Genomic DNA, 105,126 nt, shown 5'->3' on the forward strand with positions numbered 1-105,126 from the left:
TTCTGAAAAAGGGGCCGGATATTTAAATTAAGCGCTCGCTCTTTGTGGTCTGTTGACGCCTCTATGTCTGAACGAGCAAACGAAACATGCGCTCGCTATTTTGAAAAAACGCCCCCCTGGCCGCTCGCATCATACGTCATCTCCGCTATTTATTAGATTAATCGAGTACATTGAAAAAAGTGTATGAACTGCTCGCTATTCTTGTGGTAGCATTTTCCTACCGCAATCATGCGAGCAGTTCAGGCTAAAATACAACCAAGTGACGTGGTCGATGACGCTGCTTTGTTAATTATGTACTCCCATTAAACGCCCATTTTGACTGTTTGGCACGCCTGCGTTCGGATCTCCACTCCCCGTTTTCAAGCACCTTCTCCTGTTACCACCCACAAACGGCTCATCCTGTCACTCAAATTAGCAGGCATTCGCTATTTTGCGAGCACACGATTTCCGACCGCACTGACTGGTTCGCGTATGCGCATTACAACCCATACGCATGCGCAGATGTGGGAACATCGTTCGTAACGAACGAGCGGCCGCTTACGAGCGGCTCTGAATCAGGCCCTCTGCCCACAAAATGAACCAAAGCTATACAATCATACGAATGTGTTTTTGCCTCATTTAGAGGTGCTGAATGCAGTGGAAAAAAACAGATTTTCTCTATCACATCACATTTATTAGATATACTCATATTACTGCTTTTGTTTTTTGTGTATATCTGAAAATAAAAAAGAAGTGAAAACTTCAATTAATCTCTATTGAATTTAAATATTCTCAACGTATTCATTTATAAAATACTACTATAAATTACTACTAACACTACAGAAATGCTCAAAAACTCCTTAACAATCCAAATTACCGTATATACTCGAGTATAAGCCGAGTTTTTCACCCCCTCGGCTTATACTCGAGTCATGCCCGCATGGTACGCAGCTGAGTAGCGTACCATGCGGGACGCGGTGCATACTGTGTCTATGTGACACAGCTGCACCGCGTGTGTAGCGCTGACCGGACGGAGTTCGGTCAGCACTACACACTGCCAAACACACAGCCGCCGGAGCCGGTAGCTGTGTGTTTGTTGTAATCAGCAGCCGATGAGAGTCTGTCAGACTCTCATCGGCTGCTGCTGCTCCCACTGCCGAAGCCATCTTCTGGCTCCCGCAGTGGGTAATGGGAGAGACGTCGTCATGATGACGTCTCTCCCATAATGCAAAGCGGCCGGAGGAGCCAGTAGCAGCGTCAGGACCAGGAGCGGGGTTACAGGTGTTTTTTTTTTTTTTTTTAATTACATCTCTCTCTACTGGGGGGCTACTACTGGGGTCAGTACCAGGGGGGGGGGCATTACTACTGTGGGCACTACCAGGGGTGGTATTAATACTTGGGCACTACCAGGGGGGGATATTGCTACTGGGGGCACTACCAGGGGGGGTATTACTACTGGGGGCTCTACCAGGGGGGGTATTACTACTGGGGGAACTACTGGGGGGGTATTACTACTGGGGGCACTACCAGAGGGGGAATATTACTACTGGGGGCAGTACCAGGGGGGGTATTACTACTGGGGCAGTACCAGGTGGGGGATTAATACTGGGGGCACTACCAGGGGGGGATATTGCTACTGGGGGCACTACCAGGGTGGGTATTACTACTGGGGGCACTACCAGGGGGGTATTACTACTGGGGGCACTACCAGAGGGGGAATATTACTACTGGGGGCAGTACCAGGGGAGGGATTACTACCAGTAGCTGCTGCATTTCCCACCCTAGGCTTATACTCGAGTCAATAAGTTTTCCCAGTTTTTTGTGGTAAAATTAGGTACCTCGGCTTATATTCGGGTCGACTTATACTCGAGTATATACGGTGGCCGTAATGTAATTGTTTATAAAAGATAAAATGTAAAGTCGCTTTCCGTTTGTACATTGTCTCATTTGTTTCTCTAAGAAGGAACCAACAGTAGCCCCCCCATCATTGCAGGGTCTCAGCGACCTTGGTAGCGATGCTCCATTGTCAGAATCAGGGCCGTAGCTAGGGTAGTGCGGCCGGTGCCATGGCACAGGGCACCACAGGTCAGGGGACTCTGTTTGGGCCTGTTAAATTTCTGTTTATTATAATTCTCACTTGTAGTTTCCTCTTATTTCATCCCCACCATGTCCTGGCCTCTCCTATCTCTTCCCTGGCCCTTCCCCATGAGGCAATTCCCCTTTTTTGGGTGCATCATGTCCATTTGAAAAATGAGGGGGGCGCCAATGCTTTCTGGCACAGGGCACCAAAAAGTCTAGTTACGGCTCTGCTTACTGTGATTAAATACTTTCATTTTCAAATTAAATTTTTTCAAAATATCTCCGTACAGGATATCAAATTTCTGATAGTATATTTGGATTTTACGCACAAATTTCAATGGAAATTGATATATATTATGTCAGATTCTAAATGGCTGTTGAGTAGTGTTATTATTTTCATCCACAGAACAGCCTGAAGTTCCAGTCGGCCCTAATTGCATGTGTGTGCAATAAACAGATTCTCATATGGTTTTCTGATTTTTTTATTATAATATAAGACCAATTTTAACTTCTACTTGTGCCATCTTTACAAAAATAAGAAAAAATACACTGGTTATGGCATATACCATTTATTACATATTGTCATCTTATTAAAAAAATAAAGCAGTTGTGCATTTATAATGACATCTACATTTTCAAATCTGCTTAAAAGGGAAGTTTGAAATTCAATAGAAACTATGAAAAAATGCAACCAGTAGTTTTGTGCTTGTAAAATATCATAAGATATCTGTAAAAACAATCACCCCTATCACTGTAACAAAGTACTTCTAATGATACAGTAGGACACACTGGGACTAATGGAATAGGTTCCGATTTGACAAAAGTGCAGATTTGTCGACGATTGTTCCATGAGATTTAAAGGGGTAATTATTTCGAAGGAAATACAAGGTTAGGTTTGCCTTTTAAAAGAAATTGCCGCTTCAAGTCCCACAGCAAAAGTTGCAGAATAAATTAGCCCCAGCGTCACAATAAGAGCAACGAGCTGTATTGGGGTCTTGACAGAAGGGACACAGTGTAGGATACCTAATTTTAAGTTGTCATTGTGACGTTAAAATGTAGTGTATATCCTGTAAGTATAATGAATACTGTAAACTGAACCAGCATCCTAGCAAAAATATTTTAAATCATTTATAGGATTGCCATTTATGGGGCCATGGATTTAAATACAATATGAAATAAATAATTTTGGTGTTAGAGGAACACATTGCCTGATCAACTGCCTAACAGAATGTTGCCCTATTTATTATTTGTTTCCGCAGATATCACATCTGAATTATTGGTTCCAAACTGTTACTTTTAAAAATGTTGCCAGGCTGTGTGCATTATTAGGACTCCCCATGGCCATGAAATGAAAAATCAGGATTCCCATCTTACCTGAAGTTTACTTCAGTTATAAAGTCATCCAAGTGCTTACATTTGGATTCCAAATAATGTAAAACAGCTATAGGACAGTGTAATCAGCTGTTCTGTTACAGTGTGAGCATCAGAGTCTGAATTATGAGAAAATAAGCATTGACCAATAGGAGCCCTAAGCATTGTGCAATCTCAGCATTTAAAAAAAAAAAAAAAAAACAATTATGCATATTTTGTGATAGTAAGGGACATATTTTACATACAGTACTTAAGTTTTTATCTGTTTTGCCAATATTAAAAAATGCGATTTATTCCCACCAGATAACACCAACTTCCCCTTGACATAGCAGCGCCATTTACATGTATAGTATTCAATTTATTTTGTAAGTGTCCTGAGATGAAATGCATTGGCAAAACACATTAAAAAAATCAGTTTTTTTTAGAAAGCATTTTTTTTTCTTTAACATAGTACATAAATCTGTCTCTTTGCAGTAAAATATTTACATTGTATTTAAAAAAAAAAAAAGACAATGTAGGGTATTGTATGAAACTCCTGAAGAGCCAAAGATTTCCAAACCCTGGTTCACACAGAACATTGTCTTGACCGTAATGAATGATCATAGGTAAAAGGAGACTAAAATATTTACAATCCTCAAAGAGCTGGAATCTACAGTTTTTTGTGGCAATGCTGCAATGACTCCACTCGGTCTCTTGACTTCTGGGTTGTTTCTCAGTTCAGACAGGACTAATAAACAGAACATACAACACAATACTGTCCTCAAATAAAGCATCACCACACGCGTTTCGCATATGTTATCCATATTAACTTTTCATAGGGGGTTTCAATGCCTGAAATTAGAACAGGAATTAAACATTAGGACAACGTGAATAATGCCTTTGGACTCAACAGGAAAAAACAAACTGCGGAATAAACTGTATGTACTGTATACAGGGGTTATGGGGCAGGTTTTGGTGTATGGTGTAAAGACTAGCCAAGGGACCCTCCTTCACCTAAAGACCCTAAGCCCTCCAGGGAATTGTAACCACATGTCCAAGATGTGTCCCTACTACATGCAACATGTAAAGAGAACCACAACATTTGCAACTGGGAGCGGCCAAGCCACTCCAGTATCGGGCCCTGGCAGATATCAAGACGGCCCTGCTGTATGTATGTAATGTTATGTGTGCTCATAATGAAATGCAGGAAGAAGTGGGGTTGTTTACAAAACCTATACAGTAGCAAAGTACATTAAAAAACAAAACAAGGAACAAGACTTAAAAAAAAAATAAGTATAATAAATAAATTATATCAACAATAATAATTAAAAAACAAAACAAGCAACGTTTACTAAAAAAAAAAAAAATTAAGTATAATAATAAATTATATCAACAATAATAATTATTATAATAAAGGACACCTTGCCTGTTACAGGTCTGACCTGTGGTAGGAATAGACTTGTCATATTTGTTGCTATTACATATGGCAGACAAAGGATGGGCAGGAGCTACGAAACGCGTCATCACAGCCCCTTTCCCCCCCAGAATTGCATCACAGAGGGAGGGTTTGTGATGACGTGATTCATGCAAAACACTCACTTCATCGGAGAGGTGGGAAGTATGTGGGACAATTGCTTACTCTCCCGAGTACCAGGAGTACATGCCCAAATTCAAGAGTCAGCAACTATAGCTTAGGAACAATATATAAACTGTGCTAATTTCCTGTAGTCCCGTGATACAGGTATTCACCCCACTACTTTGTGCTCTGATGCACTGGTGACACATACAGTTACAGTATGTAAAATCCCCCAGTCACTCTCTCATTAAGAATATGTACAATTCCAAAGCTCCACACTTTATAAACGTCTCCCACTGATTCAGCACAGAGCATTCATTTCAGGATATAATTTTTCATATCCAAAAGATCAGTTCTGAATCAAAACCATGGGGGAGACTTATCAAAGCTTGGAAAAAGGTAAAGTGGAGATAAAAGTATCAACCAATCAGTTCCTGTCACTTTTCAAGCACAGGGGTCTATTTACTAAGCAGTGTTAGGAGACAGAGGGCCTGATTCAGACCCGCTCGCAAGCGGGTCGATGGTCCCCCACTGCACATGCGCTGCCTACGGCCTGTGAGATGGCAGTTGGGAGCTGATTGGCTGGCACCTTATCACATTCTTATCACTTTTCACTCTGTCTCCTAACACTGCTTAGTAAATAGACCCCACAGCCTGTAAAATGACAGCTTGGAGCGGATTGGTTGGTACTTTATCTGTCTCCAAACTTTGATAAATATCCCCTACATTATATTTTTATGTTGCTAAAAGTGATAACTATGAGAAGTGATGCACATGGGACTATAAGAACTTAGTGACACAGTGACTGCAAGAGGTGATGTGTGTCGACTAACAGATGTAACATGCAATGATTACGAGAAGGGATGAGCATTACATTACTGTCAGTAATTCTTTTTAAGAAGTGGCACCTACTGATTATCATGTTTAGCGCATCATTTTACTTTTTAAAGAGACGCTAGAAGATGCTATGAGAGGGTGCCGTTGTCCAATGATACATCCAACATTTAAATGCATTTCAAAATGTTTTAGTTCAAGCTCGCTCCAAAAAAATGTTGTGTCAGTTACAAAAAATAAAAGAAAAAAACCTAAAAAATAAAAAGACGCGGATTTCAATTTGGTATCAAATAATAGTCCCATTATTGTGTTAAAAATTGTTATGCTCGTCTCATGCTTATAAATGGGGTATGGTCAAATTGTATTTAGTGTAGTTGGAAATCTAGTTGAGGTTGAAATGGGGATTTGTTTTACTTAATGAAAAAGTACAAAATATAAAAGCAGTGTGCAAATATCAGCAACGAGGAGCGCCCTCTACTGTCCATGAAATGTATTTTAAAAATCAAAATGATCAGCGAAACTCACTTTATCACAACATTGATTGCCTGTCACTAATGCTGGGCATACACGGCAAGATAAAATGTCTGTCAGACCGACAGACATTTTATCTGGCCGGCTGCCAGCCGCAGATGTCCGCGGCATACACTGTGAGAGAAATCTCACAGTGTATAGCCCGACATCCGCGCTCCGCCCCCGGGGGAGGAGACATTTCCCTGTTCCTTCCGTAGGAAGTAACACAGAAAATGTCTGTCTGTCGACCGCGCTGGGCATACACTGCCCGATGCGGCCGACAGTTACCGGGTAAATATCGCATCGGACGGGCATGCTGGACAATCCAGCATGCCCGACCGAGCAATATTTAACCATCGGTCGCCCCCCCCACGCTACAATTATCGCGGTGATCCGCCGATATCGGGCGGATCGTCCCGATAATTGCAGCGTGTATGGCCAGCATAAGGCGAAGTTTTATAAACTACATCGTTTTCTGTAAACTTATCCTAAAGCTGCTGTATTCTGAAGATCTATGCATCAGTTATGTTTCCCCTGAATGTATGAACAGGAGCAGCAATGACTTTCACAGCTTGGGTCCCGATACTGAATGTTATCTCTTGACGGTGTTAGCCATTGTAACCTATATAGAGATTTTCTGGTAATGGCCGTTCATGTTGTATCGGAGCCCATGTTCCTGCCAGAAAATAACATGTATGTACTATGCTGCCATAAGAAATTCAGTTCATCGGGGAAAAATTGAGAACTTTGATATATCGTCCTATACAGTGCTCGAATGTGGCGGTATGCAACGGTATGGCATACTGGCACTTCCAGCACTGAACAATTTATTTAGTTATTTCAACTTGCAGGGACAGGGGGAGTGCCTGCGTCCGCTACTGTCAGTCAGCGACACACACTGCTCACAGACTGTCTCAGGAGGACAGCCCCTAAAGCCAGCCGCACAAACATAACTGCGGATGGCTGTGCTCCTTTGACAGCCTGTGAGCATTCACTGTAAATGCCGGGCAGTGTGGCGCCACCCACCCAGCCGTGCCTTCCCCCCACCGGTGCCCGTCGCATGCCCAGGGCCGTCTCTCATATGTGCTGTCCACACTGCCGTGGCCGGTAACAGCTGCCACTCTCCGGCCCAACGCAGTGTAGCCGTCTGGACTGCCGGTCCCGGAGAGAGCGGGGGGGGGGGGAACGGGTTTGAGCATATCACCACCGCAAGTCAGTAAGAAACTTCGCCGCCATCGGGATGTCAAATATGGCGCTGACCGTGAGCCAATCACAGCTCACGGAACGGCAGACAATCAGAAGAGGCCACTCCTGATTGGCTGCCAGACCGCGAGGTGTGGTTGGCTAGCGGCCGGCTTAATATTTGACATGCAGACAGGGCTGACTGGACCTCTCCCACCCGGGTCCCCGATTCTCTCCAGGCCTTCAGAAGAAACGGGGGGCTCTATGCCCCTCCACCTATTGCAGATAGCCTCCCTGCCCCCCCCCCTTTCCATCCAGCCTTTCTTGCCTCTGCCTCCCCTCTACTCCAGCCAGCTTTCCCTGCCCTGACTCCCCCTCCCCAGTCCAGACAGTCTTTCCTGCCTCTGCCTCCCCCCTATTCAAGCCAGCCTTCCCAGCCCTGACCCCCCCCAGTCCAGCCTACCACATCCCTGCCACCCCCCCCCCAGTCCAGCCAACTTTCCCTGTTCCCCATTAAGAACCAGCCTTCCATGCCACCACCCCAGCCCAGCCTGCCCTGTGCCCTCCCAGTCCAGCTTTCCTAGCCATGTACCCACCATGTCTATCCTTCCCTGCACTCTATACCCCCATTAAGGTCCGGGGGATGGACCACAATTTACCGAGCCCCACAATTTCTGATGGCAGCCTTGGTAGTGCGGCCGATAACAGCCACTTCCCCAGACTCCCAGAGCGTGCATTGTGGCTGCTGGCTGATAACAGACGCCTCCCCCCATGGGCCACCATAGCTTGCACTGCTGCTGCAGCTCCTCCCTCTCAGTCCTGACTCCTGATAGAAGCACCGGTAAGGTGGCACTTGCCGCAGCCTAATATTATTTCACAAAGAACTTGTACAAGAACATACTTTAGTATATTGCTTTATACTGGTAGAGTATACAGTAGGCCTGATTCAGCACAGATCACAACAGCGTATGCCGACAGACGATTGTTGCGTACTGCGCATGCACAGTAGTGCACAACAGCAGCTTTGTGATAATGCAGACTACGGAAAGCCATAGCAGAGTGAGTGACAGGTAGTCAGCATTTGGGGGTGGTGATGGGGGGGTGGTTGGAGAAACGCAGGCGTGCCTGTCCTTTTAAACACAATTGCATGGGCTTGTATAAATTAGCCACTGCGACAGCATACACAGCTTGTGTACTCACTGCGTGCGACGAGGTTAGCAATTTCCGAGTAAGGTCAGACCTGCTGTAATTGTGCATGAGGGTCTGATGTTCCCGATGTATAGGCAGCACTGCAAGGTATTACGGATGTGAGATAGGGGTAGTGGGCGTCTCTATGCTGGCTAAATGAGACAGAGATGCATCCCCAAAGACTGGAAAGGATCCGTGCACCTTGAAGTGAGCTGGGTGGACTGTAAACTGAAAGTGGTTTTTTAGTGCACATTTAGTTTTCTTTTATTAAATGATATTATGACATTATCTGAAAGTATGTGTGGTGAATCAAGTGCTCAACATGCTCCACAATTGCTGCAACTCATTTTCCAAGTAGACTATGACCAGGACACTTTTGACTCTGTTCCACAGTTATTCCTAAGGTCAAAAAGATATGGGTAACAGTTTGTTTAAATAATTCTACTGGTGTACCCTGCAGACAGCAAAATCATGTATCCCCCTCATATGTACAGTATTTGGCGATTCTGTATATGTACTGTAAAATGTAAAATATCCCTGATGAGACTATTCTAGAAAAGACTGGGCCGAGTGCTGTCTATTTCAAATTTGCGCTACTTACTGGCTCTTACCACTGTAGGCACTTGGACAATGCATCCAAAGGCACGACCAGACTCCACTGGATCCGGTTAGCATAGAACTTGAAATTGCAAAATGCACTTAACAATAGGCATTATGGAGCCGCCTCCAGCAGGCAGTCCTGGAAATATAAGTTCCCAATCCATCACCCAGGTGATAAGAGCCAGGAAGAGGATTGCCTGCTGTGTACCAAGAGGTGCAGTATAACAAGCTGGGCTGGAGATGAAAAGTAGAGAATCCGTTTTGAAGATGGTGGAAGATAGGACTGGCTAGGCCGGGGATAGGGCTGGTATTGGACATTTTCCTGGTGATTTATGTAGTGCCTCCGACGTAGGACTCCAGAGAGGTGAGTGCTAAACATGGACGCACTCAGGCATGTATTCATGGCCGAGAAGGCCGTGTGTGGCCGGGCCCTCTCCTCTGAACAGTGGGCTCCACCCAGTCTCACCGCATCTTACCGGAAAGGTAAGGTAAGTATACTGTGAGTGCAGGTTGTGGTGCAGGGCCTCGTGTGCAGTGCACACCCTGCACCCATTACAAATACACCTATGGCACACCCTGCACCCATTACAAATACACCTATGGTACACCCTGCACCCATTACAAATACACCTATGGCACACCCTGCACCCATTACAAATACACCTATGGCACACCCTGCACCCATTACAAATACACCTATGGCACACCCTGCACCCATTACAAATATACCTATGGCACACCCTGCACATATTACAAATACACCTATGGCACACCCTGCACCCATTACAAATACACCTATTGCACACCCTGCACCCATTACAAATACACCTATGGCACACCCTGCACCCATTACAAATACGCCTATTGCACACCCTGCACCCATTACAAATACGCCTATGGCACACCCTGCACCCATTACAAATACACCTATGGCACACCCTGCACCCATTACAAATACACCTATTGCACACCCTGCACCCATTACAAATACACCTATGGCACACCCTGCACCCATTACAAATACGCCTATTGCACACCCTGCACCCATTACAAATACACCTATGGCACACCCTGCTCCCATTACAAATATGCCTAGGGTTGCCACTTGCTGGGGGAGAGCATCCAGCCACCCTGAATTAGTGCCCCACCCTCTACCATGGGGAAGTGGGGCCCATTCAAAGCTGGTCATATCATATCTGCACTCCGTATATATATATATACATACAGCATATATAATGCTGCTAATCGCCAACTTGGGGCTTATTAGCAAATAATGAAATTTAAAAAAAAATTTGGATAGAAATGTTGTGTCTGGGGGAGGATTGACCCCTACATACGCCCTTGTGCTCAATATTTGTGTAGAACATGCAAAAGCAGAATGTATGTTCCCCACATGCAGAACATTTTTTTGCATTTGTACCTCTTACTTTGCAGTATTGTTTATCTGGAGGTAAATCTGCAGCCTCATCTGCATTCACTCCCAACTCTAACCGAGTCCCTAAGTGCATTCATCAACATTAAACGGTTATCCAGGAAAAAAAATTTAACGTACCTTTGGTGGAGGATTGGGAAGAGCTGGTTTGTTGGCAGGTACCTTTGGTGGAGGATTGGGAAGAGCTGGTTTGTTGGCAGGTACATCGGGTGGAGGATTGGGCAGAGCTGGTTTGTTGGCAGGTACATCGGGTGGAGGATTGGGCAGAGCTGGTTTGCTAGTGGGTACTGGGGGAGGAGCATTTGACGGCCTCTGAAATGACTAAAAGAAAGCAATGACATTACTAATCCATTGTATACACTGCATTACACAGTCACACCAATATCCACTCACACACCTGAAGCTAAGTATATTTGTCTCTTACCGGGGATTTTTTATTGAGTTCAATTGATGTTGTAGTCTGTTAACAGAAAAAAGAAATATGTAAAGAAAGCTCAGTAATGGTTCACATTTCCCTTCTGTCAGTCGCAGCAGCCCATGTCACTGATATACTATAGTGCTGATGCAGAGGAAGTATAAGGCCAGTCCAGTGGCGGAACTAGAGAGTGGTGGGCCCAGGTGCAAGAATAGGCTTTGGGCCCCCACCACCCCCCCACCCATTCCTGGCACCCCAACATTTTTTTACCACCCCTCACCCCTCCCCAGTAATTAAATACAGTGTCTGTCCTGCTGCCCAGCCTTGTTTTCTCACCACCCCCCAGTCAGTAAATTCAGTCTGTCCAGCCCGAGTGTGTCAGCCTCATTCTCCCTCCATCCCCAGCATGTCTCTGCCTCGTTCTTCCCGCCAGCGTGTGTTCCTTCCAACCCCAGCGTGTCAGCCTCTTTCCCCCCCAGCCCCAGCGAGTGTCAGCTCTTTCCCCCCAGCCCCAGTGTGTGTGTCAGCCTCTTCATCCCCCCCCAGCGCCAGCCTGTCCCCCCCCAGCGCCAGCGTGTGTCAGCCTCTTCATCTCCCCCCCCCCAGTGCCAGCCTGTCCCCCCCCAGCGCCAGCATGTGTCAGCCTCTTCATCCCCCCCCAGCGCCAGCCTGTCCCCCCCCAGCGCCAGCGTGTGTCAGCCTCTTCATCTCCCCCCCCCAGTGCCAGCGTGTGTGCCAGCCTGTCCCCCCCCAGCGCCAGCGTGTGTCAGCCTCTTCATCTCCCCCCCCCAGTGACAGCGTGTGTGCCAGCCTGCCCCCCCCAGCGCCAGTCAGCCTCTTTCACCCTCCCCCCCTCCATACCACCGCCACTTACCTTATTTCTTCCTCTTGATCCGCGGCTCCTCTCGATCTTCTTACTCCAGCAGCCCGGCCCCTTATTATGACAAGGCGCACGTGACGTCATGCTGTCACGCGTGCCGTGTCATAACAAGGGGCCGGGCTGCTGGATCAAGGGGCGGGGCCGCGGTGGGTATCTCTCATGTTGGAGACGGAGCGGCCGAAGCGGGCCCGCTCCAGCTCCAAACATTTAGGTAATGGGGACCAGGTCGGTGGGCAGCGGCGCTGTCGGATGCAGGCGGCCATGGGCCCCTGCACCACAGTATATCTTGTGTGAATTTGCTGGATGTATGCTTAGGAATGAATGCACACATATGTAGACTTGCGCCATTATACCACTTAGACCTTTCTGTTCCTGCTGAGGTGGGACAGGGAGGAAAGTGACATTCTAACTTAGACAGAGTACAGGTAAGGCATGTTTATGTAAATGCCGCTCATGCAGAGCGAATAAAACACTCTTATATGCCTGTTACTGTACGAATTTCAGAATCATTGGTACCTGCTATAAGGGCTCTTAGTGCCTCAACTTGTCCTAAAAAAGGTGCATATCTGCCTATGCAGAGACAGACACAACTCAAGGTAAGTATGGTTCTGCATATGGCAGAGGATACAGGGCCTGATTCAGAGGCGCTCGCAAAAAGCGAGCGCTCGCTCTGAATCAGGGTGGGTGCTAGTTTTTTTAGGAGCGGCCTTCTAGCAGTGGGTGACCACCCACAGCTTTAGCGAGCGGCCATGATGATTGTTGCGATGGTCAAGACCATCGCGACCATCGGGCTTGCAACGAGACCCTTGTGGTAGAGTCTCATGGCCGCAAGCCCCAGAGAGCTTCTGGCTCAAATAGAGCCGGAAGCTCTCCCACTGACATCACTGGTGATGTCAGTGGGGCCGCCCACAAACGGCAGCCGCCCCTTTTGTAGTGAGTCCCGGAGCGAGTGCTTTAGCCAAACACACAAAACCCTTATTTACTATCATTCGATTTGAAATAGACCTCAAAATCGGACTTCAAATCGAACTTCAAATCACCAAATGAATAGATCTGCTTCATGCTTTCGATTTGAGCATGATCAGGTTGGATTGACACAGATACATGCAGACATCAGTGAGATGCCTGTATGTATCTGACTGTAAAAAGCAAATAAAGAGTTAAATGTAAAAAAAATATTACGTCAGGTCCACCCCCAAAACACAACCAGCCCCGGACTGTTCAAACCCAGTCTTGGTTGACTAAGTACAGGGAAAAAATTGCCTAGGGTATCCCTGTACTTAGTTCAACCAGCACTGGGCGATGGGAACCAGTCCTGGTTCTGGTATTACAGGTAAAAATTTGCGTAGGGTCTCCTTGCAATTCACAGAACCAGCCCTGGACCCTCTCTAGCGGGGGACAGATGCCACAGCCAGGGGAGCCCTATCACTGGGACCCCCAGCCGCAGCATCAGCCCTGACCGCTAATCAGCCCAGGCCAGGGATCCCTAGGGAGTTGGAGACCCCTCCAATAAAGGGGTCTCCCTCTTCAGGGCACCCCTATCCTAGGCTGAAAGCCCAGGGCTATCCCCGCCACCCCTGGACGGTGGGTGGCGGGTTGATTGTGTTAATGTAGTGTAAAAATAGTCGAAAAAAAAAAACATTGTCTTTACAGTAGAACTGCAGGTCCCAGCAAGTCTCCCCTGCATGCTGGTACTTGGAGAACCACAAGTACCAGCATGTGGGGCACCTGTAAAGAAATGTTGAAATAAACACACACACACATTACACAGTATAAGTTTAATACATACATACATACATACATACATACACACACACTCACACATACTCACCTATATTACCTCGAGTGTTCCCCTTGTCCAGTAGGCATCCATGGTCTTCTTACAATAACAAAATGAAAAACGTGACCCTCACACTAAGCAATAACCATCCAAACCAGGATGGTATTACTTCCCGAATTAAGCGCTCAGTCGCGGCTTCCTCCTTTGAAGGTCTGTGTCTGAGCGTTCATTGGCTGAGAGAGGTCAGCCCCCGCCTCTCAGCCAATGAACGGCTCCCTCCATTAAGAAGACCATGGATGCCTACTGGACAAGGGGACCACTCGAGGTAATATAGGAGAGTATGTGTGAGTGTTTATGTATGTGTATGTATGTATTAAACTTATACTCTATAAGGTGTGTGTGTTTATTTCAACATTTCTTTACAGGTGAACTACAGGTCCCAGTGGGCCCTTAATGCCCCGAATACTGGAACTTGTGGTTCTCCAAGTACCAGTATGCGGGGGAGGCTTGCTGGGACCTGCATTTCTACTGTAAAGACAATGCTTTTTTTCTTCTATTTTTACACTACATTGACACAATCAACCTGCCACCCACCGCCCAGGGGTGGCGGAGATAGCCTAGGCTCGGGGTGCCCTGGAGATGGAGACCCTTTTATTGGAGGGGTCTCCAACTCACAGGGATCCCTGGCCTGGGCTGACTAGCGGTCAGGGCTGATGCTGCGGCTGGGGGGCCCGGTAATGGGGCTCCCCTGGCTGTGGCATCAGTCCCCTGCTAGAAAGGGTCCAGGGCTGGTTCTGTGAATTACAGGGAGACCCTACACAAATTTTTCCCTGTAATTCCAGAACCAGGACTGGTTCCCATAGCCCAGTGCTGGTTGAACTAAGTACAGGGAGATCCTACGCAATTTTTTCCCTGTACTTAGTCAACTAGGACTAGGTTTGAAAAGTCCGGGGCTGGTTGTATTTTGGAGGGGTACCTCAAGTAATTTTTTTTTTACATTTAACTATTTGTTTATTTTTTACAGTCAGATACAAGCAGGCATCTCCCTGTGCAGTTATCCCGTCAACTCTCGCTAGGTCAAAAGTGAGTACTTTGAAAGCACAATGCCGACATGGTTGTAATTTTACTCTCTGCAGGAAGATACCATTGTGACCGCTAATTATGAGGTCACCATGATTCCCCAGCAGAGATTCCTATTGAACCCTGCACACTGGGTGGAGAGGCAAAACTGGTAATTTTTTCACAGCAGTCCTGGTATAAATAATGCTGGCTACACACGGGACAATCTGTTAAGCGAACAATATCGCTGAACGATCTCCCTTGAAATTCCTGGTGTGCTGGATGAACGATATTGTTCATCCACACACCAAAGATATCACTAATGATGAACGACCAACGATCGCAAACCTCTATGGAAAATGCACGATGTCATCCAGATTGGCCTGCATGCATGCCCGATGGACGATATCGTTATCGTCCAGCGGGAGCGCGCATCGTTGGTTGTTCTTTGCATACACACGGAACGATATATCTTTGAACGATATAGTTATCATTCATATCGTAACGATATATCGTTCCGTGTGAACGCACCTTAACACATTTAAAACAATGAGTGTATCAGGAACAACAAAACATTACTGCATGTGTCCCAAGAGCTTTTGAATAAATAGGATAAAACTGGTACAATCAGCAGTTGATGCACCAAAGGGCTATGTGGGAAATACATATTAATGTGTAAATTAATATTTATTCAGGATTCTATTATCAATTTACTACAAAATGGTCATAGATCCAAACAAATGCACATTGTTGCACAAACTAAAATATCAATACCTTTGGATATCTCAGTACATAGAAAAATGACAACATAACTGCACTAATTTAAACTCCTTAGGTCTTGTTTTCTGCCTTTATCGTTTTACTTCCTTGTAATGAAACTGGATGATACATAGAATTCACATCAGAAGACAAAGATGGGTGGCGCAGCAGGTTTAGAATAATAGTGTGTCCTTACCAAAGTGTATTGGGGTCCATGATATCCGTCTCGGCTTGCGGCCTGTATGAGAGGAGAAACAGAGCTTAATCAGGAGAAGCAGCTTCAAATGGGGAAACCATATAGACCTAGAGAGCTCTTACTAGTTATAGGAAGATTGTTGCTTGACAGTGGTTATATTCAGAGGTTATCAATTAGCAGAATTGTGTTCTGTAAGCTATCTAAAATATTGAATGTTTTAGTAAGAATTAACTAATATCTTGACTTATATAATATAATTCTTTTTTTTTTTTCCACATAAAGTACAATGAAGTTAGATTGGTGTGTACTCAAGGATATCTGTACATCTTCCTATGGTAAGATGACCTTTGTGGCTTTCAGTAGAAGGTCAAGACAGTTTAAGTGGATTTTAGAATAGTGATCTATTGTCTATTCTATATCATATTGTCTGTACCAGTGGTTCTCGCCTCCAGTACTCTAGTACCCCCAACAGGCCATGTATTGAGAATATCTTTAATCATGCACAGGTGAGTTAATCTATTTTACTGGGTCAGTAATTATCCCACCTGCTTCCACAGACAGAAAGCCTGAAAACATGACCTGTTGAGAGTACTTGAGGGTTGGATTTGAGAACCATCTGGTCTATATGGACACTGAACATAACTTCTAGTTTTCATTTTCATGCATCTGGTGCTAGGAGAAAGTTCAGTGAGTGTAGAGAAAGCATTGCTCACGGTAGTCTATAGATCACTGTTGTTATGTCCTCCTTCTGGTAAGAAGGGCAGTGTATCACAGTGAATATGCCATTGCCCATAAGAACATTCTTTAATATCAGTCCACAAATGAAAAGAAAAGGAGACTTACATTTGTCGAAACAGTTGGCACCGGGTGCAGCAAGTTCCTGGAAGTCTGCTGCTCATGAAAGAAACAATAACATTATTCACAGACACATGTAAATGTCTAGTTATTCAGTTTGCTTACACTATTATTATGAAACTCTATTTATAGGGTGCCACACGTGGTCTGCAGCGCCATACGGAGGGCAAAATAATAAGACAGTACAGGGTAAAACAGTACAGTACAATACAGTGGACAAGTAACAATTAGCACTACAACTCTCAACCCAACCACTGATGCAAGGGGCGCAATGAAAATATTCAGCGTAAGCTGAAACCTGTAGCTATTGGCATGGGTGCATAAAATGGGTCTAAGTTGTAGGAGTGGAGTCCAGGGGCAGAGCCCAAGGAGGAGGTGTAGAGTGTAGCTAGTGTGCAAGACAAATAGGTAATGAGAGCAGGAGGGTCCTGCTCATGAAGCCAACAGTCTAAAGGGAAGAAGGGAGACAAATGGAAAACATAAGGAGTGAGCCAATGTATGGGGAGCTAAGAGCAGGAGCAGGGTTAGAGAATTAGAGAGTGCAAGACGGTGAGGTGGACTATGTGGTGACATGGTTAAGTAGTGGACCGATATGCTTTTATGAACAGGTGGGTTTTCTAGTGCCCACATGAAGAAAGGCAGGCTGGGGAATAGTCTGATGGAACGAGGTAGTTCTTTCCTATGGTGGGGGGCACTACGGGAGAAATCTTGAATTCTGGAGTGAGATGTTTTAACCAGAGGGGAGGTAAGGCGGCAGTCACTGGCCAACCAAAGAGGGTGGGAGGGAGTGTGTAAGGAGATGAGGCTGGAGATGTAGGGAGCTGTGGAGTTGGAGAGGGCCTTGTATGTGATGGTTAGGAGTTTGAAGAGGATTCTGTAGGGGAAGAGGAGAGAGTGCAGGTCTTGGCAGATAGGGGAGGCAACTGTGGAGCGGTGGGAGAGGAAGATAAGTCTGGCTGCAGCGCTGAGTACAGATTGGAGAGGAGCAAGATATGAGCAGGGGAGTCCATTGAGAAGAATGCAGTAGATGCAAGAGATCAGTGAGTGGACAATGGTTTTGTTGGCATCCTGGATAAAGAAGGTTCTGATGTGATGTAACCCCAGAGAGAGAGTCCCTGGCTGCTACCAAAAGCAGAACTCTGATATTAGTGTCTGGATACAAATACAATACCTACCAGACCTACTGCTGTTGTAATATGGTTACGAAGGTTAGAAACATTGTAGCATTTACTAGTAAACTATGGAGAGATGAAAGCCCGTTTGGTATAAGCGGAAGCCAATTAACCTACCAGTATTTTTTTTTTTTTTTTTACTGTAGTAGGAAACTGGAGAAGGCCCACATGATCACAGGGTGAACATACAAACTCCACACACAGGACCCTCGTTGGAATAGAGCACATGACCCCGGCGCTGTGAGCTATCAGCGCTAACCACTGTGCCGCCATGCAGGTAACAAAGAATGAAGTATAGGGGTGGGCAAAACAATTCTAACACTGCGAAGCACCAGAGAAACCTATCTAAAAAAATTATTCCTCCAGGAACCAGGCACTGCTGTATTTTCTGAACTGAAGCTCACACGAGTCAATGTTGTATTAGCAAACATGTATATTTTGGATCTAATCAAATTCATGGAAAACACTAATTTAAAAAAATAATGTCCTATAATACAGCTGCTATGTTCCCTTATTGCCTAGATGTGCAGTATGTGAGTGTCTTTACCATCTATGTACAGTACACCCTGGATAACAGCTGCCCATGCCAGATCACGTTGAGGCTTGTGTTGTATGCTGTAACATCAATGGAGTCATCTTGAGGTTACAGCATACAACACATCCTAACCTGCTGCTACATGCTCCTTCCTCACTGTCTATCCCATCTATGTCACACCTGTTTGTCTGCCCCGCCCCATTAAAATGTGAGCTCTCACGAGCAGGGCCCTCTACCCTCTTGTGTTTCTCCTTATTTATACTTTCATCTACTCCTTACTCCCCACTAGGGCACCTAACATTTGGTTGCTTAAGTTCATTTGAGTATTATGATTGCTAATGCAACAATGTATATAAATCTTGTCCTTGTCCTGCATTGTATTGTCCTGCAAGTCACTGGTTTCTTGTTCACTTATCGATGTACTTTGTAAGGCGCTGCGGAACACTTGTGGCGCCATAGAAATAAAGGTTAATAATTATATAATAATAATAATAATACCAGTCTTCCCTATCTGGTTGGGTAATATAGGGAACTTGTTGGTGTTTCTGCAGAGTAAAGTTGGTCTCTTACCTCTGGGGTTGAAATGTTAGACTTCTTCCGCGCCTGCTCAAGGAATGCTGGGTTTGTAGCACCAGATACAGTGGCTGGAGTCCCCCTGTAACAGAACAGATAATTGTCATTCTAAACTGATGAGATGACAGTATGTGCATGCAATATATCCTCTCTTTTACCATTACCTAGTAAATATCCATAGTTTACTTTTCTCTCATCATAGGTATGATATGTCGACATTCATAACATTAACATTAGAATGCTGACATGGTCATCAGGTCAACTTTCATCATGTAGACACTGATGAACTGTCAAATATGGGCATATTGTCCCTGGTGGCCCAGTGGGGATTTACCTGCTCCTGACGGCTTCAGGAGTTTCACTGCTGCTTCCGGATCCCAGTGATCATGTGACTGTCACTTCCAGCGGAGTCATCTGATGAAGCAGCATTCCAGAGAGTACACTGGTCCTATCCCTGACCCTCCCTCTAGTAATGTCTAACCCTAACCATCCTGTCCTGCAGCCTATCCCTAACCTACCCCTAGTGCCTAATCCTAAACTCCCCCTAATGCCAAACTCTAACCTCCTTCCCTGTAGCCCAACTTACCCTCTCCTAGTGCCTAACCCCCCCTCTGTAGCCCAATCCTTACCTTCCCCCTGTAGCCTAATCCTAACCTCCCCCCTGTAGCCCAACCCTAACCTCTCCCCTAGCGCCTAACCTCCCTCCTGTAGTCTAACCCTACCCTCCCCCCCCCTAATGCCTAACCCAAAACTCCCCCCCACAACATAGCAATAACCTCCACCTGGTGCCTATCACTAACCCTCCCATCCCGCAGCCTAACCCTAAATTGGACATTCTGACAATATCAGCATTCATATGTCAAAATTCTGGGAATGTTGACATGTCACCTGTCAACATTTTAACAATGTTAACATCAAATATGAATAGGCTCCATAATCTCCATAAGAAAGCCCAGAAAATGGCTACCTCCTCTGACTATGTGAGATGCGCCTAGTACTATACTGCACATAAGGCAGCCGATTCTGAGGCGCACGGTGACTCTTTGCATACAGCACATGCACAGATGCGGATTTATGCATATGTCCGTCTTCATCTGAGTCAGGCGGAACTCGGAAGTATCTTTACGTTTAATAGGGTATACTGTCTCATCTGACTCCGGAAAAAAGGGAGTGCAGACCTGTAACCTTTTATTTATACTTTAACCTTTATAGCACAGGATGTATATGTAACATTTTGAACTAAAGTCTGTGTTTGATTTTCAATTCACTGCTAATGTCCTTATATCACTACCTGTACTGTAGGTTACACGTGTGAGCTCTCACTTCCTCTACATTATTACCTCTTGTACTTCTTGCGGAACACGAACATTAGTACAAGTCCGACCAGGAGAGCCAGGGCAATGACGACTACCACCGCGATGATTGCAATATCTGCAAGGGTAACAACAATACAATATGTCAAGTTGGGCTGCAATAAGTTTCTTAGCCTGGGTCTCTGTTTTATAACAACCATACTCTGCATGATGTTCCCAACTATGGAAATATTATCACTATAACCAAATGTAAATATAACATGATCCCCACTTGTACAGCGATGTGACCTGTTCCTACTGTCACTGTCATTGTCCCTTCCTGTGTTCCCCAGGATAAAATCTACAGACCTGTTAATAATGGTACATTCCACATTAAATACATACTGGATCCTGAAGTGGAGTCACAGCTGGGGGCTGCCCATCCCTCCTGGCATTGACACTGCAGCTCGTGGTCACAGATCTGGAGGAGAAGAAGACAGCTGTCAGTCAGTCTGTAAGCTTTGTTGTTATGTAAATAGCGTATGTTCTCATGCCTCCAAACCTTTAAACATAGTGGGCATGCTGCACTCAAAAGGGGAATGGTCACAGTGGAGGCAGGTTCATGTCATATGGGCCCTCTCACACTCTTCTGTGAAGAGCACCCATGAATGGGACATAGCTCCCTGCATTACGGCTGTACAGTCCCTGAAATCAGGACTGTACAGCTTAAGGCAATATAGTTGGGATGTATGTATTACATAAGCACAATTGTACATTAGTTTTATGTGAACTGTTCAGATATATTTAAACATGTACTAACCACATATAACTAAACATATATTGTTAAAGATGTATTATGTATTCGATATTAGCCATTTTCTGCAACACTGCAATTATACTTTTACAGGGGCTGTACTATTAATGTTACCGTTCTCAAAGTCACATATCAGGTACACTCTAATCTGGGACAGTTTGGAGACACACATATAGTCAGGAGAGTCACGATTTGAGGATATTGAGCTTGATTATTTAAACTTTTGGGAAGTTGGGAGATATGTGACATCACCATAGTGAGTGGATGGATGCAGCAAGTCAAGGGTGTCGTCATAGGAGGGGAGTTTGGGACGCCATACTCCGGTTGGTGTGACAACTCCTGTTCCCCTCCAACGGGATGTAGTCAGGAAGCTGACGGTCAAAATGCCGACCGCCGGCTTCCCAACTGTCAAATCTCGACAGCGGACTAATGACAGGCATCGAAATACCGACGCCTATCATTATCCCTATGCTGGGAGCCCGACGCCCGGCATACCGAACGAAGGTTAGGTACCCCCCCCCGGAAGGGTTATGTTTAGGCTGTAGGGAAGGGGGGGTTAGGTTTAGGCACTTACAGGGGGGGTTATGGTTAGGCACTTGGGGGGGGGGAGGTTAGGGTTAGGCACCCCTAAGGGAGAGTTAGGGTTAGGGAGGGGAGGGTTTGTAATAGTAAAAAAAAAACGTACCTGTCGGGATCTTCTGTTGCCAGACATGTGTCCGGCGGTATTTCATACCGATCCCTCCCCAACATGAGACCAAGTCTCTTTTCTTACAATTCCAAGACGACCAATATTCGGTGAAATGTAAATGGAATGTAGATACTACCACCCCACATAGCAAGGAGGGAGGGTGTCACTATGGAACTGCCCTGAAATGGACCGCACTGTCTATGGAAGGACGCCAATGTGCGGGAAGTGTCTATCTGCCAGTAATATTCAACTGAGCTGCTATTTGGCTCTACAGGAGCTGGACAGCGGAAGTCCTGAGCTCTACCCATTTAGATGGAAACAGGTTATAGCAAGCACTACTGCAAACATGATATAAAATACACAAGGAATTACCATTTTAAAAGTGTATCTGTTTAAGAGGCCAAGTGAAGTGTGCAATATTTTCCATACAGCGCTGCGTAATAAATAGACAACACCTACGACAGACACATACATGTATATTTATCCTGCTCTAAAATAGTTTAGAACTCAGTACAAACATCCACAGCTCTGGAAGAAAGATGGCCTCTGAGGCAGCTGTATATTTCCCCCAATCTCTACCACTGCCTATAGGTGTAATTATTATCCACAAGTGTACGCTGGCACTCACCCCATGTCCTGGGCACTTGGCAGAACAATCTGCTGCCCGGAAGGCACTGTCAATACCCACACATTTTCCATTGTAACAGACCTGGAAAAGAAGAGATAGAAACATCAGTCTATTAATATAAAAGGTCTTGTAGTTACTAATGACCTTCATACACAACACAGGGGCACCTAGAGAGATTTAAAACACAGAAAAAAAAATAACAAAAAGGTTTTGTCTCTAGGTCCAATAAGGGGATGTAGTCAAAACATAGACAATCAAAATGTCGACTTTCACAATGTCGACGTGGACATAAGGTCAACAGGGTCACAATGTCAGCATGTAGACACAGCAAACTAAAAATGTCGATATATGAAAAAAAATGTAGACGGTCAAAATGTAGACACAGTTAAAATGTCGAAAGTCATAATATATACATGCCTATATTATGAATGTCTTCTATGTAACCATAAAGAAGTAATACTTTTTTTATTCTGCCAAGATCCTGGTATGCTACATGGAATGAAGAGGACCTTATTCCTGTATTTTCTGAGTATGAAGTGGAGAATTAGGGCTGTGTGAGGGATTATTTGTTAATGAAACAATACAACATTCAGTGTCTGCGTCTTGTCTTTATTTTTTTCTAATGTCCGGGTATGCTGGTACGTGCCATAATGCTGGATCAAGCTTTCTGGGACTTGTAGATCGTCTGTAAAGAACAATATTATTAACTATATAATTACCATTACCCCTGCACTCACCGCCCAGGGATGTGGGGAAGAGCCCTGGGTAGGTTGTTCCTCAGGAGGGGAACCCTGTTTAATTTTTGGGGTCACGACTTTCTTAGGACTTCCAGAGCCGGGCTGACCAGTCTGGGGCTGGTTAACGTTATGGCAGACGGACCCCAAGCTATGTGTCTCCCTCTTATAACATTATCCCCTCCAGCTGGTTCAACCTGAATTTTCCCCTGAGGTCCAGGGCTGGTTATTGATCTGAGGGGGGATGGAGGGACAGGATCCTACACATTTGGCTTTTCTTCACTTTAATTATTTATGATCATATTGACATTCAAAATATAGGCAAGTCTTTATTGTGACTGCCAACATGTTACCTAACTAAACTTTGGTTGTCTACATTTTAACTATTGACATTTTGGTTGTCTACATTTTAACTATTGACATTTTGGTGTTGACCCTATAATGTCTATATTTTAAATGTCTACATTTTTACTCGTCTACATTTTAGCGGTTGACATTTTGAGGTCATTCAAACACCACACAGGCAGGGCCTTGGCAGGAGGACCTCTGTACTGTGAGGCAGTAATGCTATCCACTACGCCAGCCATGCTGCCTCAGATAGGTTGTTTATTCTTATATCCCCAGTATGTAGCCAATGCACAGAGGCAGGGCTGCCATCAGAAATCGTGGGGCCCAGTACTGACAAAGAAGGCAGGGGCCCCCCCGGGGAATGGCGCAGAGGTGGGTGGAGTGGTGTATAATGTGGGTGGAGCTACACAGGGGGGGGTTGGATGTAAATGATTGCATAACCAGTTTAAAAATTCTCAAAGTTTGGGGTGGGGAAGGCAGGATGGACATGTGTGGCACAGGGCTGGGAAGGCTGGACTGGGAGGGTACAGGGAAGGTTGGACTGGGGGTGCACAAGGCAGGGAAGGCTGGACCTTAATTGGGGGGGGGACTGGGCAGGGAAAGCTGGCTGAACTAGGGGGGGGCATGGAAGGAAAGGTACACTAGGGCAGAGGCACAGGGCAGGGAAGGTTGGACTGGGGAGGGGGACGGGGCAGGGAAGACTGGCTGGATTAGGGGTAACAGGCAAGGGCAGGCTGGCTGGTTTAGGGTGAGCACAGGACAGGGAAGGCTGGCTGGTTTAGGGTGAGCACAGGACAGGGAAGGCTGGCTGGATTAGGGGAGCATGGGGCAGGGAAGGCTGGCTGGAGTAGAGGGTTAGGGCAGGGAAGGCTTGCTGGTTTCTTGCACTAGGTGGAGGGGCACAGAGCAGGGACTCCTACCTTTCTTCAGAGGGCCCGGGAAACAGGGCAGATATAGCACGGCAGCCGGGGAGACACAGCGCCGCCGACGGTATGTGAAATATGACACTGCCCGTGAGCCAATCACAGCTCGCGGACCGGCAGCCAATCAGGAGCAGCCGCAATGGCTGCTCCTGATTGGCTGCTGGTCAGCGAGCTGTAATGTCTTGCGGCCGGCACCATATTTCAAATACCGCTGGCGGCGCTGTGTCTCCCCGGCTGCCGATTCATATATTCTGTGCTGCTGTCAGCGGGGCCCTTGCTCTCTGCGGGCCCGGGACTCCGAGCCTGGCAGTCCCCCCCTGACAGCGGCCCTGCACAGAGGACAACAGAGCTATACTGTGTCCTGGGGGCATATTTACTAAAGTGAGAGTTTTTAGAAATGGAGATGTTGCCCATAGCAACCTATCAGATTCTACTTAACAATTAAATAGCACATTCTAAAAAATAGCTAGAATCTGATTGGTTGCTATAGGCAACATCTCCACTTTTAAAAACTCTCACTTTAGTAAATATACCCCCAGGGCAGAATGAAAATACATTGCTTGGTGATAAAAAACTAAAAAAAAAAAAAAACAGTGGAAAGTAACAGAAGACATGTATTTAATAAATGATGCAGTATGTATTGGTATGTACAAGCCAATAAAGCAAAATCAGGAAAATATGGGCAACACTTTCATCATACTGAGCTGTGCACTTACCTTTCCTTCAGTGCACTTTGTTCCATTCTGCACCATCCCTGCATCAGCCATAACCCCCCGGCAGCCTGAAATTATCGCAACAGAAGCATGGACACTGGGAATGTCACTGCCTCCAGAGCAGTATAGTACGCCACACTTTACATCCCTGAGGAAAGACAGACATAGACATTCACCATGTTTGTGTATTACTGTTAATCCCTGGACACGACAACATCGGTCAATTGGTCATTAGTTATAATCCCTATGGGACCTGTGGCGGGGTTGGGCACATACCAGTTAGTACATTTGTACTGCACATGCCTAAAAACAAGTATTCCTACGTCAGTATATGCACCTCATTCCTGAGGCAGAATAGGGAAGGGGGGAGGGGGAGTGCAGCCCAGGTAAGGAAGGGTATGTTTGCATTGCCAATACTCCAGTCAGTAACTCTTGTGGGGGTTGCCAGCACTGGCTACCTGCTTCTGATTGGCTGATTGCAGATCCACCTCTGAAGCTATTAGGTACTTTGGGCATTGCTTGTGCAAAAACTATACACAAGACAGGAAAATAAACCTGTTGGGAGAGATGTACTAAGCCTTGAAAAGTGAAAAAGTGGAGACTGATAAAGTACCAACCAATCAGCTCCCAACTGTTATTTTTCAAACACAGCCTGTAAAGTGACAGTTAAGAGATGATTGGTTGGTACTTAATCACTCTCCACTTTATCACTTTTCATGGCATAGTACATCTCCCCGGTTGCATTATGGAACAAATATAATCGTGAATGCATTTACTATCAAGTCAAATGTTAAACCCTTCTGTGCTTTTGACCTGGCTGGGTAAAAGTGTATCAGATTGGATGTTTCCCCTGACGTAAACGTGGCACATACAGTGGTGCTAGAAAGCTTGTGAAGCCTTTAGAATTTCCTACATGTCTGTAAATGTAACCTTTATTGTGCTCAGCTCTTCATCGGAGAAATAATAAAAGGGAGCCTGTAGGATTCAGTAACCTGAGCAACAATTACTTCAATCAAATTGCTGATCTCGACTTGGAGGACTTGTGGCCCATTCTGTGTGATTAAGGCCTCCTGTAGAGTTTCCTGGAAAAATCCAGAATTCATCAATAAAAGTAAGCCGCCTTGATCCCATGGTAAGCAAAACAGACCTAAACTATGGAGCTACCGCCAATGCGTTTCACAGTTCGGATTATGGGGCTAATTCAGCAGTGCATGCAAGTGCACTGCTGAATGCAGATTTCCGATTATCGGGAATCTGCGCATGCGCAAGACCCATTTTGCGAGTGTGCAGAATGGGTCCTGCTAATACTCACGCTAGCCCTTGAATGACTTTGCCTGATTGACAGGCAGAGGCATTTAAGGGGCGGTGCGGGGGCGGACGGCGTTCCCGGAAATGGGGCGTATCTGTGCAGTTTTCCGGGAGTGGCCAGCCCAGAGACTGTGTGGACGTGCGCAGTCTGCTGGGCTCACAAGCCAGCCAGCCTGAGTAAGCTGACTCAGCTGGCCGGCCGACTGGCTCCGTCCACCATCGACCACCGATGGTCGAGATGGTGATCCCAGCACTACGACCTCCGTCCCTGTGCAGGGATCGCAAATGCAGCAGGGGGTGTCATACACTTCCTGCTGCATTTGCATAATAATGAAGTAAGGATCGCATTGCATAGCTCCCTGTGTGCATACATCATATCTATAGCCTTTGTGCAGCTTTGCAAATGTGGTCCTTGCTGATTCAGGCCCTATGTTAGAATGGCGTGTTTGCTTTTCTCCAAACACGTTTTCCAGTTTAAGCCAAAAAGTTTCGACACTTATCTGTAAACAATACATTCTTCCAGTTGCTTTTCGGGTAAACCATTTGGTCTTTAGCAAACTTTAGAAGAGCAAGATCTAATGCAGCAATGCGACAGACGACCACACGAGTGACGTGCCGACATATCGGGCGGCTGGTACATATTACACGATCCTGGGGCCCGACTGCGGAACCAGCTGCATCCAGCTGCATGGGGTCGTCAGTCGCATTGTCAGATTGAGCTGCATATAGGGCCGACCTGACGATGCGACTGACTACCAAATGGGATCGCGCATGGCCCGACATAGTGGGTACGCATTAGTCGATTTTGATCCCGGATCAGGCGAATACAGTCTTGTGTGCACCCACCTTTAGATTAGTGACTAATTGTTCCCTTATGCGGACAGATAATCCTGGAGGTTCACAAACTTTTTCCCAAAAAAGAAATGTAATGCTGGATAATGTTTATCAATATAGTAATGAAAGAGTATATCTGTTTGTGTGTTGCTTGATCCATTCGCTACTCTTTATCTAGATTTATGACCTAGATTACACAGAAAATTATAGAGGGTTCACAAACTTTCTATCACTGCTGTATAGCACTGGATGCATCTTGACATGAGTGTGACTCAGCATACTGTATGGAAGTAATTCAGCTATTTTTCCCTGCAACTTTTAGAGCTTATATTTTTGATTCATGTGCGTGAAACGTGCACCAGCCCCTATGTGACAAAGCCCTGATAGTCTGCAGTCAGAGATTATACATGCATGTTTGCAAGAAAGAGAGAATGTAAGCTCTCATGAGCAGGACCCTCTTCCCTCATGGTCTTCTCGTTCCCTTACTCATAGGATTATATACTCCAAACTCTCCACAAGGGCACCTAACATTTGGTTACTGATGTCCTGCTGCTTTTGAGTGTTATCATAGCTATTGTAGTAATGTATATAACTATGTCCTTGTCCTGCATTGTTTTGTACTGTAAATCGCTATTTTCTTGTCTGCTCATTTGTTTATGTACTTTGTGAGGCGCTGCGGAACCCTAGTGGCGCCATATAAATAAAGGATTATAATAATAATAATAATAATAATAAATAACAATAATAATAATAATAATAATAATTATATAGTACTCACTCAGCTGCACATGGCATATAGTTGCCCTCCAGGAACTGACAGTACCCGTAGTATTGACCTTTCTTATTTACATTAAAACAAGAGTCCACTCCAATGACAGCACCTGTATTAGGAAAAGTGATATGGTGATGTGTAATGCAGAGAGTTTCTCAGGTTGTAAACAGAGATATATAAAGTCATTGGTGGATGTTTAAATAACTGTGAAATGTCACTGTCACTATATGGACACAAACCTGCTACGGCTTCCAAATAGCTAGCTCAACACATACAATGAGCACACAAAAACCATGTATGCCAAATATGAATGGGTAACAAGAATTTTGTGCAGACCATGAATGAGGGCTATAAAGTAAACCACAGCCCGGCGTTCTGGGGGGGATGGACTGATCAGGTACAATCTAGGGGACAACAGAAATGGTTTGTGCTGGGATGGTCTCATGGGCTGCATTATACCTAAACTTATTTAGATTGTAGTATAATCTATCTGACCCACACATAAAGAACCGGTGTGGTTCTTTAAATGGAATAAGATTAGATCTGAAGAGTTTGAATTGTCAGGATGACAGATAATTATTATTACTTAAAGCTTCACTATCACCTACATTAAAGGTTTTACCAATGTGCCTGCTCTCCGAGCTGGGAAAAAAATGTCTGAACATATTACAGAATAAGCCAAATCAACAATTAACCAACTTTATATTGCAGCATAGGGGAGTTTGAGCAAGAGAACCAATCACAAGCCACTATCAAATGAACAGACAGGGCTATAAGATGAACAGAGGAGCTCTGGGTCCCAACTTTAAAATCAGAAAACACAAAATTACCCCTGACACAACACTATCTCCCAACTTAATTCCCAGCTAACTTCTCTCCAGTGCCCTCAGTTTATTTAGATCTATCAGAGGGCTGTTTTATGTTTTCGGAATTTTACTAATATATTGTCATATGTTACGTATATTTTATGCTATATGATACCTACTTTTATATTGTGCGATACATACATTTACATATTTATTATTTATGACTCAATATATTAAATAATATCTATTTTTAAAGATGTTCCTTGATAAATGATTAGACTTTCTGCATCATTATACTTAGTCTTAATTTTGTTTTTATTAGCGCAGTTCCATTTGTTTTAGCAAAAACAAGCGAGACTTTCATATTGTAGTAACCTGCTGAGTGCACAGCCAATTGTGCAAGGTTCTGATGGAACAGAGTTACCCCCTAAGCATCAAACGTAAATGACCTTTCCTTTTCCTGTTGTAGGAATACAAGCACCAACATGTCCTCCCAGTCACAATTATATTTTAACTGGAGAGCACAGGTTTCCCCCCCACACACACTGCAAGGTCACAGAACATGCATGTTAGTGCTCACTCACTTGCTCCCCATAGTTCAGCACACTGGCTTTCCAACGTTGGACACTTCCCATTGTAGCAGGTCCCACGGCCATCATTGCATGGGAAACCATTGTATATGAAGCGATCTGCAGTACAGACTGGAGACTTCCCATTACACATGTCTGCCAGATCACAGTCATCTTTAGCTGGGCGGCAGACAGTTCCTGCTTTCTTAATCTGCAAGTAGAGGACACAGCTAATCAAAGATCCCACTGATATAAAAAGTTAAAGAATGAATATTTGCATGGCCGTCTTTACATCTCCACCTACACTGTCAACAGGTTCTCCGTTAAATTTTAAGTGGCAATTAGTTATAGGGCAAAACCAGCCTTGTAATGATTTACAACATTAAATCTAGTGGTGGACTCAAAACCATGCTGGAACCTATTACATAACCCCCTATATTGTATAGTTCAAATCTGATCCAGTAATTGGAAGTGTATTTGCAGCAGGGTGCTGAGAATAATAAAAGGAAACGAATAAGCACATTACATTCTGTATTCTGCATTTAGATCTGTGTGTCCCACATCTATTTTAAATTGTGAGGAATAGGAGAATAGTCCTAATCAATAATCTTATCCGCTAACTGGTGATACCAATACAGACAATTGAGGGAACTTTCTAAGGGGGTCATTCAGACCCACTCGCAAGCGGCAGTACGCTCGCAAGTGGGTCGATGTTCCCCACTGCGCATGCGCACGATGGAGGGAGCTCCGTCGTGCGCATGCGCGAGACCCGGACTGCGACAGCCAAGCTGTCGCTCCGGGTCTCGCACCAAAGGGGGTGTGCTGTCGATGGTGACTGACAGCACGCCCCCTTTGGTGGGCGTGCCTGCCAGACGGAGGCGTTCCCATGGGAACGCCTACCGTCTGAAGCCGGCCCCACTGACATCACTAGTGATGTCAGTGGGAGTGATTTTGGCTCTGATCAAGCCAAAATCACTCCAGGGTTTGTGGCTGGGAAACCCTACCGCAGGGTTTCCGTCGCAAGTCCGATGGTCGCGATGGTCAAGACCATCGCGACCATCTTTTTGGATGCTCGTATATGCTGTGGGTGGTCACCCACAGCTATACGAGCGTCCAGGAGGACGCTCCATTTTAATGGAGAAGGGCCCTGATTCAGAGCGAGCGCTCTGGTCAGAGCGTCCGGCTCTGAATCAGGGCCTAAGTTCAAAATACATTAAGGTTGTGGTACTAACATAATTACAGGCATATTGGCAATTATACAAATGCTGCCAGGTCCCAGAAACACTTTGGTGCTATACTATACTTACAATAGTTGCTATACTATACTTTGACGCAACACTCAAACCCGGATAGAAAAATAAAGAAAAGGGAAAAAAATATACAATATTTATGTACATTTTGTGTCCTTTTTACATGTTCACATATGTCTATGATAAGCAGCAAAACATAGATTGTAACAATGTGGCTTAATGGGAATTAGAAGTGGTTACCCAAGGTTGGCCTCTATCTGTATCCTTACTGTTAACCCAACAGGGACAGATAACAATTACTGCAGAGACAAATACCAATTTATACCACTACAGTAGCACACCAAATTATATCACACTCTGTATAGAAGGAAAACACTGAGCGGATCACAATTACTTGTGACAATCACACTCATCTTTTGTTATGTATCCAGGAGATTAATATTTAATAATTAGTACCCAGTCATCTCTTCACTATCTTAATGATTCACTTATTTCTTTCTTCGCACTTTCCTCTAATCTCTTTAATATATCTTTTAGAGTTACTGTAAATAACGATTAAGCAAATAGCAAATAAGGCTACTTTTAAAATAATAATTTCTGATAATGATCAACTCTCGTTCTCTCTAATAATAATCTAGGTCTATGCGATTGGTAGTATGTCTCTCCACTGGAGGGAAAAATAATTTCCCAGACATCACTGGTAGAGAGTGTATTAGTTAAGGATCAGTGTGGTTCATTGCTCTTTTCACAAATGTACAGGAGGACGCTGTAGGTACCAGCTACCCCAATACTTTTCTTTTTCCTGCTACGGTCCGAATGCAAATATCAATTAAGTAAATGCAAATAGTTGACCTCAACTTCATATAAAGCTGGGAACCCACTAGACGATTTTTTGGGCGATATGCCCGGTTCCGACAGATTGGAACGACAAATCCTCAAAATAGTCAAGACACACGCAACCAGGCGCTAAACCTACGAGTTAATGAGTCTAATGAATATTTGCCATATTTGGCAATATCTTATTGAAAGCTTGCGCACCACAAAGAAGGGAGGAGCAGAGCCGTAGCTAGAATTTTTGGTGCCCTGTGCCAGAGAAAGCATTGGCACCCCCTCATTTTTCAAAAGGACATGATGCACCCAAAAAAGGGGAATGGCCTCATGGGGAAGGGCCAGGGAAGATATAGGAGAGGACAGGAGGTGCTGGGGATGAAATAAGAGGAAGTTATAAGTGAGAATGATAATAAACAGAAACTTGACAGGCCCAAACAGCGCCCCCTGACCTGCGGTGCCCTGTGCATGGCACCGGCTCACTACCCTAGCTACGGCCCCGGGGTGGAGGGACAGGTTGCCGCCCGATGAGATCCCCAGAATCGCCCCGGTCTAATGAGACATACTGTGATTGGCTATCTTCCAGTGTTGGACTCAATATATGGTGATCGTGTAAATAAGCATATGCTTTTAAACTTTTTTTTCCAAATATAAGGGACACCATCCGGGATCGAGTTTTTAAGCATGCATGCTGCATATACTCTCCTCGCAACCTATGCCTAATCCACAGCACAAATACTTCCAAGGTGGATTAATTGATACAATCTTTCATTGGAACTAGCTTTCAAGTTACTTCAAGTAACATAATAACTCTGATTGTTTTGCTTCTACACCTTGCTGCTACAAGCAGACGGGGATATTACCACATGCAAAAAAGGATACGAGACTTAATATCCCACTTAAATTAAGCTATATTTGGACATTGTTTTATTTTCACTTTCATTTAATGTTTTTTCCTTAATAATATTTTTTCCTTATTTGTATATTTATTTTATTTTAAGTTTTTTTTTCTTTCTTTGATAAGTTATATGTTTATGTATTCATTATGTATTACATGTTGGTGATCTAGGGAGTATATTACATTTTACATTTTCTGTATATCGATCATTTTATTGTCTGCATCATTTATGTAATCGCAGTTGTATACAAGTTTGTAAGTAAAGATATCTTTTATTGACTAGCACCTACACTTTCCTAATTTTTAATCCTTAAAATAGCCTGGTATGTGCCCACTATGTCAGGTGGTGCCCTCTCCTGTGGGGTCGTCAGCCGCATTCTTAGGTCGTCCCTACGTGCAGCTCAACCTGACTTTGCGGCCGACGACCCAATGCTGCGGGATGCGGCATGGGCCGACATATCAAAGGGGTCAGGCACTGGATCGTCTAGTGTGCACTGGCTGCCCAATATGTTGCCCCTCTACGTTATACACGTCGTTTAGTTATCAGTGTAAGGTGTAAGGCTGCTGAACTTGATCAAGTGTAAATTGCACTGGGGGTTGAGCAAGAGATATATCTCCTGATAGACACTTAAGATGGGTACACACTGACAGATATATCGGTCCAATCTGTCTGGTGGAAAGGAAAATCTGGTCTGTCTTCCAGAGTTTTGGAGCAAATTTCTATTGGTACTTGCTCCCATACATTACCAGATTTTCCTTCCCACCAGACAGATTGGACGTCAGTATGTACCCAGTGGCATCTGTGTCCAGGTTTGTTGCTGTTACTTGAACACACCCTTACTGTACTTGGCCTATGCTTTCTATTACCTTCTCATCCCCATTGTCATTATCTAACCATAGGGAAGGGTATGCATGAGATACAACAAATCTGTATGCAGATGCCAGAGGATGTATTTCTTATGCTCATTTGCAGTAAAAAAAAAAAAAAGTGTATTCTCCGCAAATAAAACACAAACAGCCATCGTATTTAAAGAATGATCTAAGTTTTATTTGTAAATCTTGCTAAATAGGGTTATACAATTGAACCTATATTTCTGCACTATGTAGTACACGAAGGAATTAAGCTAATATGATGTTACGGTCACAGAGGAAACTCCCTATGAAGGGGCCGGTGCCTACTGGGACAGGTACAATGTATTATACAAGGTTCCACTCACCTTACAGTTCTCACAACATTCCCCGTCTGCACACTGGACGTCTGCCTTGAATTTGCATGTGGCAGCATTGCAGCAAGGGTTGGTACATTCCTGCAACACAACAATTACACACTGAGCTGAGGGAAGCTGACGGATACCAAGACAAAGTGTAGGGGCACAGCTCACAGACATTTCAGTTTCTTAAGCTAGCCGTGCACACAAACAGTCTGATCACTCAAATGGTCTTTACAGATTTGTTTTAGATGGTGTGGGTGGAATCCAATCAAATACTATCATATGTAGAATGAGCAGAATTAAATGTGTGTATTACAATTGTGAGATTTATTTATTAATATTCAGATTAAAAGCCAGCAGATTATAACATACGTGCCGCAACTGAATATTGTTGTGACTTTAGAATGCAATTCAACAAAGGGATGTGAGGGACGGTGCAAATGAAGAATATCTATCTGTATATGAATTGATATTGCAGAGCTACAACTGAATGTTCAACCCATAACTATTAAGAATTGGAGAACAGTTACAATGCAGAGATATTTTTGTCCATGTTGAACTTTCAATAAAATATGTAAAAAAAAAAAAAAAGGAAAGGCTATCAGTGTGGTGGTGTTCCTGTGAGCTACATTACACCTTATAAGTGAGCGCTAGCTGTGACTCCACTCTCAGATTTTCCTGTATACTGACTCACATAAACTATACATCTTTTTGGGAATATAAATGGCAATTTTCCAGTGACTTCCACTTTGCCTAGGATGCATTAATATGCAATGTATATAATTGACATCTCTACAGTACACGGTGCTCATGCCTATATAGTACATATAACCGGTAACACATATAGGGGTCTATTTACTAAGCAGTGTTAGGAGTCATACTACTGTGGGCCCTGTATATAGAATACTTGTATTACATCTAACTTGCCGTCATACCTCTAACGTTCTATAAATGTCAGTTTTTTTTCTTGGGGCTCCTCCATTCCGCTTATAGTTCTGGTGATAGATTGCGGCTTGTGATCAGACCTGCCGCTAACAATCACCCCCAGCCCTTCCTCTGTGCCACCATTTAATTCATCTACCGCTGTTATACAGAATTGCCAAAGTCTTTCAACAGAGAAGCCCCTGGAGCTCTGGCCTGGGTGAGGGGAGCCGCTGCACTACCAGTTTTTACTACAGGAGCCTCATATATCTATAAATTGTGCTGATCAAGTTAGACCTTCAAATGAGGGTTCTGAATAAAAAACACATTTACAATTACATACCTCCCAACATGACCCTCTCCAGGAGGGACACAATGCTCTGGTCCTGGACTTCCCTGGTAATTTATGATTGGTGGAGGCTCCAGAGGTGAGGCTGCAGCACAGTCCAAAATTCAAATGTATGAGTCACACCAACTGCCAGTGAGTCCCAGCCAGTGATGTTTGGCAGTGTGTGAAATGACAGTTGGTGTGACTCCCCTATTTGAATTTTGAACTGCGCTGCAGCCCCCAACCCTTACCAGGGAAGTCCAGGACCAGAGCATTGTGTCCCTCCTGGAGAGGGCCATGTTGGGAGCTATGCAATTAGACCCACCACTGGGGGTACTTATCCCCTCCATGCATTCTTTTAAGTAGTTACAACAGTTGGCAGTGTACCCTACACATATGAGTTTGCCATGAGTTGGGATCACAGATTGGTTGGTGTCAGCCAAGCATTTGGCCCCTGCCATGTTAATAATAAAATATTAGTTCTCCTTTAAGCAGCAACATATCCTAGAGAGCCAGCCCAGCTCATCTCTCCTCGGGTGTGCATTAATAGATAGACGGTATCTAGATAGACAGTCAATAGACAAGACACCAGAAAGAAGACAGGCAATAGGTCGATAGGAACAAAAGGTCAACGGGATTAAAAGGTCGACATGCAAATGGTCGACATAGAAAACATGAACACTTTTTTTTTGTTATTGTAACCCTGGTAAAGGGCTAAAGTGAGTAGGGCATTGATGAAAATAAATAAATAAATATATATATATATATATATATATATATATATATATATATTGTTAAAAAGGAATTATCTACACAGTGATATGTAATTCATTTATGTATTTGTTCTGAAGTAAAATGCTAATGAATTCATGCCATATGTGAAATATATATATGTGGTACTACTTTTTGTGGTGTGGATGTGCCTCAGTGTGTGCGATGCCCATGTACTATAGAAGAGAGGGCGGAGTAATATAGCGGATTGTGATTGGGTTCCTGTAAGGGGAAAGAAGAGCAGGGACTGAGAGAGAGATATAAAAGGAGCTGCCGGCAGAGTGAGAGGGGGTCTGCTAAATCCTTATCTTGAGTGCTCACCCCCTGTGTCCTAAATGGCAGCTGAGCTATGACAGGCTGCCGGGCGCAGGGGGTGGAGTTGGAAAGGGAGCCTGTCACAGCAGGAGCTGTGAAGATGGTGAGCAGCAGTGGCTGTCAGCAGAGTTCCCAGCTCACCTGTCAGTGGTGTTCCCAGATGCAGCCATCCGAGGTGGCAGCGGAAGTCCTGTGGGCAGAGAACATGTGGCAGCGGGCGGCTCAGCGGTGCCTAGCCCGACCGCTCACAGGCTGTCACTGGGAGATGTGGCAATGGGAGGAAGGAGATTGGCCGGTGGGAATGGAGTCTCTGACAGTCTGTGTCAGCAGTTGCAGGGAACTTTCTGCAGTGAGTAGAAGCACTTGCACTGCACTCATCTGAGCACTCACTGCCACAGTACAGGTTACAGCCGGGGAAGGCATATTACTTACAGACAGCTTCACCTTATTGAGAGCGTCAGTACATAGAAGATATCAGGATGCTTAGTGCAAGTAATTACACTACCACTGCACTCTTGCAGGAATCGGTTCGATTCCCGGCAGCGGCCGCCTGACAGATGGACAGATCCCGGCAGCGGCAGCCCGACAGCGCTGGAAATCCCGATCATCCTCAGGTAAGTATTTACAAACCTAACCTAACCCCCCTAACCCTCCTTAGGAGTGCCTAACCCTAACCTTCCCCCCAAGTGCCTAACCCTGATCCCCCCTGTAAGTGCCTAACCCTACCCCCCCCCCTTCCCCGCTGCCTAAACCTAAGCCTCCAGGGGGGTGCCTAACCCTAAGTCCCCCCCGGGTGCGCTAAACCTAACCCTCCCCCACCACGGCTATCCACTCGCGGTGCAGATTTGCAGGATTTGGGCTATTAATGGAGAATATCCGAGTCAGAGGAGAAGGGATATTTCACCTTTTTCATTAATAAATCTAGATATTACTACAGTATATGTTCTTATTACAGTCATTCAGCACAATAAAAAAGGAAAAGGACAAACAACTAAAACATTGTGTATCCTTTCCTAATCAGATCAGTTGTAGAGGGACTATTCCTGAAAAGTATCTATATGACAGCTAACGTCAGAGTTTTAGGAGGCTCCTTAGGATTACAGCAGCTCTGGCTCTGACTCCCGTTGTTCCAGCAACTACAGAAATTTCTACAACTAATCTACACTTTTACTAAGGAACGTAATAGTAAACCTGGCTTCTTAGTCACTACAAGGGATATGAACAGTTTGCTTCTATAGACCACAAGAATGACTCAAATCTACAGGAACTTTAGATGCTTACCCACCTAAGGAGCCACAACAAGACTTTTGGAAATTACTCTCTAGAAGGTTTCATGTACTCTGGTGTCATTTCTGCATAAGGTTACCTCATTGTTCAGTTAAAAGTATATGCATGTGTATGTATCAAACTATATATGATAATTTATGTAATGCAAAGAGATACATTCTTGGTCTTATAGAGTATGTATGAATCTTTTTGCTTATATAAAGTGAGTTAAATCTAAACTATACTTCATAGTGTCTACTTACCTAAAGGAATGGTGAGAGTCATTGGAGACCACATGAGTCCAAGCATGACAGTAAACAGGAATGTAGATATAAGTTATACATTGTGTTATCTACACCAAATTGCTTAATTACTATTAGCAATTGGGTTTTCTCAAGTAGGCCCACACTATATACTAGTACTTGGGTGGAGGCACTAATAACATTATATGTACCACTTATTGGGAGGACATAGGTGGGTACATTAGACTAGTGAAATGGGAGTTAGTAACCTGGTGTCACCTTAATAGAGAGAAAAGGGGGGTTACATTATTTTAACTCTCCCCTCCCCTAGTGCCTAACCCTTCACCCATTACCTAAACCTAATCATTCCATTCAGCAGCCTAACCCTAAAAATCATGAATAATCATGAAAAACCATGTACCACCCTTTTCTTTGGTGTCGATCATTTCCATGTCGACATTTTCACCATGTAGACATATTAACTCTGTTGACCTTTTGCGCTGTTGACCGTTTACCTGACAACATTTTAGCCCTGTTGACCTTTTAACCCTGTCGTCCTTTTCATTGTCTACCTTCTGGTGTCTACCTATTGACTGTCTGACTAGTTACGGTTCCTTTCCTCTTGGCTTAGAGCAATCCTATTCAGCACCACTTACAGACAGTGACAATTTACTATTCAAATAAAGGTATCAGGCCGCTATAGAGTGCAGACATCCTCAGCCATTACCTGCACGGTGCCGCAGTCACAATCTTCCCCCAGCTCAGTGAACTTATTTCCACACACAGTCGGGGTCTGAATTAGTTCCTTTGACGGCTTGTCTTTCATACACGACGGCATTAGTTTGAAGATAAACTCCTGGAAATTGGTTAGACTGCAGGAACTGAATAGACGTGGGGTGTTATAACTGTGTGGAGAAAATGGAGGACAGTGTGAGGAAAGATAGGGATCTTACAGACCATCTACCTGGCCCGATGCATTGACAGGATATGTGAATGGAACGGAAGTTACTAAATAAATGCTGCAGCTTCTCTACTATTCAAATTAGGGATGTGCAAGCTCAGGTAGGTTCGAGTTTGCACGCCGAGTTCGGATTTTTCCCTCCAAAAAACGGGACTCAGAAAGAGGCAAAATGTCATCTTGCATGGACAAACATCATCATTCCTGGACAAAAGTCCAGGAATGATGATGTTTGTCCATGCAAGATGATGATGCACAGGAATGATGATGTTTGTCCATGCAAGATGATGATGCACATCCCTAGTTTAAATGCATTTAAGTCTGCAGCAAAAATGTGAGCTGAGTGAAACATTACAAGTCTATGGGGGAGATGTATCAAACCATCAAAAGTGAAAAATTGGAGACGTGGCCATAGCAACCAATCAGCTTCTAGCTGCCATTTTATAGAAGGTGCTAGATAAATGATAGCTAGAAGTGGATTGGTTGCTATTGAAAACTTCTCCACTTTTTCTTTTTTGAAGGTCTGATAAATATCCCCCTACTTGTTTTTATAATTCATACCCATATATATATATATATATATATATATATATATATATATATATATATATATATATAATAAGGTGATACAAATCATTGTTATTCTCTGCAGCCATTGTAGTTGATAAATAATAAGTTGATGAGCAGTGTAAATGGCACGGAATGTAGCATCGCTGTGGCGAATGTTTGAAAACCCACCTCAGACTGGGCGCCATGATACAGGAATCTGAAGCGCAGTTGCAGACGTTTGAATCATGGTTCATGCCCAAATTGTGTCCCATCTCATGAGCAATGGTAGCCCCAACACTGATGGAACTCCTACTGTGGTCCTAAGATTGGAGAAGAGTGTTAGACAGAATAAACAAATGGTAGAGTAAAGGGGAAACGGATAGGGACAATGGGGCTGCTTCACCCTTGCATGCAAGTGCAATGCTGAATGCAGATTCCAGATTATCGGGAATCTGCATGTGCGCAGAACTCATTCTACGAGTCAGCAGAATGGGTCCTGGGTAAATCGCACGCAGCCCCTTCGATGCCTCTGCCTGGTTGACAGGCAGAAGCATTTAAGGGACAGTGCTGGGGTAGGGGTGGCTGGTGTTGCCAGAAATGGGGGTGTCCGCCCCGTTTCCCTGGCAGGGCCAGGAACTGCGTCAACAGCCACAGTTTCCTGGCCTCACAAGCCGGCCAGCCTGGTTGTGATGGTGATCCCAGCCTGTGACCTCGGTCGCAGTGCTGGGTTCGCAAATGCAGCAAGGGGTGTCATTCATATTTATATGGGAATCCAACTGAGGAAGCGGCAGTGTGAAACACGCGTCGTGAACCGAGGGTTCCCGCTGTGCACAAGCGGGAAACCCACAGCAGCATGGTAAAACGCCGCTCCCCTAAGCAGACATCATCACTTGTTCATTTGAACATACGGGTACCTTTCCTTGTATTCTGTTTCCCTTCCAGCATGCAGTATGAATGGGTGTTTGATAGTGGTATATGACTCTGCAAAGTAACAGAGCCACTATCCATTACAACTGTCACGTATGCAGCATAATACTGTCTTTCTTCATATCTCTGTATACAGAGTCCTATCACTCACTAACCACCAATACCCTATGGCATATGATTAGCAGCAGCATAGTTCCCTGTGCATAATTATACAGTGTTACTTCTATTTGTTTTCTTAACCCTTTGGTTTCTTATAGTATTTATTCCTCCTATACACACTCTCTATGGGCACTCTTCTTGCAGAAGGTTCCTGCAATAAACTTATCAGGTCCCTTTCTGCTGATACAATACAACAGCAGATGCCCAGTGAACTCATTCTCATCCCTTAGTCTATGCATAGTACGCTCACTTATCATTCACTGCTAGACATAATGATACGCAGCAGCTGCTATCCTCACACTGTAGGGAGTAGTCTATGTACCATGTCTGGTCTTTAACCTGTACTTTGGTACTTTAGTATGGTACCCCTCTATGTGAATCAGACAGAGAATAAGATACTTTCTGATTTGTATTGGGTTATTCACGGACTCCTTCCGTTAATTCCTTGTAATTTTGGGATTTATCATATTTGTTAATTTGGTTATTGTGGAAGGGACGTAGTTATATGGCCAATGCCTGTCATAATCCTGACGCCGGAATACAGAACGCCGTGGGCCCGATCGAGGTAAGTACAGGCGCCTGTCCTCTTAGCCGCGGGGGGGAGGGAGGGTTAGGTTTAGTGCACCCCGAGGGGATTTAGGATTAGCCACCCCACGGGGTGGGTTAGGGATAGGCTAGGGGAAGGGGAGGTTAGGGTTAGGCACCCCCGGGGTGGGTTAGGGTTAGGCTAGGGGAAGGGGAGGTTAGGGTTAGGCACCCCTCAGGGAGGGTTAGGTTTAGGAAGCAGGGTGGGGGTTAGATTTAGGCACAAACGGGGGGAGGTTAGGGGTAGGCACCCCCCTGGGAGGGTTAGGTTTAGGGAGTGGGAGTGGGGGTTAGGTTTAGGCACTAGGGGGGGAGGTTAGGGTTAGACACCCCTAAAGGCAGGTTAGGGTTAGGGGGGAGAAGGGAGGGTTTGAGTACTTACCTCAGCCGGGAATTTCAGCCTGTCGGTCTCTCCTTGCCAGGATTTGAACCGGCGGCTAAACAGCCGCCGGTAATACAATCCCATTCCATTGTGGAACCCAGACCAATATTGTATATTTGTGTCCTATGTTGGAGACCTGTTGATTTATGCTAAAACCATATTGCACTGACATACAGTATGTAACACCCTCCAAGGACATGAGATCAAGGTCATTATTTTACCTCTGGAAAATGGCAATATGTATTCAAAGTACCATTTGGAATGATAATTCTGATGTATGCATATCCCATGCTTGATGATATTGCTGATTCACGTTTGGAGTAATTTTCTGTCTATGGTGCCTGGTTATTGAATGCATAAAATCCTCTAGGGACATGAGATTTATGTTTACTATAGCTCTGCAGTATAACTACATATATTGCATTGTACCAATAGGGATTGGAGTTTGTTTATCACCGTGACTGCTATACCTGGTAACTGGTTATTACACCATTATTAGTGGATCATTGTATGTACATATTTCACCAGCCTTCTTCTTCTTTATTGTAATACCTTGTCTGTGATGTGTGAAATTAAAAATGTCTCACTTTTAATATAGATCAGATAAATGCTTTTATGTGACAATTTTCTTTATCTGGGTGCCCCCAACAAATGAGAGTCTCTTTTTCTTAAAGTTGTTTCGCCAATATATACAATGACTCTCTGGGGAGCACCTCCACATATGACACCAGATTTCCCTGTGCGGGTTTCTATTTAAGATAATATCATGGATATAATATCTATTGTATTATTTTGTTACCTAGTGGTTTCCCAGTTCCCCCTTCCCCAGCAATTCATATTTACATATTTGCAAAGACAGAATTGCAAAGCTGCCTGCATGGAGCTTTGCTATTTGTCCACTACTGAATCACCCCCAATGTTCGAGAAGTCATGAAAAGACGCTGACTTACTGGTGTGACTGCTTTTACCATTAAGCATCGTCTATGGTAAAATCCCCCAATTACATAGCAGCAGCTAATTTAATCCAGATAGTTCTATTAAGAGTATATCTCAATATCTGTGTCTTACACTGGAGCAAGGCCGTCGAGAGCTCTGTCTGGCCCAGGTACAAAGTGTGGGCAAATCCGTAAGGCCAAAAAAATTAAAATAATAATAATAATAATAATAAAAATAATAAACTAGTATGCGCGGAAAGGGAGGAGGGGGGGGTGGGACTAGGCGTAATTAGTGATTGCCCCCACCTGTAACACCTTCTACAGCTCTGCCCACTACCACTGTATAGCAGCATCAGGCAGGCAGCGAGAGGAGACTACTGCAGCAGCACTGCCCGATGTGCTGATAGGGGAAGCAAAAGAGATAGTTATAAACCAGGGGCGCGATTTACGCTGGTGACAACACATTGAAAGAACTGCAGCCCCTTACAAGGTATTGCCCACCTTCTTAGAAAACCAAAGATACAATTTTTGAGCATTAAACCCCAAGCAAGGAAGAGGTGCAAGTCAACCAATAGGAATAGGATATAATATCTATTTATTATTTAAGAATATGCCCTCCAGGCTAAAAAGATATTTGAAGATATTCAAACAATACAATATATCAATACTCCCACAGAATATACTGTATATAAAATCACATCCAATAACAAATATTGTTAACTAGTAATATATTTGCATATATTAACAGAGAATGTTGGAATTAGCAGCAATTATAATAGGTAGCATATGGCATTATTGATATAATAAAACCATATGGCACTGGTCACACGAAAAAAAATATTTTGCATATAGACTTTGCACGACATTAATAAGCATAATTTGATATAAATTCTTGATCTTTTTTGATTAGTAGTAGTCACATCCCTTCACTAACAACCTGCAATCCGATATATTCATTAGTTGTTAGAGATCTCCTAGTTGAAATGCATTGTTAGTAGCCAGAAAAATTCAATAGTCCCCGTAACAGGCCGCGTTTTGTAGTCGTCATACACCCACAAATGGGTTGCTAGTAATCAGCACACAAAGCAGTCTCACGTAATTAACAGCTGTCTATCCAATAGTTAGTAATATTTGGTTAGTATCAGCACACTGGTTAGTAGTCAGCACACTGCTCAGTCCCCTATCATTAGTAGCCATTTGTTTGTTAGTTAATAATTTGAAGTTAATATCAGGTCTCTCCAGGAACTGCTATAGTACTGTCAATGCAAACAATCCCACATGCAATCACCAGCAGGCCGTCTCCTATATCACGGAGACACAGGGCCTGATTCAGACCTGCTCGCGAGCGCCCGCAAGCGGGTCGACGTTGGCCCAGTGCGCATGCGCACGACGGAGGCGGCTCCGTCGTGCGCATGCGCGAGATCCGGATAGCGACGGGCAAGCCATTGCTACGGGTCTCGCTACAAAGGGGGCGAGCTGTCGATGTTGAGTGATAGCACGTCCCCTTTGGTGGGCGGGCCGGGGGCGTGGCTGCCCAGACGGAGGCATTCCCATGGGAACGCCTACCGTCTAGGGCAGGCCCCACTGACATCACAAGTGATGTCAGTGGGTGGACTTCTTGCTCTTTAAGAGCAAGAAGTCCACTAGGACTTGAGGCAATGAGACCCTACCACAAGGGTCTCATCACAAGTCCGATGGTCGCGATGGTCTTGACCATCGTGACCATCATCCTGGCCGCTCGCACTAGCTGTGGGTGGTCACCCACAGCTATGCGAGTGGCCAGGAGGCCGCTCTAAAAATACAATAGGTGTGCACTGATTCAGAGCGAGTGCTCTGAAAGAGCGTCCGGCTCTGAATCAGGCCCACTATCCAGACCTACAGGTACTCTTCTCCTCGCTTCCCTTCCCCGCTGCTATAGCTTGTAATAGACAGCCAGAGTAGGAGGGGCAGTAGCTTTAGCACTTGCTTACTCTTTCTGGAGATGATCGTCTCACGATAGTGCATTTTCTATGGCTGCAGATCTTCTCCAAAACAATGGGATGTCCATGTATTGTAATGCGTTTCTCCACCTATAGCATATACTCGGCGGCTTCCTCAGACCCGCTGAGTATATCTGGCATATCTGCGTCACAGAGCACTGTGTACAGAGGGTATGGTTCTTACCACAGGGTTGTATGGGTACTGTGGTCCAGAGTACAATTCTATTGTTAATTAAGATGACACGTGCACTTAGGACCTGGTTCAGAGGCGGTCACAAATGCCGTCACAGCTGCAATTCCATACACAGATGAGCGAAACTATGCAAATGTCACAGCCACCAGGACATGTATTGACACGCCCACCTGCGGCATACCAAATCCGCCGCTGGTGTTAATAGATGCAACAATCGGTCGATCATCGCAACGAAGACACTGGAGCCATTTCAACTGTGCGTGGGATGGCAGTCACAGGTCGCGACACATCTGCGTATGAGTCTCCACCCTCCCATTGCCGCCCACAAAACGGTCCCTGCCTGTCAATCACTTTCAAATAAATTGTCAATGCACCCAGCATTGCGCGACCATTGTGGCACATGCGAAGTGTGACTTATACGCATGCACCATAGATAAAAATGGTCCATTTGCAAAAACATTGGCAATGCGACCATCTCTGAAACAGGCCCCAAGTCCTATTATCAGAATGTACTTTACTTGGCATCCACAAAATATCTCCATCCCGCATGTACCGTGACCATGCCCAATTGTCTTGGAAGTGCAGTCATCCTGATTTAGGACAAGAGTTGTGGGGTATGAAATTAGATATATTACTTCTATCTGCCTTTTTTGTTTTATTCTATTACTAGAATATGCGACTTCAGCAGATATAACTTAAACATTCGTTACTATGAAGTTCAGAATGGCAAGGAGTATTAAGAAAAATAGATGACATTTACATTTGCACCAATGTAAGACGCCATTATCTAAACTAGGTTTAAAAACAGAAGTATAATCATATACTAATAATTACATTTTTAGTGAATGCAGCTTGTACATCTGTATACGCAGGAATCACTGCTCCCTTAGATAAATGCAGGGTCAGAATATACAGACTCTAAAGCACCATAAGTATCATACTTGCCTACCCTCCCGATTCGACCGGGAGCCCCCCGAAAATTGGGTGCCGCTCCTGGCCCCCCGATAAGGCAGGCAAGCCTCCTGGCAGCCGCCGACCCCTCCATCCACCCCCGCGGTTATAAGAGGATCCCCCGCAGCAGGAGAGCGGTGACGTGATTCTCGGCAAATCGCATAATTTTGGCCCCGCCCCCTGCTTCACAATGACAGTAATCTCGGCATTTTGTAGGAGGCGGGGCCAAAGTGATGCTATCATGTGGCCACACCCCTTCTCCACCCACAAATGCCAGCCAGGGAGGGGCAGCCAGAAAGTCAGCAACCCTGAGTACACCTCGTTCTAATTTGACAGAGATTATATATTTTTTGGTCTCAATCAGACATATTTAAAGGGAATAAACTAATATTAGTTGCCTTCATTTTAATTCAAGCCTGAACCAGTAGGAAATAGCATACTGACCTGAATGACACCGGATGAGTGCGTATCGCTACACATGGTACCAACAAAGGCCAGGCCAACTGTGGGTCCGTCAAAATCTGTATTCCTGAGATACAAACATATAATATAAGCATGCACAATGCAGTATGTAAAGATCAGAGAAAACAAATCTATAAAATGGACAGCACGTTCGCTTCCCAAATCCTTAACAAAACAGGGCGACCTGAAGCATGGGGTCCCCTACAATTGTGAAGCAAGACTGATAAGTGTTGAAAAGTGATAAAGTAGAGAGTGATAAAGTACCAACCAATCAGCTCCTAACTGCTATTTTTCAAAAGCCTGTAAACAGTTAGGAGCTGATTGGTTGGTACTTTATCACTCTCCACTTTAACACTTTTCAAAGCTTAGTACATCTTCCCCCCCAACATTTATTTAATAATTATTGATCTGTGTATCTCCTGGAGTAGGGGCTGAATAAAAAGGACCACCTCCACTTTGGTTACTAGAGAAGAGGTGTGCACACATAGGGGCTGCAATGGGACTTACGTTAGGAACTGGGCGTTGTCATTAGCTACTGTCGGCAGAAGTTTGCTCTTCCTCCAAGTCGAGAAACGATCGAGATTCATTGAGGCAGAAGATACAACTTGAAACTCGTCTTTTTCCCAGACTCCAATGCCAATTAATGCCACAAATGTGACTAGGGGTTTGTATACCTAGGGGAACAAGTTGTTGTATGGTTAATTTGTGCTAAACCCATCTTTGCCATATAAACTACTTAGGGGACCCAAGTCAGGGATAATTTATTTATTTAGATACAAGGACAGATCTTCAGCACAGTAACAGGTTTTTAAAAACGATTACAAAACCATCTTTATCTACTACAAATAAACTGGGCCTATTCTTCTACCAGTAATGTTTATAAATACCAAGAGCTTTTTTTTTCTACTAGGAATATATAATTACAGAGAGCCTCTTTTCTCCACCAGTAATGTATAAAATTACATTGACCCTTTTCCTCTACCAGCACTGTATATAATAACAATGATAGCCATATAATGCAGAGAGCATAGTGACTGCCATATAATGCAGAGAGCATCATAGTGACTGCTATATAGTACAGAGTGCATCATAGTGACCGCCATATAATGCAGAGAGAATCAGTACTCAGTACATAAAACAGAGAGCATCAGTGACCACCCTATAATAAAGAGAGCATCAGTGACTGCCATACAATAAGAGAGCATCAGTGACTGGCCTATAATACAGAGAGCATCGGTGACTGCCATGTAAAACAGGGAGTATCGCGACTGCCATATAATATAGAGAGCATCGGTGACTGGCATATAAAACAGAGAGCATCAGTGACTGCCATAAAATACAGACAGCATCAGTGACCACCCTATAATGCAGACAGCATCAGTGATTGCTATGTAAAACAGAGATTATTGTGACTGCAATACAATACAGAAAGCATCGGTGGCCGCCATATAATACTGAGAGCATCAGTGACTGCAATATATAATACAGAGGGCATCAGTGACCACCCTATATTACAGAGAGCACCATTGACCGCCATACAATACAGAAAGCATCAGTGACTGCCCTATAATGCAGAGAGCATTGGTGATTGCCATGTAGAATAGAGAGCATTGGTGACCTGACCACCATATAATGCTGAGAGCATTAGTGACCTCCATATAATACAGTGCACCACTGACCACCACATAATACAGAGAGCATCAGTGACCACCCTATTATACAGATAGAATCAGTGACTGCTATGTAAAACTGATTATCATGACTGCCATACAATACAGAAGGCATTGTTGACTGCTTTATAATACTGAGAGCATCAGTAACTGCCATATTACAGAAAGCATTGGTGACCACCATTTAATACTGAGAGCATCAATGACTGCCATATAATACAGAGAACATTGGTAACTGCCATATAATACAGAGAGCATTATTGATCATCATATAATACAGATAACATCAGTGATGGTCATGTAAAACAGAGAAGTGTGACCACCATACAATAGAGTATTTTTTCTCTCAATATCAATATTACAATATCATCCCTCATCAGTAATTAACCCCTCCTCAAAATCATTAACTACTTCAGCTTCATGGTAACAACTCCATTTAATATAAATATAATTAACTATTTTAACACATACCTTCATAATCCCCATTATTAGACACATCGAATTATAAAATTTTTGTATATTAATAATTAACAACTCCTCAAAATCATTAACTTCTTCAGCGTCAAAGTAACAACCCCATTTACTATAAGTAACCAGTTTACAATAATTATCTTTATAATCCCCATTATTAATTATCCACATCATGAAATAATTACATTTATGTATCTTAGACCCCTAAGCACATCCCTCAGTCTCATATAAAACACATTCTTCACCTTAATTAACCACCTATAAAGCATTAACTTCTTACCCCCTTATTCTTACTATTACTACCTTAAGCTATACCCACCCCCACTTTACGAGGTTTGTGCTCTAAGTGTGGAGGAGGAGGGGTCTTGCAGAGACAGGAGCTATGCAACCTAGTGCTGCAACCTACGGCCCCGGGGAGGGGGCAACTATATGTTGATTGCCCTTGCTGCTATCCCAAGCTCACTGGGATCATGGCTGCAACATCTGCATCCTCAATGGCGCCCCTTTCTCGGTATACAATCGGGAAACCGGCTGCCTTAATACCGACAGCCGGCTTCCCGACTGTCATATCCCGGCGAGGGTGAAATCTAGACGCCTGTCATTTCCCTGACGCCGGGAGACAGGCGCCCGGCATCCTGATCTAAGAGATGCTGGGCGCCGCGAGCAGACAGCCGAGCGGGGGGAGGGTTACGTTTAGGGCACCCCGGGGGGACTTAGGGTTAGGCACCCACCCGGGAGGGTTAGGGTTAGGCTAGGGGGAGGGAGGGTTAGGGTTAGGCACCCCCCCGGGGGACTTAGGTTTAGGCAGTGGGGAAGGGGGGGATTAGAGTTAGGCACTTGGGGGGGAGGTTAGTGTTAGGCACCCCTAAGGAGGGTTAGGGTTAGGGGGTTAGGTTAGGGTAGTTTATACTTACCTTAGAGACGATCGGGATTTCCAGCGCTGTCGGGCTTCCGCTCCCGGGAACTCTGCTTTTGTCGGCCAGGCGCTGCTGGGAATCGAACCGCCGGCCATACGGCCGGTGGTATTTCATACCGATTCCCCTTTCTCTCAGTCACCTGGAGAAGCTGTTCCACCAGCTGCCCCCCTACTAGCTGCTCCCCAGGATGATGGCTGCTCTAACAAACAGATGTATAAGGGTGATGCAGCCACACAAATGCGGCCATGGCTATTTTGAAACGCACAATGTGGTCGAACACATGGACATTCTGCGTGTGGCTCAGACACAGGACCAGAATGTCTACTATTTCTGCAAGCAATATAATCCAAGAGCAACACAAAGAAATACAATGCTCATATATGGTATATATATATATATATATATATACAGTCAGGTGCATAAATATTGGGACATTGACAGAATTTTCATATTTTGGCCTCTATTCACCACCACAATGGCTTTGAAATGAAACAAACAAGAAGTGCTTTAACTGCAGACTTTCAGATTTAATTTGAGGGTAATTACATCCAAATAAGGTGAACGGTGTAGAAATTACAACGGTTTCTATATGTGCCTCCCACTTTTTAAGGGGCCAAAAGTAATGGGTCTATCAACTCAAAAGCTATTTCATGGACAGGTGTGGGCTATTCCCTCGTTATTTCATTATCAATTAAGCAGGTAAAAGGTCTGGAGTTGATTCTAGGTGTGACATTTGCATTTGGAATCAGTTGCTGTCGACTCTCAATATGAGATCCAAAGAGCTGTCACTATCAGTGAAGCAAGCCATCATTAGGCTGAAAAATCAAAACATACCCATCAGAGAGATAGCAAAAACATTAGGTGTGGCCAAATCAACTGTTTGGAACATTCTTAAAAAGAAAGAACGCACCGGAGAGCTCAGCAATACTGGAAGACCACGGAAAACAACTGTGGTGGATGACAGAATAATTATTTCCCTGGTGAAGAAAAACCCCTTCACAACAGTTGGCCAAATCAAGAACACTCTCCATGAGGTAGGTGTATATGTGTCAAAGTCAACAATCAAGAGAAGATCACAAGAGTGAATATAGAGGGTTCACCACAAGATGTAAACCATTGGTGAGCCACAAAAACAGGAAGACCAGATTAGAGTTTGCCAAACAACATCTAAAAAAGCCATTACAGTTCTGGAACATCCTATGGACAGATGAGACAAAGATCAACTTGTACCAGAGTGATGGGAAGAGAAGAGTATGGAGAAGGAAAGGAACTGCTCATGATCCAAAACATACCACCTCATCAGTGAAGCATGGTGGTGGTAGTGTCATGGCGTGGGCATGTATGGCTGCCAATGGAACTGGTTCCCTTGTATTTATTGATGATGCGACTGTTGACAAAAGCAGCAGAATGAATTCTGAAGTGTTTCGGGCAATATTATATGCTCCTATTCAGTCAAATGCTTCAGAACTCATTGGACGGCGCTTCACAGTGCAGATGGACAATGACCCGAAGCATACTGCAAAAGCAACCAAAGAGTTTTTTAAGGCCAAAAAGTGGAATGTTATGCAATGGCCAAGTCAATCCTCTGACCTGAATCCGATTGCGCATGCATTTCACTTGATGAAGATAAAACTGAAGGAAAAATGCAGTAGAGGCCTGGCAGAGCATCACCAGGGATGAAACCCAGCGTCTGGTGATGTCTATGCGTTCCAGACTTCAGGCTGTAATTGCCTGCAAAGGATTTGCAACAAAGTATTAAAAAGTGAAAGTTAGATTTAGGATTGTTTAGTTTGTCCCATTACTTTTGGCCCCTTAAAAAGTGGGAGGCACATATAGAAACCGTTGTAATTCCTACACCGTTCACCTGATTTGGATGTAATTACCCTCAAATTAAACCTGAAAGTCTGCAGTCAAAGCACATCTTGTTTGTTTCATTTCAAAGCCATTGTGGTGGTGAATAGAGGTCAAAATATGGAAATTCTGTCAATGTCCCAATATTTATGCACCTGACTGTACTTAATCTCAGTGGTCAATTTTGTGTCCAGATTAAAGTAATTCTATCCTCTGTAATTATTATTAGGAAAACTTGTGCATAGTACTTGCCAATAAAAAAGAAATAAACCGATATCTTTTCTGTACGAAACACTTACTGGGCAGTTAAACAAAAACAGGATTTTGGTACTTACCGATAAATCCCTTTCTCCGATTCCACAGGGGACACTGGAGTTCAAGACAGTGGGTATAGACGGTGGTAGAGCAGAGCCTGGCACTTTAAATAAATTTAGAAGTGTGACTGGCTCCTCCCCCTCTATGCCCCATCAGCCCCAGTTTAAGAACTGAGCCCGAGAGGAGACGGAGGACAACAGGAAAACGAGGAGAAGGAGAAGACCACAGAACGGAACAAGACCGAATGAAGGAGAACAGAGGAAACCACTGCAGGGAATCATGCAGTCACACAACCATAGAAGGAACCAAACAACTGGCAGGTACGCAGCGCTGGGCGGGCATCCAGTGTCCCCTGTGGAATCGGAGAAAGGGATTTAACGGTAAGTAACAAAATCCTGTTTTCTCCTTCATCCACTAGGGGAAACTGGAGTTCAAGACAGTGGGGACATCCCAAAGCCAACCTCCCGGGTGGGAAGCGCAGAGAACATGCTGACCCTTAGGCCAACTGAAACAGGGACCGCCAAAAACCAGAGGTTCAACGGAAGACAAGAGCTGAGGATCAAGTGTCGTGAGCCAGGAGACAATCAGAACTCCTTGTGGAACAGACACAGAAATTCCACAACTTACAGCGTAAATAGAATGGAATAAGCGTCTAGCGAGAAAACACCCTCAGAGGAGAAGCATCAAAATGCTGTAAGCTCAGCTGAAAACAGACCAAGCCGGACTGTTGGGAGCAGAGAACTCCAACCCGAATCCATATGAGAAGGGCAGTAACCCGAGAACAAACTCGAGAAAACTGTACCAGATTCGGAAACGGGAAGCTGCAACAGTCGCAGATAACAGAATACCAGCACTGTTGGACATAATCATAAAGATACAAGTATAACTATACCAATCTACAGAAACAAAGTTGATCCTGTCCACAGACTCCTAACAAAGAGAATGCAGGGAGGCAAAAATCAAGGCCGAACAGTCACCACGAACCAGCCTGGAGGTCCGACTACTACAAGTTGTAAACCAGCGGAAGGAAGAGACCATAGAAATCACCAACGAGTTACGATCACACTGGGAGTGAGGCCGAGGCAGCTTCGAGAGGATTGAGATTACAATACCTTTCAGAGGGTCAGACAACAGAACAGCCCATTCCGAAAACAGAGTAGAAAACCACGACCGAACACCTGTGGCTGAAAAGAAAATCACAGCCACAAACTCCAAAACAACAGACAACTCCCAACATGATGGAAGAGCGTAGTCAAACTGCTGGCCTGAACATACCCTAGTAGTTAAAGAGCACAGCTGCAACAGCCACCCAGGGAGAGCTACCAAAATAGGAAAGCATTCCATACTGCAAGGCTAGTACTAGGACAACCCTGAAGGTACCAATCAGGTACCCGTCAATGTGATGAAAACATCAACAATACTGAATAGAAAATCCACCAGGCCCCCTGCGTAGGACATAAAAACTGTCACACTTTAATGTAAAGATGTGCACTAGTTCCAGTAGAACATTGTCACTAATCTTATGTTGAAACTATGTACCAGGGAAGCTCTAAAGTGTAGAGCCAACTGATTTAAAGAGCGGATGGCTGCTAAGAACGCAGCTAGGGTGTATAAGAGAGAATAACTTATGCAATGTCAGGTTTGGCATTAGTGGGGAAAGCCCGCTTACCTGTGAGCATCCAGAAACCCTCTGGACGCTATGTAGAATGTCACTGACCTTTTCCATCTCCCAGCAATCTGCCCTGTCAGGTATAGAGAGTAGCTTCAGTGGGCTAAGACCCGATGCTCCACAGCACGGACTTCAGTCTGGAGATGTTGCAGCAGAAAACACTGTATAAACTAGCAAAATGTTAGTGGAGACAGGAAGGTAATACAACAGGACTCTCTATACCTGAGCTTGTTATATCAGGGATGTGTATCCATTATAGAATTTATACATATACCACAAAACGGTATGCTAGTGTAAGTATCCGTACATTAACACTTATAATGGAGAAGTGCGTATTACGCCCACCAATCTAATACAACCCAGGCCTGACCCTGCCTATATCGGTGGGTGGCCCTAGGCCTTCAGCCCTGAGGACGGAATAGAACCTGGATTCTCTATGTACAGATAGAATGTACCTAAGGGCCCTTTAGAGACTCATTTTATTAAAATATGCGACAAAATAATAATATGGAGTACCGGAATCTATACCGAGAAAGGCACATGTACATAGACAGAGTGCGTTAGTTATCCCAAGAAATGAAGGAATATATCTGTGGTGATAACTCCAAATAGGCTTAAACCCCAGGTTTTGCCTATTATATTCCCATCCCTGGTATGGATGTTTTCTATCAGTATATATACACATGTGCATACAAACAAACATAGTTGCATGAGAAGGCCATCTCTTTGAAAGGAGGAGTGGTGCCAACACAGCAAGTTTACTTGTCAGATTCCTGCACCGGACAATCAGCATGCTATCTATCTATCTATCTATATATATATATATATATATATATATATATATATATATATATATATATATATATATATGTATATATATATATATATATATATATATATATATTAGGGGTGAGCGGGTTCGGATTTCTGAAATCCGAACCCCCCCGAGCCCCCCCGATCCAAGTCCGATAAGAGTCAGGCTCGACTTTTCCCGCCTGACTCGGATCTGAAATCGAGGCAAAACGTCATCATCCCGCCTTCCGAGTCTCGCGGGTTTTGGATCCTATATAAGGTACCCGCGTCGGCGCCATTTTCTCACTCGGCTGTGGACAGTGAAGAGGGAGGGTGGGAGTTAGGGCTGTGTAGTGTAGTGTAGTGTAGTGTAGTGTAGTGCTGCTGTTGTCCACTACTTCAAAGTCCATAGGGGCTGGCTGTGTTGTGCTGTGCTGCTGTTGTTAATAGGGGCTGTGTCCACTACTTCAAAGTCCATAGGGGCTGGCTGGACTGTGTTGTGCAGTCAGTTCTCCATAGGGGCTGTGTCCACTCCAAAGTCCTGTGCAGTGTCCCAGTCCTAAAGGGGTGCTGTAGTGTTGTCAAGGGGGTGCTCTGTCCATCAGGAGTGCTCCCCCCAAGTGCTAAAAAAAAATTATATTTTCTGTGTTTGTGAATTGTGTGCGCAGTAGCCGCACGTGCATCAACAAAGTAGTGTCAAGCGTGCGCCTGTGTCATAAGTAGAGGGCCGGCTGGCTTGACCGTTAAAGGGTGCTGTAACCCCCAAAGTACACTCCAGTCCAAACCCAAAAAATATATATTTTCTGTGTTTGTGACTTGTGTGCACTGTGGCTGCACGTGCATCAACAAAGGAGCAGCGCGAAGCGTGCGCCTGTGTCCCATAAGTAAAGAGCCGGCTGGCTCATTTCTTAAAGGGTGGTGTAACCCACAAAGTGCACTACTCTCCAGCAAAAATAAAAAAATATTTTCTGTGTTTGTGTGCGCTTTAGCCGCACGTATATATCAATATAACATAAATGGAGGACCAAACTTTCTCCTATGAAAATAAAATAGGGAAAGATCAAGAACCACTTCCTCCTAGTGCTGTTGCTGCTGCTGGGAGTTGTTCATCATCCCAGAGAGGAAGTAGGAACATCACTACTTTTACTAAACAATTGACCCTCCAACAGTCCCTAGCGATGCGGATGAAGTACGACAGCAGTCATCCTGAAGCAAAACGTATAACTGAGGCCTTGACTGCTATGTTGGTGTTAGACGTGCATCCGGTATCCGCCATTAGTGCAGTGGGATTTAGACAATTGATGGAGGTAGTGTGTCCCCGGTTCCAAATCCCGTCTAGATTCCACCTGCATCCTCAAAGCAGCAGCGACAAGCGTGCGTCTGTCTGTTAAAGGGTGGTGTAACTCTCAAAGTGCTCCAAAAAATAAAAAACAATTTTTTTAATGTGTTTTTGACTTGTGTGCGATGTAGCAGCACGTGCATCAACATAGTAGCAGCGCCAAGCGTGCGCCTGTGTCATAAGTCAAGGGCTGGTTTGGACATCTGGTCCGGACTGAAGGACGTGCCAACAATTTCTGACAAGTCTACTGTCACTGCATATGATACTGTCCTCAAAGCAGCAGCGACAAGCGTGCGTCTGTCTGTTAAAGGGTGGTGACACCCTCAAAGTGTGCTACACAAACAATAAAAATATTGTTCTTTTTTTTCTGTCTTTGTGAATTGTGTGGGCTGTAGCCGCACCTGCATCCTTAAAGCAGCAGCGACAAGCGTGCGTCTGTCTGTTAAAGGGTGGTGACACCCTCAAAGTGTGCTACACAAACAATAAAAATATTCTTCTTTTTTCTGTCTTTGTGAATTGTGTGGGCTGTAGCCGCACTTGCATCCTCAAAGCAGCAGCGACAAGCGTGCGTCTGTCTGTTAAAGGATTACATCGGTGACAGCATCCAAGTAGACATGTCAGACAGTCCGTACCTGTACTGGCAGGAAAAAGAAGCAATTTGGAGGTCCCTGTACAAACTGGCTCTATTTTACCTGAGTTGCCCCCCTTCCAGTGTGTACTCTGAAAGAGTGTTTAGTGCAGCCGGGAACCTTGTCAGCGAAAGGCGTAGGAGGTTGCTTCCACAAAATGTGGAGAAGATGATGTTCATAAAATGAATTATCAACTCTTCCAGGGAGAGCAGCCTCCAGAACGTACAGAGGGACCTGTGGTTCCAGCGGGGACGAATTAATACTCTGTGAGGATGAGGATGTACACACTGAAGAGGGTGAGGAATCGGTGGATGAGGATGACATCTTGCCTCCGTAGAGCCAGTTTGTGGAGGGACAGATTAATTGCCAGCTTGTTTTGTGGGGGCCCAAACGAACCAATAATTTCAGCCACAGTCGTGTGGCAGACCCTGGCGCTGAAATGATTGGTTTGTTAAAGTGTGCATGTCCTGTTTATACAACATAAGGGTGGGTGGGAGGGCCCAAGGACAATTCCATCTTGCACCTCTTTTTTTTCTTTGCATTATGTACAGTTTGGGGCCTAGTTTTTCAAACTGTCATCCTGTCTGCCACTGCAGTTTCACGCCTAGATGGGTCACGTGTTTGTGCCGCCCACTCGTGTCGCTTAGCATAGTCATCCATCTACCTCGGTGCAACCTTTTGGACATAAAAACACTATTGTGAGGTGTGAGGTGTTCAGAATAGACTGGAAATGAGTGGAAATTAAGGTTATTGAGGTTAATAATAGCATAGGAGCAGAAAAACCTACAAATTCTGTGATTTTAGCTGTTTTTATGCTTTTTTTAAAAAAAATACAGATCCAAAACACAAAACACGGAACCCAAAACACGGAAGGGTGGTTTTGGCAAAACCAATCCAGATCCAAAACACGAAGAAAGATCCAGATCCAAAATCAAAACATATAACACGAAAAGTGGCCGGTGCACACCCCTAATATATATATATATATATATATATATATATATATATATATATATATATATCCTTCATACTCAGTGTCTTATAAGTTTGCTACCAAGTGCAAAGTTGAACTAATCATAGAGCCCCCTAAAGGGGGGCGACATAGATAGGGACTGACCAACACAGAACTACAACCCCAGGAGGATGTAAGTACTTATCTCTATACATATATACATATATACATACAAGAAGGCCCCAGTAATGTATAGGGTTCATAATAGAAGCAATGCTTTAGGGAATTGTCTATCACTATGTAAGCTGCAGAACATGACTCTAGTCTATAGAGCCACCATTTAATATATATACATATACATATACACACACATACACACACAGACATGGATAAGCCGACAGCTTTAGGTAATCCTAGGCGGCTTCCCATCCTAGGAAATATAGGTATATATATATATATATATATATATATATATACACACATGCATACACATACATATACATACATACACACCCACATACAAAACCCCAGGGAGAGAAGTGTAAAGCGGAGTTATCGTACCAACTACCGCATCAGGAGAGACCATTCTCTGATCGCAGAATCTTTCTTTTAAATATGCTAGGTACCAGACATAAAACTGATAACAGATCCTACCTCTGCCTTTATGGTAAGGATAAGAAGCGATATAGATTGTATGTATGTATGTATATACATACATATATATACACATACATACACACACAACACACACCTCTCCACACATCCATATGCGTACCTACATACAAGATTGGTAGGTAACGATAATATGTAAAATTAGAACATGAGCAATAGTTAGAGCCATGGAAGGAAGGAACTGAGCCCACAGGACTAACTCCAGCATGTATATGTTCTATAGCAAGGCTTAGGATAAATATATGTGGCTTACCTCAATGCAGGGAGACTGCTCAAGTGTTGCGTGTGGCCGTCATTCTGTTACGGTGTAAGGGGCAAGATATTGTAGCAGCGTGCTGTCCCAGACTGGTATCTCATGGAAACCTGCGGTTACTCATGTGCTCATCTTCTTAGTTGAGCTATATTTGTGTGCAGAAGATTAACAATCTACCTACTAAAGGGATTACTGCCCCTGAAAAGTGAGCTGTGTACTAACAGAGTCCTCCCAACATATTAAAAGGGAGACCTGTCCCTTGGGGAAATCCACAGCGCACTACCCCCATCTAAACAGGAGATAAGGCCTGTCACTTAGAGAAGTGGGCATCCCAGCCTCTAATGCTGGGCCACAGGGATGGTAAGCCCAGTCTGGGATTCCCGTTCCTGATATGGATGATTCGGGAGGACCAGACCCAAGGCCTGCCCCCTCAGTCAACACTGGGTTGAAAACCAACCCAATGGGGAGTACTGCTTGCCATCCTTGCACAGAGTGCTAATTAACCTTTCTGGAATAAGGCTTGTCCATAGACTACCCGATATATATATATATATATAATACACACACACACACACACACACACACACACACACACACACACACACACACACACACACACACACACACACCACACACACACACACACACACACACACACACACACACACACACACCCCCCCCCCCCCCCCCCCAGGAGACATGCGGGACTTAAGGGCACACGTCACTGTGCCAGCCTTATATATATATATATATATATCAAGACCTCTTTGCAGCGGGACAGTAGGCGCTTAAACGTCATTTATACTGATTCACGGCCTATTTCCTCTTGCTGACTGCCTATACACCCTATATCACACACACAACACTTACATATACATGTGTTGCAGAAGTGAAGGGAAAGCCTCTTACACTGCGCTAGGGTAGAAGATTATACCGCGCTGTGTGCGCAAAATGTCCATGCTAGCCTGGAATCCTGGTTACCATACACTGTCCCCTCAACAGAACCGCATAAAGCGGAGTCTTAGTGCACCTGCAAGCGCGAGGTTGGGGGATGGGCAGCAATAACCATCAGTGCAGCAGATGTTGGGGCAATGAGCTATACTGCTATGGAGGGCGCCGAAGCGCTTAACACGAATGCCCGGAAGTAGCTAACGCCGGAGCATATAGATTAAAGCACCGCCTCAGCAGACTAACAGCTACGCTGTTAAGCGGCTAACTATATGATAGCTCCAGCGCTTTCAGTAAGTGACAGCGCAGTCAGCCGCCTGTCACTTACCTGTGATACAGTGAACGGAGCTACAACACCCATCTCCCCATTGTGGGGGGAGGGGTAGGAGACCCGGACTCAGCCAGCTACACCTGGCGGCGGACCCCGTACTTTCAATATCTGTCCCGAGTGGGAGTGTGTCAGCGCTGTGCTGCGTGACGGACCCCTCTTAATAAAAGAGGGAGTTGATTTTACTACCCTAACGAGGGAAGCGGGGCTCTCATGCAGGCGCTGGTCCGCGCTGCATACATCAATGTGTTTGGCGTCGGGACACGGGGAGCGCTCACGAGTGAAAACTCGGCTCTTAAAAGAACACCTCTCCCGGTGTCAGCAGTGGCGGGTCCTCTCGGGGTCCGATGACTCCATATTTGTGTGTGCCCCCTCCTCAGGGTCACCGGACACAGACTGCAGTAGCCGTGTGGTGCCCTTCCCGGCGGCTCCCATGTAGCAGGCAGACTGCCACAGTAAGCAGCCTGCCTGTCCTCATGCTTGTAAATAAATAAAAAAAAGATATATATGAGAAAGGCTGGAGACAGCCTGATGTGCGACCGGCTCTCTCGGGCACATTCTAAAAAACTGGGGCTGATGGGGCATAGAGGGGGAGGAGCCAGTCACACTTCTAAATTTATTTAAAGTGCCAGGCTCTGCTCTACCACCGTCTATACCCACTGTCTTGAACTCCAGTGTCCCCTAGTGGATGAAGGAGAAACATATATTCTTCATTAGTGGGTGTAAACAGAGAATTCTGACATTGCAGCAGTCTGTACAGCTGGTCACTTATGCAACAATACTACAACAGGATCAGTGGCTAACTTGGTTGGCAAAATCAATGCATAGGAGGAGATCCGGCCATTCGGCCCTCAGGCAGACCAGCTGGATCCCTACCAGCTTCATAGGGGTCCCTACACGCACACATGCCAAACACACTGATTGTACATTCAATATCCGGTAATAATAACCTCATCCATCCTAACTGGCAGGTACTGTGCTTCTATTCTGGGCAACAAACACCTCGGCACTGAGCCAGCTACCTGATTGCCCCAATGATTGTACAGCATATGGACAATATTACTATTTCATAGAACAGTGAGATACATTCAACTGCTTAACCTAAGTGTTATAATGCTGCCTAGTCCAGCAAAGGGGCTAACCTATTCCTACTACTTTGCAAAGAACCCCTGCAAAATGCTTATTGTAATATAAAGACAAAGAAGTATGAATGGACTGATTGTAACTCTGGGTAGTGTACATTTAGTTTACTATATAGCAGTGGTTCTCAAACTCGGCCCTCAGGATCCCACACAGGTCACGTTTTCCAGGTCACCCAGCAGGTGCACAGGTGTTATTCACTGACATATTTTAAAAGATTTACAGGTGGTACTAATTATTTCATTTGTGATTGTGGGGCCTATTCATCATACCTAAAATATCGAGGGAGGTAAGTTTTAAAACTCGCATGGAGTTCTACCTAATTACCGGAGGAATTCATCATTCCTCCTCCCTATATCTATTCCGAAAAGCTTTCATTTTTGCGATGACAGCTTTTCGCGAAATAGATAGTTTTCCCTGCCTGATCTAACTTACCGCAGCTGGAATCCGTGCTGCGCATGCGCTGTTACAATCGTAAACCCAGCACATGCGCAGCACTACTTACAGCTGCGGTAAGTTTGTGTGCACCCCCCCCAACCCCCCTCCCCCTACCCTCACCTCCCCCCGTCCTGCACTTACCTGCCCACTGCAGCGCCTCCGGCTCCATCCTGCTGGTTTGTCATGTGGTCTTCCAGCAGCACACACTACAGTTTAGAAAAAAAAAATATTATTTTTTTTTCTAAACTTTATTGTGTTCTGCTGGTAGATCACAATTGTCAGCATTGCAGACGGAGCCAGAGGACGCACCAGAGCGCCGGAGGAAGACTCCGGGGGACCTGCACAGCTGGAAGCAGGTAAGTCTGTCCTGCTATTCGCCACCTCACAGTGGCGAATAGTAACTCCATCAAATTCCGAAAATACATAATTTTCGGAATTTGATGAATATCATAATTTCCATATCCCCATACTAATGTATGGGGAGTGTGGAAATTAACGCAGGGGAACTTAGCAAGGAAATATCTGTGATATCTCCTGTGCTAAGTGGCTTCATGAATACTAAAATAACGTTATTTAAGGAAAATGTCCTTAAAAACGTTATTTTAGTGTTGATGAATAGGCCCCTCTATGAGGAGATGTGGAAAACATGCACTGTTGGGGGTCCTGAGGACCGAGTTTGAGAACCTGTGCTATATGGCATATTTCTTTGTTATGAATTGGCAATGCAGTCATCATGCTGTCTTTGCAACCACCAACAGCCAAAAGTGTGACCCACAATGTAAGAATATCATGGATACAACAAGTTTGTGTGATAACTTACCTCATTCACATAATTAATAATCTCAAATATTCTCTGTTTAATGGCTTCTGTGCTACGATTATACTTCACAAACTAAAAGGAATAAAAGACAGGATATCACATTCATTTTCATGCTTATACACATTACTTGGCACTTTTTATTATTTTGCACCCCCCGCCCCTGTTCCCTGATGATCAGTATAACCCTGTATTGGTCATTTCCAAACTGCAAAAACGCAAAACCACAGAGCAAATGGTATTTTCCTACACTTGTAACATTATAGGGACTGATGCACATGTAAGTCACAATGTCGCACAGATCTTGTGGATTTTAGCATACTGTGCCAGCACCAAAGCAGGGGCAGTTTAAGAGAGGAAGGGGGCCGTGTATAGACTACTCCGTGAGGTCCCCCTCCGCTCGGGCAGAGCAGTAGACGCTGGCTTTTGCTAGAGTCTGCTACGCATGCGCAGGTCTCATGTAACGTGGCGCCCGTGCCATGGTCCCGGGAGACCTCTCTACTGCTTATGTACAAATCTCTGGCCGTGTCATTTGCACTGCTACTGCAGCGCCAACATGGGACTCCGGAGAGGTAAGCATTAAACATGGGTGTAGGGTGTGCGGTGTGGGCACCCTGGACCCAGGGACCCATGTGCACCTCACACCCTGCACCCATTATATATACACCAATGCATCAAAGATAGAAAATGGCTTCTGCACGTTGGATCAGGCGTACGCACATAGACAAAGATCACTACTGGTCCGTCCTTCCATGGAGCACACTATCCATGAAAGGGTTCTGGACTATAGACAGACACAGACAAAAGTCAGACACACTAAAGGTAGACATGTAAAAAGTTCGACAGGTACAAAAGATTGACAGTCAAAAGTTCGACATTAAAAAGATCGACACAAAAATGGTCGACACTTTTTTTAGGGTTAGGTTTAGAGTTATTGTTAGGCACTTACCCAGACGGATAGGGTTAGGCACCAGGGGGTAGGGTTAGGGTTAAGGTTAAAAAACAAAAAAAATAATTGTCGACCATTTTTGTGTCGATCTTTTTCATGTCGAACTTTTGACCCTGATGATCTTTTGTACCTGTCGAACTTTTTACATGTCTAAATTTAGTGTGTCTGACTTTTGTCTGTGTATCGAACTTTTATCCTTGTCTAACTAATTACTGTCTATCTCTTATACCACACCCGAGCACAGGAGTGTAATGGGAGTGGCATGGGCGTGTAGGAGACTTCCGTGCTGGAATGCACCGTGTGGACGTAGATGGGGCGCCTGTTTCAGATGCATTTTTTGCACTCAGCATGTGGTGTCTGGAAGTCCAGATACTGATATAAATGCAGTGGGTGGAATTTTTGTATACATGATTCTCGCCTAACATTAGGAAGTAAGTAGCTCGCCGTGGACGAAGATGCGTCCAAATCATAATCAGGCCCATAGTTACTCTTGGCTGCAAGACCTGACTGGAGGAGTTTGTGTTTTGATGGAGTTCCCTGCAAAGCGTGGATCACTTTTATCTTATAATCATTTTCCCGGCAATTTCCTTACAGCACATGCGCAAAATGCTGGAAAAATGGCTGCGGCGGCCATTTTCTGGCATTTTAAGCAGCGCTGAGAGATTCAATGTGGGACCTCGGAGAGGTAAGTTTTAGATAATATGGGTGCAGGGTGTGTGGTGCGGGCCCCCCATTATAGATATGGCACTGACACACACACACACACTATTTAGAAAAGAAGACACTCAAAAGGGACTTTAAAATAAAACTTATTTTATGCAAAATACACTTTGGCCCAGGATATAGGCCCTCATTCAGAGGCGGTCGCAAGAAGCGATCGCTCTCTCTGAATGAGGGCAGCCGTTTCTTTTCTTTAGTGCGGCCTCCTGGTCGGGGCTTGCGACGAGACCCTAAGGTTGGGTCTCGGCAAGCACAAGCCCCAGGGAGCTTCCTGCTCTGATCAAGCAGGAAGCTCCTCACTGACATCACTGCTGATGTCAGTGGGGCCGCCCCCAAACGGCAAGCGTTCCGTCGGGAACCCCGCTTGCCCGCCTCCCAAATGGGGTTAGCTGTCAATCACCATCGACAGCTCGCCCCCTTTGGTGCCGGACCCGTAGTGACGGAGCGCCCGTCGCTAGCCGGGTCTCGCGCATGCGCACGTCGGAGCTGACTCCGACGTGCGCATGCCCAGTGGGCAAACATCGACCCGGTTGCGAGCGCTCTGCGCTTGCGACTGGGTCTGAATAAGGCCCATTATGTCATAGTTAATGAGAGGTTCACGAACTGTGGGCCTGAGCCAGCAAGGATCGTTATTCTGCTTATACGCAGACAACGCAGTTACTAATATCAGCGGTGATATGTATATGTCTGTATTCGCATTGCAATCGCAGCCTATTATAAGGACGCCCACTTCCCCTTACTCACATCCGTATACTTTTGCAACATAGCAAAATAATCGTTAACATCGAGTAGCATCGGACCCATGCGCACAGATAATGCAGGTCAGACCTCACTCAGGAACTGCTTACTTCAGCGCACACTATGAGACCACAGACTCCATATGGTATCACAGTGGCTAATTTATGCACTCCTCTGCAACGGGCGTGCGAACGCACTGGAACGCCTTCGTTTCCCTGACCACCACCCACATACGGCACTTCCTGTCAATCACTCTGCGATGGGTCTGCGTAGCCTCTGCATTTGCAGTCCCCATCGCAGCATCCGGTTCGCACACGCGCATTACAATATGTACGCATGCGCAGTGCCAAACAAGCGGTAGATTGCGTGCGTATAAGCAACTACGATCCTTGCTGACTCAGGCCCTGAGTTCCTGCTTATTCCTGAAACATAGCCCTGTATGTTGTAGAGAGAAACTTTGCTACTCTCATTTTTTAAATAGAGTTTGTGCGCAGCCCCCACTAATCCTATGGGGGGCTACAGCACTCGTATTAGAGAAAAGAAGTCCGCACTTTTCTTTTTTTCTAAATAGTGAGAAATGAAGGCTTTCTCCAGCAAAAATGCTGTTGAAAAGCATTTATTTCATTTACAAAATAGACCCCATAATCTTAAAGGTTTCATTTTCTTTCATTTAATCTGGAACCTCTGCAGCTTAATTTACTACTTTATAATCAAAGACTATAAAAATAACCAAATTGCATTTCCGAGTACATTTATTTTGATGGTTTGACAGATCTCGGACCTGTAAATGTTCTTATTACTGTATATCACTATGATACTGTGTCACTGGTATGCCATTTTTATTATTATTTACTGTTAAAACTTTCTGGAACATAAGGCAAGAAACGGTCAGCATGTACACCTGTCATACCATACATACATGCAGCTGTATATTATACTTACAATAGTTTCATCCGCTACCATGTAAAGCTTTACATATTTCTGGGATTTCAGAAATGCATTTTTCTGGAATAAATGAAAATAGATGTAAGGTAAAGAAACACAAAACAACGGTATAAAAAGATAAGAGCACATTCCTCCAAACTCAACAATACACATCCAATAAGTACAGCAGCCAAGAATATAGGTGCGTATGACATGCACACAGGGAATCGGTATGTAATGCTGGCGGATCAAATACAGACAGCGGCAGGCCGACGGGTCGAAATTCCGACTGCAGGAGGCAAGTACTCTAATCCTCCCCTCTCCTCTCCCTACCCTAACCCTCCTTCAGTGGTGCCTAACCCTAACCTCCCCCCCTAGTGCCTAAATCTAAATGCACCCTAAACCTATCCCACCCGGGGGGTCCCTAAATCTAACCCCCCCTCCCTGCACCCTAAACCTAACCCACCTGGGTGGGTGCCTAAGCCTAACCCCCCCTAGTGGTGCCTAACCCTAACACCCCCTAGTGGTGCCTAACCCTAACCCCCCTTTTCCCTACCCTAATCCTAACCCTCCTGGGGGAGTGCCTAACCCTAAGTCACCCCGGCCGTCCCTAAAGGTAACCCCCCCCCCTATGTCTAGACGCTAAGAAGGGATTTAGTAGTGGGGCTAATGATAGACATCGGGATTTCGACGCCTATCTTTAGTCCCATGTCGGGATGTGATTGTTTCCTGACCACATCCCGCACACGGTGCTTCTTCTCTAGTGCAATTACAGCTTAATATTGCTCCCCAGTATTTATATAGGGTCAACAATTTATGTAACACTGTATAAATTGTACAAGTTGCACAGATATTAGATACTAACACAATACACCTCAATGCACGTATAAAAGCGACTGGTTATTGGGTGCAATGGGTTCCATTGTTTATCCATTTGTACTAGCATTAAAAATGGTAGTAAATGCATGTATTGTAATGGAAGTGAATAGAAATAGTGGGTGTGAGCACTAATACAGCAAAAGAGCTTTCCAGAAAAGAGGAACCTCTCTAGAAACAGGTCTTGTGATGTGTAATGAGCAGCGTGAGAAGAGGTTGTATGGGTCAGGCACAATTGTGGAGGACTTTACTGTTTAGGTATAACAATTTGAGTTGAAAGTACAATCATTAGCAGCGTGCCCTGTAAGTGACAAAGGGGGAGACTCATCAAAGCTTGGAGAAGATAAAATGGAAAGAGATTTAGGGGGGGTATTTAATAATGACTGATATTTTTGTTATCACTTGTTACTAATCTTAAATGGTGCTCCAACCAATCAACTCCTAACTGTCATGTGTTTGAAAAATGACAGAAGCTGATTGGTTGGAGCACCAATTAAGATTAGTAATGAGTGATAACAGGAATATCACTCGTTTCAATATATGACCCTTAGTTCCAACCAATCAGCTTCTAACTGTCATTTCAGCCAGACTAGTCTCACAGTTCTTTACTAGCTCCATCCATCCATTTACATCCAATCATCACCAAGACGAATAGTTACATAGTAAAATATAAAGACACCACGCCAGTCTATAACAATGAACTAAAACTACTTTTACCCCATAAAATGATTCCCAGATCTATATGTCAGATAAAAGGGGTGTATACCACTGCTTCACCTCAGCATTGTTGCCAGATCGAGAGGATTTGGAAGTCTTCCCCTCCTCCCATGTGGTATTAGTCACACCGCAGGTTTTTGGGATCTCTTCCTTGGCATCGAACACTGCATGTTCCCCACTGTCCGTCTCATTCAATGGCTCAATCAAGAATCGTCGGTTTCGTATACGGATGAGACCACTGCAAACAAATAAAGTCACTTACTGTAACATAACTATGGCTCCAGCAGTCCCAGCTGAGAGATTAAAAAGGACCCTTAGATGATGTATGATCAGGGGTGTTCATGTCCCGTTAGGTGCGAGGTAATGAAAATGCAGGTGCACACTCTAAGCACCAAGAATACAGATGATCAAAGCAATTATAATATACACATGATATAAACTTGTGCTGACTAGCACCCCTCCCACCTGCCCTTAGGTGTTTTTAATTAGTATGGTAGGAGTTGGGTGGAACAGTGGTGCTCCTTAAGAGCAAAAATTATATTTAATTTTGCAGGATGATACTTAAATAAGATAAATAGGGGGAGAGCAGACATTTGAAAGGAAATTCCTTTATGTGTGGGAGGGTAAGTACTTGACTTAGGACCTGATTCAGACCTGCTCGCTATGCCGCCCGTCTGCGCATGCGTATAATTCGCAGTGCGCAAGCCAGTCTCAGCGATGGGGAATCGTGCGCTCGTAATACACAGTCTGCCCGCTACTTTGAGTGACAGAATTTGCCGTTTGTGGGTGGTAACAGGGGAAGGTGCTTGTGAACGGGGGAGTGGATTTGCGAACACAGGCGTGTCTGGCTGTCAGAACAGAGTTTAATGGGTGTGCATAATTAGCAAAGTAGCTTCACTGTAGACGTCACTTGGTTGTTTTTTAGCCTGAACTGCTCGCAGTGCTTGCAGGAGGGTAGAGTCAACCACAAGTGCTGCAATCGCTTCCGATGGTCTTCGATGTACCAATGTTTTAAGACACTTCCTGGAGATGACGTGCACTAGTGGGCGTCTAAATACACATTAATGGGCATCTACATTGACAAAGTGATCGCTCACCAAAACATAGTGGGCGTGCTTATGCCTTGCCGGGCGAGCGGCTGCCTTGACGTCACTTTGCAAAATTTAAATACGCTGGGAGCGAGCGCCCACAATTAGCGAGCTGGTCTGAATGAGCTAATTAGCCCGATATCCAAGGAGAAGGAGATTGGGTTTCATATCACAGGGACATATTTTGCATCTTGCAGTTGCACTTGTGGGCTATTATACAGCATACTTTCATAACTGTAAAAAAACATCCAAACACCCAAATGTTCATAAAATAATGGAGTGGACAGGACACAGATTGCAACTTTAAGTAATTTTCTGTATGTATCTCTATAACTGGAGATTGCATTTTTTTAAGCTATGACATATATCCCAATTTTAAGGCTCTTTATAATCAGGACCACATAAAGATGGATGAGTGGTCACACCCTAGGGTGCCATAGAACATCTGTAATGCTGTCACACCCTTACCCCCTTCTTAAACAATGAATTATTTCTGTGCGCACGAGTGGCGAACAACTGCACCCCATTCCTTCCCAGAGGCTATCATCCCTGTATTGAAAGGCACTAGGGCTCCCCCTCACACCCACCCATGGGTTGTGGGGTCACAGTAATGAACAAGACTCCAGAGGGAAAATTACCAAGTGTCAGTTTTTCAGGGGTTTTGAAAGCCGTAAACATCACTGGGAAATGTAGGCACAAAAACCACTGTAATTCTATTCAGCGATTGTCAGTGGGGTTTAAGTCAATGTGTATCTGTTTTACCTCGGTTTTGTGGGGGGTCTTCTAATGAGATTTTGACCAAAGCGTGGTAAAACTGCCATCACACCATCGCAGCTATCTGGTCAGTCAGAAGCAGAGGAATTACAATACACTAATAATGAGGGTAATATTGACAATATTAAGTCATGGTCAACTGGTATTTAAAATGCATTTGAATGATGAAGGAAGCATTTATTATTTTATGGATATATATATATATATATATATATATATATATTTATTAGGGATGAGCGGGTTCGGATTTCTGAAATCCGAACCCCCAGAGCCCCCACGATCCGAGGCCGATCCGAGTCTGGCTCAACTTTTCCCGCCTGACTCGGATCTGAAATCGAGGCAAAACGTCATCATCCCGCCTTCCGGGTCTCGCGGGTTTTGGATCCTATATAAGGTACCCGCGTCGGCGCCATTTTCTCACTTGGCTGTGGACAGTGAAGAGGGAGGGTGGGAGTTAGGGCTGGCTGGGCTGTGTAGTGTAGTGTAGTGTTGTGCTGTGCTGCTGTTGTCCATAGGGGCTGTATCCACTACTTCAAAGTCCATAGGGGCTGGCTGGACTGTGTTGTGCAGTCAGTTGTCCATAGGGGCTGTGTCCACTCCAAAGTCCTGCGCAGTGTCCCAGTCCTAAAGGGGTGCTGTAGTGTTGTCCAGGGGGTGCTCTGTCCGTCAGGGGTGCTCCCCCCAAGTGCAAAACAAAAAATATTTTTTCTGTGTTTGTGAATTGTGTGCACTGTGGCTGCACATGCATCAACAAAGGAGCAGCGCCAAGCGTGCGCCTGTGTCCCATAAGTAAAAAGCCGGCTGGATTGTCTGTTAAAGGGTGCTGTAACCCCCAAAGGGCACTCCAAACAAAATAAAAAAATATATTTTTTTGTGTTTGTGAATTGTGTGCGCAGTAGCCGCACGTGCATCAACAAAGTAGTGGCAAGCGTGCGCCTGTGTCCCATAAATAAAGGGCCAGCTGGATTGACCGTTAAAGGGTGCTGTAACCGCCAAAGAGTACTCCAAACAAAATAAAAAAAAATATTTTTTTGTGTTTGTGAATTGTGTGCGCAGTAGCCGCACGTGCATCAACAAAGTAGTGCCAAGCGTGCGCCTGTGTCCCATAAATAAAGGGCCAGCTGGATTGACCACTAAAGGGTGCTGTAACCCCCAAAGGACACTCCAAACAAAGTAAGAAAATATATTTTTTTGTGTTTGTGAATTGTGTTCGCAGTAGCAGCACGTGCATCAACAAAGTAGTGCCAAGCGTGCGCCTGTGTCCCATAAATAAAGGGCCAGCTGGATTGACCGCTAAAGGGTGCTGTAACTCCCAAAGGGCACTCCAAACAAAATAAAAAAATATATTTTTTTGTGTTTGTGAATTGTGTGCGCAGAAGCTGCACGTGCATCAACAAAGTAGTGCCAAGCATGCGCCTGTGTCCCATAAATAAAGGGTCGGCTGGCTCATTTCTTAAAGGGTGGTGTAACCCACAAAGTGCACTAGTCTCCAACAAAAATAAAAAATTATTTTCTGTGTTTGTGTGCGCCTTAGCCGCACGTATATATCAATATAACATAAATGGAGGACCAAACTTTCTCCGATAAAAATAAAATAGGGAAAGATCAAGAACCACTTCCTCCTAGTGCTGAAGCTGCTGCCACTAGTCATGACATAGACGATAACATGCCATCAACGTCGTCTGCCAAGGCCGATGCCCAATGTCATAGTAGAGGGCACATACAATCCCAAATGACAAAGTTCAGGAAAATGACCTTGAAAAAAACATTTAAATCAACTGAAGAGAAATGTAAACTTGCCAATATGCCATTTACGACACGGAGTGGCAAAGAATGGCTAAGGTCTTTCCCTATGTTCATGACTAGTGGTTCAGCTTCACATGACGATGGAAGCCCTCCTCCCACTAAAAAAATCAAACGAGTTAAGCTGGCAAAAGCACAGCGAAGAACTGTGCGTTCTAAGAAGATATCACAAATCCCCAAGGAGAGTCCAAGTGTGGTGGTGGTTGCGATGCCTGACCTTCCCAGCACTGGACGGGAAGAGGTGGCTCTTTCCACCATTTGCACGCCCCCTGCAAGTGCTGAAAGGAGCACCCACAGTCCACTTGCTGATATGCAAATTGAAGATGTCACTGTTGAAGTACAACAGGATGAGGATACTGGTGTAGCTGGCACTGAGGAGGAAGTTGGCGAGGAGGATTCTGATGGTGATGTGGTTTGTTTAAATCAGGCTCCGGGGGAGACAGTTGTTGTCCGTGGGATGAAAAAGCCCATCACGGTCATGCCTGGGCAGAAGACCAAACATTCCACCACTTTGGTCTGGCAATATTTCTATCCAAATCCGGACAACCACTGTCTTGCCATATGTACCATATGTAAAGGTGGAATAAGTAGGGGTAGGCACGTTAACCACCTAGGAACATCCTCCCTTATACGGCACCTGCAGCGCGTTCATAAAAAGTTACTGTCAAGTTCAGAAACTTTGGCTAAGACCGTAAGCAGTCCAGGGACACCTAAATCCCGTTGTCCTGTTGTATCCAAGCGCCTGCAAACCACACCGTCAACTCCCTCCTTGTCAATTTCCTCCTTAGTCAGGATCGGAAGTAGTCCTGCAGGCCATGTCACTGACATGACTGACTCTCCTATCCGGGATTCCTCCGGAGGATCCTGCATTGCTACGCCTCCTGCTGCTGCTGCTGCTGTTGCTGCTGCTGGGAGTCATTCATCATCCCAGAGAGGAAGTAGGAACACCACTACTTTTACTAAACAATTGACCCTCCAACAGTCCTTAGCGAGGAGGATGAAGTACGACAGCAGTCATCCTGAAGCAAAACGTATAACTGAGGCCTTGACTGCTATGTTGGTGTTAGACGTGCGTCCGGTATCCGCCATTAGTGCAGTGGGATTTAGACAATTGATGGAGGTAGTGTGTCCCCGGTTCCAAATCCCGTCTAGATTCCACTTCACTAGGCAGGCGATACCGAGACTGTACAGAAACGTCAGAAAAAGTGTCCTCAGTGTCCTGAAAAATGCCGTTGTACTCAATGTCCACTTAACCACGGACATGTGGACAAGTGGAACAGGGCAGACTAAGGACTATATGACTGTGACAGCCCACTGGGTAGATGTATCACCTTACGCAGCAACAGCAGCAGCGTCACCAGTATCAGCATCTCAGAAACGCCAGCTCGTTCCAAGGCAGGCTACGCTGTGTATCACCGGTTTCAGTAAGAGGCACACCGCCGACAACCTCTTAGAGAAACTGAGGGAAATCATCGCCCAGTGGCTTACCCCACTTAGACTCTCCTGGGGATTTGTGATATCTGACAACGCCACCAATATTGTGCGGGCATTACATCTGGGCAAATTCCAGCACGTCCCATGTTTTGCTCACACAATAAACTTGGTGGTGCAGAATTTTCTGAAAAGCGACAGGGGTGTGTAGGAGACGCTTTGGGTTGCCCGAAAAATTTCTGGCCACTTTCGCCATTCAGCGACTGCGTGCCGAAGACTGGAGCGCCAGCAAACACTCTTGAACCTGCCCCGCCATCACCTGAAGCAAGAGGTTGTGACGCGGTGGAACTCAACCCTCTATATGCTTCAGAGGATGGAGGAGCAGCAAAAGGCCATTCAAGCCTATACATCCACCTATGACATAGGCAAAGGAGGGGGTATGTACCTGACTGGAGCGCAGTGGAGAATGATTTCCGTGTTGTGCAAGGTTCTCCAGCCCTTCGAACTTGCCACACGTGAAGTCAGTTCAGACACTGCCAGCTTGAGTCAGGTCATTCCCCTCATCAGGCTTTTGCAGAAGCAGCTGGAGAAAGTGAAGGAGGAGCTAAGATGGAGCGATTCCGCTCGGCATGTGGGACTTGTGGATGAAGCCCTTCATTCGCTTTGCCAGGATTCCAGGGTGGTCAATCTGTTGAAATCAGACCCCTACATTTTGGCCACCGTGCTCGATCCTAGGTTTAAAGCCTATGTGGTGTCTCTCTTTCCGGCCAACACAAGCCTGCAGAGGTGCAAAGACCTGCTGGTGAAAACACTGTCAGCTGAAGCGGAACGTGACACGTCAACAGCTCCTTCTTCATTTCTCCCGCAACTGGGGCTGCCAGGAAAAAACTTAGGTATGCTAAGCAACCCGCTGGCGGTGATGCAGGGCAGGCAGGACCAAGTTTGGACATCGGTGACAGCATCCAAGTAGGCATGTCAGACAGTCCGTACCTGTACTGGCAGGAAAAAGAGGCAATTTGGAGGCCCCTGTACAAACTGGCTCTATTTTACCTGAGTTGCCCCCCCTCCAGTGTGTACTCTGAAAGAGTGTTTAGTGCAGCCGGGAACCTTGTCAGCGAAAGGCGTAGGAGGTTGCTTCCACAAAATGTGGAGAAGATGATGTTCATAAAAATGAATTATCAACTCTTCCAGGGAAACCAGCCTCCAGAGCGTACAGAGGGACCTGTGGTGGTGGATTCCAGCGGGGACGAATTAATACTCTGTGAGGATGAGGATGTACACAACACTGAAGAGGGTGAGGAATCGGTGGATGGGGAGGATGAGGACGACATCTTGCCTCTGTAGAGCCAGTTTGTGCAGGGATAGATTAATTGCCAGCTTGTTTTGTGGGGGCCCAAACGAACCAATCATTTCAGCCACAGTCGTGTGGCAGACCCTGGCGCTGAAATGATTGGTTTGTTAAAGTGTGCATGCCCTGTTTATACAACATAAGGGTGGGTGGGAGGGCCCAAGGACAATTCCATCTTGCACCTCTTTTTTTTCTTTGCATTATGTACTGTTTGGGGCCTAGTTTTTCAAACTGCCATCCTGTCTGCCACTGCAGTGTCACTCCTAGATGGGCCACGTGTTTGTGCTGCCCACTTGTATCTCTTAGCATAGTCATCCAGCTACCTCGGTGCAACCTTTTGGACATAAAAACACTATTGTGAGGTGTGAGGTCTTCAGAATAGACTGGAAATGAGTGGAAATTAAGGTTATTGAGGTTAATAATAGCATAGGAGCAGAAAAACCCACAAATTCTGTGATTTTAGCTGTTTTTATGCTTTTTTTAAAAAAAAATACAGATCCAAAACACAAAACCCAGAATCCAAAACACGGAAGGGTGGTTTTGGCAAAACCAATCCAGATCCAAAACATGAAGAAAGATCCAGATCCAAAACCAAAACACGAAAAGTGGCTGGTGCACACCCCTAATATTATATATATATATATATATACACATATATATATGGTACCCACATCTAAATGCTTCCCCATCATTAAGAGAATTGTTTCTCTCATAAGAGAATTATCACTGTAGCTGTTTCTGATTCCTTATATATATAATAATTGCCTTCATAATAAGTGTATGGTGATTCCTCTCCTTATGTTGTCCGGATAGCTTCAAAAGCCTGTGGTTTGAGCCTGTCCCAACCATATTTATTTGGGTGCGTTTGTCTGTGTATTTTCGGTGGTTTCTAAAGTTGATGTTTAGTAAATATGGGGTTTCCATAGTGCTGTTAAAAACACTGATGTTGAACTGATTTTCTATTGTAAAGTTTGGCTCTAGAATAGTCGAAAAACTCCAATCTGACGCCTAATAAATATACTCACTGGAGTGTCAACTTTGCTATCCCAGTTGTCCCAGTATAATGGATAAGATCCATGAACGGACTGGGGCTGTAATTCGGCCCCGGCATCTCTCTGTGTGCATGTGCCATAGGCATGGGGGCGTGTTGCCAGTCAAGGGGTCCTGGCCTCGTAGCACGCCCCTGTCTCTCTGCTTGCTGGCCGAGCAGAGTGCTGGGAGGCGGAACTGCTCGGCCAGGCTTTCAGGCTGGATCAGCCCATTGGCCCTCCTGGCATTTGCCAAAAGAGCCAGATGGCCAGTTCAACCATGCATGGGTCCTTAAGATCATGTCCACTATATGTCCATCCATAGCGACATTTTGTGCTTTTTAAATAACCTACACAGTGGGTAGCGGTGGAGCATAGTAATGTCTATGATATTGATAACTAATAAAAACATATTTCGTTTTGCAAAAACAGATAAACAGGTCACACAGTAGTATAAAACCACAGTGTATTCTGACACAGTAACATACAACAGTGCATAGGCGTGCCTGGGGACTGGCTGCTGTCTGACACTGTGGGGTTGTGTAATAAAATAATACAGTGATCCTAAACATGGAAGTGTTACACTGCAAAGTGGTCAGGGCTGTCTAAACATAATAGGAGAACAGAAAACAAGTGATTAGGACACCAATATTTGCTGTAAATTAAAGATAATTATCTGTAATTGCATTGGAAGCGGAGGGAGCTGAATTAAGACTGCATCGTTATATATGATGTTTCACGTAGAAATGTTTTTCTGAGGATTTACCTAAGCCCTTTACATGTACAAATGCTGAGCGAGGAGTCACCATCCTGTTTCACGTGTCCTTGGTAACAGCAGTGATCCTGCAGGAGGTAAACACAAGTACTCCGAATTATAAAGGGATCAGAGTGTATCCCCTGGTACAGACGTTCATTTCCAATTTATTACTTTGTAGTTTTTAAAATACAGGTTTCCAAACTCTGCTCAACAAGATTTCCCGTCTGCTGAGCAGATGCTCCTACACACTACACGGTCTCAGCTCCGCATCGTGTAATGCAGTCCCCAATATACATTCATTTATTGCATATTAATATTAGGGGTCTATGTACTAAGCAGTGATAAGTGACAGAGTGAAAAGTGATAAGTCTGTGATAAGTGCCAGCCAATCAGCTCCTAACTGTCATCTCACAGGCTGTGTTTGAAAAATTACAGTTGGGAGCTGATTGGCTGGCTATTTGAAAAACAGGATGGTGGGTGGGCGCCAATGCTCTTTCTGGCCCAGGGCACAAAAAGTCTAGTTACAGCTCTGGTACACAGGCAACAATGGTAGAGACAGGAAGGCAAAAACAGCAAGGTGAATAAAATCTGCTGGTTTATACAATATAACTATACATCCACTAATTAGAAACAGTTTCATCTCATTCAGTAATTAGAAATCAGTGGGAAAAGTCTATCAAAACACAGGCCAGGCAATTGACTACAAAGATAGAATTCATGGTTTGAGTCTCTGACAAGTCCTTCCAGTCCCTGCCAATCCCCCCATGACACAGCTACATACAGGAATGACCGCACATAATCCATCCTGTACCTGATTCTCTGGTCTGGTCGTTACCAGACTTCCATCCTTTTTGTATAGTGTCACTGTGAAATCATCAGATATCAGATCCCTACAGGAGAGACAAAGGAACACAGTATCAGAATGAGAGGTGTATTCACCGTAAAGCATAAACCCTTCACCACATTTCAAAGGTCAGGGTCACTATAGATCTCATGTGACAAAACATAATAAAAAATTGTTGCACTTTGTGATTATTAATATAGAAGTAAATTATTACCTGCATTATTAGTCAGTCAAGTTATCTACTATAAATTCAGTGTAAGTTCTTACAGTTCTGTAATTACAGCTATTAATTCTTCAGTAAAAGGCTATAACATTATTAATATTGTTTCTTCAGTTTATACAATAACATGGTCTCTGGTACAACTACATACTAAGGCAAGATTACAGTCCTGTCCTGTCATGAGCAGGTTATGGACATCACTATCACACAGCGGGTGTAGTAGGTATTGATCCACCGCATGGCCGGCAGTTCAAATCCCGACAGCGGAAGCCCGGCAGGGGTGAAGATCCTGATGGCTAATTAAGGTAAGTACCGATAACCTAATTCCCCCCCTAACCCTCCCTTAGGGGTGCCTAACCCTAACCTTAACCCTAACAATTTGGGAGCGGTTTTTGAAGAAAAAAATGTTGTCAGTTAAGTGGTTAATGAGATATGTTTCACACTGTCTAAAGAGGTCAAGTGGAGAAGTTGCCTATAACAATCAGTCAGCTCCTAGATATAATTTTATAGCTTGTACTTGGTAAATGATAGCCAGAAGTTAATTGGCTGATATGGCCAATTTCTCCACTTGTTCTCTTGTAAGGTTTGATACACCTCCCCCTTTTTTTTACTGATGAATGCAGTCAATATTACCAAACTAGCTGACCTTCATTGACCAAAATGACTGCTCACTACACCGGTTGAAATTTACAGTTGATAGATTTCCCATTTGACTGAATGAATACACAGATTTCACAATCCTGGAGTACTCCTACCCAGTGGCGTAACTAGGGCAGGATGAGCGAGGCACGTGCCCTGGGCGCGGTGGTAGCGGCGGCGTGGGGGGGCACCGCCGGCCACGGTACCGGCCCTTCCTAGTTAGCCAGTGTAGTGCCGACCGCAGTGAGTGCGGTCAGCACTACACATTTACAGAGGACCGGCGCTAGGCTTCCCAGCGCCGGTCCTGTGCTGCACAGCGGAGCCCCTTCCCTCCCCCTGAGCGCTTGCCGAATAGCGCCAGGAGGAGGGTGGCAGGTGGGCTCATGCTGTGCATTCTAACGCACACATCGCCGCCAGCATGGCGGCAATGTGTGTGTTAATCAGCAGCCAATGAGAGTCAGACAGACTCTCATTGGCTGCTGCACACACATCTCCACCAGCGCTGGTGGCGATGAGAGCACGCAGATCGCACCAGCCCGGGAGGACTGACGTGCGGACAGCGGTGGGAGCTGGAGCGTGGATTCAGGTAAGTATTTTTCTTTTAGTTATTGTTTAATTTCAGTGTGTATTTGTCGGGGGGGGGGGACCGGTGGCCCTGCACCGGTGGCACTGCATCGGGGGTGGGACTATTACTAAGGAGGGGACTACTACTGGGGGCACTGCTTCGGGGGGGGCACTAATGGGGACTACTACTGGGTGCACTGCATTGGGGGGGCCCCACTGGGGGTGCTGCATTGGGGGGGGCACTACTGGGGACTACTACAGGGGGCACTGCATCAAGGGGAACTCCTACTGGGGGCACTATATAAAGGGCTTACTACTGGGGGCACTGCACAGGGGGGACCACTACAGGGGGCACTGAAAATGGAGAACCACTACAGGAGGCACTGGATAGGGGGGATAACTACTGGGGGCCTGCTTAAGGGGGGGACAACTACTGGGGGCACTGTATAAGGGGCACTACTGGGGGCCTGGGGGCACTGTATAAAGGGCTCTGCATATGGGGGGATCACTACTGGGGGCACTGTATAAGGGGAACGAATGGTGGGCTGCATAAGGGGGACTACTACAGGGGGAACTGTGTAAGGGGCCGTGCATATGGGGGATCACTCCTGGGGGCACTGTAAAAGGGGCACTACTGGGGGCCTGCATAAGGGGGATCCCTCCTGGGGGCACTGTATAAGGGGCACTGCATAGGGGGGATCACTACTGGGGGCACTGTATAAGGGGAACTAATCGGGGGCTGCATAAGGGGGACCACTACTGGGGGTACTGTATAAGGGGCACTACTGGGGGCCTGCATAAGAGGGACCTCTACTGGGGGCATTGTATACTGGGGGTACTATATAAGGGGTACTATTGGGGCCTGCATAAGGGGGACTGTATAAGAGGCACTGCATTAAGGTGCAAATGGAAAGAAATGTTCCCAGTGACAAGAAAGGTGTGTGTGTCATGTTGACACGCCCCATTTTTCGCAACACGCGCACATAGTGGGAGGGGGCTCCATTTTAAAATTTGTCCTGGGCTCCAAATACCCTAGATAAGCCACTGCTCATACCCGTGGTAGCCTGTTGCTGTTTGCCCTTTGCCCTCAGAGTACCAGACAACATTAGCAAGCTCAGCTCAGATTTTTTTAGGGCATGACTGAAAATTGCATCAGTGACCATCTTTCCAAGTCACCTCTTGCAGCCAGGCTCAATACAATTATAGGCAGACAGGGCAAATGTGCTAGTATGTTATTTGCTTGTTCCACATGTGAGCCCTGATCCTTATTAACCCATGTGTTTGTCCAGTATTGAAGTATAAAAAATAAAAATAGAAAGTACCCAATGATGATGTCACTTTTTCTAACAGCACTTCAAAGTAAATTTGCACGGAGCCTCATATCAAAAACATAGATGAAAATACACAAAAAAAGCCTGAGCGCTAGCAGAGAACAGCTAGTATATGGGGGATGTGAGCCCCTAAAATGAATGAAACAAGATAAAAAGAAAAAAATACCATCGGTAAACAATAATATCAAACTAATGCTAGAAATGTTGATTTCACATAAAAATAATTTAATAAATGACAACAATTACCAAAAAAACATCAAAGATGCATGATAATAAATTAAAAATGCTAAAATAAAATTGATTAAATAAAATTGCCACAGATACTGTTATGAATGAACCATAAGATAAGTTCCTTGTTGGGTACTCCCTCCAGAAATTATACAGTCATGTGCTGGGTGAATTAAACTGTATAGTTTAAAATGTCCCTTAGGCGATGAGATTACCGGTATAGGTCACAGAATGGTCAAAGTACTTGGTGGCATGCACCGGCCATTGCAGTCATTTTTCAGGGCTGAGTAGTTCCACTGGAGAATCGTTAGAATGCCAAAGTCAACAGGGGCAGGTAAGTCCAGTAAATGAATGATGCCAGCAAAGTGAAAGGAGTTTCACTGGTTAAAAAAGCATCCAGCTTCCTCAGGAACATGCTCCTGAGGAAGCTGGATGTATTTTTACCCAGTGAAACGCGTTGAGCCTTTAGATCCTGTTTTTACTTCTTCCACCTTGCTGGCATCATTCATTTACTGGACTTACCTGCCTCTGTTGACTTTGTGAAATCAACTGTCCATTGACATTTATAGCATTAGTTTAATATTATTGTTTAGCGCTGGTATTTCTTCTTTTTATCTCATATCAAAAACATATAGGACGAGAAGTATTAATTATAAATGTGATGATTCATGGACATCATTGCCCTGCTGGGCGCCTGTCTCCCGGCGTCGGGAAATGACAGGCGTCTAGATATGACAGTCGGGAAGCCCTGCTATTATCAATGATGCCTCTCTAACCCTGCCATTATTAATGATGCCTCTCTAACCCTGCCATTATCAATGATGCCTCTCTAACCCTGCCTTTATTAATTAGGCCTCCATATCACTGCTATTATAATAACTGCTTCTAACACTGCAGCAACACACATCTCATAGAACTGTACATTTTTAGTTTTGCCCTTTTTTAATTATTTATTATTAATTATTTAATTACCTACAGTTAGTGAGCGACGCTAAACTACAGAAAACTTAGGCCCTCATTCAGAGCCGTACGCTCTGAGCAGAGTGCACGCTCTGAATGAGGGCCGGCCTCCATAACTATGGGGCGTCCTCCTGGACGCTCGTATAGCTGTGGGTCACCACCCACAGCCTATACGAGCGTGCAGTTTGATGGCCGCGATGGTCTTGACCATCGCGACCATCGAAACTGCGAGCCGGAGCCTGCGGTTGAGGTTTTCAACCACAAGGCCCGGAGTGATTTTGGTTCTATCAGAGCCAAAATCACTCCCACTGACATCGACAGCACGCCCCCTTTGATCAGACACAACAAGCGAAGGAAAGTACTTCGCTCGTCGCATCTGGCGCATGCGCACGACGGAGCTCCCTCCGTCGTGCGCATGCTCAGTGCAGAACATCGACCCACTTGCGAGCGGACAGCCGCCCGCGAGTGGGTCTGAATCAGGGCCGTAGAGTGCAGTGGTTGTTGCATTTGAATGAACATTCTATGATTAATACTGTAGCAATCTGGCCATTCTTCCTGACCACCAAGTGGTTGGATCAGTGGGTCTGATTCAGAGCCGGATGCTATTTGCGCTCGCTCGTTCAGAAAAAGGGGTGGCTATTCAAATTAACCATTCACTCTTTGCGGTCTGTTGACACCTCTATGTCTGAACGAGCAAACAAAACTTGCTTTCGTAATTTTGAAAAAAACGCCCCCTGGCCGCTCGCACCATACGTCATGTCCGCTATTTATTAGATTAATCGAGTACATCGAACGGCGTATGAACTGCTCGCTATTCTTGTGGTTGGTTTTTCCTACCGCAATCTTGCGAGCAGTTCTGGCTATAAAGCAACCAAGTGACGTGGTCAACGACGCTGCTGTATTAATTATGCACACCCTTAAAACGCCCATTTTGACCTTTAGGCACGCCTGTGTTCGGAATTCCACTCCCTGTTTTCAAGCACCTTCCCCTGTTACCAGCCACATACGCCTCCTCCTATCACTCATAATAGCAGGCATTCGCTATGTAGCGAGCACACGATTTTTGGCCGCACTGACTGGTTCGCGCATGTGTATTACAATCCGTACGCATGTGCAGATGTGCGAACATCGCTCGGAACGAACAAGCGGACGCTTACGAGCGGCTCTGAATGAAGCCCAGTATCAGTTTCACCATGCGCATACAGCCCCATGTGTGGTCTTATCTGAACAGTCCTACTGCTCCAGCCAAATGACCAAGTCATAGAGAACCCAGCACAGCCAGACGATGACTATCTGGGGTTTATGTACTAAAGTGTATGGAGATAAAACTACCACCCAATCAGCTACTGTCACTCCAGTCACCAGGGAACCCTAACAATGCAGGTTTCCCTCACAGGGAGAGTTACAAGTAAAAGAATAAGTACAAACTGTGGATCGTTTGAAATGTGTCTGTTAGTAATGAACAGCCCTGTGCTCCAGCAAGGACTACACATGCATTGTTAGGGTTCCCTGAGGACTGGAGTTGGGAAACACTGGTCAACGGAGAACTTATCTCCCCACTGTGATTGACTAGATGCAAAGACTGATCTACAAATAGTTATATTTATTTTTCCTTCCATTGTTTGGATCTTCTGATATAAGAGCTTTCCAGCAATGTCATGAATATAAATAAATGTATAAAGATAAATGTATTCTCCTGTGACAGTGATGGCACTCACTCTGTCTTCTCAAGGTGTAATAGTAAGGGATTTCCCTCCACGTGTATACTGTACTGGACCAGGTCTGGATAAGTGTTCTGGAGAGACAGAATATAAATGAGTGAACAGCATGATACAGAATTATACTGTGTCTACAACTCCGTTTATTTAAATCTTTAATGCAAGGATACATTATAACAGGCCCACTGGGCTGAAGTGTGGCATGAATACAAATCTTCTTGTAACAAAAATTGGACCAGTCCCAGGAAGACTGGAGAACATATGAGCCCCAACCATGACACTTAGGGCGTGGTTCAGAGGTGAGCAAGGGCGCCGAGAGGGGGAGGGGGGGAGCGGGTACAGATTACCCGGGCTTCCTGAGGGGCCCGGCAGGGGCCCGTGTCCGACACCGCCCCCCCCTCCCTCATAGCAGCGCAGCACACAGCTTGTGCTAAGCTGCAGTGGGAGACTGCTGTGGTTGCTGAGCAGCAGCCACAGCAGTCTCCTATGCCTGTGGGGGGGGAGCGATCACACTGATCGCGCCCCCCCTGGCTCTGCGCCAAGCTGAGGGGGCTCAGAGCGCCCCCTTCACCAGCGCGCACTGAAAATCTTTTTTTTTCTCCAGAAAGGGGGCATGGCCAGGCCTCCCGCGATTAGGCCACGCCCTTTGTTACCCGAGCCCGCCGTGGCTCGTGGCGTGCCTGGAGGTGAGCACTACTGCAGCGGCAAATGCGACTATTTGCGGAGCTGCAGCGACAATAATATGCAAATGCTGGTTTCAGTCTTCCCCTAGTGTACTAACATGCGCCGGATTGTGCAAGGATTGGGACGCCCACTTTCAATGCACAGGAATGGTGCAACTCCAGCGGTGGTACTGAACCCTCCACCACTAGCTCACTATCGCGTGCACCATCGACACTTGCACCAGCCTATGGCATTCGTCTGAATATGGTCTGTGTGACTGCAGCTGTGCGTCTGAGAACACATCCGCTTTCACGACACGCCTGCAACACTCCCATTACACAACCATTATTTGCATTCACTTCAGGTCACCTCCCAGTCACTGCCCCTAGGAATGGTCACGGCTTTTCCTCACCACTTCTAATGATAGCGGTTCCATACACAACAGCGCATTTATGCATATAGGAAAGCATTTCTGGGCTTTTTCAAATTGGCGCAGTAGCAAATAGTCACTCAACTGCGCAGACACTGACATTGTGTGCACCCCTGTATTAGACCATTAATGTGGACTGACTAAGAAGAACTAGCCTATTAATTCACTATTAATTAGTGATTATACTATCTATACACTATTATCATGTTTTGTTGTCAATACATGCTTGTCTGTCACTGTGAATAGTGCACTTTAATTGACCAAAATGCAAGATTTGATACCTCTCATACACAACAATACTATAAGCAAACAAACAGTTCTCATTTTTTTGAGCACGTCAAAGTATTACGTGTGTTGAGAATAGAACCAATGTATACAGTAGCATAGCTACCAATTGTCTTGTTCTATCTGGAACAGTCTCGCTTTAAGAGGACTCTCTCTCCATCCCAGCAATTGGGACATATCTCTTTAAAGGGGTCCATTCATTATGTTAAAGTATCGAACACACTCAGCAGCTGTGGGTAAAGATTTCCAGAGCAATTCACCATTGCTTTGATGCGGAGACAGCTGACCCGAAGATCAGCTGTCTCCACGATCCCCTTCACCACTACTTTAGAATACTTTATAATAGCAATGCCAAGTGCTACTGTACATGCATGAACATCGGATCACGCATGCCTGGCCTCTGGCAAAAGGAGCCGCATGGGGTGGGGGGATCTGAATGGATCCCTCTGCGCAACCCAGGACTCCTTCCCATAGGAAGGAGCTGCGGTCCGGGAACAAACGCCATCTGAAGATGGCGTAAGTTCCTGCAGTCAAGCTCTGAAAATATAGTATTTTTGGAGCTTGATGAATGTAGGTGCTCAATACTAGTGTACGGAGATGGCGGGCCACATCGGGGCTGAAAGGTAACCAAGAGATATTGGTGATTAGAATGCATTGCCCCATTACTTAATTTATAGAAAAGTAAGTAGAAATTTAAATTTTCACTTGCTTTTATATAAATGAAGTGATGATGAATAGACCCCTAAATGTGTTTTAAGGGGATGTAGTCAAAATTACACCTGACTAAATTCCAGCAGACACAATGCCCACATCAACATACAGTCACCCATAATACCGACACAGTTAAAAACCTGACAATCAAATTCCGCCATTCAAAATCCTGAAACATCAAAATACAGACAGACAATGTACAAGCATTAGTTTATTTTTGATCAATTATCAAAATTCAAAATGAATGAACAGAAGAGAAATCTAATCAAAATCAATATTTGGTGTGACCACCCTTTGCCTCCAAAGCAGCTTCGATTCTTCTAGGTCTCTTATACCTCGGGCGGCAGACTTGGTCGGCAATGACCGCTGGTGCACTGCGACCAAGTAGCGGTGGCAGAACCGGATGTTCTCAAATTCGGGAGCGCTGGTGATGGGGGGGGGATCATGGCCACTTTAGCAGCAGTATCACGGAGGGCAGCAATATAGAAGACGGCAGCAGAATTGCTCAACCCCAAACACTTAACGCGTTTCTCCAGGTTTTCGGCTTTCGGAGGCATAAGAGACCCGCCGGAGTAGACGGGAAGCACATTTCTGCCACCTGCCCTCTTAAAGATCCCAACCACCTCGCTGTTGATTGCGACTGTGTTATCTGATATCTGTACAAGGTGACTTGTCTATTCACAGCCTGCTACTGAGGTACTTATTACTTCACTTATGTTTATGTGGATTTAACATTAAGATATTATTATTATCATCATTTATTTATAGACTGGGCTCTTTTACTTCATTCTAAAGAAGGTGAGATACTAAGTTTACGGGGAAGTCACAATATTTGGCTTTAACGCTGGAGAGACATTACAGCAGACCTTTATATATCCTATTATCCAGAGCCATATAGAGCAACTACTGGAGAGGACTGCATTGTAATCTACAGATTGACAGCTATTAATTCTATGTTTTGATGTTTTTATGTTTCTAAAACTACTAATACACACTGCGTGTTTTAATAAATATTCTTTTTATTTTGTCTACAAGCGCTACCTCTTGTTTTATATATTGTGTATTTTTAATGGGCTACAGTTCCCACTTGGTATAGCTGCTAATTAGACAAAATATCTTCTTAGGAACACAGACCTGCCCACCTACATTAATTAACCACACTTGCACAAAGTCAGGGCTTTTGGAGGATTACAGTCAGGTGTATGATTAACCAATCATATCAATCAGGTGATAATGATCATCATTTTCATATGAAGGTTGAAACACAGTCATTAACTGAAACAGAAGCAGCTGTGTGGGAGGCTTACAACTGGGTAAGAAACAGCCAAACTCTGCTACAAAGGTGAGGTTGTGGAAGACAGTTTCATGTCACAGGTCATACACCATGGCAAGACTCAGCACAGTAACAAGACACAAGGTAGTTATACTGCATCAGCAAAGTCTCTCCCAGGCTAAGATTTCAAAGCAGACTGGGGTTTCAAGATGTGCTGTTCAAGCTCTTTTGTAGAAAGAAATGGGCAACGTTGAGGACCGTAGACGCAGTGGTCGGCCAAGGAAACTTAGTGCATCAGATGAAAGACACATCATGCTTACTTCCCTTCGAAATCGGAAGATGACCAGCAGAGCCATCAGCTCAGAACTGGCAGAAACCAGTGGGAATATATGCTATGCAAGAAAAAACAATCGCACCAGTAGACAACCTTCTCTTCAATTTATACTTTGGATTCAATATTACTTTATTCTGGTTGAAGAGGTGCTACCCAGTATAATAAATGATAAGTATCTAGAAGGGGACCAGATAGTGGAATGCTGCACTGGTTGTATCTATGTAAAACATATTTTTATGTGAGATAATAAAAGTTATTACAGTTTCCTTCAAAATATGGAATAAACAAAAATCACAGGTGAAATATTAAATTATTTGAAGTGAAGTAAAATGAGTCCAGGGGACTGTTCCATAAGAAACCCAGAGAAATAACACAATATCTATTTCAGGTGTAGAGTTTCCATATCTATATGTGCATTATAATCTTCCACACTGAGGGGGTCATTCAGACACAGTCGTTAGCGCCGATGCGCTCGGACCGGGTCGATGGCCCCCCACAGAGCATGCGCACGACGGCGCCGGTGCCATCGTGCGCATGCGTGAGACCCGCTACGACCGACAGCGCCGGTCGTAGCGGGTCTAGATCCAAAGGGGGTGAGCTGTCGGTGGTGATTGACAGCTCGCCCCGTTTGGAAGGTTGGCCGGGGGGGTGGCAGCCCAAACGGAGGCGTTCCCATGGGAATGCCTGCCATTTGGGGGAGGCCCCACTGACATCACTAGTGATGTCAGTGGAGAGCTTCCGGCTCTGACAGAGCCAGAAGGTCTCCGAGGCTTACGACAAGTGAGACCCTACCCTAGGGTCTCGTCGTAAGCCCTGATGGTCGTGATGGTCTACGACCATCGCGACCATCACCCGAGCGGTCGTTAGAGCTGTGGGTGTAAACCCACAGCCTAACGACCGCAACACAGGCGGGCGGTCAGGATGCAAGTGGCCGCCCAGTTTCTGAGCGACCGCTTGCATCCTCCGACCACCTCTGAATGAGGCCCTGAATCCTATTGTCTGTACAATAGTAGTTACATATTATCACCTTTAATTCTTATCAACTGGAAACTGTTTCCAAGCACTGTAATTAAATTGATACAATGTATCACAAGGTCTGTGCTAGCTTTTCAAACTCTTAGTCACAGAAGGTAAATACACTACTGAATTTATTTTAAAAAAGGTCCTAAACACCATTAATACATTTTATAGTATTCTACTGGTATTACTGTGCTACATTTCAGACTGCATGATTTGTATGCACTTTATAGAAACCAGAGGGACCCAGGTACACCCATCTATTGTTCGGAGAAGTCTGGCCAGAAGTCGGTCTTCATGGAAGAATTGCGGCCAAAAAGCCATATCTTCAATGTGGAAACAAGGCCAAGAGACTCAATTATGCACGAAAACATAGGACCTGGGGTACAGAAATATGGCAGCAGGTGCTTTGGACTCAGAAGTCAAAATGTGAAATATTTGGCTGTAACAGAAGGCAGTTTGTTCGCCGAAGGGCTGGAGTGCCGTACAATAATGAGTGTCTGCAGGCAACAGTGAAGCATCGTGGAGGATCCTTGCAAATTCTGGGCTGCATTTCAGTAAATGGAGTTTGGGATTTGGTCAGGATTAATGGTGTCCTAAATGCTGAGAAATACAGGCAGGTACTTATCTACCAAGCAATACCATTAGGGAGGCGTCTGATTGGCTCCAAATTTATTCTGCAGCAGGAAAACGGCCCCAAACATACAGCCAATGTCATTAAGAACTATCTTCAGTGTAAAGAAGAACAAGGAGTCCTGAAAGTGATGATATGGCCATCACAGAGCCCTGATCTCAACATCATCGAGTCTGTCTGGTATTATATGAAGGGAAAGAAGGATTTGAGCAAGCCTACATCCACAGAAGATCTGTGGTTAGTTCTCCAAGATGTTTGGAATAACCTCCCTTCCCAGTTCCTTCAAAAACTGCATGCAAGTGTACCCAGAAGTATTGATGCTGTTTTGAAGGCAAAGGGTGGTCACACCAAATATTGATTTGATTTAAATTTCTCTTCTGTTCATTCAGTTTGCATTTTGTTAATTGATAAAAATAAACTATTAACACTTCTATTTTTTAAAGCATTCATACTATGCAGCATTTTTTCCACACCTTCCTAAACCTTGTGCACAGTACTGTATTTATACTCCATATGGGTGGCAATTGTGCAACAAAAGATAAAAAAATACCTATATTTTCTCATAAACCCATATTCACAGAAGTTGATATCTGCTAAATAGTCGCATACCCACAGTAATTGATGCAATCTGCTAAATTATAGGTCTATGAGGACATATCTGTAGGTATTTTTATTTATTTTGTTGCACAATTCCCATCTATATGTAGTGTAAATACACTGTCAGGATTTTGATGTGTCTGGATATTGTCCTTGCAGGGATTTTGAGTGTATCAGGATTTTGTCCATGTTGGTATAGTGATCTGTTGGGATTTTGTCCATATAGGTATAGTAACTTGTCACTATTTTGATTTTTGGGATTTTGTCTGTTTCTAGCTTACAGTATGTACCTGTCGGTATAGTGATGTCCATTTCTAGTTTATGTCCCTGTCGGTACTTTGTCGGTATGTCGATTGTCGGTATTTAGTCTGTTTTGGGATTATGGTTGCCGGGATTTAATGGGATAAAGCAATGGGGTATTTGCAAAACCTAATTGGTGACTAAGACCCACATGACTGTTATAGGCAGGACATGTATAACTGTTTTTCCTGCCATGTTAAAGGATCTAGGATGGTTGGGAGCGCCACATATACATCAAAGTGGAAAGACATTATAATGTTAATTATATTATATGATTTTTGTTGAGGATTGCTCTTCCTCTGCTCCATTCTGTATACATACTGTATGGTGTCCTCTACCTGCAGTATAATTGGGAACATGTTTTCTAATTGAAAGAGTTAAACACGATATCAATGTACATGTGTGAGGTACAACAACAAAATCTGACCAATAACACAATGCAAATCTGGTGACAGTAGGAAAAGTATCATTGTAAAGTACCTGTGTGTCTCTTTTGTGCAGTGAGTGGACTTTTTCAGGAAATACAACCTCATATTTCTGTCCAACAGGTATTCTGCTAAATGCTGGAAGAGAAAAATATACTTTTAGTTGCATCAACCTTATTGAGTCATTGTACAATTACACTGTTAACAGGACACAGATCTCTTTCACTATCAGGGGGTATCCTATTAGCCCCGAAGTCGGCCTGACGCCGGCGCTTATTGTTTTTTTTTCCCAGGACCTGATGTGTCCCAAAAAGAATCCACGATTGCTGTTTTTCCACATGGAAAAAGGCGATAAGCTTGCGGACCTATATATTTTCGCCTGTTTTCAGGAGAAAAATTAGCGATTATCGTGGATTCTTTTTCAGGACACATCAGGTCCCAAATAAAAAAATCCGATAAGTACCGACGTCAGGCCGACTTCGGGACTAATTGGATAGCCCCGGGCGAGGTAATTAGCAGCAGTAATTTGCCACGGCTAATTGGAAACCGTCCTTAGTGTGATAATATAACAGGAAACAGAACCCTCTCACTATAAATATTATAATATGACAGAACACAGATCCCTCTCACTATCAGTGTGATAATATAACAGGACATACATCCCTGTCACTATCAGTATTATAATATAACAGAACACAGATCCCTCTCGCTATCAGTGTGATAATATAAAAGGACATACATCCCTCTCACGATCAGTATTATAATATAACAGAGCACAGATCCCCATCAGTGTGATAATATAACAGGATACATATTATCACACTGATCTGTGTTCTGTTATATTATCAAACTGATAGTGAGAGGGATCTAACAGGACACAGATCCCTCTCGCTATCAGTGTGATAATATATCAACACACAGATCCCTCTCACTATCAGTGTGACAAAATACATATCCCTTTCAGTATCAGTGTGACAAAATACATATCCCTTTCACTATCAGTGTGACAGAATACATATCCCTCTCACTATCAGTGTGATAATATAACAGGACATACATCTCTCTCACTATCAGTATTCTAATATAACATGACACAGATTCCTTTCACTATCAGTATTATACTATGACAGAACACAGATCCCTCTCACTCAGTGTGATAATATAGCAAAACACAGATCCCTCTTACTGTCAGTTTGATAATATAACAGGACACAGATCCCTTTTACTATCAGTGTGATGATATAACAGAACACAGATCCCTATCACTATCAGTGTGATAATATAACATGATACATATTATCACACTGATACAGATAGGTATCTCAATTATGTTATATTATCACACTGATAGTGAGAGGGATCTGTGTCCTGTTGTTATATTATCAAACTGATAGTAAGAGGGATCTAACAGGACACAGATCCCTCTCACTATCAGTGTAATCATAACAACAGGACACAGATCCCTCTCACTATCAGTGTGATAATATAACAGGACACAGATTCCCCTCACTATCAGTGTGATAATATAACAGGACACAGATCCCTCTCACTATCAGTGTGATAATATAACAGGACACAGATCCCTCTCACTATCAGTGTGATAATATAACAGGACACAGAACCCTCTCACTATCAGTGTGACAGAATACATATCCCTCTCACTGTCAGTCTGATAATATGACAGGCAATGGACAGGGACACTGGTCACAGGGCATAATTAGGTATTTGAAGGCCCCATAGCAAAAGTTTGTAAGGGCCCCTATATACTACCCAATGGTGAAAAATGTGTCTAACACATGTAACTTTGACAAGGAAGATGGGCCCCCCTCAGCTCCAGGCCCCATAGCAGCCGTGCGCCCCATGCACCAGAATCAGGAGTACAGTTTGGTAACCTGGAATCACTGGAGCCGGTTAGTGCTGTTCACACATGTAGTCCACTAGGTCACCTGAGTATTTGCTAATATGTCCAATGATGATCTGATCGATTCTCAGGTGTGGGTAGTGTTTTGCAACCACAGATGGCATGGTATGGGTCAAATGCCCACTGTCACTGCACAGCACAGCTCTGTGTTCTGATTAGCGCACCCCATAGTTATTACTGCCAGTCTTCATCTGTAAAAACAGGAATAGCCCAAGGGGGAATTCCCCTGCTGCCCTTATTCCACTTCCGACAATGTGACTCTTGAACAGAGCTGCAATTTCACTGGCTTAATAATCATCATTTCCAGCAATGGCAGCTGTTACATGGGATCATTATATAACGTAAGTGGCCCATACATACAATCACAAAAAAAACAATTCAGAGATATACAAATTTTTCACCCAATTTAAAGATTCCACAATCCACCACCCATACATTACAGATATTTTTCAGTCATTTGCAGATCGTTTTCAGGGAAGACAGATCTGCCAATCATGAAAAGGTGTGTACACACTGTGCGATCAGGAAAGACAGTACGATTACGACATTGTAATCGTACCGTCCTTCCTGATCCCCTGCAGTGCCTACACTGAACGATCAGTCGTTCAGTGTAGGCACACTCCATCATTCCCGTACATGGGCAATCTGTCGTTATCGGCAGTTTGGCCTGCATGTTCAGGCGATGGACAATGTCAGAAACGACCAGCGGGGCACGCGCATTGCTGTTCGTTTCCTACATTTTAGTGCACAATTTGTGCACGATTATTGGGCGATTGCACGATTACGATGTCATAATCGTGAAATCGCTCATTAATATCGCCCAGTGTGTACGCTCCTAAAGTCTCATCATTTTACTAGTAACGGTCTGCAAATCAGCTGATCGTTACCATACACCAGCAATCTACAGCCCCGATTAGTCTGCGACATCCAACATGTTGGACAACCTGACTCACCAGCTCCAATCACTTTTTGGTCGGAATCAGAAATCGGTGAACCTCATACATTGCAGATATTTTTTACACCAACATCTGCAAAACTGCCAGTTGCCCCAATTGATTCCTGATGTATCAATTACATGTACAGTTATTTTTATACGATCTAGCTGCCACCTCTCTCTGTGCCCACTGACTCTCTATTCATTACAAACATGTGTATCATAATTAGTAACAGGTAGAGTCACCCAGCTGATACTCCTCAATATAGGGGAAAGGTCCCACAAGAGAGAAAAACATTCACATTCTTTCAGATACAATGCAGTTTCCCTATCAGTACAATAAATACTACATTTTACATGCTCACAATGACCCCAACTGACCCTAGGGGAAAAGCTTAGAGAGCCACAATAATAACAACCACGCCTCCTATAATAGGGAGACTGGATAGGTAATACCCTCTGGTCTGGGCTGGCCTGGGGATTGGAGTCTTCCGTGAAAACTGTGAGACCTGGAGGTGTATGAACAAGTCTTCTAGCTAGTAACCCTTATCAGTCCCAACCCCTAGGAGACAGTCCAATTACATGACTAAGGTAATTCGATCCATTCCACAAGAAAGTCCCTGAAATAACCAGACAATGTGATCTGAGTTTCTGCACTTCCCATTAAACAATCAGAACTCATGCTTTATATCTGACACAGACTCCATGCATGTACTATTTACTGTATGGAATTGCTCTATAGCAAAAATCTCTCCTGCTAAACTTTACCCATGCATTGGCTCTAATAAAGTGACCCTCATGTTATACCCTTAATTAAAAAAAAAAAAGAATTGCTGCCAGGTGGCTTTGGTGTGGGGCTGTGCACTGGACTCACCTAGGACTTGGCAGTCCAGCAGTACCAGTAGGATTAGTGCAGCTTGCAGCATGGTCTGTTCGCTCCTGTGCTCACACCTTCTCCTCGGCAGTCACAGAGGAACTGTACACACTGTACATTGTGCTTTCTACATTATATAGCCCCACATGAGCAAACAGGTTACTCAACAATCCAGACTCAGCGGAAGTGACAGCATACTTGTCCCTCAGCCACTTCTCATTGTGTTCCTGCCCGGTGTGGGATTCGTGTCTATTCCTGGGATGTTTGCCTTGGCATCCAGGTGTGCTTTGTTTTCTTGTACCTGGTCTGACCATGACATCAGTTTATTGGTAACTCCCGTGAGAAATCAATCAGAGCTGGTCAGGTAGATGGAACAGAGGGCGAGGCAGTGACAGGCAAATGAAAGTGTGCAATATTATATTAGCCAAAAAGCAACAATAACAAATGTTTGACTGTAGCAACTTTTTCATATAGAAACTTTGACATGTTTGTAGATTTTTATATTGTAACATTGTTTAAAAAAAACAACTCACCATAAATATTGACCTAAAGTTCTAATAGCAAAGAAAATACACTGTATATGTAACTATTTCCATACTTTAATAAAAGTTCAGATAATTGATCTTCTGTTTAGATTTGCTATATGGTGATGTGTAATCTGTTTGTTATGGGCCATTTTCTGTACATGGTTGCAGTCATTTCTATGACTTCTGATAGGAAGAATATTGTATGTCAGCTCCCCATGATCATAGAAACATAGGGGTCTATTTACTAAGCAGTGTTAGGAGACAGAGTGAAAAGTGATAAGGTACCAGCCAATCAGCTCCTAACTGTCATTTTTCAAACACAGCCTGTGAGATGGCAGTTAGGAGCTGATTTGCTGGCACCTTATCACTTTTCACTCTGTCTCCTAACACTGCTTAGTAAATAGACCCCATAGAAACATAGAATTTGATGGCAGATAAGAACCACTTGGCCCATCTAGTCTTCCCTTAACATTGCTTTAACTCACATAGGGCCTGATTCAGCAAGGATTGCAACTGCGATTACGCACGCTATTGGTTGATTGTTGCATTCTGCGCATGCATATGCATCACAGTATGCGAACCAGCCACTGCGATCGGGACTGCAACCGCAGTGACTACGCAGATCCGTCGCAGGGTGATTGACAGGAAGTACCGTTTAGGGGTGGTGACGGGGGGTGTTCATCGAAACGCAGACGTACCAGTGCGTTTGAATGCCGTTGCAGGGGTGTGTTACTGATGGTTTAGCAGTCTTGCTAAGTATTACAGATGTGTGTAAGACAAGGTGGGCGTCCTTATGTTGTGCTGCGATGGCATAGCAGTCGCAATGGATTAGCATATAATCGCAGCCACAATTACTGTTGCGTTCCTTCCTGAATCAGGCCCATAGCATCGGCTGTTGCATGCATACGGGTGTTTAGTGATGGTGTATACACAATGATTTTAGCAAAGGACAGCTCTCTCGATAACAACTCTCCTTTGCAGTGTCTGGACCTCTGGGTTTATGACCCGAGAGTCTCTCTGTGCATGTGCGAGCCGTGGGGGACCCTTGGAGAGATTCTGTTGGATCCCTCTCAGGGAAATCTCCTGAAAAGAAGCCCATAGGCTTCTATTAGGCAACATCAACCTTAGATGATGTTGCCTGTAAGGTCCAAGCTGGGCGGGTGTGATGTACTAAAAGGAAAATGCAGCCAAAAATCTGAAATTACCCATTTTCTGAATTTGGAGCATTCTTCAAATGTACCAAGCTCCGGAATCAGATACATTCTAGAGCTTGGACCAAATGGGCATTGCCCTCCCACGGGCTTCTATCACATTCAGCACATGAAAGGAATCCTATCCCAGTATCCGATGCAGTGCGCGCGGCACACGACACATGCGCAAATGGGGCTTCTGGGTCATTATCAGGAGAGCTATCCATTGTGATTTTAATCACATTTCTAGGTACATACCAGCGTTACACCCTGATAAGTGGCAGGATGCATCGCTTAGTACATCCTGCCCATATTATCAGTTCTGATCAGCGATTTCTCTGAGTTATCCCTCTTCTTAATTAGGAATAAACTGTGATAACCCCTACTTCTGGCAAAAGACAAGAGAAAGGGGCTTCAGCTATGTAGAATTCAGTGATTATGAAGCTTGCGGTCGGGAGGGTACAGACTCTATTGATCCCAAATAATAGAGTAGGGAACAGTGTAAAACTTAAAATGTTTGATATCATGACATCCCTAGTCTGAAAATAGACTACTATAAGTAAAATGAGCAAATAACTCTTCCGTGGAATAAGACTAGGGGCACCAAGAGGGTGGGGGTGGAGTGGGTACGCAGTGCCACTGAAAAAAAAAGCTTTTTTCCCTTTTCTTTTAAGGGGGAGTGGTGATACCTCCCTTGATTAGGCCACACCTCTTTTACCCAGGCCCGGCGCGGCTATTGGCACACCTGAGTAAGACACTTTTGTTAAATGTCAGAAGGGCTAATGGTCTAATAGGCAGGTATGGCCCACATAAAAAAAACCCGGCCAAGCAGCTCCACCTCCCAGTGCTCAGCTGGCATGCAGAGAGACTGGGCATGCCATGAGGCCACTCCCCCATGACTCACGCTGCACTGCTTACAATGCCAGGGCCGATTAGGAGCCACAGTTCGTCTCTGCTTGTATTATATTCTTTTAATAGGATTGTTTGCATTCAGTCAGCTAAATACTGGGGTTTTAATGCACCCCAATGTGACTAATGTGACAAACAACTTATTGATTATTTTCATTTATTTATATAGTGCAAGGGGTATCTGGTCAGAATGACAACATTCACAATGTTGACACTAGAATGTCGATATGGTACAACATGTTGATATGTGAAATGTTGACATTCTCAGAATCCGAACACTTAGGTTTAGGTGTCACCACGAGTGTTAAGAACCCCATACATCAGCAATCTGAAAACCACAATTGAACAATTTGAAGATTTATTGCTCAATTTTAGGATTTCCCAATCTAGCAATCTGCACCCATACCCTACTGATCTGTTTCAGTGATTTGCAGATCGATTGCAAAAAATGATTTCCCAATCTAGCAATCTGCACCCATACCCTACTGATCTGTTTCAGTGATTCAGATCTGCCAATCTTGAAAGGCCCATCCTTTTACTGGTATTGGTCTGCAAATCTGCTGATCATGTCCATACAGTGGCGGAACTCCCGGAGACAATGGAGTCAATTGCCGCCAGGTGCCAGCCCTGAAGGGGGCACCAGGCGCCATTGTCATCCGGGCCGGCCACTGCTGAGGAGCTACATGGAGAAGGAGCGCCGCTGATCGGTGCTCCTGGAGGGTGCAGGCGGTCGAACCCCCTGCACCCTCCATTTGCCGGGCGCCCGCTGAGTGTGTTACCAGCGGGCGCCCACTCTTTCCTCCCTCCCCCCGGCGCCAGCGGCAGCCGGAGCTCACTCCTGAGCTCCGAGTCCCACAGTGCACTATGGGAATGACGTCACTCCCATAGTTTTCGAGGAGCGGGCGCCGGGGTCTGAAGGCAGCAGCACTGGAGAGGGGATTAAGGTAAGTGTTATTTTTTAAAATTTTATTTTGTGTGTGTGTGCTCACTACAGGAGCTTACTACAGGGGCATTACTGGGGGGGTGCTCACTACAGGGGCTTACTACTGGGGCATTACTGGGGGGGGGCTCACTACAGGGGCTTACTACAGGGGCATTACTGAGGGGGTGCTCACTACAGGGGCTTACTACAGGAGCATTACTGGGGGGTGCTCACTACAGGGGCTTACTACAGGGGCATTACTGGGGGGGTGCTTGCTGCAGGGGCTTACTACAGGGGCATTACTGGGGGGTGCTCACTACAGGGGCTTAATACAGGGGTATTACTGGGGGGGTGCTTGCTGCAGGGGCTTACTACAGGGGCATTACTGGGGGGTGCTCACTACAGGGGCTTACTACAGGGGTATTACTGGGGGGGTGCTTGCTGCAGGGGCTTACTACAGGGGCATTACTGGGGGGGTGCTCACTACAGGGGCTTACTACAGGGGCATTACTGGGGGGATGCTCACTACAGGGGCTTACTACAGGGGCATTTCATGTGGGGGTGCTTGCTACAGGGGCTCACTACAGGAGGCATTACTGGGGGGGTGCTCGCTACAGGGGGCTTACTACTGGGGGCACTACGGGGGCTTAGTACTGGGGGCTCTACAGGGGGCTTACTACTGGGGGCCCTATAGGGGGCATTACTGGGGGGGCTCTACAGGGGGCTTACTACTGAGGCATTACAGGGGGTTTACTATTGGGGGCACTATTGGGAGCACTTCAACTGGGGGCACTACAGGGGCCCTTACTACTGGGGGAACTTCAAGGGACATTACTACTGGGGCACTGCAAGGAGCATTACTACTGGGGGCACTACAAGGGCATTAAAACTGGGGGCACTGCATAGGGGGACAACTACTGGAGGTACTGCATAGGGGGACCATTACGGGGGGGCACTACATAGGTGGGCACTGCATAGGGGGATCTCTACAGATGGCACTGCACAGGGGGACCACTACTGGGGGAACTGCATAGGGGGGCGGCGGCAGCTGGGGCTGGCATAGGTGCTGGGGGGAGGTTAACTTGAATTGGGGGGGGGCACCAACATTTATTTTGTGTCCGGGCACCTGGGATGAAGTTACGCCACTGTGTCCATACACTAGCAATCTACAGCCCCAATCCATCTGTGAAATCCAACATGTTGGACAATCTGATTGAGGTGTCTGCCGCAGAAGGCAAGTTTCTTGACTGGGTGCAGGGTGCATCCTGCACCCATTATAGATATGCCACTGGTTGGTCAGTGTGGTCAGCCTGCATTAAACCTACATTATCAGTTTATTCACCAGAGTGAGCAGAATGCAGCCTATAAGGAGGACATTTTGCACATTGCACGTCGTTTACTTACTATCAATATTCCATGTATCTATGAACATTTCAAATCAAGAAAATACACATTGTTTTATTTTTATGCATTCTTGTCATGCCTTCAGCATGAATGTTTGTTATATGAATGCATTTATTTCTGTGTAAGCCCAATCTAGTGGCCAGTCTTATGTCAGCTGAAACTGAACCTTTCAGGCCCTTGTAGTGAGCTTCCCCAGCTACCCTGGGTAGAGAATTGGAGGTCTCCATCTTAGCTTTTCACTTGGCCAGCAGAGATGTATGCAGAGGCGGGCTGGGCTAGGGGGCAGGGTGCCATGTGCCCCCCGGGCCGCAGCGCCATGTGGGCCGCGGGCAGTCTGTGTCTCGGTGACACAGCTTCACCGCGTGTGTAGCGCTGACCGGACTGAGTTTGGTCAGCACTACACAGTGACAAACACACAGGCTCCGGCAGCTGTGTGTTTGTTTTAAGTAGCAGCCAATGAGAGTCTGACAGACTCTCATTAGCTGCTGTACCCACTGCCGGAGCCGCTCCATCTTCCGATCCCTGCAGTGGGTAATGGGACAGACGTCATGATGTCTCTCCCATAAGGCAGAGTGGGCCGGCCTGGGAGGACAGAGGGAGGAGCGGATGGCGGCGGGAGAGGGGATTCAGGTAAGTTTTTTTTTTTATTACGTGTGTCTACTGGAGGGGGTGGACCACTACTGGGTGCAATACAAGGGGGGGGACTACTACTGGGGGCACTACAAGGGGGGGACTACTACTGGGGGCACTACAAGGGGGGGACTACTACTGGGGGCACTACAAGGGGGGGACTACTACTGGGGGCACTACAATGGGGGGATTACTACTAGGGGCACTACAAGGGGGGGATTACTACTGGGGGCACTACAAGGGGGGGACTACTACTTGGGGCACTACAAGGGGGGACTACTACTGGGGGCACTACAGGGGGGGACTACTACTGGGGACACTACAATGGGGGGACTACTACTAGGGGCACTACAAGGGGGGACTACTACTGGGGGCACTACATAGGGGGACTACTACTAGGGGCACTACAACGGGAGGGAACTACTACTAGGGGCACTGCATAGGGGGGAGGGGACTACTACTAGAGACACTACAAGGGGGGGACTACTACTAGAGACACTACAAGGGGGGGACTACTACTGGGGCACTACAAGGGGGGACTACTACTAGGGGCACTACAAAGGGGGGACTACTACTAGAGGCACTACAAGGGGGACTACTAGGGGCACTACAAGGGGGGACTACTACTAGGGTCACTACAAGGGGAGGAGACTACTACTAGGGGCACTGCATAGGGGGAGAGGACTACTACTAGGGGCACTGCATAGGGGGGAGGAGACTACCACTGGGGGCACTGCATCGGGGGACCACTGCTGGGAGCTCTATATAAAGGGCAATACTGAGGGTACTGCATAGGCGGGAGACTACAACTGGAGCCACTATTTAATGGGCACTGCATAAGGGTTACCACTTTTGGGGGCACTGCATGGGGGGTGGACTGCATATGGGGGCACTATATAAGGGGCACTGCATAGGAGGTACCACTACTGGGGGCACTGTATAAGGGGCTTACTACTGGAGGCACAAGGGGCACTGCACAGGGGGGATTACAACTGGGGGCACTGTATAAGGGGCACTGCATAGGGGGATCACTACTGGGGGCACTACTGGAGGCCTGAATAAGGGGGTCCTCTCCTGGGGCACAGGGGGGCACTGCATATGGGCACCACTACAGGGGCCTGCCCCTAATCTTTATTTTTACTTTATATTAATCCCATATGGACCCGCCTCCTCCCTGGAACACTTGAGGGGGGTGGGGGCGCCGTAGCACGCACATACTCTGGGCACCCTGGCTACACGCTACTCCTCTGCCAGGGCCGCCTGCATGCATTTGCCCCCCCAGGCTAAAAGTTGCCAGCCAGCCCCTGGATGTATGTATTCCTCCACTCAACACAGCTTCAATGATCTATATCTTCCATCATTAGATCTGCTGACATTATGTTATGTCTTATTTTTGCATTGCATTATATCAGTTGCAAATTGTAATTGCATTCTACTGTTTGTTTGTGTTACAGTTTTATTAGTATCTTATCTGTACAATAAACACTGTTCTTTTTTAAATCTTAACATCTAGATTGGATTATTACAGTTGGAGAGGTTATTGCTGTCTGTCTAATTATATCGGCCACAGGGAAGCATAGAGTGAGGACAGAACAATTCTTGTATCATAGGAAACAAGCAACTCTACATAGGTGTGAATGATCGTCATGGGCATAACTACTGTACCATAGGTATAAGGGGAGCAGCTGCTATGGGGCCCAGAGCTAAAGGTGGTCCATTTCCTTTGTCAAAGTTACATATTTCACCATTGGATGGTACATAGGGGCCCTTACAAACTTTTGCTATGGGGCCTTTAAGTACCCAGTTACACCCTTGATGATAATTAAAATTACTTTGTAGCAAAACAAATCTAAATGAAATGAATCTAGAGATTTTTATTTTTGAGGCCCGTATTCAGTTAGTGGCAAAAACAGACTTTTTTTCACCATCGGCTAAATAGGCTAATTCTCGCCCAAAAAAACCTGCAAAATCGCCCAATTTTCACCAGAAAAAGGGCAAAATTGGGAAACAAGTGAAAATGGCGAAATAAAAACACAGTTTTTGCAGCTAATTGAATACGGGCCTACATGTTGTACATTATTTGTTGACCATTGGAACTAATAACAATGGTACACCAATGGCTGCAGTAGAGCAAGTGATTGCAGGTGAGAAAAGAATAGACTTATGTGCTTCTCATCTACATTTACAAATAATGAAACCACGTCAGGGAAAAGGTTCCACAATAACTTACAACATGCACACCTTTATATAGTATTAGTCTAATTCATAAGGAAGTGTAATTACTACTAAGCACAGCTAGACCACACACAGGCACAGCGGAACTGAAAGCCCAGATTTGGGTTCTTGGTTCTACTAATAAAATTTAAAAAAGAAAATATCTAAAATTATTTAAAAAAAAAACAAAACATAAAAAAACCTACATTATTTTGGGACAATCTAAAATTCCTGACAGGGCTCTGTACTTTCCTGTATAAACTCTGGAGGTGGGCTGGAGTAAAGCCGCGTATCCACTAGACGATATAATGAATGATTGAACGATAGCGATATCGTTCAATCGTTCATTATATCGTTCAGTGTATATGCCGTCAATAGCCAGCGATGAGCGCTCCCACTGGTTGTTGACAACATCGCTCATTGCCCGAACCTGTTTCCAACCATTCCTGAAATCTGATTGCTGAGCAAGGCGTAGCGCAGTCCAGGAGGTTGTACTGCCGCGACCAAGCCCCATGGAAATGGGGGCAGTGGGAAGGAATCTGGGGCAGGGGGAGCGCTATGCAGACTGTCTGCTGCCCGGGAGGTGGAGCCGCACATGGAGTACAAGCAATTCAGAGGAGCCTGCATATGGTGATACTAGTTAAAACCTCTGCACACTCCAAAACTACTATACATGCGATATCTCTCTCTGCCATCTCTGCCATTAACTTCCTTTCGTGTCTCTCCCATCTTACCTTATTCCTCCTCCTTACTCTCTCTTCTATCTTCCCTGATTTCTTCTCTCTTTTTTCTGTTTCCCCCTATTCCCCTCTCATCTCCCCTATTCCTAAACTCTGCTGCCTGCCCTTATTCCTCCTGTCTCCATTCTCCCCCTATTCCTACCCTCTATATCCCCCTATTCCTACCCTCTATCTCCCATGTCCCCCTATTTCTACCCTCTATCTCCCAGCTCCCCCTATTCCTCCCCTCTATCGCCCATCTCCCCCTATTCCTCCTCTCTCTCCCAGCTCCCCCTCTTTCTCCTATGGGCTTTATTCAATTTAACGCGAATTGAATAGCACCTGGAATGAGCTCCTTAAATTCTGCACGTTGTTAGGTCGGAGAATGCCCCTCTGGAGAGATGCAAGAAGAAATCCTTAGTCAGGCTTAGCAGCACGCTGATTTGAATAGCTCCGGGAGCTCATTTCCGGCTCTATTGAATTTGCGCTGAATTGAATCGAGCCCAATGTCTCTTTCACCTTCCCCTCTTCTATGTCTCTCCTGGCTTCCCCTATTCCTTCTCTCTCTATCATCTCCCTCTATTCCTTCTCTTTCTTTCCCAGGTTCCCCTATGTCTCCTATGTCTCTCCCGGCCTCCCCCCATTCCTTCTCCTTCTCTCTCTCTCTCTTTCTCTCTCTTTCCTTGCGCTTTCTCTCTCTCTCTCTCTCTCCTTGCTCTCTCTCTCTTTCCTTGCTCTCGCTCTCTCTCTCCTCTTTCTCTCTCTCCTTTCCCACTCTGTCCTATGTCTCTCCCGTCTCCCCCTATTCCTTCTCTCTCTTTCCCAGGTTCCCCTATTTCTACTATGCCTCTCCCGGCTTTTCCATCATTCCGTCTCTCTCTCTCTCTTTCCCTCTCTGTCCTATGTCTCTCCCGTCTCCCCCTATGCCTCCTCCCTCTCCCGTCTCCCCCTATTCCTTCTCCCTCTTTCCCAGCTTCCCCTCTTTCTCCTATGTCTCTCCCGTCTCCCCCTATTCCTCTTCTCTCTCTCCCAGCTTCCCCTCTTTCTCCTATGTCTCTCCTGTCTCCCCCTATTCCTCCTCTCTCTCTAGTCTTTCCCTCTTTCTCCTATGTCTCTCCCAGCTTCTCCTCTTTCTCCTATGTCTCTCCCAGCTTCTCCTCTTTCTCCTATGTCTCTCTCGGCTTCCCCTATTCCTCCTCTCTCTCTCGTCTTTCCCTATCCTTCCTACTCTCTCCCAGCTCCCTTCTCCTATGTCTTTCCCGGCCTCCCCAATTCCTTCTCTCTCTCCTGGCTTCCCCTATTCCTTCTCTCTTTCCCAGCTCACCCTATGTCTCCCTAGCTTCCCCAGTTCCTCCTCTCTTTCTCTCAGCACAACCTGTTCCTTCACTCTCTCGTGGCTCTCCCTTTTTCTGCTCTCTCCCTGTTCAACTTATACCTTCTCTTTCTCTCCTGGCTCTCCCTATTTCTTCTCTCTCTCTTCCCACTCCCCATATTTCTCCTATGTCTCTCCTGGCTCCCCATACTCTCTCGCTTTCTACCCCAGTTCCTCCTATTCCTCCTCTCTCTCTCTCCTGGCTCTCCCTAATTCTCCTATGTTGGGTCCCTTCTTTCCTTCTCTCTCCCCAGCTACCCAAATTCCTCCTCTCTTTTTCTCCTGGCTCCCCCCTTTCCTCCTCTCTCTTTCCTGTCTCCCTCTATTTCTTTTAGTATGTTGCTATTTAAAACCTTCAGATCCATGTAGTATTAATATTAATTGTATACAATTTATTTTTTATTATATTTCTGTTTAACAATATTTGTTATGTGCAAATATTCATGTTTGTGTATGTGACTAAGGGACACTATTGTGTGACATAATGTGAAAAAGGGACACTACTGTGTGACGTAACGTGAGTATGGGGCACTACCGTTTGACGTAATGTGTAAAAGAAACACTACTGTGTGACGTAATGTCAAAAAGAGACACTACTGTGTGTTGTAACATGAAAAAGGGATACTACTGTCTGACGAGAGGTGAAAAAGGGCTCTACTGTGTGATGTAACATGAATAAGGGACACTTCTGTGCAGTGTAGGGTGACTAAGGGACACTACTGTGTTTTGTAGTGTGACTATGGGGCACTACCGTGTGCCGTAATGTGAAAAAGGGACACTACTGTGTGACGTAATGTGAAAAGGAGACACTACTGTGTGACGTAACGTGAAAAATTAGGTGGCGACGCCCCTTCCCAGCAAAACCACACCTGAATTTTTCTCCACGTGCCTGCGCCACGCGCTCTCCCTGCTTCACCTATAGATGGGGGTACAAACGCTCTTGTTAAAATGTGTAGTTACAGCTCTGCTTTGGTGTGCACAGATGTGTCCTCTGCGTTCAGCACCCCTGTCCTAAAAAAGACCTATAGTGACCACTATCTAATCTTCCACAACTGCTAAACTAGGGCTTTGGAAAATGCCTTCCCCTTTCTTTGTGTATGACCTACACCAGTGGAGTGCCAGCTTTACCTATAGATATCTGTCCAAGCTGTCAGATATATCTATATGTGTCTACACAACTTAACAGAACCAACACAATACCAAATGTTTGACTCCCAGCAGGATGTGCTCTGTTGTATGTATTTTAATAGAGAATGATGTGTACTTGTCTCTTGTTCTTCTAATATTTATTATGATGTGTACTTGTCTGTTGTTCTAATATTAATTGTATTTGTAAGAGCATAGACTAAGAAGTGGGAGGGGTCAGGAATAGTAAGGGGAGGAGTCTATGCCAGGAGCCAGATGCTGACGCAAGGTGGGCCTGTGTGCTCTTTAAATGCCAGGGCCTATTTTTAGTCCCTGTCCGGCCCTGATGGGGAGTGTGGAAATTAACGCAGGGGGATTTAGCAAGGAGATATCAGTGATATCTCCTGTGCTAAGTGTGTCCATGAATACTAAATTAACGTTAATTAAGGAAAATGGCCTTAAAAACGTTATTTTAGTGTTGATGAATAGGCCCCATAGTCTGTAGATAGATTTAAAATTTGATTGGATGTCTTTCTTAATACCTGAAAATCAAAGCACCACATCCGGTATACTGTAGGAGATATAATAAAAATATCAGAGCACACTATGGGCCAAATGTAATAGGTAGTCTGTTTTGGTAAATTGCGAGTTTGGTGCTAAACTCGCAATTTTTCACAACTCTCCAATGTAATAGGGTGTCTGTTCACTAAAACTCGCATTTTTCAGAGTTACTAAAACTCTCCATTCTCAAACTCACATCCAGATGTTTTCACATTGAAAACAATCAACTCGCCCAATGTAATAGAGTGTCTGTTTCAGACTCGCAAAAAAAGTTTACCAAAAGTCCCCAAATAATAGACATGCTTCAGGCTAGCGAGTACATCCTGAGCAGGTCAGATTAACACAGAAACATGCACATATCCATGAGATATGTACATGTTTCTGTGTGTACTTTTGTTAAATGTTATAAAATAAAAAAAAATTACGTGCACCCCCTCCCCAAAAGCATAACCAGCCCCGGGCTTTATAAAGCCTGTTCTGGTTCTAAAAATACAGGGGCCAAAATGCGTAGGGGGCCCCTGTATATTAAGAACCAGCACAGGGCTTTGTTGAGCTGGTCCTGGTTCTGGAAAATCGGGACAAAACGAGTAGGGGTCCCCTGAAAATTCCTGAACCAGCACTGAACTCTTTCTAGCAGGGGGATAATGCCACAGCCAGGGAAAACCTTTCACCGGTTTCCCCGGCCAAAGTCAGTCCAGGCCGGGGATCCCTGGGGAGTTGGGTACCCCCCCAATAAAGGAGTACCCCTCTCCAGGGCACCCCAGGCCTAGACTGATAGCCCGGGGCTATCCCCGGCACCCTAGGGCGGTGGGTGCCGGGTTGATAGTGTAAAGTGAAAGTGTAAAATTAAATTTACCATATTGTCTTTATTTGTAGAACCACAAGTACCAGCAAGCCTCCCCTGCATGCTGGTATTTGGAGAACCACAAATACCAGCATGCGGGACATTACGGGCCCGCTGGCACTTGTAGTTCCACAACTAAAGAAATACGTAAATAAACTTACACCGTGAAAGTATAATTTTAATAAAACATACATGCACACTCACACTCACACTCACACATACTCACCTAGTATCCGAAGTAATCCATAGGGGTGTACCTGAAAAAAAAATCCATACTCACCTCTCCTATGCGTAGATCACGTCCTCTTCTCCAAGTAGGCAATCCAGGGGTTAAAATAAAAAAACAAAAAAAAACCGATCCATGCCGGACACAGCAAAGGTATGTACACATACCTTTTCTCCGCGTAAATGACCGGGGCACACGTGTGCCCCATCAGTGCAGGGGCCGCCAGCCAATCAGGGAGCATCTCCGTCGGAGCAGCTCCCTGATTAGCTGAATGCGGCCAGCCTCTGTCTCCCATAGACGTCTATGGTGAGAAATCCCCATAGACGTCTATGGTGGGAGCCGCTACATAGTAACCGCAAGATTAATTGATGTTAATCTTGTGGTTACATCAATGATACAATGATACTAGGTGAGTATGTGTGAGTGTGCATGTATGTTTTATTAAAATTATACTTTCACGGTGTAAGTTTGTTTACTTACGTATTTCTTTAGTTGTGGAACTACACGTGCCAGCTGGCCCGTAATGTCCCGCATGCTGGTATTTGTGGTTCTCCAAATACCAGCATGCAGGGGAGGCTTGCTGGTACTTGTGGTTCTACAAATAAAGACAATATGGTAAATTTAATTTTACACTTTCACTTTACACTATCAACCCGGCACCCGCCGTCCTAGGGTGCCGGGGATAGCCCTGGGCTATCAGTCTAGGCCTGGGGTGCCCTGGAGAGGGGTACCCCTTTATTTGGGGGGTAGCCAACTCCCCAGGGATCCCCGGCCTGGACTGACTAGCAGTCAGGGATAATGCTTTGGCCGGGGAAACCAGTGAAAGGTTTTCCCTGGCTGTGGCATTATCCCCCTGCTAGAAAGAGTTCGGTGCTGGTTCAGGAATTTTCACGGGACCCCTACTCGTTTTGTCCCCTGATTTTCCAGAACCAGGACCAGCTCAACAAAGCCCTGTGCTGGTTCTTAATATACAGGGGCCCCCTACGCATTTTGGCCCTTGTATTTTTAGAACCAGAACAGGCTTTATAAAGCCCGGGGCTGGTTATGCTTTTGGGGAGGGGGTGCACGTTTTTTTTTTTTAACACACACAGAAGCCATCACGGATCTCACTGATCTGTGATGGCTTCTCTAAAACTCGCACCTTTTAATGCTACTCGCATTAAAAGGTGTCAGTTTACATAGTATTAAACTCGCCTGCACTCGCAAATGCAGTAGCCTCGAGCTGAAAAGTTTGCAGGCTATTGAATTTGCGAGTTTCAGTACAAACTCGCACTTTCTAAAAGTGCGAGAAAGTGTGAGTTTGCACTGTTATTAAAACTGACTACCTATTACATTTGGCCCTATATGTAAAAAAAATAAATAAAGAAAAAAAAGTATTTAACAATGTAGAATGAAAGTCTATATGCAAATAATAATCACACTGATCAAATGCACATACAGTATGTTTTGCACAAAAACATGCAAACCTCAGGAATAGAATATATCTAAATCATATGTAAAACACCCCTGCTCCAGACATAAAATGTTCTAATGATTAGAGTTGCAACTGTAACAAATTCAGATAAGCTATAGACAGGGACATGACGTGGCATTGGGTACAGAGCAGTGGCATAACCGTTCAATTGCGTCATCATGGCGCCCCCCATAGGCAAATGCAGGGGGGGTTTCCGGTCGCCAGGAAACCGCCCTACCCAGTCCACACCATGACCATAATAGAAATAGTAATATAATAGA

The 105,126-nt window shown here is 45.0% G+C and overlaps 1 protein-coding gene across 1 annotated transcript; it reads right to left on the minus strand.

Annotated features, from left to right (window-relative positions):
• Positions 1-2,560: 2,560 nt before the first annotated feature.
• Positions 2,561-90,848, minus strand: LOC148509306 (zinc metalloproteinase-disintegrin-like protein H3). Its single transcript, XM_088443229.1, has 25 exons — positions 90,750-90,848; positions 87,076-87,158; positions 80,352-80,428; positions 74,659-74,737; positions 73,857-73,933; positions 65,679-65,856; positions 64,044-64,106; positions 60,698-60,769; positions 46,001-46,167; positions 45,476-45,560; positions 39,110-39,240; positions 38,141-38,318; positions 33,577-33,666; positions 29,399-29,594; positions 28,015-28,117; positions 25,098-25,242; positions 22,377-22,457; positions 20,652-20,727; positions 20,295-20,385; positions 18,952-19,036; positions 16,663-16,710; positions 15,820-15,861; positions 11,155-11,190; positions 10,851-11,051; positions 2,561-4,260 (listed from the first exon to the last, which is right to left on the minus strand). The coding sequence occupies exons 1-25, from the start codon at positions 90,799-90,801 to the stop codon at positions 4,234-4,236; spliced, it is 2,463 nt and encodes an 820-aa protein (XP_088299355.1). The 5' UTR covers positions 90,802-90,848; the 3' UTR covers positions 2,561-4,233.
• Positions 90,849-105,126: the final 14,278 nt, after the last annotated feature.

This window comes from Taudactylus pleione, unplaced genomic scaffold, assembly GCF_031769625.1.
Source record: "Taudactylus pleione unplaced genomic scaffold, aTauple2 ptg000329l, whole genome shotgun sequence".
Taxonomy (NCBI): Eukaryota; Metazoa; Chordata; class Amphibia; order Anura; family Myobatrachidae; genus Taudactylus; species Taudactylus pleione.

What these genes read in the sequence shown, in the direction of transcription:
- LOC148509306 (XM_088443229.1), bottom strand. Translation starts at nt 90,801, where the DNA reads ATGCTGCAAGCTGCACTAATCCTACTGGTACTGCTGGACTGCCAAGTC. An exon ending in TGGTAGCGGATGAAACTATT is followed by an intron (nt 60,770 to 64,043) that starts GTAAGTATAATA and finishes TATTCCTTTTAG; the next exon opens with TTTGTGAAGTATAATCGTAG. An exon ending in TTCCCAATCCTCCACCAAAG is followed by an intron (nt 4,261 to 10,850) that starts GTACGTTAAATT and finishes TTCTAATTTCAG; the next exon opens with GCATTGAAACCCCCTATGAA.